Consider the following 144,179-nt stretch of genomic DNA (forward strand, 5'->3'; position numbering starts at 1 on the left):
AGAGATACATGATAAGATCCTGTCTGCAGCCACCACTAGGGGGAGCTCCCTGGATACAGAGATACATGATAAGATCCTGTCTGCAGTCACCACTAGGGGGAGCTCCCTGTATACAGAGATACATGATAAGATCCTGTCTGCAGCCACCACTAGGGGGAGCTCCCTGGATACAGAGATACATGATAAGATCCTGTCTGCAGCCACCACTAGGGGGAGCTCCCTGGATACAGAGATACATGATAAGATCCTGTCTGCAGCCACCACTAGGGGGAGCTCCCTGTATACAGAGATACATGATAAGATCCTGTCTGCAGCCACCACTAGGGGGAGCTCCCTGGATACAGAGATACATGATAAGATCCTGTCTGCAGCCACCAGTAGGGGGAGCTCCCTGTATACAGAGATACATGATAAGATCCTGTTTGCAGTCTCCACTAGGGAGAGCTCCCTGTATACAGCGATACATGATAAGATCCTGTCTGCAGCCACCACTAGGGGGAGCTCCCTGGATACAGAGATACATGATAAGATCCTGTCTGCAGCCACCAGTAGGGGGAGCTCCCTGTATACAGAGATACGTGATAAGATCCTGTCTGCAGCCACCACTAGGGGGAGCTCCCTGTATACAGAGATACGTGATAAGATCCTGTCTGCAGTCACCACTAGGGGGAGCTCCCTGTATACAGAGATACATGATAAGATCCTGTCTGCAGCCACCACTAGGGGGAGCTCCCTGTATACAGAGATACATGATAAGATCCTGTCTGCAGCCACCACTGGGGGGAGCTCCCTGTATACAGAGATACATGATAAGATCCTGTCTGCAGTCACCACTAGGGGGAGCTCCCTGTATACAGAGATACATGATAAGATCCTGTCTGCAGTCTCCACTAGGGAGAGCTCCCTGTATACAGAGATACATGATAAGATCCTGTGTGCAGCCTCCACTAGGGGGAGCTCCCTGTATACAGAGATACAATGATAAGATCCTGTCTGCAACCTCCACTAGGGGGAGCTTCCCGTATACAGAGATACATGATAAGATCCTGTCTGCAGTCACAAGTAAGGGGAGCTCCCTGTATACAGAGATACATGATAAGATCCTGTCTGCAGTCACCACTAGGGGGAGCTCCCTGTATACAGAGATACATGATAAGATCCTGTCTGCAGCCACCAGTAGGGGGAGCTCCCTGTATACAGAGATACATGATAAGATCCTGTCTGCAGTCACCACTAGGGGGAGCTCCCTGTATACAGAGATACATGATAAGATCCTGTCTGCAGCCACCAGTAGGGGGAGCTCCCTGTATACAGAGATACATGATAAGATCCTGTCTGCAGTCTCCACTAGGGAGAGCTCCCTGTATACAGAGATACATGATAAGATCCTGTCTGCAGTCTCCACTAGGGAGAGCTCCCTGTGTACAGCGATACATGATAAGATCCTGTCTGCAGCCTCCACTAGGGGGGGGAGCTCCCTGTATACAGAGCTACAATGATAAGATCCTGTCTGCAACCTCCACTAGGGGGAGCTTCCCGTATACAGAGATACATGATAAGATCCTGTCTGCAGTCTCCACTAGGGAGAGCTCCCTGTGTACAGCGATACATGATAAGATCCTGTCTGCAGCCTCCACTAGGGGGGGGAGCTCCCTGTATACAGAGCTACAATGATAAGATCCTGTCTGCAACCTCCACTAGGGGGAGCTTCCCGTATACAGAGATACATGATAAGATCCTGTCTGCAGCCACCACTAGGGGGAGCTCCCTGGATACAGAGATACATGATAAGATCCTGTCTGCAGCCACCAGTAGGGGGAGCTCCCTGTATACAGAGATACATGATAAGATCCTGTCTGCAGCCACCACTAGGGGGAGCTCCCTGGATACAGAGATACATGATAAGATCCTGTCTGCAGCCACCAGTAGGGGGAGCTCCCTGTATACAGAGATACATGATAAGATCCTGTTTGCAGTCTCCACTAGGGAGAGCTCCCTGTATACAGCGATACATGATAAGATCCTGTCTGCAGCCACCACTAGGGGGAGCTCCCTGGATACAGAGATACATGATAAGATCCTGTCTGCAGCCACCAGTAGGGGGAGCTCCCTGTATACAGAGATACGTGATAAGATCCTGTCTGCAGCCACCACTAGGGGGAGCTCCCTGTATACAGAGATACGTGATAAGATCCTGTCTGCAGTCACCACTAGGGGGAGCTCCCTGTATACAGAGATACATGATAAGATCCTGTCTGCAGCCACCACTAGGGGGAGCTCCCTGTATACAGAGATACATGATAAGATCCTGTCTGCAGCCACCACTAGGGGGAGCTCCCTGTATACAGAGATACATGATAAGATCCTGTCTGCAGTCTCCACTAGGGAGAGCTCCCTGTATACAGAGATACATGATAAGATCCTGTGTGCAGCCTCCACTAGGGGGAGCTCCCTGTATACAGAGATACAATGATAAGATCCTGTCTGCAACCTCCACTAGGGGGAGCTTCCCGTATACAGAGATACATGATAAGATCCTGTCTGCAGTCACAACTAAGGGGAGCTCCCTGTATACAGAGATACATGATAAGATCCTGTCTGCAGTCACCACTAGGGGGAGCTCCCTGTATACAGAGATACATGATAAGATCCTGTCTGCAGCCACCAGTAGGGGGAGCTCCCTGTATACAGAGATACATGATAAGATCCTGTCTGCAGTCACCACTAGGGGGAGCTCCCTGTATACAGAGATACATGATAAGATCCTGTTTGCAGTCTCCACTAGGGAGAGCTCCCTGTATACAGAGATACATGATAAGATCCTGTCTGCAGTCTCCACTAGGGAGAGCTCCCTGTGTACAGCGATACATGATAAGATCCTGTCTGCAGCCTCCACTAGGGGGGGGAGCTCCCTGTATACAGAGCTACAATGATAAGATCCTGTCTGCAACCTCCACTAGGGGGAGCTTCCCGTATACAGAGATACATGATAAGATCCTGTCTGCAGCCACCACTAGGGGGAGCTCCCTGGATACAGAGATACATGATAAGATCCTGTCTGCAGCCACCAGTAGGGGGAGCTCCCTGTATACAGAGATACATGATAAGATCCTGTCTGCAGTCACCACTAGGGGGAGCTCCCTGTATGCAGAGATACATGATAATATCCTGTCTGCAGTTACCACTAGGGGGAGCTCCCTGTATATGGAGATACATGATAAGATCCTGTTTGCAGTCTCCACTAGGGAGAGCTCCCTGTATACAGCGATACATGATAAGATCCTGTCTGCAGCCACCACTAGGGGGAGCTCCCTGGATACAGAGATACATGATAAGATCCTGTCTGCAGCCACCAGTAGGGGGAGCTCCCTGTATACAGAGATACATGATAAGATCCTGTTTGCAGTCTCCACTAGGGAGAGCTCCCTGTGTACAGCGATACATGATAAGATCCTGTCTGCAGTCTCCACTAGGAGGAGCTCCCTGTATACAGAGATACATGATAAGATCCTGTCTGCAGCCACCACTAGGGAAGCTCCCTGTATACAGAGATACATGATAAGATCCTGTCTGCAGCCACCACTAGGGGGAGCTCCCTGTATACAGAGATACATGATAAGATCCTGTCTGCAGCCACCACTAGGGGGAGCTCCCTGTATACAGAGATACATGATAAGATCCTGTCTGCAGCCACCAGTAGGGGGAGCTCCCTGTATACAGAGATACATGATAAGATCCTGTCTGCAGCCACCAGTAGGGGGAGCTCCCTGTATACAGAGATACATGATAAGATCCTGTCTGCAGCCACCAGTAGGGGGAGCTCCCTGTATACAGAGATACATGATAAGATCCTGTCTGCAGTCACCACTAGGGGGAGCTCCCTGTATACAGAGACACATGATAAGATCCTGTCTGCAGTCACCACTAGGGAGAGCTCCCTGTATACAGAGATACATGATAAGATCCTGTCTGCAGCCACCACTAGGGGGAGCTCCCTGTATACGGAGATACATGATAAGATCCTGTCTGCAGCCACCACTAGGGGGAGCTCCCTGTATACAGAGATACATGATAAGATCCTGTCTGCAGCCACCACTAGGGGGAGCTCCCTGTATACAGAGATACATGATAAGATCCTGTCTGCAGTCACCACTAGGGAGAGCTCCCTGTATACAGATATACATGATAAGATTCTGTCTGCAGCCACCACTAGGGGGAGCTCCCTGTATACGGAGATACATGATAAGATCCTGTCTGCAGCCACCACTAGAGGGAGCTCCCTGTATACAGAGATACATGATAAGATCCTGTCTGCAGCCACCACTAGGGGGAGCTCCCTGTATACAGAGATACATGATAAGATCCTGTCTGCAGTCACCACTAGGGGGAGCTCCCTGTATACAGAGATACATGATAAGATCCTGTCTGCAGCCACCACTAGGGGGAGCTCCCTGTATACAGAGATACATGATAAGATCCTGTCTGCAGTCACCACTAGGGAGAGCTCCCTGTATACAGATATACATGATAAGATTCTGTCTGCAGCCACCACTAGGGGGAGCTCCCTGTATACGGAGATACATGATAAGATCCTGTCTGCAGCCACCACTAGAGGGAGCTCCCTGTATACAGAGATACATGATAAGATCCTGTCTGCAGCCACCACTAGGGGGAGCTCCCTGTATACAGAGATACATGATAAGATTCTGTCTGCAGCCACCACTAGGGGGAGCTCCCTGTATACAGAGATACATGATAAGATTCTGTCTGCAGCCACCACTAGGGGGAGCTCCCTGTATACAGAGATACATGATAAGATTCTGTCTGCAGCCACCACTAGGGGGAGCTCCCTGTATACAGAGATACATGATAAGATCCTGTCTGCAGCCACCACTAGGGGGAGCTCCCTGTATACAGAGATACATGATAAGATCCTGTCTGCAGCCACCACTAGGGGGAGCTCCCTGTATACAGAGATACATGATAAGATCCTGTCTGCAGTCACCACTAGGGAGAGCTCCCTGTATACAGATATACATGATAAGATTCTGTCTGCAGCCACCACTAGGGGGAGCTCCCTGTATACGGAGATACATGATAAGATCCTGTCTGCAGCCACCACTAGAGGGAGCTCCCTGTATACAGAGATACATGATATGAACCTGTGTATTCATATGAAAATGAGTTCTGATCCCAATACAGATTAAATTAACCTGCACAGAGGTTTGGAACTATTTAGATATATAAAATATAGCGACATTGTGACCTTAGATTAGACAATTTTATCTAAAGCACAAATGGAAATTCCATTAGATTGCAGCCTCAGAAACACTTAAAGGGTCATCAAATGACATCATTGCTATAGTGATGATGTCATGGTCTCGGGGGAGTCTCTGGCACAGCAGCAGAGACATCTGTTTAGTGTCCAACCAGCACAATTAGTGATGTAATTAGAGTGTAGAAAGTAGCGAGGGACGGAATCACGGAGAAGTCCGGAGCTGCTCATTGGGTCGCGTCAGATGAGGTTTTATCCCCAGGAAGTTTTATTCATTGCAGTTTATTCTGACAAAAGTGAGAATAATTAAAGGGATCTGAGAGTAAACTATAAAGGACATAATACGAAGCCGTCCTGTGCCAACATAGGTGAAGCGGGTCAGAGACATGATAACAATCATTAGAAACGTCATTCCACTGGTCTGTGACAAGTTAGATCTTCAGTTGTTGTACAACTACAACTCCCAGCATGTCCCAATAAAAGCAGAGCAGAAGTGTTCAAGGGGGTTTATTGGGACTTGTAGGATCGCTACTTCCAACAGGCGGCGCTATAGAGTTCAAGTCCTCTTTTTCTCTGAAGAGGCAATTTGCAAGGAGGTTTAGAGTGTTACGTAGCTAAAGCGTAATCGCTGGAAAAATAAAAAAAAAGTTCTACAACTTTTGATAAACTTTTAGCATTTTTTCTATTTTGTCTTGTGGCATGCGCCGCAGTGTTTTGTGCCAGTTTCTTCAAAATGTCACTCAGGGGTTAAGGAATTTCGCAGACAATCAAAGATGTTTTTTTTTTCCTGTCTTAACTTTCTGAGCTTTTTTAGAGCACAAATTTGTATGATCCTTTAAAATGTTGTATAAAACTCTTGTTGATCACAGTGCGTCTTTACTTATTAAATACAGGAGCTGTATGATTTATGAACGTCAGCGCTGATTGGGCGCTGGGCATCACGTGACGTTCCACGGCATCACAGCCCTGGGTCCACGAGAGCCCACACCACGGGAATGTATCCGGCACGGGAGGGGAGTACGGGCTTTATTATTTTATAGGGGCCGAACATTTAGTTGAAGAAGAGTTTGTCCTAGTAGTGGTCGACCCCTTTAAGTGATAAAACATAATAAGCAAAATTCAGTTTGGCCTCCACAATAGTCACGGTCTCTCATGTGGCCCCTTTGGAAGATTACCGGCCCACCCCAGGTTTAGCCAATCCTCAGCTGTACAGCCCGGACTCCATGTATTTTAGCTGCGCTGATACATTGTAGCAAACTCTCAGGCAGGAGAGGTCCACACTTGCTTTATTGGTCAGATTTGTGCTGCTGATTTGCTTCTTTGCACTTTTTACACCACAAACTAATATCATCTATGGAAAGTCGCTGTAATGTTGATTAAATCCGGACCTTTGTATTAGAAATCCTTGTTTCCTTTTTTTCTTTTCTACAAATCCTTTGACAAATTTCGCCACAAGCTCGGCGGGGTGGACCCAGCACCTCCAGCCCTCGGACCTCTCGCCCTATTTCCCCGCCCGCCGCGGCCTCCTGTCAATGACGGTGGGGTCACTCTCGTCTTCCCGAGAGCCGCCATGTTATATATAAATAACGTATATTATCTAGTAGTTCTGCACACTATTCCCTTGCAGACCTATATAGGATCATCTAATCCCCGTGTCATTATTTTCCCCCCAGAAATCTGCCGCCTGGTCCTGGAAGCGGCTTATCTGGAGGTAATGACATCATGCCATTTATCAGAGGAGAAATACGAGGCAGATTTCAATAGGAAACATATGTTGTTGCAGTTTGTTTCCATGACAACCAGATGTAGCAACACAGTAAAAGCAGAAGGATACAATGTAACAAGATTAGAGCCCCACCCCAGAGCTGCGCTCCCCCAAACTGCGGCTGTAACAGAACTACAGCTCCAAGCACGATAGAGATCTACTAGGAAGCCGGGATCAGGCTGATCGGATCGGTCTTTAGTATCGTTTTCTTCATAGTTTCCCCCAAAAAATCCAGGGATTGAGAAGTCCGTAACGACTGGACCGAATTCTAACAACTTGTATCGATTCCATCAGGCAGACGTCAGAGCGAAGTTCTTCTGATACATAGTTACACATCTCCTGCATAGTCATGGGGACATTTTTCATTATATTCGCACCCTATTTTTTGTATAAGTTGCAACTTTTCATTGTTGCAAGTGCTTAAAGGGAACTTGTCAGCAGGATTGTGCACAGTAACTACAGACAGTGTCTGGTCAGCGCCGTTGTACTGATTACAATGATACCTGGTGGTGAAATCCGTCTTGTGGTTGTTGTTTAATCTTTATTTTCAGTTTTGAGTTTTGATTCCCATAGCCTCCCCATGTGCAGCATGTCACCCCCACAGCCTCCCCATGTGCGGCATGTCACCCCCATAGCCTCCCTATGTGCAGCATGTCACCCTCATAGCCTCCCTATGTGCAGCATGTCACCCCCACAGCCTCCCCATGTGCAGCATGTCATCCCCATAGCCTCCCCATGTGCAGCATGTCATCCCCACAGCCTCCCCATGTGCGGCATGTCATCCCCATAGCCTCCCCATGTGCGGCATGTCATCCCCATAGCCTCCCCATGTGCAGCATGTCACCCCCATAGCCTCCCCATGTGCAGCATGTCACCCCACAGCCTCCCCATGTGCAGCATGTCATCCCCACAGCCTCCCCATGTGCAGCATGTCACCCCCATAGCCTTCCCACGTGCGGCATGTCACCCCCATAGCCTCCCCATGTGCAGCATGTCACCCCACAGCCTCCCCATGTGCAGCATGTCACACCCACAGCCTCCCCATGTGCAGCATGTCACCCCCACAGCCTTCCCACGTGCGGCATGTCACCCCCACGGCCTCCCCATGTGCAGCATGTCACCCCCACAGTCTCCCCATGTGCAGCATGTCACCCCCACAGCCTCCCCATGTGCAGCATGTCACCCCCACAGCCTCCCCATGTGCAGCATGTCACCCCCACGGCCTCCCCATGTGCAGCATGTCATCCCCACAGCCTCCCCATGTGCAGCATGTCACCCCCACGGCCTCCCCATGTGCAGCATGTCACCCCCACGGCCTCCTGTGCGCCGACTCTCCACAGTACACAGCTGACGTGATGAAATGACGCCATCACATCAGCCGTTTCACACGCTGATTGGTGAAGGAAGTGGCCGAAAGCTCCTCCTCCACCAATGCAGTCAGCACCTATGGAGACAGCGAGCGGGCACGGTTTGTTTCTGTGGACCTCTGGTTTCCAGCCCCATGTCTGTGTCGGTCCGGGGGCCGGACTGAGACAGCTAAAGGGCCGGATGTGGCCCGCAGGCCGCACTTTGCTCAGGTCTGGTCTACAGTGATGTGGGTAATGATGCAAAGCAAAAACGAAGTTTATTGAAATTTGATATAAAGAGCCACCAGCATAAAAATCAGCAAAGTTCTGTGCATGCGCTGAACCAGCAGGAGATGCAGGGAGATCTGAGCTCAGGCAGCTGAAATATTGTGGATGCAGCTCTGGATGTGTCTGGAGTCATTGTGACAGAATCCAGAATACAACCAGAGGAGGTAAAAGGTAAAAGCTCGAATATTTCTGTGTATACAAAACTTTTTTTTGCTTTTCAGACTTGTTCATGTTTCATTTCAGAAGTTTCCTGTGAAAAGTTCAACAGAAACTTTCAACTCTTTTTTGCATGTTTTGAGGAGTGACGGCTTCAAGAAGCAGAGTTATTCCTCCAAGTACAATGGTGGAGCCGTCACACATGATCTACCCCAGAAATAGGCATTGTAGCTGAGATTTAAAGGCATACTAACCCTGATATATTAAACATATACATAGAATTATTCTGGACTTTATGGCATTCATCCTACTGAAGGACAATATAATCAGACTGAAATGACTGATAACAGAAAACAATAGAATTCATCCAGCTGCAAAGTTATTGGAGATAACAAAGGTAACAGAGTCCTGTCCTTTTAAATTAAACTGCCTGATATTATCACCGCACACATAGTTGAGCCGCAAGATCCCTGGAGCCGCAGATATAGGTAGTCGTGACGTCACCAGTTTAAACCCCTTTAAACCTCATTTACTGTGCTTTCTTATGGTTTGGCCCACCTAACCTCAATCTGGATGGACCTTGATGGAGAGCAGCTGCTATAGGTGTTACTTTTATGTTGGGGTATAGCGGCGGTTCCATATGGCCGTGGTGCCGCTCATCTCATGGCACAATAGGATCAGTTTGGGGTCTAATAAAGGCGCCGGACCCCACACTCAGTGTAACGATCCTGATACACTGATTCCCAGGTTCCCAGTGATTTTCCTAATGTTCTGATAACTCTGCAGCTGCGCTGAGAACAATGTGGACTTCACGACTCAAGGTGACCTCACAGAGCCTGGCATTCAGCGGTGCCAATGTCTGCCCGGACAGCCGCACTGCGAGGCTCACACACCAGTCACTTTATAGTTTCCATTCCCCCCCAGGCTGAAAAAAGGAACAAGGAGGTCGTCAACGTCTAGAAATGCCGCCAAATTCACATGACATTACTGCTGCAACTGGTCCAATAAGGCAGATGGTAGAATGCAGGGTGCGACTAGAGCCCACCGACACCCAAAACCTGCCCAGACTCATCCCCCAAACCAGTGACCCACACAGACAGAACAATACAGGGGTGACCAGAGCCCACCGACACCCACAAACCTGCCCAGACTCATCCCCCAAACCAGTGATCCACACAGACAGGACAGGGCCTGTGCAAGAACAATACAGGGGCGACCAGAGCCCACCGACACCCACAAACCTGCCCAGAATCATCCCCCAAACCACTGACCAACACACACAGAACAGGGTCTGTGCAAGAACAATACAGGGGCGACTGGAGCCCACCGGCACCCACAAACCTGCCCAGACTCATCCCCCAAACCAGTCACCCACACACCCAGAACAGGGCCTGTGCAAGAACAATACAGGGGCGACCAGAGCCCACCGACACCCACAAACCTGCCCAGACTCATCCCCCAAACCAGTCACCCACACACACAGAACAGGGCCTGTGCAAGAACAATACAGGGGCGACCAGAGCCCACCGACACCCACAAACCTGACCAGACTCATCCCCCAAACCAGTCACCCACACACACAGAACAGGGCCTGTGCAAGAACAATACAGGGGTGACCGAAGCCCACCGACACCCCCAAACCTACCCAGACTCATCCCCCAAACCAGTCACCCACACACACAGAACAAGGCCTGTGCAAGAACAATACAGGGGCGACCAGAGCCCACCGACACCCACAAACCTGACCAGACTCATCCCCCAAACCAGTCACCCACTCACACAGAACAGGGCCTGTGCAAGAACAATGCAGGGGCGACCAGAGCCCACCGACACCCACAAACCTACCCAGACTCATCCCCCAAACCAGTCACCCACACACACACAGAACAAGGCGTGTGCAAGAACAATACAGGGGCAACCAGAGCCCACCGACACCCACAAACCTGACCAGACTCATCCCCCAAACCAGTCACTCACACACACAGAACAGGGCCTGTGCAAGAACAATGCAGGGGCGACCAGAGCCCACCGACACCCACAAACCTGCCCAGACTCATCCCCCAAACCAGTGATCCACACACACAGAACAAGGCCTGTACATGAACAATACAGGGGTGACCGGAGCCTACCGACACCCACAAACCTGACCAGACTCATCCCCCAAACCAGTCACCCACACACACAGAACAGGGCCTGTACAAGAACAATACAGGGGCGACTGGAGCCCACCGACACCCACAAACCTGACCAGACTCATCCCCCAAACCACTGACCGACACACAGAACAGGGCCTGTGCAAGAACAATACAGGGGCAACCAGAGCCCACCGACACCCACAAACCTGCCCAGACTCATCCCCCAAACCAGTGATCCACACACACAGAACAAGGCCTGTACATGAACAATACAGGGGTGACCGGAGCCTACCGACACCCACAAACCTGACCAGACTCATCACCCAAACCAGTGATCCACACACACAGAACAAGGCCTGTACATGAACAATGCAGGGGCGACCAGAGCCCACCGACACCCACAAACCTGACCAGACTCATCCCCCAAACCAGTCACCCACACACACAGAACAGGGCCTGTACAAGAACAATACAGGGGCGACCGGAGCCCACCGACACCCACAAACCTGACCAGACTCATCCCCCAAACCACTGACCGACACACAGAACAGGGCCTGTGCAAGAACAATACAGGGGCGACCGGAGCCCACCGACACCCACAAACCTGACCAGACTCATCCCCCAAACCACTGACCGACACACAGAACAGGGCCTGTGCAAGAGCAATACAGGGGCGACCAAAGCCCACCGACACCCACAAACCTGCCCAGACTCATCCCCCAAACTACTGACCCACACTGACGGAACAGGGCCCTATGCAAGAACAATACAGGGGCAGACCAGTAGCTCCCCATAATTCACAATCACAGCTGCTTTGGAGGCAGTAGTGGCCCCTGATCTCTCGGACCCCTGAGCGGCTGCACAGGTTACACCAATGATACGTCCATCCCTGCTCCACACGTAGTCTGCGACCCACCGGGAACGTCCAGGCGGCTCTCCACATAACAGAGGCCCTATGATACATGACCGTACAGCGGTCCGAGTTTCTCTAAGGCTACGTTCACATTTGTGCCTATGGGCGCAGCGTCGTTGACGCATACCAACGCATGCGTCATGCACCCCTATCTTTAACATGGGGGCGCATGGACATGCGCCGGTATGCGTTGTACTGCGTTTTACGACGCATGCATCATATAGACGCACAGACAGGGCGCAGAGGACGCTACTTATAGCGTTTTTCCTGCGCCCAAGTTCCTGCTCTGTGCTTTCTTATGACAACGCATGCGTCGCAAAACGCAGCGTTGTGCACATGCGTTGTTGGTTGCGTCGCGTCGCCGACGCTGCGCCCAACAACGCAAATGTGAACGTAGCCTAATACAGAGCTCCAAATCCTCAGCTTTGCCAAATTTGGCATTTTTTTTTTTCATTTCCAAAATGTCACCTATCTTTTGACCTCACCATTGTCAAGACCTCTGTTTGCGATCAGTGATTGGAAACATTCTTGTTGACGCCCAGAGACTGTATTTATACTTATCGCAGCTGAGACCACGTAAACACATCAGCATCTCCGGAGTGTCCTGAGAGCTCGTTACAATGTATCAGTCTGCAGGTCAGACTGTCGAGATTGGATACATTTGTAACACGGCCTCAGTTGTGAGGTTTTAGGGCCTCCATACACGTTAGACGGGTTCATCTAACAGCCTAATATGAATGGGCGCCAGCAGACGGACGGACGGTCGCCAGAGATGTCAATCATGCATGCCCAATTTCGGACGCCAATCGCATTGTTCATAGAAATACATACAGCTGCACGCTCCGGTCCCGAGTGCCGCGTATTGAAGCGAGAGATTCACGCAAGTTTCTCGCATTGCACTCGCAAGTGTGACCCCGGCCTTAGTCTATGGATGCAAACAATAAATGTTCTGCCGACAGCAAGCAGAGATTTTGAAAATGATAAGAAAATTAAGGCTGTGTGCACACGTTGCAGATTTTTCACGTTTTTCCGCTATAAAAACGCAAAAAAAACCGCATATATTATGTATCCCATCATTTAGAATGCATTCCGCAATTTTTGTGCACATGATGCGTTTTTTTTCCACGAAAAAAACGCAGCATGTTGATTAATTTTGCGGATTTTTTGTGGATTTCCCACTATATTATTGCATTGGAAAAATCCGTAAAAAACGCTCAAAAACACGGTAAAAACGTGCAAAAAACGCATGCGGATTTCTTGCAAGAAATCCTGAACATGTGCACATAGCCTTACCGGCAAAGTCTCTTTTTAATAGTTCTAGATTCCCTTTGAGTCAAAAGTAAAAGAATGGCCCTAAACTGATAATCGCTATAAAGGAAGTGACCTGCACGAAACGTCTGATGGGTCGGAAGAACGTAGAAGGATTATGCAGGTTCTGGTGGGATTTGTCCCCCGGACCCCCACGTAGTGCGGTCTCTGGCGCTCAGCACATCCGCGGCTCTAGTTTAGTGTCTACAGTCTGAACATTGTATTTTTCCAGCGCTAATTAACCTTCGTATGTTTATGTCACATGACCGCGCCGCTCATGCAGAAATGAATAACACTCATGGGCGACGCGCTAAGTGCAGGGAATTGGCAGAACGTAGCATGTGTTCGTAATTTGGGATCGAGCTGCCGTCACTCAGCCCTTCCCTGCTCAACTTGCACTTTCCAAGGTCACAATGGGGTCAGGAATTGTTTTCGCTGAGTTGAGGTGCAGCCTGAAAAATAATCCACATTACATTCTAGTTCCGTATTCTCAGCCATGCAAAGTGCCGAGAAAAATCCCCGAACATTCAGATCTCTCCTAGAAAAGTGCAGATACCAAGAAATCTGATGTAAGAGAAAGTGTCACTATTAGGCCACGTTCACACATTCAGTATTTGTAAAATCAGGAGTGCGTGATAAATGCAGAAGTGGTGACGGGTTACTATGAGGGTATGTGTCCACGTGCAGTAAACGCTGCGTGTTTGACGCTGCATAGGGACGCAGCGTCAAACACGCAGCGTCCAGATGTTACAGCATAGTGGAGGGGATTTAATGAAATCCCGTCTCCACTATGCGTGGTAACACGCACGCGGCGGCCCTGCGACTCCGGACATGCTGCGAGTCTTTTCAGATCGCAGCATGTCCGTATATCTTGCGGCGACGCTCCGTCGCCGCAAGATATAGCACAGGGCCCTATGGTGGGGAGCGATGATCCCGGATGTGTGCTGTGGACACATCCGGCATCATCGCGTCACACAAGGGGGCGGGGCTTACCGCAGAGCAGCTAAGCCGCTCCGGCGATACCGCCGGCCATCCTGAAAGTGGACACATACCCTTATACTGTCCCTCTGATTGCTCCACTACTGGCTTTAGCTACAAATATTGATGTAAAATACTGGATGTGTGAAGGTGGCCTTGGGAGGCACCCAGGTCACTCATCCTAACCATAAAGGGCAGTACTATAGTAGTTATATTCTTATACATAGGGGCAGTATTATAGTAGTTATATTCTTGTACATAGAGGCAGTATTATAGTAGTTATATTCTTATACATAGGGGCAGTATTATAGTAGTTATATTCTTATACATAGGGGCAGTATTATAGTAGTTATATTCTTGTACATAGGGGCAGTATTATAGTAGTTATATTCTTATACATAGGGGCAGTATTATAGTAGTTATATTCTTGTACATAGGGGCAGTATTATAGTAGTTATATTCTTGTACATAGGGGCAGTATTATAGTAGTTATATTCTTGTACATAGGGGCAGTATTATAGTAGTTATATTCTTGTACATAGGAGCAGTATTATAGTAGTTATATTCTTGTACATAGGGGCAGTATTATAGTAGTTATATTCTTGTACATTGGGGCAGTATTATAGTAGTTATATTCTTGTATATAGGAGCAGTATTATAGTAGTTATATTCTTGTACATAGGGGCAGTATTATAGTAGTTATATTCTTGTACATAGGGGCAGTATTATAGTAGTTATATTCTTGTATATAGGAGCAGTATTATAGTAGTTATATTCTTGTACATAGGGGCAGTATTATAGTAGTTATATTCTTGTACATAGGAGCAGTATTATAGTAGTTATATTCTTGTACATAGGAGCAGTATTATAGTAGTTATATTCTTGTACATAGGGGCAGTATTATAGTAGTTATATTCTTGTACATAGGAGCAGTATTATAGTAGTTATATTCTTGTACAGTTAGGGCCAGAAATATTTGGACAGTGACACAATTTTCGCGAGTTGGGCTCTGCATGCCACCACATTGGATTTGAAATGAAACCTCTACAACAGAATTCAAGTGCAGATTGTAACGTTTAATTTGAAGGGTTGAACAAAAATATCTGATAGAAAATGTAGGAATTGTACACATTTCTTTACAAACACTCCACATTTTAGGAGGTCAAAAGTAATTGGACAAATAAACATAACCCAAACAAAATATTTTTTTTTTCAATATTTTGTTGCAAATCCTTTGGAGGCAATCACTGCCTTAAGTCTGGAACCCATGGACATCACCAAACGCTGGGTTTCCTCCTTCTTAATGCTTTGCCAGGCCTTTACAGCCGCAGCCTTCAGGTCTTGCTTGTTTGTGGGTCTTTCTGTCTTAAGTCTGGATTTGAGCAAGTGAAATGCTCAATTGGGTTTAGATCTGGAGATTGACTTGGCCATTGCAGAATGTTCCACTTTTTGGCACTCATGAACTCCTGGGTAGCTTTGGCTGTATGCTTGGGGTCATTGTCCATCTGTACTATGAAGCGCCGTCCAATCAACTTTGCAGCATTTGGCTGAATCTGGGCTGAAAGTATATCCCGGTACACTTCAGAATTCATCCGGCTACTCTTGTCTGCTCTTATGTCATCAATAAACACAAGTGACCCAGTGCCATTGAAAGCCATGCATGCCCATGCCATCACGTTGCCTCCACCATGTTTTACAGAGGATGTGGTGTGCCTTGGATCATGTGCCGTTCCCTTTCTTCTCCCATCATTCTGGTACAGGTTGATCTTTGTCTCATCTGTCCATAGAATACTTTTCCAGAACTGAGCTGGCTTCTTGAGGTGTTTTTCTGTCTATTTTTGGTATTGATGAATGGTTTGCATCTAGATGTGAACCCTTTGTATTTACTGTCATGGAGTCTTCTCTTTACTGTTGACTTAGAGACAGATACACCTACTTCACTGAGAGTGTTCTGGACTTCAGTTGATGTTGTGAACGGGTTCTTCTTCCCCCAATTAAGTATGCGGCGATCATCCACCACTGTTGTCATCCGTGGACGCCCAGGCCTTTTTGAGTTCCCAAGCTCACCAGTCAATTCCTTTTTTCTCAGAATGTACCCAACTGTTGATTTTGCTACTCCAAGCATGTCTGCTATCTCTCTGATGGATTTTTTCTTTTTTTTTCAGCCTCAGGATGTTCTGCTTCACCTCAATTGAGAGTTCCTTTGACCGCATGTTGTCTGCTCACAGAAACAGCTTCCAAATGCAAAACCACACACCTGGAATCCACCCCTGACCTTTTAACTACTTCATTGATTACAGGTCAACGAGGGAGACGCCTTCAGAGTTAATTGCAGCCCTTAGAGTCCATTGTCCAATTACTTTTGGTCCCTTGATAAAGAGGACGCTATGCATTACAGAGCTATGATTCCTAAACCCTTTCTCCGATTTGGATGTGGAAACTATCATATTGCAGCTGGGAGTGTGCACTTTCAGCCCATATTATATATATAATTGTATTTCTGAACATGTTTTTGTAAACAGCTAAAATAACAAAACTTGTGTCACTGTCCAAATATTTCTGGCCGTAACTGTACATAGGAGCAGTATTATAGTAGTTATAGTCTTGTGCATAGGGGGCAGTATTATAGTAGTTATACTCTTGTACATAGGAGCAGTATTATAGTAGTTATATTCTTGTACATAGGGGGAGTATTATAGTAGTTATATTCTTGTACATAGGGGCAGTATTATAGTAGTTATATTCTTGTACATAGGAGCAGTATTATAGTAGTTATAGTCTTGTGCATAGGGGGCAGTATTATAGTAGTTATACTCTTGTACATAGGAGCAGTATTATAGTAGTTATATTCTTGTACATAGGGGGAGTATTATAGTAGTTATATTCTTGTACATAGGGGCAGTATTATAGTAGTTATATTCTTGTACATAGGGTGCAGTATTATAGTAGTTATATTCTTGCACATAGGAGCAGTATTATAGTAGTTATATTCTTGTACATAGGGGCAGTATTACAGTAGTTATATTCTTGTACATAGGAGCAGTATTATAGTAGTTATATTCTTGTACATAGGGGGCAGTATTATAGTAGTTATATTCTTGTACATAGGGGGCAGTATTATAGTAGTTATATTCTTGCACATAGGAGCAGTATTATAGTAGTTATACTCTTGTACATAGGAGCAGTATTATAGTAGTTATATTCTTGTACATAGGGGCAGTATTATAGTAGTTATATTCTTGTACATAGGAGGCAGTATTATAGTAGTTATATTCTTGTACATAGGAGGCAGTATTATAGTAGTTATATTCTTGCACATAGGAGCAGTATTATAGTAGTTATATTCTTGTACATAGGAGCAGTATTATAGTAGTTATATTCTTGTACATAGGGGCAGTATTATAGTAGTTATATTCTTGTACATAGGGGGCAGTATTATAGTATTTATACTCTTGTACATAGGAGCAGTATTATAGTAGTTATATTCTTGTACATAGGGGCAGTATTATAGTAGTTATATTCTTGTACATATGAGCAGTATTATAGTAGTTATATTCTTGTACATAGGGGCAGTATTATAGTAGTTATATTCTTGTACATATGAGCAGTATTATAGTAGTTATATTCTTGTACATAGAAGTAGTATTATAGTAGTTATATTCTTGTACATAGGGGCAGTATTATAGTAGTTATATTCTTGTACATATGAGCAGTATTATAGTAGTTATATTCTTGTACATAGAAGTAGTATTATAGTAGTTATATTCTTGTACATAGAAGTAGTATTATAGTAGTTATATTCTAGTACATAGGAGCAGTATTATAGTAGTTATATTCTTGTACATAGGAGCAGTATTATAGTAGATAAATTCTTGTACATAGGAGCAGTATTATAGTAGTTATATTCTTGTACATAGGGGCAGTATTATAGTAGATAAATTCTTGTACATAGGAGCAGTATTATAGTAGTTATATTCTTGTACATAGGGTGCAGTATTATAGTAGTTATATTCTTGCACATAGGAGCAGTATTATAGTAGTTATATTCTTGTACATAGGGGCAATATTATAGTAGTTATATTCTTGTACATAGGATCAGTATTATAGTAGTTATACTCTTGTACATAGGAGCAGTATTATAGTAGTTATATTCTTGTACATAGGAGCAGTATTATAGTAGTTATATTCTTGTACATAGGGGGCAGTATTATAGTAGTTATATTCTTGCACATAGGAGCAGTATTATAGTAGTTATATTCTTGTACATAGGAGCAGTATTATAGTAGTTATATTCTTGTACATAGGGGCAGTATTATAGTAGTTATATTCTTGTACATAGGGGGCAGTATTATAGTATTTATACTCTTGTATATAGGAGCAGTATTATAGTAGTTATATTCTTGTACATAGGAGCAGTATTATAGTAGTTATATTCTTGTACATAGGATCAGTATTATAGTAGTTATACTCTTGTACATAGGAGCAGTATTATAGTAGTTATATTCTTGTACATAGGAGCAGTATTATAGTAGTTATATTCTTGTACATAGGGGCAGTATTATAGTAGTTATATTCTTGCACATAGGAGCAGTATTATAGTAGTTATACTCTTGTACATAGGAGCAGTATTATAGTAGTTATATTCTTGTACATAGGAGCAGTATTATAGTAGTTATATTCTTGTACATAGGGGCAGTATTATAGTAGTTATATTCTTGCACATAGGAGCAGTATTATAGTAGTTATACTCTTGTAAATAGGAGCAGTATTATAGTAGTTATATTCTTGTACATAGGAGCAGTATTATAGTAGTTATATTCTTGTACATAGGGGCAGTATTATAGTAGTTATATTCTTGTACATAGGAGCAGTATTATAGTAGTTATATTCTTGTACATAGGAGCAGTATTATAGTAGTTATATTCTTGTACATAGGGGGCAGTATTATAGTAGTTATATTCTTGTACATAGGGGGCAGTATTATAGTAGTTATATTCTTGTACATAGGATCAGTATTATAGTAGTTATACTCTTGTACATAGGAGCAGTATTATAGTAGTTATATTCTTGTACATAGGAGCAGTATTATAGTAGTTATATTCTTGTACATAGGGGCAGTATTATAGTAGTTATATTCTTGCACATAGGAGCAGTATTATAGTAGTTATACTCTTGTACATAGGAGCAGTATTATAGTAGTTATATTCTTGTACATAGGAGCAGTATTATAGTAGTTATATTCTTGTACATAGGGGCAGTATTATAGTAGTTATATTCTTGTACATATGAGCAGTATTATAGTAGTTATATTCTTGCACATAGGAGCAGTATTATAGTAGTTATATTCTTGTACATAGGGGCAGTATTATAGTAGTTATATTCTTGCACATAGGAGCAGTATTATAGTAGTTATATTCTTGTACATAGGAGCAGTATTATAGTAGATAAATTCTTGTACATAGGAGCAGTATTATAGTAGTTATATTCTTGTACATAGGGGCAGTATTATAGTAGTTATATTCTTGTACATAGTGTGCAGTATTATAGTAGTTATATTCTTGCACATAGGAGCAGTATTATAGTAGTTATATTCTTGTACATAGGGGCAGTATTATAGTAGTTATATTCTTGTACATAGGATCAGTTTTATAGTAGTTATATTCTTGTACATAGGGGCAGTATTATAGTAGTTATATTCTTGTACATAGGAGCAGTATTATAGTAGTTATATTCTTGTACATAGGGTCAGTATTATAGTAGTTATATTCTTGTACATAGGAGCAGTATTATAGTAGTTATATTCTTGCACATAGGAGCAGTATTATAGTAGTTATATTCTTGTACATAGGGGGCAGTATTATAGTAGTGATATTCTTGCACATAGGAGCAGTATTATAGTAGTTATATTCTTGTACATAGGGGCAGTATTATAGTAGTTATATTCTTGTACATAGGATCAGTTTTATAGTAGTTATATTCTTGTACATAGGGGCAGTATTATAGTAGTTATATTCTTGTACATAGGAGCAGTATTATAGTAGTTATATTCTTGCACATAGGAGCAGTATTATAGTAGTTATACTCTTGTACATAGGAGCAGTATTATAGTAGTTATATTCTTGTACATAGGAGCAGTATTATAGTAGTTATATTCTTGTACATAGGGGCAGTATTATAGTAGTTATATTCTTGTACATAGGGGGCAGTATTATAGTAGTGATATTCTTGCACATAGGAGCAGTATTATAGTAGTTATATTCTTGTACATAGGATCAGTTTTATAGTAGTTATATTCTTGTACATAGGAGCAGTATTATAGTAGTTATATTCTTGTACATAGGAGCAGTATTATAGTAGTTATATTCTTGTACATAGGGGCAGTATTATAGTAGTTATATTCTTGTACATAGGGGGCAGTATTATAGTAGTGATATTCTTGCACATAGGAGCAGTATTATAGTAGTTATATTCTTGTACATAGGAGCAGTATTATAGTAGTTATATTCTTGTACATAGGAGCAGTATTATAGTAGTTATACTCTTGTACATAGGAGCAGTATTATAGTAGTTATATTCTTGTACATAGGAGCAGTATTATAGTAGTTATATTCTTGTACATAGGGGCAGTATTATAGTAGTTATATTCTTGCACATAGGAGCAGTATTATAGTAGTTATATTCTTGTACATTGGGGCAGTATTATAGTAGTTATATTCTTGTACATAGGAGCAGTATTATAGTAGTTATATTCTTGTACATAGGATTAGTATTATAGTATTTATATTCTTGTACATAGGGGCAGCATTATAGTAGTTATATTCTTGTATATAGGAGCAGTATTATAGTAGTTATATTCTTGTACATAGGGGCAGTATTATAGTAGTTATATTCTTGTACAGAGGAGCAGTATTATAGTAGTTATATTTTTGTACATAGGAGCAGTATTATAGTAGTTATATTCTTGTACATAGGGGCAGTATTATAATAGTTATATTTTTGTACATAGGAGCAGTATTATAGTAGTTATATTCTTGTACAGAGGAGCAGTATTATAGTAGTTATATTTTTGTACATAGGAGCAGTATTATAGTAGTTATATTCTTGTACATAGGAGCAGTATTATAGTAGTTATATTCTTGTACATAGGAGCAGTATTATAGTAGTTATATCCTTGTACATAGGAGCAGTATTATAGTAGTTATATTCTTGTACATAGGAGCAGTATTATAGTATTTGTATTCTTGTACATAGGGGCAGTATTATAGTAGTTATATTCTTGTACATAGGAGCAGTATTATAGTATTTGTATTCTTGTACATAGGGGCAGTATTATAGTAGTTATATTCTTGTACATAGGAGCAGTATTATAGTAGTTATATTCTTGTACATAGGGAGCAGTATTATAGTAGTTATATTCTTGTACATAGGAGCAGTATAATTGTAGTTATATTCTTGTACATAGGGAGCAGTATTATAGTAGTTATATTCTTGTACATAGGAGCAGTATAATTGTAGTTATATTCTTGTACATAGGGAGCAGTATTATAGTAGTTATATTCTTGTACATAGGAGCAGTATAATTGTAGTTATATTCTTGTACATAGGGAGCAGTATTATAGTAGTTATATTCTTGTACATAGGAGCAGTATAATTGTAGTTATATTCTTGTACATAGGGGCAGTATTATAATAGTTATATTTTTGTACATAGGAGCAGTATTATAGTAGTTATATTCTTGTACATAGGGGCAGTATTATAATAGTTATATTTTTGTACATAGGAGCAGTATTATAGTAGTTATATTCTTGTACAGAGGAGCAGTATTATAGTAGTTATATTTTTGTACATAGGAGCAGTATTATAGTAGTTATATTCTTGTACATAGGAGCAGTATTATAGTAGTTATATTCTTGTACATAGGAGCAGTATTATAGTAGTTATATTCTTGTACATAGGAGCAGTATTATAGTATTTGTATTCTTGTACATAGGGGCAGTATTATAGTAGTTATATTCTTCTACATAGGGGCAGTATTATAGTAGTTATATTCTTGCACATAGGAGCAGTATTATAGTAGTTATATTCTTGTACATAGGGGCAGTATTATAATAGTTATATTCTTGTACATAGGAGCAGTATTATAGTATTTGTATTCTTGTACATAGGGGCAGTATTATAGTAGTTATATTCTTGTACTTAGGAGCAGTATTATAGTAGTTATATTCTTGTACATAGGGGCAGTATTATAGTAGTTATATTCTTGTACATAGGAGCAGTATTATAGTAGTTATATTCTTGTACATAGGAACAGTATTATAGTAGTTATATTCTTGTACATAGGGAGCAGTATTATAGTAGTTATATTCTTGTACATAGGAGCAGTATTATAGTAGTTATATTCTTGTACATAGGGGCAGTATTATAGTAGTTATATTCTTGTACATAGTTGCAGTATTATAGTAGTTATATTCTTGTACATAGGGGCAGTATTATAGTAGTTATATTCTTGTACATAGGAGCAGTATTATAGTAGTTATATTATTGTACATAGGGGCAGTATTATAGTAGTTATATTCTTGTACATAGGAGCAGTATAATTGTAGTTATATTCTTGTACATAGGAGCAGTATAATTGTAGTTATATTCTTGAACATAGTGGAGCGCTAATTTTGCATTTTCTTACATAGATGTGGATGATTTAATGGGTGCTTGATTACTAAACAATGACTGTCTGACAATGGTTGTGATTGGTTGCTATCACTATTATGAGACATGTCAGTACCATACATTATTGTTCAGCAGGGTTTCACCGTTTAATGAAGAAAATCTTTAACGAGCTTAAAATTATTTATCTTTTTGGCTTGTTAGGAGGTCCTAGGCCTGGGGGTGGGGGGCACTCTTATTTGGTCGGTCCTGTATGTGGTACAACCTCTTATTTTTGCCAGTGATACAATATTGCATCCATCAGACCTTTTCACCCGTCTATGACCCGATGACACAGGACTTTCCGTCGGTGGATGCGTCTCTTTCTGGGGTGTATACAAAGCTTTTATAATCCAATCCTAAACAAACATTGAGAAAATCATCGTTCGGCCTGAATATTTCACTTGAGGCTTTTGCACGGTTTTCTCTCCGCAGGTAATATTTGCTCAGCTGCTGCGGTTGCGCTCGTCGTCCTCGGCCGCGGCGCGGTGAACCTGCGCAGGTTATAAAGCCATTAGGCAGGTGACACCTGTCACGGCTTCGTTAGGAGAAGTCGGGAATTATTGATTGTGTGTTTAAAGATATTGAGCACATTGTATCAAGAAGAACATTCACGGCTCTTAAAGGGCTCTTGTCACCTTTACCCCTGTTCAATTTAAAGGGCTCATACAGCTTAAATGTATTCTCAAATGTTTCATTGCACTCTGTGCTTTGTGTTTCGTCACCATTTTCCAGAACTCTGCTTGCTGTTACTGAATGAGAACAAATTTTTTCTTTAGATCTTTAGACTACAAAACCAAAATGAGAGATTGTTACAATTTACATACATACATACATCTCGTTTGCATCTCGGCTTTGGGAAAATGGCCGCCGCGATCTCTAATGCGCACGCGCGGCATCCCGCGGCCATTTTCCTGAAGCCCCGTGCAGCAGAGCACTCGATCTGCGCACGCGCGGCCCCAGGAAGATGGCCGCCCCCACCGATGCAAGGGATTACAGCGCAGATCGCGCGCTGTGTCTTCACCACTACGCCACTACGCCACCAACGTAAAGCTGAGGAAGAACCACCGATGTCACCACGCCCTCCCGACCTGACCAGCCTGATTGACAGGCGAAAACGGCGACTTTGGTAAGTTATTTCTCAGCATACATAGGGAATCGGGGTACACTACATACACTATAGGAACACACAGCGCAGGCCCTATTTAACAGTATTTATAGCTCAATCTCAAAAAACGGGGTGACAGGTTCCCTTTAAGTCGAACTTTTCATTATATCTCATTTACAGACCCTATAAGAGCAGCCCGAGATATTAGGTCCCCAATACAAGGTGTCCTCCTTTATATGAAGGTATGTGCACACGTTGGGTATTTGCAGCTGAAATTTCTGCACTAAAAACGCATCTCTTGGCAGGAAAAACTGTAATATAAGGGTAATCTCACACCGGGGCCTGTAATATAGGGGTAATCTCACACCGGGGCCCTGTAATATAGGGGTAATCTCACACCGGGGCCTGTAATATAGGGGTAATCTCACACCGGGGCCCTATAATATAGGGGTAATCTCACACCGGGGGTCTGTAATATAGGGGTAATCTCACACTGGGGCCTGTAATATAGGGGTAATCTCACACCGGGGCCCTGCAATATAGGGGTAATCTCACACTGGAGCTCTGTAATATAGGGGTAATCTCACACCGGGGGCCTGTAATATAGGGGTAATCTCACACGGGGGCCTGTAATATAGGGGTAATCTCACACTGGAGCTCTGTAATATAGGGGTAATCTCACACTGGGGCCCTGTAATATAAGGGTAATCTCACACGGGGGCCTGTAATATAGGGGTAATCTCACACTGGGGCCTGTAATATAGGGGTAATCTCACACGGGGGCCTGTAATATAGGGGTAATCTCACACTGGGGCCTGTAATATAGGGGTAATCTCACACTGGAGCTCTGTAATATAAGGGTAATCTCACACTGGGGCCTGTAATATAGGGGTAATATCACACTGGAGCTCTGTAATATAGGGGTAATCTCACACTGGGGCCTGTAATATAGGGGTAATATCACACTGGAGCTCTGTAATATAGGGGTAATCTCACACTGGGGCCTGTAATATAGGGGTAATATCACACTGGAGCTCTGTAATATAGGGGTAATCTCACACCGGGGCCCTGTAATATAGGGATAATCTCACACCGGGGCCCTGTAATATAGGGGTAATCTCACACTGGAGCTCTGTAATATAGGGGTAATCTCACACCGGGGCCCTGTAATATAGGGGTAATCTCACACCGGGGCCCTGTAATATAGGGGTAATCTCACACTGGAGCTCTGTAATATAGGGGTAATCTCACACCGGGGCCCTGCAATATAGGGGTAATCTCACACCGGGGCCCTGTAATATAAGGGTAATCTCACACCGGGGCCCTGTAATATAGGGGTAATCTCACACTGGAGCTCTGTAATATAGGGGTAATCTCACACGGGGGCCCTGTAATATAGGGGTAATCTCACACTGGAGCTATGTAATATAGGGGTAATCTCACACTGGGGCCTGTAATATAGGGGTAATCTCACACTGGAGCTATGTAATATAGGGGTAATCTCACACCGGAGCTCTGTAATATAGGGGTAATCTCACACTGGGGCCCTGTAATATAAGGGTAATCTCACACTGGGGCCCTGTAATATAAGGGTAATCTCACACAGGGGCCCGTAATATAGGGGTAATCTCACACTGGAGCTCTGTAATATAGGGGTAATCTCACACTGGGGCCTGTAATATAGGGGTAATCTCACACTGGAGCTCTGTTATATAGGGGTAATCTCACACCGGCGCCCTACAATATAGGGGTAATCTCACACTGGAGCTCTGTAATATAGGGGTAATCTCACACGGGGGCCTGTAATATAGGGGTAATCTCACACTGGAGCTATGTAATATAGGGGTAATCTCACACTGGGGCCCTGTAATATAAGGGTAATCTCACACGGGGGCCTGTAATATAGGGGTAATCTCACACTGGGGCCCTGTAATATAAGGGTAATCTCACACAGGGGCCCGTAATATAGGGGTAATCTCACACTGGAGCTCTGTAATATAGTGGTAATCTCACACTGGAGCTCTGTAATATAGTGGTAATCTCACACTGGAGCTCTGTAATATAGGGGTAATCTCACACTGGAGCTCTGTAATATAGGGGTAATCTCACACCGGGGCCCTGTAATATAGGGGTAATCTCACACCGGGGGTCTGTAATATAGGGGTAATCTCACACCGGGGCCCTGTAATATAGGGGTAATCTCACACCAGGGGTCTGTAATATAGGGGTAATCTCACACCAGGGCCCTGTAATATAGGGGTAATCTCACACCGGGGGTCTGTAATATAAGGGTAATCTCTCACCAGGGCCCTGTAATATAGGGGTAATCTCACACCGGGGCCTGTAATATAAGGGTAATCTCACACCGGGGGTCTGTAATATAGGGGTAATCTCACACCGGGGCCCTGTAATATAGGGGTAATCTCACACCGGGGCCCTGTAATATAGGGGTAATCTCACACCAGGGCTCTGTAATATAGGGGTAATCTCACACCGGGGCTCTGTAATATAGGGGTAATCTCACACTGGAGCTCTGTAATATAGGGGTAATCTCACACCGGGGCCCTGTAATATAGGGGTAATCTCACACCGGGGGTCTGTAATATAGGGGTAATCTCACACCGGGGCCCTGTAATATAGGGGTAATCTCACACCAGGGGTCTGTAATATAGGGGTAATCTCACACCAGGGCCCTGTAATATAGGGGTAATCTCACACCGGGGGTCTGTAATATAAGGGTAATCTCTCACCAGGGCCCTGTAATATAGGGGTAATCTCACACCGGGGCCTGTAATATAAGGGTAATCTCACACCGGGGGTCTGTAATATAGGGGTAATCTCACACCGGGGCCCTGTAATATAGGGGTAATCTCACACCGGGGCCCTGTAATATAGGGGTAATCTCACACCAGGGCCCTGTAATATAGGGGTAATCTCACACCGGGGCTCTGTAATATAGAGGTAAACTCCCACCCTGGGGCCCTGTAATATAGGGGTAATCTCACACCGGGGGTCTGTAATATTGGGGTAATCTCACACCGGGGTCCTGTAATATAGGGGTAATCTCACACCGGGGGTCTGTAATATAGGGGTAATCTCACACCGGGGGCCTGTAATATAGGGGTAATCTCACACCGGGGCCCTGTAATATAGGGGTAATCTCACACCGGGGGTCTGTAATATAGGGGTAATCTCACACCGGGGCCCTGTAATATAGGGGTAATCTCACACCGGGGGTCTGTAATATAGGGGTAATCTCACACCGGGGGCCTGTAATATAGGGGTAATCTCACACAGGGGCCCTGTAATATAGGGGTAATCTCACACCGGGGGCCTGTAATATAGGGGTAATCTCACACCGGGGGTCTGTAATATAGGGGTAATCTCACACCGGGGGCCTGTAATATAGGGGTAATCTCACACCGGGGGTCTGTAATATAGGGGTAATCTCACACCGGGGGTCTGTAATATAGGGGTAATCTCACACCGGGGGTCTGTAATATAGGGGTAATCTCACACCGGGGCCCTGTAATATAGGGGTAATCTCACATCGGGGCTCTGTAATATAGAGGTAAACTCCACCCTGGGGCCCTGTAATATAGGGGTAATCTCACACCGGGGGTCTGTAATATAGGGGTAATCTCACACCGGGGGCCTGTAATATAGGGGTAATCTCACACCGGGGGTCTGTAATATAGGGGTAATCTCACACCGGGGGCCTGTAATATAGGGGTAATCTCACACCGGGGCCCTGTAATATAGGGGTAATCTCACACTGGGGGTCTGTAATATAGGGGTAATCTCACACCGGGGCCCTGTAATATAGGGGTAATCTCACACCGGGGGTCTGTAATATAGGGGTAATCTCACACCGGGGGCCTGTAATATAGGGGTAATCTCACACCGGGGGTCTGTAATATAGGGGTAATCTCACACCGGGGCCCTGTAATATAGGGGTAATCTCACACCGGGGGTCTGTAATATAGGGGTAATCTCACACCGGGGGCCTGTAATATAGGGGTAATCTCACACAGGGGCCCTGTAATATAGGGGTAATCTCACACCGGGGGTCTGTAATATAGGGGTAATCTCACACCGGGGCCCTGTAATATAGGGGTAATCTCACACCGGGGGTCTGTAATATAGGGGTAATCTCACACCGGGGGCCTGTAATATAGGGGTAATCTCACACCGGGGCCTGTAATATAGGGGTAATCTGACACCGGGGCCCTGTAATATAGGGGTAATCTCACACCGGGGGTCTGTAATATAGGGGTAATCTCACACCGGGGCCCTGTAATATAGGGGTAATCTCACACCGGGGGCCTGTAATATAGGGGCAATCTTGGTGCTCCGTGTGTGGCCCCCTCGCGGCTTCGTCTAGCGCTCCATTTGTGGCCCCTTGTGTGGCTCCCTTGTCCGATTTGACCCTGTAGCTCAGACAGTATCACACCTGATAGGCTTAGATACACTGCTTAGCTCCGCAGGATACTGTTTTATTACGGATCCCTGAGTTTGGATACTTGAAGCTGGTATCGTGGCCCCAGCCGGGTGACAGTGGGTGATGTATACAGGACGGACCTTTGTACTCAGGGGCCGACATATCACTGGTGCAACCTCTGCAGCCGCACAGGGGCCCAGGAGGTCGGGGGCCACTATCATCTCCAAAGCAGCTGGAATTGTGCATTATGAGGTGCTATTGGACCACAAGGGGCCCATCTACGGTTCTTGCACAGGGGCCCCTCCCGTGTCCGGCAGTTTTTCTACCTTTGTGCATATTTCCATAGCAAACGCTGCAGCCACTCACATTACAGACACTTTTACTTTGTGCCGTCGGCTCTGGACATGAGGAGGTTAATGACATTGGCAGACGGTGATGCCGGTTGCCACGTTATGTGAAGGGGCGTCCACTGCTTCCCATAAAAGCTTTATATTTATTAACCAGTTGTAAAGTGGATGGAATTCTACTGCTGGGAAAAAATAATGTACCGTCCCTTTAAATGAAATGGTCCCGATTTCCTGGTGACTATTATTCCGGAGTCATTATATATGTTCTGTCTCCAGAGAAGCCACGTGACAACTATGCTGGGGGCCATTACTGCACCGGGGCCCAACAAGGGGCCACATCACCTCCAAATCAGACACGGAGGGGCCACATACTGCTGTTACCCAGGGGCCTCTCCCATCTGGGTCCGCCACGGCATAAAGCTATGGCCCAGTAGGACATGGCGGATCTTGTGCCGGTCTGTGAGATGTCTGGTGCATACACCATGGAATTAATGGTGCTATATAAATCATACTACACCCCTGCGGGGCACAGAGGCCATTATTTAGCTCTTGGTCCCATCTGTTACATTTGCCCCAAAATCTTTAGTGCCGTCAGTGTCAGGGACAAACCCGGAGTATAAACACGGGATATAACATGGGTAAAGCTTATGTTCATCCATGTTACCTAGCATCAGGAATTACAGAGCAACATTCACAAATCTGCTGGTTGTAACTGGAAATTTATTCCAGACCCATAAAGGGGCAACTCGGGAAGACATATAAAGGGGTACATGGAGCCGACTTAACTATAGGGGTATCTGGGGCAGGCAATAACGTGGAACCCTGAGGCCTCTTGGGCAGATATGAAGGAGGGCAGTTTGGGTCAGACATTAACCTCTTCACGACATCCGCCGTACATGTACGGCGCATGTTGTGTCTCCCTCCTTGATGTGGGCTCTGGCACTGAGCCAACATCTTTCCCGGCACATGTAAGCTAATTTGAGCAGCTGACATGTGCCCCTAACAGCTGCAGAAGGAATCGCGATCCACCCGTGACTGTTAACCTGTTAAATGCTGCTGTCAATCTTTGACAGCGGCATTTAAATGTGATTGTGCAGGAATCACGTCACTAATCCCACCCATCAGTGACCTCATCACATGATCACAGGTCACCGATGGGTCGGCATGACAACCAGAGGTCTCCAGCAAACCTCTATGCTTGTCATAGCCAAATTGCTATGAGCGCCACCTAGCGGTCGCCGCTCATAGCGAGTGAGCATTTCTGCTACACACCGGCAATCTGATACATCGCCTGTGTGTAGCAGAGGAGATCAGAAGATCACAGCTTCTAGTGTCCCATGGAGACTATTGAAGCAAGTGAAAAGGAAAAAAAAAGAAAAATATATAAAACTTCAAGTCGCCCCCCTTTCAAAATAAAACTTTATAAAATTTAAATATACATATATTTGGTATTGCCGCATTCAGAATCGCCCGATCTATCAAGATATAAAAAGAAACCGATCTGTAAACGGTATAGCGGAAAAAGTCAAAACGCGAGAATTACGTTTTTTGGTCACCGCAACATTGCATTAAAATGCAATAACGGGCGATCAAAAGATCATATCTACACCAAAATGGTATCATTAAAAACATCAGCTTGGCTCGCAAAAATAAGCCCTCACCCAGCCCAGATCATGTAAAATGGAGACGCTACGGATCTTGGAAAATGACGCATTTTGTTTGTTGTTTTTTTTTAAATAAACTTTGGATAATTTTTCACCACTTAAATAAAAAAAGAACCTAGACTTGTTTGGTGTCTGTGATCTTGTAATGACCTGGAGAATCATAATGGCAGGTTAGTTATAGCATGTGATGAACATGGCAAAAAAATAAATAAAAAATCTGGTGTGGAATTGCACTTACTTTTGCAATTTCACCGCACTTGGAATTTTGTTCCCGTTTTCCAGTACATGATATGGTAAAACCAATGGTGTTGTTCAAAAAGCACAACTCGCCCCACAAAAAACAAGCCCTCACATGGCCATATTGATGGAAAAATAAAAAAAGTTATTGCTCTGGGAAGAAGGGGAGTGAAAAACAGAAACGAAAATAGTGTGCAACATGAAGGGGTATAAGGGACAGCATGGGTTGCCATACTCCGGTATAGGAGGTTCTGTGTTTTAAATTCTGGCTTTGGAGCCAAATCAGAGACTATGATCTGCACGCTGCAAAAAGCGAGTAATATGGTGTTATTGGCACTACATTCCTCCCACCTTTGGGGGCGCTGTAAGTAATTCATCTTGGTAATTTTCACGGGTAAACAATGCAAGAATATGAGTTTTCTATGTTGGAGAAGAGTTCAGTTTGCAGTCACACCCTGCTTGTGCCTGAAGATAGGAACATTTACATATTAAACATGAAACTTGCTACAATGTTGCACTTACTATTTTGAACTGTTCTTAAAGTGACACGACCCATTTAGGATCCCTTTTCTTTAGAAACGTTTTACATACTATTAACATGATAGTTGTGGGATTTTATTTCCATAGCTCTTAGTAATGAAGACGTTTTCTCTAGAATGGAACATTGTTGTCTTTTTCTGGCTCGGGACGACATTATATAACACTTGGAGTCCCAGTAAGTTCTGAAAGCTTTGCAGTGTTTCCCAGTTGGGGCCGAGCTTGGCTCTGGTTACTGCACCAGTCATTGTGTTCGGAGGGGAAAGCACAGGCGTGTGATCTGTGGTGTCGCAATCGCCCAAACAGGTGACATCGGCCAACGGATCTCGCACAGAAAGGGAAATTGATGTTTTCACAACAACCGGTCAAGAAGAACCTGAGATCTCGTCGCTAGTCCAGATCAGGTCATTATTTACCTAGGAAAGCTGGGTGACAACTAATATAATCACTGAAACAGCTACCCCGCTTTCCCTTTACCCTGCATGACCAATCGACCTTGATATTAAGTGTTACATCCCTGCTACCCTATCATAACAGGAGGGCAGATGCCATTCAGGATTCTAGAAGAGATGGGTGACTACTACAGATGAGTGAACCCCAACTGTAAAGTTTGGGGTTCATTCCAGACAAAAGGTATTTTTTAATGTCAAATAGGGATTATATACAGCTCAAAAAATAAAGGGAACACTTAAACAACAGAATATAACTCCAAGTAAATCAAACGGTCCACTTAGGAAGCAACACTGTTTGACAATCAATTACACATGCTGTTGTGGAAATGGAATAGACAACAGATGGAAATTATTGGCAATTATCAAGACACCCTCAATAAAGGAGTGGTTATGCAGGTGGGGACCACAGACCACATCTCAGTACCAATGCTTTCTGGCTGATGTTTTGGTCTGTTTTGAATGTTGGTTGTGCTTTCACACTCGTGGTAGCATGAGACGGACTCTACAACCTACATAAGTGGCTCAGGTAGTGCAGCTCATCCAGGATGGCACATCAATGCGAGCTGTGGCAAGGTTTGCTGTGTCTGTCAGCGTAGTGTCCAGAGGATGGAGGCACTACCAGGAGACAGGCCAATACACCAGGAGACGTGGAGGGGGCCGTAGGAGGGCAACAACCCAGCAGCAGGACCGTTACCTGAGCCTTTGTGCGAGGAACAGGAGGAGCACTGCCAGAGCCCTGCAAAATGACCTCCAGCAGGCCACAAATGTGCATGTGTGTGCACAAACGGTTAGAATCCAACTCCATGAGGATGGCCTGAGTGCCCGACGTCCACAGATAGGGGTTGTGCTCACAGCCCAACACCGTGCAGGATGCTTGGGATTTGCCACAGAACACCAGGATTGGCAAATTCGCCAGTGGCGCCCTGTGCTCTTCACAGATGAAAGCAGGTTCACACTGAGCACATGTGACAGAGTCTGGAGACGCCGTGGAGAGCGATCTGCTGCCTGCAACATCCTTCAGCATGTCCGGTTTGGCAGTGGGTCAGTAATGGTGTGGGGTGGCATTTCTTTTGAGGGCCGCACAGCCCTTCATGTGCTCACCAGAGGTAGCCTGACTGCCATTAGGTAACGAGATGAGATCCTCTGACCCATTGTGAGACCAAATGCTGGTGCGGTTGGCCCTGGGTTCTTCCTAATGCAGGACAATGCCAGACCTCATGTGGCTGAAGTGTGTCAGCAGTTCCTGCAAGATAAAGGCATTGAAGCTATGGACTGGCCGCCCGTTCCCCAGACCTGGATCCGATTGAACACATCTGGGACATCATGTCTCGCACCATCCACCAACGTCACGTTGCACCACAGACTGTCCAGGAGTTGGCGGATGCTTTAGTCCAGGTCTGGGAGGAGATCCTTCAGGAGACCATCCGCCGCCTCATCAGGAGCATGCCCAAGCATTGTAGGGAGGTCATACAGGCACATGGAGGCCACACACACTACTGAGCATCATTTCCTTGTCTTGTGGCATTTCCACTGAAGTTGGATCAGCCTGTAAATTCATTTTCCACTTTGATTTTGAGCATTATTCCAACTCCAGACCTCCGTGGGATATTAGTTGTGATTTATGTTGATATTTTTTAGGTTTTACTGTTCTCAACACATTCCACTATATAATGAATAAAGATTTACAACTGGAATATTTCATTCAGTGATATCTAGGATGTGGGATTTTAGTGTTCCCTTTATTTTTTTGAGCAGTGTATAATCCAGGAAACAATAAAGCCTGGAGATCCGGGGGTACACAGATGGTCTCTACACTTCACATTCACACATTAGAATTATTTCCCGGCTTTAAGTTTGGTTGTGTCTTTTCACCCACGAACTACACTATAGGAGATGAAATATGTTCTATTATTATTATTATCATTAGTTTGGTCTTTTATCCCACAAGTCACAATTCCCTTATTATTGGGGTCGACATCTGTGGATTAATTAGGTTTCATATATTCATGCTTCAGTCTTTGAATGAATTGATATAAGCAGTATTCGTGTCTCGTATGCGCTTCTTTCACTGTGCATTCGTGATGCCTTCAGTCACTGGACGAGGCTGAAGTTGGTTTTCTTATTCATTCAGTTTCTTATTCGGTAATGTTTTCTTTTCTATTTCTTTATAGGTTTAACAACAGATAATAATCATCACAATAATAACATACAATGCAGCGAGGAGCCCTGATGTGAATACACTTAAAAACAGCTACAAAAATTATAAATCAGGCACAAAAATGGGCATCATAGTGGGCACCAAAGGGCATTAATGAAAGGATTAAATGAAATGACCTTGGGCCACTGATCTCACACTAAGAATACACAGATAGTGATGTCCCGCATCATAACCAGGTCTCTTCAGCCTGGCCCAAATGGGTTCTGTGCATCACAACTGGCATCAAAGTGGGCATGCAGTCAATTTTGGACATTTGAATAAGTAACTGATGTTTTATGGGGTTAAATGACTTTGGGCCACTGATCTCACACTAAGATACACAGATCAGTGGCCCAGTCATTTAACCCCTTATAAACATCATTTACTTATTCAAATGGGGGAAAATCGGCTGTTTGCCCAATTTGATGCCAGTTCTGATGCACAGAACCCATTTGGGCCAGCCTGGATGGAGCTGGGATTGATGCAGGGCATCACTTTCTGTGTATTCTTCGTGTGAGATCAGTGGCCCAAATTCATTTAACCCCTTAAAAATATCAGTTACTTATTCAAATAGCCAATATTGACTGTCTGCCCACTTTGGTGCCAGTTCTGATGCCCAGAACCCATTTGGGCCAGGCTGGAGATAACTGGTTTTGATGTGGGGCGACCTGTTCTATGTCTGCAGTGTGAGATCAGTGGCCCAAAATCATTTAACCCTTTCTTCAACGCTCTTTGGTGCCCACTTTGATGCCCATTTTTGTGCCAGTTTTATCATTTTTGTAGCGATTTTTAAGTGTATTCCTATCACCATGTCTTTGGAGTGTGGGAGGAAACCCACGCAAACACGGGGAGAACATACAAACTTCTTGCAGATGCTGTCCTTGGCGGGAGTTAAACCCAGGACCCCAGCGCTGCAAGTCAACAATGCTAACCACTGAGCCACCAGTTTTTTAACCACTGAGCCACCAGTTTTTTAACCACCGAGCCACTGTGTGGTTGACTGTATTTTTAATCCCCTATAGACCATAGTATTGTATTTCTATTTATTTGGTAGTTTTGTGCTTCTTCCTTGGGCTTCTCATGCACTAGCACTTCGATCTCTGGCCTTTATTCATTCGTGGATCATATAATCCTATTTTGGGTTTTATGTGGATCAAATAATAAAGACGATTTAAGATGTTACTGAGGATAGTCTCCTGCGTATTGTATACGTAGTGCAGGATCTAAGGCTTTGCGCACTTGGACTTTTTTTTTTTTAGAAGATCTTCTCCAATGTCCTCTTTAAAAAAAAAAACATCTTTTAAATCTCTTGGAACACTCTCCTATTTATTTCTATGGAAAATCCACTTTGATGTTCATAGAAGTTTTTTTTCAACTTTTTTTTGTTAAAAAGTTGTAAAAAACATATTGTGGGGAAAAAAAAAGAAAAAGTCACTCCTCTGAAGTGGGTCCGGAAGGAAACCATCAAAACTAGGCAAAGGCCAATCAAATGTCTGCAAAAGAGCACTGCAGGAAAAAAAAAACTCCAAACTTCCAAAACTCTTCAAAATTGTGAGGCTATGTGCACACGTTGCAGATTTTTCTGCAGATCTCCGTGGACTTGACGCGGCGGATCTGCAGCAATTTTCCATGCGTTGTACAGTACCATGTAAACCTATGGAAAACAAAATCTGCAGTGCACGTAGCAGTGTTTTATGCGCAGCATGTCAATTCTTTGTGCCGATTCCACAGCGGTTTATACCTGCTTCATAATAGGAATCCGCAGGTGTAAAACCGCAGGTGGAATCCGCACAAAAACTGCAGTAATTCCGCGATAAATCCGCAGTAAATCTGCAGGTAAAACGCAGGGCATTTTACCTGCGGATTTTTAGGAATCTGCACGGAAAAATCTGCGGCAGATTCTGCAACGTGTGTACATAGCCTCAAAGGAAAATAAAAACTTCATCAAAAAGGAGCGTTTCCTGTACGGAAAACTTTTTTTTGACTGCCTCAAAACACTGCGTGTGCACATGGCCTAGACGGTAGGTATGATGGGTCGTATGTCTGTGTCATGCTCCGCCCAGTAAAATGTGACACAATGTATCACTTTTACCCAGAATGTTCCTTGAAAAGAGTTTTTTGCTTAAAAATTCCAAAGTCAATACTGGAATTAAATCCAGTTGTAGCTGGTTCTGTGCGACAACCATGACAAATGCCACTGGTTGTCGCCCAACTTCCCAAAAACTAAGGTAGTGATATGGGATCTGGAACAAACGCCGTCCATTGCTTTAGCGAGTCGAGGAATAGGCGGCCATATTATTTGTATCCAGCTTTCCTGGAAAGAGACTAAACCAATAATCTGCCCCGAGGGCTGACCGCAACCAGGGGGAGAGGAGCTCATCATTGGGGAGGACATGGTGCACTGGAGGGAGGGAGCTGCTGTTATCTGTAGTGCCACATTCCCAGCATATTTCCTCCTCCAGCAGCAGGGAAGGGGTTAACCCAGAATGTGACCTGAGATTGCAGTATTTTTTCTCTGGGGCGGTTTCACTACAAACCAGGAAAGTTTTACCCTACAAGAGGTCAATCGTGGAACCACCAGAGCGGCGACTTTCAGACACATTTTTCAATTTTTTTGCCTTCGGCCCGGAAAGTGAGCGCAGCCACAAGCCGTCACCATATCCGACACGTGGCGGTGGCGCAATGACTGCGCTGAGGCATCACAGGAAGATTTCACCAGCTGTCAAAGTCAAGGAAGCTCTACACTACAGAGATCTTATTAATGTGCACACAATGCAGAGCCAAAAGTATGTGCCCCCCTCACTGCAACATTTCTGTAATTTCATTGCTCATGTCAATGCCTTGATGACATCCAGAGGCTGAACTCCTGTACAGAAGGCTGTATCTCACAGCAGAGGGTTCGTTACAATTGTATTTGGTGTGGACATTCCCCCAGGGGCTGAACATCTGCAGCACATCCTCTGTTCTGACGGGTTCGTTACAATGTGTCAGTCTGGAGTCGGGTTGGTTTAGCTCCTGAAGGATCCTCCAGACTGGGTACATTGTAACAGACCCTCAGCTGCCTGTAGTGTTAGGTTCGGACCCTCTTGGAGAGAAGTTCAGGTCGCCCCTTCTGTAAGCCATTGTCTGCCACTGATTTTCTACAGACCCCAATGTTGTCTTTGTGCCCCCCTCACAGACTGCATTGTTGCCTAGTCCCCCTGTTCCATAACCCCAGACGTTGGTGTTGCAGATGCACAATTCTTCACACCCCCCTTTGCCCAACAGCCGCCATGCTCCTATCTGATAGCGGCCGGTCCCAGCCACCCCGGTGTGATTTTCGCCTGTAGCCGCTGTCGTCGCAGGACACGTGAAGGCATTTTCTACGAACCTATCGAGCAGGATCCTATGACGTGCTGAGTGATGGTAGGATTTGTGTAAATATTCACACCCCCATCATTCCTCACGTCACATACACACAGAGCAGCCAAAACACTAAAACCACCGCACCTAATAACGTGCAGCTGTAAGTGTCAGATCCATCGAGGTCAGGAATCGTCATTCCCCTGAAGGCGCCCGGTGGGGTGAAACGTCCTGCAAGTTCCACTATGTACCGGGAACACCCCACAAGAGCCGCCGAATACCGGGAACATCCCACAAGAGCCGCCGAATACCGGGAACATCCCACAAGAGCCGCCGAATACTGGGAACACCCCACAAGACCTGCCGTATACTGGGAACACCCCACAAGAGCCGCCGAATACCGGGAACATCCCACAAGAGCCGCCGAATACTGGGAACACCCCACAAGAGCCGCCGAATACTGGGAACACCCCACAAGAGCCGCCGAATACTGGGAACATCCCACAAGACCTGCCGTATACTGGGAAAATCCCACAAGAGCCGCCGTATACCGGGATCACCCCACAAGACCTGCCGTATACCAGGAACACGCCACAAGAGCCGCCGAATACTGGGAACACCCCACAAGACCTGCCGTATACAGGGAACATTCCACAAAAGCCGCCGTATACCGGGAACACCCCACAGGAGCCGCCGAATACAGGGAACACCCCACAAGAGCCGCCGAATAACGGGAACACCCCACAAGAGCCGCCGAATACCGGGAACATCCCACAAGAGCCGCCGAATACTGGGAACACCCCACAAGAGCCGCCGAATACTGGGAACACGCCACAAGACCCGCCGTATACTGGGAACACCCCACAAGACCTGCCGTATACTGGGAACACGCCACAAGACCCGCCGTATACTGGGAACACCCCACAAGACCTGCCGTATACTGGGAACACGCCACAAGACCCGCCGTATACTGGGAACACCCCACAAGAGCCGCCGAATACTGGGAACACCCCACAAGAACCGCCGAATACTGGGAACACGCCACAAGACCCGCCGTATACTGGGAACACCCCACAAGACCTGCCGTATACTGGGAACACGCCACAAGACCCGCCGTATACTGGGAACACCCCACAAGAGCCGCCGAATAATGGGAACACCCCACAAGAGCTGCTGTATACTGGGAACACCCCACAAGATCCGCCGTATACTGGGAACACCCACAAGACCCGCCGTATACCGGGAACACCCCGCAAGACCCGCCGTATACCAGGAACACCCAAGACCCTCCTTATACCGGGAACACCCCACAAGACCCTCCATATACCGGGAACACTCCACAAGACCTGCCGTATACCGGGAACACCCCACAAGACCTGCCGTATATCGGGAACACCCCACAAGACCCTACGTATACCGGGAACACCCCACAAGACCTGCCGTATACCGGGAACACCCCACAAGACCTGCCATATACCGGGAACACCCCACAAGACCCTACGTATACCGGGAACACCCCACAAGGCCTGCCGTATATCGGGAACACCCCACAAGACCTGCCGTATACTGGGAACACTCCACAAGACCCTCCATATACCGGGAACACCCCACAAGACCTGCCATATACCGGGAACACCCCACAAGACCCTCCATATACCGGGAACACCCCACAAGACCCTACGTATACCGGGAACACCCCACAAGACCTGCCGTATACCGGGAACACTCCACAAGACCCTCCATATACCGGAACACTCCACAAGACCTGCCATATACCGGGAACACCCCACAAGACCCTCCATATACCGGGAACACCCCACAAGACCCTACGTATACCGGGAACACCCCACAAGACCTGCCGTATACCGGGAACACCCCACAAGACCTGCCATATACCGGGAACACCCCACAAAACCCTACGTATACCGGGAACACCCCACAAGGCCTGCCGTATATCGGGAACACCCCACAAGACCTGCCATATACCGGGAACACCCCACAAGAGTCTCCATATACCGGGAACACCCCACAAGACCTGCCGTATACTGGGAACACGCCACAAGACCCGCCGAATACTGGGAACACCCCACAAGAGCCGCCGAATAATGGGAACACCCCACAAGAGCTGCCGTATACTGAGAACACCCCACAAGATCCGCCGTATACTGGGAACACCCACAAGACCCGCCGTATACCGGGAACACCCCGCAAGACCCGCCGTATACCAGGAACACCCAAGACCCTCCATATACCGGGAACACCCCACAAGACCCTCCATATACCGGGAACACCCCACAAGACCCTACGTATACCGGGAACACCCCACAAGAGCCTCCATATACCGGGAACACCCCACAAGACCCCCCCATATACCGGGAACACCCCACAAGACCCTCCATATACCGGGAACACTCCACAAGACCTGCCATATACCGGGAACACCCCACAAGACCCTACGTATACCGGAAACACCCCACAAGACCTGCCGTATATCGGGAACACCCCACAAGACCTTACGTATACCGGGAACACTCCACAAGACCTGCCATATACCGGGAACACCCCACAAGACCCTCCATATACCGGGAACACTCCACAAGACCTGCCGTATACCGGGAACACCCCACAAGACCTGCCGTATATTGGGAACACCCCACAAGACCCTACGTATACCGGGAACACCCCACAAGACCTGCCGTATACCGGGAACACCCCACAAGGCCTGCCGTATATCGGGAACACCCCACAAGACCTGCCGTATACTGGGAACACTCCACAAGACCCTCCATATATCGGGAACACCCCACAAGACCTGCCATATACCGGGAACACCCCACAAGACCCTCCATATACCGGGAACACCCCACAAGACCCTACGTATACCGGGAACACCCCACAAGACCTGCCGTATACCGTGAACACTCCACAAGACCCTCCATATACCGGAACACTCCACAAAACCTGCCATATACCGGGAACACCCCACAAGACCCTCCATATACCGGGAACACCCCACAAGACCCTACGTATACCGGGAACACCCCACAAGACCTGCCGTATACCGGGAACACCCCACAAGACCTGCCATATACCGGGAACACCCCACAAAACCCTACGTATACCGGGAACACCCCACAAGGCCTGCCGTATATCGGGAACACCCCACAAGACCTGCCATATACCGGGAACACCCCACAAGAGTCTCCATATACCGGGAACACCCCACAAGACCCCCCATATACCGGGAACACCCCACAAGACCCTCCATATACCGGGAACACCCCACAAGACCCTCCATATACCGGGAACACCCCAAAAGACCTGCCGTATATCGGGAACACCCCACAAGACCCTACGTATACCGGGAACACTCCACAAGACCTGCCATATACCGGGAACACCCCACAAGACCTGCCGTATACTGGGAACACTCCACAAGACCCTCCATATACCGGGAACACTCCACAAGACCTGCCATATACCGGGAAGAAACCACAAGACCTGCCGTATACTGGGAACACTCCACAAGACCCTCCATATACCGGGAACACCCCACAAGACCTGCCGTATACTGGAAACACTCCACAAGACCCTCCATATACCGGAACACTCCACAAGACCTGCCATATACCGGGAACACCCCACAAGACCCTCCATATACCGGGAACACTCCACAAGACCTGCCGTATATCGGGAACACCCCACAAGACCTGCCGTATACAGGGAACACCCCACAAGACCTGCCATATACCGGGAACACCCCACAAGACCCTACGTATACCGGGAACACCCCACAAGACCTGCCGTATACCGGGAACACCCCACAAGACCTGCCGTATACTGGGAACACTCCACAAGACCCTCCATATACCGGGAACACTCCACAAGACCTGCCATATACCGGGAACACCCCACAAGACCTGCCGTATACTGGGAACACTCCACAAGACCCTCCATATACCGGGAACACCCCACAAGACCTGCCGTATACTGGGAACACTCCACAAGACCCTCCATATACCGGAACACTCCACAAGACCTGCCATATACCAGGAACACCCCACAAGACCCTCCATATACCGGGAACACTCCACAAGACCTGCCGTATACCAGGAACACCCCACAAGACCTGCCGTATATCGGGAACACCCCACAAGACCTGCCGTATACAGGGAACACCCCACAAGACCTGCCATATACCGGGAACACCCCACAAGACCCTACGTATACCGGGAACACCCCACAAGACCTGCCGTATACCGGGAACACCCCACAAGACCTGCCGTATTCCGGGAACACTCCACAAGACCCTCCATATACCGGGAACACTCCACAAGACCTGCCATATACCGGGAACACCCCACAAGACCTGCCGTATACTGGGAACACTCCACAAGACCCTCCATATACCGGGAACACCCCACAAGACCTGCCGTATACTGGGAACACTCCACAAGACCCTCCATATACCGGAACACTCCACAAGACCTGCCATATACCGGGAACACCCCACAAGACCCTCCATATACCGGGAACACTCCACAAGACCTGCCGTATACCAGGAACACCCCACAAGACCTGCCGTATATCGGGAACACCCCACAAGACCTGCCGTATATCGGGAACACCCCGCATGACCCTCCGTATACCGGGAACACCCCACAAGACCTGCCGTATACCGGGAACACCCCACAAGACCCTCCATGTACCGGGAACACCCCACAAGACCTGCCGTATACCGGGAACACCCCACAAGACCCTACGTATACCGGGAACACCCCACAAGTCCCTCCATATACCGGGAACACCCCACAAGACCTGCCGTATATCGGGAAGACCCCACAAGACCTGCCGTATACCGGGAACACCCCACAAGACCCTACGTATACCGGGAACACCCCACAAGACCCTCCATATACCGGGAACACCCCACAAGACTTACCGTATACCGGGAACACCCCACAAGACCCTCCATATACCGGGAACACCCCACAAGACCCTATGTATACCGGGAACACCCAGCAAGACCCTCCGTATACCGGGAACACCCCACAAGACCTGCCGTATACCGGGAACACCCCACAAGACCCTCCATATACCGGGAACACCCCACAAGACCCTCCATATACCGGGAACACCCCACAAGACCCTACGTATACCGGGAACACCCCGCAAGACCCTCCGTATACCGGGAACACCCCACAAGACCTGCCATATACCGGGAACACCCCACAAGACCCTACGTATACCGGGAACACCCCGCAAGACCCTCCATATACCGGGAACACCCCACAAGACCCTACGTATATCAGGAACACCCCACAAGACCTGCCATATACCGGGAACACCCCACAAGACCCTACGTATACCGGGAACACCCCACAAGACCCTCCATATACCGGGAACACCCCACAAGACCTACCGTATACCGGGAACACCCCACAAGACCCTCCATATACCGGGAACACCCCACAAGACCCTACGTATACCGGGAACACCCCGCAAGACCCTCCTTATACCGGGAACACCCCACAAGACCTGCCATATACCGGGAACACCCCACAAGACCTGCCGTATACCGGGAACACCCCACAAGACCCTCCATATACCGGGAACACCCCACAAGACCTGCCGTATACCGGGAACACCCCACAAGACCCTCCATATACCGGGAACACCCCACAAGACCCGCAGTATACCGGGAACACCCCACAAGACCTGCCGTATACAGGGAACACCCCACAAGACCTGCCGTATACCGGGAACACCCCACAAGACCTGCCGTATACCGGGAACAGCCCACAAGACCCTACGTATACCGGGAACACCCCACAAGACCCTCCATATACCGGGAACACCCCACAAGACCCTCCATATACCGGGAACACCCCACAAGACCTACCGTATACCGGGAACACCCCACAAGACCCTCCGTATACCGGGAACACCCCACAAGACCCTACGTATACCGGGAACACCCCGCAAGACCCTCCGTATACCGGGAACACCCCACAAGACCTGCCGTATACCGGGAACACCCCACAAGACCCTCCATATACCGGGAACACCCCACAAGACCCTCCATATACCGGGAACACCCCACAAGACCCTATGTATACCGGGAACACCCCGCAAGACCCTCCGTATACCGGGAACACCCCACAAGACCTGCCATTTACCGGGAACACCCCACAAGGCCCGCCATATACCGGGAACACCCCACAAGACCTGCCGTATACCGGGAACACCCCACAAGAACTGCCGTATACCGGGAACACCCCACAAGACCCTCCATATACCGGGAACACCCCACAAGACCCTCCATATACCGGGAACACCCCACAAGACCCTATGTATACCGGGAACACCCCGCAAGACCCTCCGTATACCGGGAACACCCCACAAGACCTGCCATTTACCGGGAACACCCCACAAGGCCCGCCATATACCGGGAACACCCCACAAGACCTGCCGTATACCGGGAACACCCCACAAGAACTGCCGTATACCGGGAACACCCCACAAGACCCTACGTATACCGGGAACACCCCACAAGACCCTCCATATACCGGGAACACCCCACAAGACCCGCCGTATACCGGGAACACCCCACAAGACCCTCCATATACCGGGAACACCCCACAAGACCCGCAGTATACCGGGAACACCCCACAAGACCTGCCGTATACCGGGAACACCCCACAAGACCTGCCGTATACCGGGAACACCCCACAAGACCTGCCGTATACCGGGAACACCCCACAAGACCCTCCATATACCGGGAGCACCCCACAAGACCCGCAGTATACCGGGAACACCCCACAAGACCTGCCGTATACAGGGAACATCCCACAAGACCTGCCGTATACCGGGAACACTCCACAAGACCCTCCATATACCGGGAACACCCCACAAGACCCTACGTATACCGGGAGCACCCCACAAGACCCTCCATATACCGGGAACACCCCACAAGACCTGCCATATACCGGGAACACCCCACAAGACCTGCCATATACCGGGAACACCCCACAAGACCCTCCATATACCGGAAACACCCCACAAGACCCTACATATACCGGGAACACCCCACAAGACCCTCCATATACCGGGAACACCCCACAAGACCTGCCGTATACCGGGAACACCCCACAAGACCTGCCGTATACAGGGAACACCCCACAAGACCCTCCGTATACCGGGAACACCCCACAAGACCTACCATATACCGGGAACACCCCACAAGACCCTCCATATACCGGGAGCACCCCACAAGACCCGCAGTATACCGGGAACACCCCACAAGACCTGCCGTATACAGGGAACATCCCACAAGACCTGCCGTATACCGGGAACACTCCACAAGACCCTCCATATACCGGGAACACCCCACAAGACCCTACGTATACCGGGAGCACCCCACAAGACCTGCCATATACCGGGAACACCCCACAAGACCTGCCATATACCGGGAACACCCCACAAGACCCTCCATATACCGGAAACACCCCACAAGACCCTAGATATACCGGGAACACCCCACAAGACCCTCCATATACCGGGAACACCCCACAAGACCTGCCGTATACCGGGAACACCCCACAGGACCTGCCGTATACAGGGAACACCCCACAAGACCTGCCGTATACAGGGAACACCCCACAAGACCTGCCATATACCGGGAACACTCCACAAGACCCACCGTATACCGGGAACACCCCACAAGACCCGCCATATACCGGGAACACCCCACAAGACCCGCAGTATACCGGGAACACCCCACAAGACCTGCCGTATACCGGGAACACCCCACAAGACCCTCCATATACCGGGAGCACCCCACAAGACCCGCAGTATACCGGGAACACCCCACAAGACCTGCCGTATATCGGGAACACCCCACAAGACCCTCCATATACCGGGAACACCCCACAAGACCTGCCGTATACAGGGAAAACCCCACAAGACCTGCCGTATACAGGGAACACCCCACAAGACCTGCCGTATACCGGGAACACTCCACAAGACCCTCCATATACCGGGAACACCCCACAAGACCCTCCATATACCGGGAGCACCCCACAAGACCCGCAGTATACCGGGAACACCCCACAAGACCCTCCATATACAATGTTATCATTCCTCAGTGAGTTGACACTTCGCTGCTCGGTTCCATCCGGATGGTTCGTTACAATGTGTCAGTGCAGGCTTTACAATCTGTATATTAAGAATTCCCTGCAAGAATGAGGCTAAATCTTCTCCAGGGATGATCCGGCACGGAGAGGGTTACAGGACGGCCCGGTACTTTCCGGTCACCGCGACCTCGTCATCTGTCGCGCAGGTTTCTGGGTAGCGTAGTTCCGGTAATCCCGGCTCGTCATTGGTCAGGACGTGGCCAATGGTTGGCGTTCTGTCCAGGTCCCGACACTCCCCGCGGTGTGACGTCAGAAGGGGTGTGTGTCGTTGGCTCAGTGAGAGCGGTGCGGCGGTGGAGAGCGGAGCTCCGGATCATCCATGGTGAGCGCAGCCCGAGGGCACCGGGAGCGGGAGAGGACGAGGGCTGTACCGGGCGCTGCACCGCGGGTGCGGTCCGGGGGCCGAGCGGGGTCTGCAGCCCCAACACTGGAGGAGCTGAGGTGGGAGGATGCGGCGTCCGGAGCTGCCGCAGAGCCGGGGTGCGGGGGGAGCAGGAGCCGTGTGCACCCCGAACACTGCAGCACTGACACGAGGGTGCACGGGGGCTGTGCAGGGGGACAGGTGACTAAGGGGGGGTGCAGGGAGCTAACTGAGGGGGGTGCAGGGGGCTGCCAGAGGTTACTGAGGGGGTGCAGGGGGTCAGACAGAGGTGACTGAGGGGGGGTGCAGGGGGCTGCCAGAGGTGACTGAGGGGGTGCAGGGGGTCAGACAGAGGTGACTGGGGGGGGTGCAGGGGGCTGCCAGAGGTGACTGAGGGGGTGCAGGGGGCTGCCAGAGGTGACTGAGGGGGTGCAGGGGGTCAGACAGAGGTGACTGGGGGGGTGCAGAAGGCTGCCAGAGGTGACTGGGGGGTGCAGGGGGCTGCCAGAGGTGACTGAGGGGGTGCAGGGGGCTGCCAGAGGTGACTGAGGGGGTGCAGGGGGTCAGACAGAGGTGACTGGGGGGGTGCAGAAGGCTGCCAGAGGTGACTGGGGGGTGCAGGGGGTCAGACAGAGGTGACTGGGGGGGTGCAGAGGGCTGCCAGAGGTGACTGGGGGGGTGCAGGGGGCTGACTGAGGTGACTAAGGGGGGGTGCAGGGGGTCTGACAGAGGTGACTAAGGGGGTCTGACAGAGGTGACTAAGGGGGGGGTGCAGGGGGTCTGACAGAGGTGACTAATGGGGTGCAGGGGGTCTGACAGAGGTGACTAAGGGGGTCTGACAGAGGTGACTAAGGGGGGGGGTGCAGGGGGTCTGACTGAGGTGACTAAGGGGGGGGTGCAGGGGGCTGACTGAGGTGACTAAGGGGGGGTGCAGGGGGCTGACTAAGGTGACTGAGGGGGGTGCAGGGGGTCTGACAGAGGTGACTAATGGGGTGCAGGGGGTCTGACAGAGGTGACTGGGGGGGTGGTGCAGGGGGCTGACTGAGGGGGGTGCAGGGGGTCTGACAGAGGTGACTAAGGGGGGGTGCAGGGGGTCTGACAGAGGTGACTAAGGGGGGTGCAGGGGGCTGACTGAGGGGGGTGCAGAGGGCTGACTGAGGGGGGTGCAGGGGGTCTGACAGAGGTGACTAAGGGGGTCTGACTGAGGTGACTAAGGGGGTCTGACTGAGGTGACTAAGGGGGGGGGTGCAGGGGGTCTGACTGAGGTGACTAAGGGGGGGGGGTGCAGGGGGTCTGACTGAGGTGACTAAGGGGGGGGTGCAGGGGGCTGACTAAGGTGACTGAGGGGGGTGCAGGGGGTCTGACAGAGGTGACTAATGGGGTGCAGGGGGTCTGACAGGTGACTGGGGGGGTGGTGCAGGGGGCTGACTGAGGGGGGTGCAGGGGGTCTGACAGAGGTGACTAAGGGGGGGTGCAGGGGGTCTGACAGAGGTGACTAAGGGGGGGTGCAGAGGGCTGACTGAGGGGGGTGCAGGCGGTCTGACAGAGGTGACTAAGGGGGTCTGACAGAGGTGACTAAGGGGGTCTGACAGAGGGGACTGGGGGGGTGGTGCAGGGGGCTGACTGAGGGGGGTGCAGGGGGTCTGATAGAGGTGACTGAGGGGGGTGCAGGGGGTCTGACAGAGGTGACTAAGGGGGTGGTGCAGGGGGGTGCAGGGGGTCTGACAGAGGTGACTAAGGGGGAGTGCAGGGGACTGACAGAGGTGACTAAGGGGGAGTGCAGGGGACTGCCAGAGGTGACTGAGGGGGTGCTGGGGGCTACCAGAGGTGACTGAGGGGGTGCTGGGGGCTACCAGAGGTGAGTGAGGGGGTGCTGGGGGCTACCAGAGGTGAGTGAGGGGGTGCTGGGGGCTACCAGAGGTGACTGAGGGGGTGCTGGGGGCTACCAGAGGTGACTGAGGGGGTGCAGGGGGCTACCAGAGGTGACTGAGGGGGTGCAGGGGGCTACCAGAGGTGACTGAGGGGGTGCAGGGGGCTACCAGAGGTGACTGAGGGGGTGCAGGGGGCTACCAGAGGTGACTGAGGGGGTGCAGGGGGCTGCCAGAGGTGACTGAGGGGGTGCAGGGGGCTGCCAGAGGTGACTGAGGGGGTGCAGGGGGCTGCTAGAGGTGACTGAGGGGGTGCAGGGGGCTGCCAGAGGGGACTAAGGGGGGTGCAGGGGGGCTGCCAGAGGTGACTGAGGGGGGGTGCAGGGGGTCTGACAGGTGACTGAGGGGGGGTGCAGGGGGCTGACAGGTGACTGAGGGGGGGTGCAGGGGGCTGACAGGTGACTGAGGGGGGGTGCAGGGGGCTGACAGGTGACTGAGGGGGGGGTGCAGGGGGCTGACAGAGGTGACTGAGGGGGGGTGGGTGCAGGGGGCTGACAGAGGTGACTGAGGGGGGGTGGGTGCAGGGGGCTGACAGAGGTGACTGAGGGGGGGTGGGTGCAGGGGGCTGACAGAGGTGACTGAGGGGGGGTGCAGGGGGCTGACAGAGGTGACTGAGGGGGGGTGCAGGGGGCTGACAGAGGTGACTGAGGGGGGGTGCAGGGGGCTGACAGAGGTGACTGAGGGGGGGTGCAGGGGGCTGACAGAGGTGACTGAGGGGGGGTGCAGGGGGCTGACAGAGGTGACTGAGGGGGGGTGCAGGGGGCTGACAGAGGTGACTGAGGGGGGGGTGTAGGGGGCTGACAGACGTGACTGAGGGGGGGTGCAGGGGGACACAGGTGACTGAGGGGGGTGCAGGGGGCTGACACAGGTGAATCGGGGTGGGGGGGTGCATGGGCTGATGCAGGAGATCAGGGGGTATCTGGATATCTGCTGATGACAGTGACCTCAGAAGGGGGGAGACGCGGCTGTATGGAGAGGGGCGATGTCCTGATCCGAGGGCTGCGAAGTCCTAGTTATGTGGACATCATGCATTTGGTCTGTGCACTGGACGCTGCATGGTCCGGTCCTGTGTGGAGGCTGATGGGGGCGCTGCAGGGTCCGGTCCTGTGTGGAGGCTGATGGGGGCGCTGCAGGGTCCGGTCCTGTGTGGAGGCTGATGGGGGCGCTGCAGGGTCCGGTCCTGTGTGGAGGCTGATGGGGGCGCTGCAGGGTCCGGTCCTGTGTGGAGGCTGATGGGGGTGCTGCAGGGTCCGGGTCCTGTGTGGAGGCTGATGGGGGTGCTGCAGGGTCCGGGTCCTGTGTGGAGGCTGATGGGGGCGCTGCAGGGTCCGGTCCTGTGTGGAGGCTGATGGGGGCGCTGCAGGGTCCGGTCCTGTGTGGAGGCTGATGGGGGCGCTGCAGGGTCCGGTCCTGTGTGGGGGCTGATGGGGGCGCTGCAGGGTCCGGTCCTGTGTGGAGGCTGATGGGGGTGCTGCAGGGTCCGGGTCCTGTGTGGAGGCTGATGGGGGCACTGCAGGGTCCGGTCCTGTGTGGAGGCTGATGGGGGTGCTGCACTGTCCGGCTCCTGTGTGGAGGCTGATGGGGGCGCTGCAGGGTCCGGTCCTGTGTGGAGGCTGATGGGGGCGCTGCAGGGTCCGGTCCTGTGTGGAGGCTGATGGGGGTGCTGCACTGTCCGGCTCCTGTGTGGAGGCTGATGGGGGCGCTGCAGGGTCCGGTCCTGTGTGGGGACTGATGGGGGCGCTGCAGGGTCCGGTCCTGTGTGGAGGCTGATGGGGCGCTGCAGGGTCCGGGTCCTGTGTGGAGGCTGATGGGGGCGCTGTATGGTCCGGTCCTGTGTGGAGGCTGATGGGGGTGCTGCATGGTCCGGTCCTGTGTGGGGGCTGATGGGGCGCTGCAGGGTCCGGTCCTGTGTGGAGGCTGATAGGGGTGCTGCAGGGTCCGGTCCTGTGTGGAGGCTGATGGGGGCGCTGCATGGTCCGGTCCTGTGTGGAGGCTGATGGGGGGGGCGCTGCAGGGTCCGGTCCTGTGTGGGGGCTGATGGGGGCGCTGCAGGGCTGTGTGGCCAGGGGTCTGGCATTGGAGCTCACAGTCAGGCACTGTTGGTGATCACCCTGGTATGGTGGCACGTGGTGTTTTGGGCGTTCCTTCCAGGTGGTTGTGTGATAGTTGCAGTGCGTTACGGGATGTTACAGGAAGGGTGGAGGGGCTTCCTGCGCTCACTATTATGCATGTGTCCGTTTATGTCCCCATCTCTCTATACAGATGGAGCACAGCGGAGGGTCACTGAGGTTGTATCTTCAGTAGGGTCATTCCATGGTGCCTTACCATACAAAGATGATGGTGACTTACCTGACAATAAGGTTAATCCTTTTGATGGTAACTTTCTGTAATGTAAGTTACTATACTGTGCGGTAACGTAAGTTATCTAGATTTCTTGTAATTAAAACTGATGCTTTTAACTTGAGAGGTTTAAATACATTTGGTAAAGTTGCTGGGACTATGGTGTTTTAATACAATAAAAATAGTGCATCTCCCCTGTATACCAGAACATAAAATTTGGCCGGCTCATGAAGGACAATTGCCTTTCCTTTTTTATGTAACATAAGTTACCAAGTAATAACTCTGTATTTTGTATTTAATTTTATTGTTGAAATCTATGGAGAATAGTTTAATGTACAATATACATTCACTCCTTTTTGTGCCTTCAAAGAACAGTCTGTAGCCAGTTTTTGGCTTGTGAATGTAACGTACATTACCATGGAATGACCCAGTGGGTGTTACCTGCAGTCCTATGTAAAATGCTGTGCCAAATAACTGGGTGGACTCTGCTACATCTGCACCTGTCGGGGTTGTCACATTCCTCCACAGCGTCCTGTGTAACCTGAGTGTGGCGTGCTCTGTGGGTATCTGTTACCTTCCCTCACACCGGGTGGGGTATCTCCAAACCCATCGGTAAGGCGACCCTCTACTGCGCCTCCTGTCATGCTAGGGGGGAGTTTGTGACCCACCCAGGGTGATGTCATTGTTTGGACCTGTCATCTTCAGCCTGTGGGGGATCGGGGTAATTCTTAGATGGAAAGTCTCCGGGAGGGGTCGGGGAAGTGTTCTCAATTATTCCAATAACAGAGTGAGCCAGGAATGCGAAAGTGACGCCAGCCCCCACTTCTGATGTCCCTGCAGACGTGCCCGCGCCCCCGAGGACACATTGGGTTTCCACACTTGTTACCTAGAATTTACCCTAGATCCGGTTGTTCATAAAGCAAAGAAATGTCCCATTCAGGTGGGAGAGAAAAATGGCTGAATGTTCTGGCACCCAATTTATGGATTTGTTTTCTGGAGTAGCATTGACCTGGCATAGATAGTGCTGGCTCCTACGGTCAATTAATTCAGACACCCCGGCCCGTTGCCCCTGTTTGGTGACTAAACACTTGGGTATGCAATGCCCCTGCCCCTGGTGTCTAAAGGCCATGGGCCTGTTATAACTACCCTGGTGCGGAATATCTGGGTATATAATGCCCCTTGTGCTGAATATCTGGGTATATAATGCCCCTGGTGCCTATGGTCGGTGTGCCTATTACCCCTGGTGCTGAATATCTGGGTATATAATGCCCCTGGTGCCTATGGTCGGTGTGCCTATTACCCCTGGTGCTGTATATCTGGGTATATAATGGTCCTGCCCCTGGTGCCTATGGTCGGTGTGCCTATTACCCCTGGTGCTGTATATCTGGGTATATAATGCCCCTGGTGCCTATGGTCGGTGTGCCTATTACCCCTGGGGCTGAATATCTGGGTATATAATGGTCCTGCCCCTGGTGCCTGTGGTCGGTGTGCCTATTACCCCTGGTGCTGAATATCTGGGTATATAATGGTCCTGCCCCTGGTGCCTATGGTCGCTGTGCCTATTACCCCTGGTGCTGAATATCTGGGTATATAATGCCCCTGGTGCCTATGGTCGGTGTGCCTATTATCCCTAGGGCTGAATATCTGGGTATATAATGGTCCTGCCCCTGGTGCTGTATATCTGGGTATATAATGGTCCTGCCCCTGGTGCCTATGGTCGGTGTGCCTATTATCCCTAGGGCTGAGTATCTGGGTATATAATGGTCCTGCCCCTGGTGCTGTATATCTGGGTATATAATGGTCCTGCCCCTGGTGCCTATGGTCGCTGTGCCTATTACCCCTGGTGCTGTATATCTGGGTATATAATGCCCCTGGTGCCTATGGTCGCTGTGCCTATTACCCCTGGTGCTGTATATCTGGGTATATAATGCCCCTGGTGCCTATGGTCGCTGTGCCTATTACCCCCGCTGCTGTATATCTGGGTATATAATGGTCCTGCCCCTGGTGCCTATGGTCGCTGTGCCTATTACCCCTGGTGCTGTATATCTGGGTATATAATGCCCCTGGTGCCTATGGTCGGTGTGCCTATTACCCCTGGTGCTGTATATCTGGGTATATAATGGTCCTGGTGCCTATGGTCGGTGTGCCTATTACCCCTGGTGCTGTATATCTGGGTATATAATGCCCCTGGTGCCTATGGTCGGTGTGCCTATTACCCCCGGTGCTGTATATCTGGGTATATAATGCCCCTGGTGCCTATGGTCGCTGTGCCTATTACCCCCGGTGCTGTATATCTGGGTATATAATGCCCCTGGTGCCTATGGTCGGTGTGCCTATTACCCCTGGTGCTGTATATCTGGGTATATAATGCCCCTGGTGCCTATGGTCGCTGTGCCTATTACCCCCGGTGCTGTATATCTGGGTATATAATGGTCCTGGTGCCTATGGTCGCTGTGCCTATTACCCCTGGTGCTGTATATCTGGGTATATAATGGTCCTGGTGCCTATGGTCACTGTGCCTATTACCCCCGGTGCTGTATATCTGGGTATATAATGGTCCTGGTGCCTATGGTCGCTGTGCCTATTACCCCTGGTGCTGTATATCTGGGTATATAATGGTCCTGGTGCCTATGGTCGCTGTGCCTATTACCCCCGGTGCTGTATATCTGGGTATATAATGCCCCTGGTGCCTATGGTCGGTGTGCCTATTACCCCCGGTGCTGTATATCTGGGTATATAATGGTCCTGGTGCCTATGGTCGGTGTGCCTATTACCCCTGGGGCTGTATATCTGGGTATATAATGGTCCTGCTCCTGGTGCCTATGGTCGCTGTGCCTATTATCCCCGGTTCTGATTATCTGGGTATATAATGGTCCTGGTGCCTATGGTCGGTGTGCCTATTACCCCTGGGGCTGTATATCTGGGTATATAATGGTCCTGCTCCTGGTGCCTATGGTCTGTGTGCCTATTATCCCCGGTTCTGTATATCTGGGTATATAATGGTCCTGCTCCTGGTGCCTATGGTCTGTGTGCCTATTATCCCCGGTTCTGTATATCTGGGTATATAATGCCCCTGGTGCCTATGGTCGGTGTGCCTATTACCCCTGGTGCTGTATATCTGGGTATATAATGCCCCTGGTGCCTATGGTCGCTGTGCCTATTACCCCCGGTGCTGTATATCAGGGTATATAATGCCCCTGGTGCCTATGGTCGGTGTGCCTATTACCCCTGGTGCTGTATATCTGGGTATATAATGCCCCTGGTGCCTATGGTCGCTGTGCCTATTACCCCCGGTGCTGTATATCTGGGTATATAATGCCCCTGGTGCCTATGGTCGCTGTGCCTATTACCCCTGGTGCTGTATATCTGGGTATATAATGCCCCTGGTGCCTATGGTCGCTGTGCCTATTACCCCCGGTGCTGTATATCTGGGTATATAATGGTCCTGGTGCCTATGGTCGCTGTGCCTATTACCCCCGGTGCTGTATATCTGGGTATATAATGGTCCTGGTGCCTATGGTCGCTGTGCCTATTACCCCCGGTGCTGTATATCTGGGTATATAATGGTCCTGGTGCCTATGGTCGGTGTGCCTATTATCCCCGGTTCTGTATATCTGGGTATATAATGGTCCTGCTCCTGGTGCCTATGGTCGCTGTGCCTATTATCCCCGGTTCTGTATATCTGGGTATATAATGGTCCTGCTCCTGGTGCCTATGGTCGGTGTGCCTATTATCCCCGGTTCTGTATATCTGGGTATATAATGGTCCTGCCCCTGGTGCCTATGGTCTGTGTGCCTATTATCCTCGGTTCTGTATATCTGGGTATATAATGGTCCTGCTCCTGGTGCCTATGGTCGGTGTGCCTATTATCCTCGGTTCTGTATATCTGGGTATATAATGGTCCTGCTCCTGGTGCCTATGGTCGGTGTGCCTATTATCCTCGGTTCTGTATATCTGGGTATATAATGGTCCTGCTCCTGGTGCCTATGGTCGGTGTGCCTATTATCCCCGGTTCTGTATATCTGGGTATATAATGGTCCTGCCCCTGGTGCCTATGGTCTGTGTGCCTATTATCCCCGGTTCTGTATATCTGGGTATATAATGGTCCTGCCCCTGGTGCCTATGGTCTGTGTGCCTATTATCCCCGGTTCTGTATATCTGGGTATATAATGGTCCTGCCCCTGGTGCCTATGGTCGGTGTGCCTATTATCCTCGGTTCTGTATATCTGGGTATATAATGGTCCTGCTCCTGGTGCCTATGGTCGGTGTGCCTATTATCCCCGGTTCTGTATATCTGGGTATATAATGGTCCTGCTCCTGGTGCCTATGGTCGGTGTGCCTATTATCCCCGGTTCTGTATATCTGGGTATATAATGGTCCTGCCCCTGGTGCCTATGGTCGGTGTGCCTATTATCCCCGGTTCTGTATATCTGGGTATATAATGGTCCTGCTCCTGGTGCCTATGGTCGCTGTGCCTATTATCCCCGGTTCTGTATATCTGGGTATATAATGGTCCTGGTGCCTATGGTTGCTGTGCCTATTACCCCTGGGGCTGTATATCTGGTTATAAAGGGCTTCTGGTCATTTCTTGAATTATCCCACCATCCCCATCCCTAAAGGTTGTACTGAACCATAAAGTGATCACTTATACTCTGTGAAACTTATAATAAAGTGATAGTGAATTATAATATCATTTTCATATAGTTTATGATTTTTAATGTTAGTTTCTTGACTTTACTTTGGTCTTTTTTTTCTTTTGAAGTTGCAGGAATAAAACAAGTGTTACATTCTTCCCTCCACCGTCCAGCTGCGGCACCTCATGCTGCTTCAGTTTGTTTTTTTTTCCCTTTTTTTTTTTTCAAGTCAACAAGGGTGAACCGTTTTTAATGTGGAGTCCTCCTCCTGCCATCCTCTGTTCTCAGGCCCCTCCACCCCAGGTGTCTGACACTTTTCCTAAAACTGGGTATTTGTATGTAGAGCAGGTGAAAGTAATAACGCCAATGTTTGTGAAAAAAGAGCGCAGATTCTTATAATCAATTGACAGAAATATTTCAAAACAATTGAAAAAATAATAGATGAAAATAAAACTTACAATAAGAAACTAAATAAGTTTTACACATTCTTTTTCTGTTGCAGCAACGTGTGAGCAGTCCAGCACTGCCACATCACTGTATGGTGGAAGTGTTTGTTCCATTTATAATGGAAAGAGGGATAAAAATGTGTTCATTTTCCAGTTTTGATCATGGCCACTGGTGGGTGACGAGTCTATTGATGGTCTCAGCTGGGGGCCTTTTGATGTCGACAATGTCTGATAACGGATTATAGTCCTCAGATAATGAGGCAAATAAGTTCTGTAACCAAGTGGAAAGTTAGATGAGTTGATTAATTGCTTTAAGAACATTCATAGAAATTGTATTTAAGGAGGCTATGTAAAAATAAAAAAAGTTACGTACCCCTTATAAACTTAATAAGGCAATTATATATTCTTTATTGTCAGGGTTGCTAAAGATGCTTAAATAAAATATTTATGCAATAATAAAACTTCTATAATACAGTTTCTATGTACAAGAATTTAACTCGTATAATACTGCCTCCTACGTACAAGAATATAACTACTATAATACTGCTCCTATGTACAAGAATATAACTACTATAATACTGCTCCTATGTACAAGAATATAACTACTATATTACTGCTCCTATGTACAAGAATATAACTACTATAATACTGCTCATATATACAAGAATATAACTACTATAATACTGCTCATATGTACAAGAATATAACTACTATAATACTGCTTCTATGTACAAGAATATAACTACTATAATACTGTTCCTATGTACAAGAATATAACTACTATAATACTGCTCCTATGTACAAGAATATAACTACTATAATACTGTTCCTATGTACAAGAATAAAACTACTATAATACTGCCCCCTATGTACAAGAATATAACTACTATAATACTGCTCCTATGTACAAGAATATAACTACTATAATACTGCCCCCTATGTACAAGAATATAACTACTATAATACTGCCCCCTATGTACAAGAATATAACTACTATAATACTGCTCCTATGTACAAGAATATAACTACTATATTACTGCTCCTATGTACAAGAATATAACTACTATAATACTGCTCCTATGTACAAGAATATAACTACTAGAATACTGCTCATATATACAAGAATATAACTACTATAATACTGCTCATATGTACAAGAATATAACTACTATAATACTGCTCCTATGTACAAGAATATAACTACTATAATACTGTTCCTATGTACAAGAATATAACTACTATAATACTGCTCCTATGTACAAGAATATAACTACTATAATACTGTTCCTATGTACAAGAATAAAACTACTATAATACTGCTCATATGTACAAGAATATAACTACTATAATACTGCTCATATATACAAGAATAAAACTACTATAATACTGCCTCCTATGTACAATAATATAACTACTATAATACTGTTCCTATGTACAAGAATATAACTACTATAATACTGCTCCTGTGTACAAGAATATAACTACTATAATACTGCTCCTATGTACAAGAATATAACTACTATAATACTGCTCCTATGTACAAGAATATAACTATTATAATACTGCTCCTATGTACAAGAATATAACTACTATAATACTGTTCCTATGTACAAGAATAAAACTACTATAATACTGTTCCTATGTACAAGAATATAACTACTATAATACTGCTCCTATGTACAAGAATATAACTACAATAATACTGCCCCTAGGTACAAGAATATAACTACAATAATACTGCTCATATATACAAAAATATAACTACGACAATACTGCCTCTTAGGTGTATATCTGCCATACAACTGCCTGTTATGTGGCATCATACACCATAATATGTATGGAATGGCTGGAAACAACCACTTTATCGAAGGATCCGTTAAAAATTATTTGATTTCAGGAAATTTCTCCATTTTTAGAGTTCCCTCATTCAAAAGCTTGGCGCTTAATTGTAGAGTTGTCCAGCAGTGAAGGGGTGTGCCGTATGCATTATAACTCGCAGGAGCAGTTTGTAGGTAATTGGGGTGTAAGGTTCATCATCACTGGATTAGGAAGAGTCTTCAATTTAATAAAATATAATTGAGTTTGATGAGTTCACTTTGCTCCAGTCAGTGGCCCCCAGAGCTCGCAATTATCCTAATTGTTGTAATACCGCATTGGGGCTGCACATTCCTCTTGGTATTGAACGCCGCTCCCTCTGGTTGGCATTGTGGCAGTGAGGGTGCGCCCCGGACCCCGATGGGAGCAGTATTCCACAATGTGCCTGTCATTAGCCTCTCTGGGGTATAACAAGCCCCATTCTGTCATTGTCCCTTTCATCTGCAGATTTGGCAGGAGCCTGCGTCTCACAAATGATGGAGATTATGTAATTCTCTGTGTCGTGTCACTGAGCGCTGACACTCGCCCCAAGCCGCCCTCTTCTGACATTTCTTGCACAGATTTTCTTTTTTCTTGTGAGGCTTATTAAAGGTTAAACAGAATCGATATATTGATAAAAAATCTCCCAATCCCATGGGTTGGAGACAGTGCTCATCCTGAGCCTCCTGGTTCGTATGTACAATGCTAGATAACTGTGACTGACACGCAGGACTATAGGACTTTCGGTGATGGAGGGTTTGTGGTAACATGAGGCTTTAGTGCCATTCAGGTGTTATGGAAAGCTGGGTGGCCACGGTGCCATGTACACTGTGCTATGTAAGTTAAATAAATATGGCCGCCCTTCTCAGTAACAGTCATAAGCTCCATCCTTTGGAGTCCGTCAGTTTTTTTAATCAGATGTCGATCAACCTCTTGGGCAGCACTGACAGCCCCCGACACTGTTCAGAGAGGCGACTGTAAGAAGGACCACAAGTTCTCACTGATGAGGACGGGGTCGGTCATTATTCTCCATCTTTAAGGCCCTTCATGGCCCTGAGCAGTGGAGACTCAGATGCTGGGATGGAGCCTCGTCCTGCAGAACAATCCTGGAGAGACGCAGACCTTCCTGCTCCACTGCTGGAAGAAAGTGTCCTCTAATCACTGGCAAGAGGTTTGGGAGATGATTCTCATCCATTTTCAACCCTAAAAGGTCCAACGAGCTCCCCTTTCATAAACCCATCCATAGCTGGGCCCTCCTCCACCGCGCTGGAGATCTGTGCCCGGTACTGATCAGCCACAGCCCTTCCATCTGCTCGTCAGTCTATAAAACCTGCGAACAATCGATCAGATTATTCTAGGTCCAGTACTGATGTTTCTCTTGTGTCTTGCTCAGTGGTGGTCGGGTTCAGCCTCCTCACCTCGGCCGTGTCTCTGAGCACTGAGCACCTTGTACTTCTGTGTCTTGCTCAGTAGTGGTCGGGTTCAGCCTCCTCACCTCGGCCGTGTCTCTGAGCACCTTGTACTTCTGTGTCTTGCTCAGTGGTGGTCGGGCTCAGCCTCCTCACCTCAGCTGTGTCTCTGAGCACTGAGCACCTTGTACTTCTGTGTCTTGCTCAGTGGTGGTCGGGCTCAGCCTCCTCACCTCGGCTGTGTCTCTGAGCACTGAGCACCTTGTACTTCTGTGTCTTGCTCAGTAGTGGTCGGGTTCAGCCTCCTCACCTCGGCCGTGTCTCTGAGCACCTTGTACTTCTGTGTCTTGCTCAGTGGTGGTCGGGCTCGGCCTCCTCACCTCAGCTGTGTCACTGAGCACCTTGTACTTCTGTGTCTTGCTCAGTGGTGGTCGGGCTCAGCCTCCTCACCTCGGCCGTGTCTCTGAGCACCTTGTACTTCTGTGTCTTGCTCAGTGGTGGTCGGGCTCAGCCTCCTCACCTCGGCCGTGTCTCTGAGCACCTTGTACTTCTGTGTCTTGCTCAGTGGTGGTCGGGCTCAGCCTCCTCACCTCAATCTGCATCCTCTGCGAACTATCTGGGTTGAGTCACAGTCTGAAAATCTTTGGTCCATTTTGCTTCATAACAAGCTGCTAATAATTCAGTACACCCTGAAGCCACATCCTCTCCTTACACGGATACACATCACCTGATCTGCTTCATCCAATCGGCATTCAAGATTCTATAGGTGAAGGTGGGAAATCTGCATAAAATGATCTCGTCATCTGCACTGCTGAGAATTCTGAAATATCTGAATATCTGAAACTGAACCTGTCAAAAACTGAACTCCTTGTGTTTTCTCCCTCTACTAACCTACCTTTGCCTGACATTGCCATCTCCGTGTGCGGTTCCACCATTACTCCAAAGCAACATGCCCGCTGCCTTGGGGTCATACTAGATTCCGAGCTTTCCTTCACCCCCCACATCCGATCACTGGCTCGCTCTTCTTATCTGCATCTCAAAAACATTTCTAGAATTCAACATTTTCTTACTTTCGACTCTGCAAAAACTTTCTGTTTCTCTTATCCATTCTCGTCTGGACTATTGTAACTCTCTACTAATCGGCCTCCCTCTTAAGGTACCGTCACACTGGCCAACTTCACAACGATATCGCTAGCGATCCGTGACGTTGCAGCGTCCTGGATAACGATATCGTTCAGTTTGACACACAGCAGCAATCTGGATCCCGCTGTGATATCGCTGGTCGGAGCAGAAAGTCCAGAACTTTATTTCGTTGCTGGACTCCTGCAGACATCGCTAAATCGGCGTGTGTGACGCCGATCCAGCGATGTCTTCACTAGTAACCAGGGTAAACATCGGGTTACTAAGCGCAGGGCCGTGCTTAGTAACCCGATGCTTACCCTGGTTACCAGTGTAAATGTAAAAAAAAACACACTACATACTTACATTCCGATGTCTGTCGCGTCCCCCGGCATTCTGCTTCCCTGCACTGTCGGCGCCGGCCAGCCGTAAAGCAGATTACAGCGGTGACGTCACCGCTGTGCTTCACGGCCAGCCGGCGCTCAGTCAGTGCAGGAAAGCACAGCGACGGGGGACAGACACCGGAATATAAGTATGTGTTGTTTTTTTTTTGTTTTTTTTTAACGTTTACGCTGGTAACCAGGGTAAACATCGGGTTACTAAGCGCGGCCCTGCGCTTAGTAACCTGATGTTTACCCTGGTTACCGGCATCGTTGGTCGCTGGAGAGCTGTCTGTGTGACAGCTCTCCAGCGACCACACAGCGACGCTGCAGCGATCGGGATTGTTGTCTAGATCGCTGCAGCGTCGCTAAATGTGACGGTACCTTTACCAAACTCTCCCCGCTCCAATCTGTCCTGAATGCTGCAGCCAGGATTATATTCCTCACCAACCGTTACACCGATGCCTCTACCTTGTGCCAGTCATTACACTGGCTACCCATTCACTCCAGAATCCAGTACAAAACTACTACCCTCATCCACAAAGCACTCCATGGCTCAGCACCACCCTACATCTCCTCTCTGGTATCAGTCTACCACCCTACCCGTGCCCTCTGCTCCGCTAATGACCTCAGGTTAGCATCCTCAATAATCAGAACCTCCCACTCCCGTCTCCAAGACTTTACACGTGCTGCACCAATTCTTTGGAATGCACTACCTAGGTTAATACGATTAATCCCCAATCCCCACAGTTTTAAGCGTGCCCTAAAAACTCATTTGTTCAGATTGGCCTACCGCCTCAACGCATTAACCTAACGATCCCTGTGTGGCCCATTCAAAATTTTCATCAAACTACGTACTGTTACATATTCTGGCTGATGACCGGTTCATGCAGCTTTACATGAACACCTGATCCTTACACTATGGCTGGACCGTACAATGAAAGCAATTGTTACCATCCACCTTTCATGTCTCTCCTTTTCCCCATAGATTGTAGCTGCGAGCAGCAGGACCCTCACTCCTCTTGGTATCTGTTGATTTATGTGATTATTGTTATGCTGTAATGTCTATTGTCTGTACAAATCTCCTCTAAAATGTAAAGCGCTGCGGAATATGTTGGCGATATAGAAATAAAATAATTCTGCACAGTGTGTATTGGGAACATATAGTAGCGATACACACAGCGTAGTGCACAATAGTCATTTTATCGGTGCTTTGGGTCATGTGACCGAGGCCCCCTGTATAGAGCTCCTTCCCCCAGCGGGATTCCTGTCTGCCCTGGATGAGCTCCTGTCATTGCTCCCTGTCACCCTGAAGTGATGAGCTCCCCGCAGCCATCACGGCATCTGTCATATGGTGTCATGTAAATCTCTACAAACATGCCAGTCATTCCCCTCCCCTAATAGACTGATCCTAGTGGCCTCGGAGGGCCGTCCCTGCTTAACATGCTGATGCTTGTAGTTCTACTGCAGCTTCTAATCCCAAACTGCACTGGAGTGTTGATAGAAAATCACACGAGATTCAAGATTCAGCTTATGTGACTTTCTTTATTTCAAATGTTCAAGATCTCTGCTTGCTGGCAGTGCACAGTCAGCTGACAACCCCGTCCAGGCAGGAGATGCTGGCAGTTATTATATTGATACATTGTATCATGTTTGTTTTGTTTTTGTCCAGATGAAACAAAGTTTATCAGAATGATGAAATTATTCTAGATCTACAGTGTGATTGCTCCGCCATCGATACAGGGGTCTTGTGAGCAGGACTCCGTCTTGTTAGTGATTAGTCATTGGACGGCTTTCCAAACTTTTCCAGACCCCTGAATGGTCAATGTGGCTGCTTTCGTTAAATTTAGGATGATTGAGGATGTGTAGTTTGTAGGGGAGTCTGGGAATGCTGGGTGACTGGTGATGTGAGGGTTAAGTGTCCTGTGTGAGGAGCAGGAGGCTTATCAGGAATACTTGTGCCCTTATCTCCATCCCACCATTAGTGTCTGAGAGAGAACAGATCCTGGTGTAGTGGATGTATGGCTGCAGTGGGATATAAGCGCTGAGCTCATTCCTTAGGTATGTGTGCTTCTTCTACTTTGTGTCATTTTTACATCCTTTTATTTTAGGTTATTCTTTACAGTCCTTCACTCACTTACCGATATTTTCTTTGCTTACATAGCACCATTCCACAGACAGCCTCTCCATCACTGTCCCCATCGGGCTCACAGTCTGTATTCCCTATCAGTGGGTCTTTGGGCAGAGTAATCCCTGTTGACTGAAGAATTTACAGTCTCACATCTTCACCAGTGTTTGTGTAGATGATAAGAAGATATACTCCAGCCATAGATGTTCACCATGATGATGTCTAGTGGACCTGGGTGGCCTGATGGCCACATTGTATTGTCTCTGGTTTCTCTTCTGCACTTTGGTGCCCTCTACATGATCTTGCCCCATGGTTCTCCTGCAGAGTTGTCCTATGTGTGTTTTTTTTTCTCCCAGGTTTATGTTCTGTCCTTGGCTCCAGGTTAATCTCGGCCTTTTGTTTCCCTTTACACTTTTTTTTTTTTTCCCAGTATATAATCTTTGCTCCTAGGTCTCTCATGCATCCTTGTCTTTCAAATTGGCCCTTGTTCTGTAGATGTTTTACCCCCTGTTTACATTCGACAGTCTGTTTTGTGGGTTTATAATTCGGCCTCAAGTTCTCCAGTTCACCTGTGTCTTGTGTGTAAATTTTGTCCTGGTTCTCCCCCCCCCCCCCCCCCCCCCATACACTCGTGTCCTGTATTTTTCTTTGCCTGTCGTTTCGTCTAAATTCATGCGTCTTGTATTTAATATTTGCCCCTAGTTACTCTGTACAACCCTCTGTCTGCCGTTTTGAATTATTTAGGCTTTGGTCCCCCTTTGTGATTGTGTTCTCTAGATGATTTGGTCCCTGGTTTCCCATAGCAGTGTTTTGTATTTCTTAGGCCCTTGGTTCTCCCCTGCACTCTTGTCTTGAATATAATTTAACCCTTGGTTTCCCTCTACAACCTTGTATCCTATAGACGATTTGGTCCCTGGTTACTCTATTTTGTATATTGTTGGCCCTTGGATCTCGCCTACATTCTCAGTGTCCTGCATATAATGTTGACCCCTGTTTTCTCCTTTATGACCTTGTGTCCTGGGGATGACTCAGCCTCTGCAGCCTGTTTTGTGTCTCGATAGGCCGCTTGTTCTCCCCTGCACTCTTATCCTGTATGTAATTTTGACCGCTGGTTCTCCTTTGCGATCTGTGGATGATTTGGTCCCTGGTTTCCCATAGCCGTGTTTTGTATTTCGTTAGGTCCTAAGTTCTCCCCTCTGCGCTCTAGTGTCTGATATTGGCCGCTGGTTTCCTGCTGGGCCTTGTCCTCCTGTATGTCTTTGCCCCTGGTTCACCTGTGACCTGGTGTCTGCTTTTCCTCTTGCAGTTAATCTGATGGAAACATGAATCGGTTCAAGCAGTTTGCAGGCTACGATATCCCTTATCACAGGGAACGCACGTGCCCTCCACAAGCCGTGCCAGAGCCGGCCATTCCAGCAGCTTTGTACTGGGTATTGGCAGGGGAAACTTGGTCCTGCTTTTTCTCCCCTCTCCCCCCACGGTCCTGCTTTTTCTCCCCTCCCCCCACGGTCCTGCTTTTCCCTCCCTCCCCCAGGTCCTGCTTTTTTTTTTTTTCTTTCCCCCTCCCAACAAATATTGCAGAGACTAGCGTCTCCGCGTAATTTCATATACTGTGGTCCATGGCCACACGTCCGTCTCCGCTGGTGATCCGTGGGCGACTGTGGACGCATAGTGGGCATTGGGTTTCTTAAAATCCCATCCGCTATGCTGTAACCTCTGGACGCTGCAGAAGTGTGCAACATCCAACCCACGGCTTTACTGATCGTCTGCACAAACCTAGTGCAGCTGCATGAAGACAAACTAGTGGCTTCAGTTTGCACCTTACAGCCCCTGTCTGGGGCCTTTTTTTGCTATTTGGTGCAGCAACTACTAAGAATAAGATAAGTCATTCAGCCAAACTGAAGATTGCAGGACAGCAAGTTGCACTCCCTGGAAGCAATCTGGTCGCACTTCGACATGTATATAGGTGCGGTTAAAACAAATATCATCCTCAAATATGGGGGTCTCCATGATGGGGTCTTTGCATGCGAGGACTTGTCCGGACCCAAGGTTCCTGGTGCCTCCAACCGCCTCAATATCAGTGGCTAGTAGTGATTTCTGAGTCTGCACCAGTTTGTTGATTTTCGCCCCGTTTCGCCTCTGGCTTTACCACCGCCTCCTGCCTGGCAGTGTTGACGCAGCTTCGCCCGCTCTTTTGATCGCAGTGGGCCACGGGTCTGTTTTGTTTTGTACTTGGTAACCAGATAGTACAAACATCCAGAGAGCGATTGTTTCCCATCACGGAGAATACATTATTTGTAAATAGAAACCAAACACTGAGCCTCCCGCTCCTCCTGTGAAAGCTGCAGGATCTGACACGCGTGGCTGAGTCCCCTTGACTATATGGAGGCTTAAGTTTTTTGCCTCTTTATGTAGGTAGTTGAGTATTTACCTGCCTTAGTTTACTTTATTCTTTGCTCCAATACATCTTTGGTGATGATCCCCACTTTCAGGACGGATAGCGGCCGCAGAGTCGCTTGATTCGGAGTCCCCAGAATAGCTGTACATTATATAGACAGCTTGTCAGCTGTAATTGAATATGGTGTAATACTTTATTTCCCCTCTAGTGGCGCTGCAAGGAAACTGAGCACTTGCTGTGAGGCTCCTTCACTGATGACAGCGAATCTGAAGTTTAAGGCGCCTGCTCCCTGGGGGTTTGCTGCTGTGGAATCTGAAATCTAAGCCCCTCTGGGGGATAATAGGGGATCTTCATGATCGGACAATTTCAGTATCGTTTGTTTACTCCAAATTTAAATTTCTTTCCCTTTAACCTGTATTTGTGTGACGTTGTCATTATTAGAAGTATTTTCTTTTCTCCGTCTTTTACAGACCAAAAAGGGTGCAAGGGGAAAGAGTGGACTCTGCTGTCACTACTGGGCGGTGAGGTGAGGGGTAGATCCTGTGCTCTGACTGCTGTGGGAGACGGAGGCTTTGCTGTAGGAGAGTGGAGCCTCTGCAGTGACTGTGGGGGGAACGGAGGCTCTGCAGTGACTGTGGGGGGGACGGGGGCTCTGCAGTGACTGTGGGGGGGACGGGGGCTCTGCAGTGACTGTGGGGGGGACGGGGGCTCTGCAGTGACTGTGGGGGGGACGGAGGCTCTGCAGTGACTGTGGGGGGGATGGAGGCTCTGCAGTGACTGGTGGGGCGGAGGCTCTGCAGTGACTGTGGTGGGGCGGAGGCTCTGCAGTGACTGTGGGGGGACGGAGGCTCTGCAGTGACTGTGGGGGGACGGAGGCTCTGCAGTGACTGTGGGGGGACGGAGGCTCTGCAGTGACTGTGGGGGGACGGAGGCTCTGCAGTGACTGTGGGGGGGATGGAGGCTCTGCAGTGACTGTGGGGGGGATGGAGGCTCTGCAGTGACTGGTGGGGGGACGGAGGCTCTGCAGTGACTGTGGGGGGACGGAGGCTCTGCAGTGACTGTGGGGGGACGGAGGCTCTGCAGTGACTGTGGGGGGACGGAGGCTCTGCTGTGACTGTGGGGGGGATGGAGGCTCTGCAGTGACTGTGGGGGGGATGGAGGCTCTGCAGTGACTGGTGGGGCGGAGGCTCTGCAGTGACTGTGGGGGGACGGAGGCTCTGCAGTGACTGTGGGGGGACGGAGGCTCTGCAGTGACTGTGGGGGGACGGAGGCTCTGCAGTGACTGGGGGGACGGAGGCTCTGCTGTGACTGGGGGGACGGAGGCTCTGCAGTGACTGTGGGGGGACGGAGGCTCTGCAGTGACTGTGGGGGGACGGAGGCTCTGCAGTGACTGTGGGGGGACGGAGGCTCTGCAGTGACTGTGGGGGGACGGAGGCTCTGCAGTGACTGTGGGGGGACGGAGGCTCTGCAGTGACTGTGGGGACGGAGCCCCTGCAGGGCCCGGCGCTCCTCACCCTGTGTCTTTAGTATTGTGGGGGGATCGTTTTTCCTTCCTGTTCCTTTTGCGACATCTCTGCCCGTTTTTCATAATACTTTTCTGTATGAGAAGTGATAGTTGGGGGAGGGGTGTGACAGCTGTGTATGGAGCGCACTTGTGATGGGTACATGTCCGCTCCTGTCGTTGCTCCGGGCCCCTGGGATCTGTGGATGGAGGATATTTTAGCTGTTTACTTTGTGTGTTAACTTGTTTGCCTTGGGATTGATCGCGCTGTGAGACTAGATGCCGGATGGTAACAGATGAGCTGCCTGACCGGTGTCGCCGGCTGCGCGATGCCCGCGGACGCCATTACTCCTGGCCCCAGACATGAGGACGGTCCGCGGAGCTTATTCCAGGATGGCAGCCGCTTTACCATCATCCTGGCAGGCGTCCAGTAGATGCCGATCGTAGGTCCCTACTGTTAGGCTCGGTTCGCACTAGCGTTTCTGTGCGCAGCGTATCATCTGCATGTGAAAACGCATCATCTTACGCATGACTCAAAAAAAACCGCTGCATGTGCATGCGTTTAAATGTGTTTTTGCATGCGTTTGTGATTTTTATGGGCATGGTGGAGGTGGTGACACTCTAAAGTTCGCTTGCGTATGCATGTCCTTGTTTACCAATGCGTTCCCATAGACAGTAATGCGTTTTTATGACACACTAATCCGCAATCATGCGCATGATTGTGCAATATGACTCCTCAAAAAATGCAACATGTTGCGTTCGCCGGACAACGACGCATGCGTACGCATGTCCCTGCGTACACATGTTAAAGATATGTATGCTTGACGCTTGCGGATCATACGCTGCGCACAGAAACACTAATGTGAACCCGGTCTCCTAAGTCACAGCAGAGTCCGGTACTTGGTAATCACAGCAGAGCGGAGTCCTTACCTCCCTATATACAGTAACTGACCCCACCACCGTCAGGGTATGAACCGAACATGGCGGGGTTGCCCCATTCCCCCATTAATTGTCAAGGTTGCTTCTTCCCAGTTATCACATCACGACGGGCGAGTGTAGCCCTGGCGATAAGCTGCCCCCTACACAGTAGATGGCGGTCTGCCCAACCATTCATTCGTCATTCGTAAGGGGGGTCTCACGCATTCCCGTGTGGCGCGGAAGGGAAGTCTTGCGCGTTCCCATGGGGGGGGAGAGGTCTTGCGCGTTCCCATGGGGGGTGGGGGAGAGGTCTCGCACGTTCCCGTGGGGGGTGGAGGTCTCGTGCGTTCCCGTTGGTGGGGGTGAGGGGGGGTGGAGGTCTCGCGCATTCCTGTGGAGGGGAGGGATCTTGCGCGCTCCCGTGGGGTGAGGGGTCTTGCGCCTTCCCGGGGGGGGCGGGGAGTCTCGCGTGTTCCCGTGTGGTAATTGAGATAGTAGTGTCCTGGAGGGGTTTGGATTTTGGATGTCACCGGACGGCGCTCACTACTATTTCACATGCACTCACTACTATACTTTTCACATGTAAAGCGCCATGGAATAAATGGCGCTATAAAAACATGTATAATAATACTACTCACTCTTTTACCTTTCTTGGTCTTAGAGCAACTTGGGTCGTCTTCCCCGTAGTCTGCAGAGCTTGCACTCAGGGAAATGTTACAGGAACCCAGGCTGGAACCAGTCCGTCCTGTCCCTGGAGTGGCGGCTGTCAGTGGCGGCTGTCAGTGCGTCACATCTGCCCTGTGCTCAGAACTGGTTTATCTGCTTCAAAGGCCAAATTTCTGTACCTGTGACCCCTCACTCCTCTGACACCAGTAAGGGTTAATGCCAGGAGGGCACAGGGTCACCTTGTCCCTCTGCCTGAGTTTCATTGATGTTTTTGCTTTTAACCATTTGGTGCCTGAGTCTCTGAGCTGTGATTTGCACTTGGATTTGAGCATATGCGAACACTGATTTTTGAGGGTCTGCGGCCATGTATAGTCATGAGGTGAGCGGCTTCTTGCTAAACTTTATTACAGCATTGTCGTTTTACAGATCCACATTGTGCACAGGGGATGTTTAACTGTTCATACTGATCCTCCTGGTTCATGAATAGCTACAGCAGAGACGGGCACTGAACAGAGGGAGCAGCCGGAGGGAACAGATCGTGGCACAGAAGGCGGATTTCTTGATGCTCCATTTAGGGGACCAAGATGATGCAAAAGGCGGAGTAGGAACTGAAGTGGAGGTTCAAGGTCATCATCCTTCTCCCTATGACTTTTATTTTGCAAAATTAAAGAAAAAACTAAACATCCGTGTAAAGCAGGAAAAGGGGAAAGCTTGGAGTTGGGTAATGGCGGCAGCCTAGACTGTAGCTCGGGGCGCCCCGTTCCCCCGGTCACCGCCTCTCCCCAATGCTGCGCTCCAAGTTCCTGTTTTTAATGTTTCCACTTTACATTCTGCTCACGGAGTTCTCGACCCCTCGGAGCGCTCGGCGGCGTTCATGGGATGTGAAGGTCACATGGAAAACGAAGGTCGCGGATTCTTTCCAGCATTTTTAGAACTTTGTGACAAATGTGGAATGTTTTCTTCATGCATTTAGGTATTTAGAGGCTGTGGCTATAGAATAGACAATCACGTTAAGAATTTGGGGTCCTGGGGTGATGGTAAGGCTCTGTCACCTCCCTCCTCGTATATACCAGTCCTCAGGGCACGGTACGAGTCTCCCGCGTGCTGCAACCACCAATTGCGACTGTCGTGTCTGCTGAATGTCGCTCGCACAATCACAACAATCATTATATATACACCAACTTAGAAAAAACAGAGATCCCTAAAAAATAACCTTTATTAATATAATTAAAAAGACTATATTTATCCACAATCAATAAAAAAGTATTAAATGTACCTAGTGGACTAGTTGTACTTGGGTTAAGGTATCTTTATTATACAGCACCTGTGGTATATGTTTCTTCCATCATAGCATCCTTCTACACTAGTATTATAAGGTGCTAGTATATATATATATTTTTGTGATATACATTTATTCTTTGTTTTGAATATTTTTTCTATTTTTGTTTTTTCTCCATTACGGGTATCAGTGGTGTTTGTGGGACATATCTTTTTGTCTATCCCGAACCTTAGGGACTGTTAGGGACCCTAGGGCTAGCCGTCGTTGAGTGGGGGCGCCTACCGCAGTAAATTAGGGTGCCAACCTCCACTGTTAGGTAGGGTATTAGTATAGATTTCAGTAGGGCTAATTAGTCTTTCTCTAACTATAGGTCCTTATAGGGCTTGTAAGGGCTAGCCACCGAGGAGTGGGGGCGCCTACCGCGGTAAAGTAGGGTGCCAACCTCCACTGTTAGGCAGGGTGCATTGTAGCTCGGTCTAGGGTCCACTAGGTACATTTAATACTTTTTTATTGATTGTGGATAAATATAGTCTTTTTAATTATATTAATAAAGGTTATTTTTTAGGGATCTCTGTTTTTTCTAAGTTGGTGTATATGTTTTTCTGGGATTCCGCATTATTGTGATTTGGTTTTTTAGGTCACAACAATCATTAGTCTGTATTTGGCCTTTCTAAGAAGCGGATCAGGAAGAAGGGAAACCAGCTGTCCATGGAAGAAGCTTCAGCCCAACAAGATGCCCATTCTGCCCCTGCCAGCTGGCTCCGCAGCGAGTACTGTCATCTGCCTCCCTCCAACCAAACCGGGAAACATCAATGTCAAATGTCACTGTGTGAAAAGCAAGACGTTTCCTCCATAGCCTGACATCTGGGACTTCAGCAACACATCTTAAAGGGGAACTCCTGAGCGTTATGTATTGGGCAGAACTTGGTATGTTCTCAAGGAATGGTCGATGCCCCCAGTCGAGACAGAAAAAAGTGAGCGGATCAATGGGTACAAGACTGGCACACCCAACCGACTGGTCACCAATATGGAAACTAAATTGGAGGAGATGCTTGTAAAACACCATGGAACGTGAGCTGGAAGACCACATGTGCCCAATATTGGGACCAAACAGATGGAAAGGTGACCCTGGGCTTAGAACCCTTCAATTCCTGTGCGATCCCGAGACTACCATGTATGGGGAAGTCTCAGATGTCCGCTGATGCCAGTACTGCTGGAAATGGAAGGATTGGGCATGTTGGATTTCAGTATGACCCATCCTTTTGTTTTTATGGGAGATTGGCAATCAACAGCAGTTTCTTCCCCTCTCCCCATTGAGAACGTGTGTTCTGCGGAGCCCCTTCTGCATGTATACGGGGACGTTGGGAGAATTCGCTGCTGATCAGCCAGCATCTATGGAAGGATTTCTCATTTGGAGCTGAAGCGTCTCGCAGATGATTGGACGGTTGATTTATTTGATATTATAGTTCCTGATTCCCTAATTGGTTGTAGAAAGTTCTGTCTGCCATACATGAGACTGTCTCTCCAGGCTGCACATACTTGGGTTCATCATGGAAACGTGGTGAGGCTGCACAGAGCTGTCCCACACCTTCAGGATATACGGCGAGGCGCAGTATTATGTTCTGAGAGGGAGACATGGGGCGCCAAGACATAAAAGAGGAGCCTGCATGGAGGAGGTGAAGCTCGTTGACCCTCCTAGGGTTTTCTTTCCATTGACTTTCATCCTTGCGGGGAGAACAAGCCTCATTTACTAGCAGCATAAACACAAGGCGAGGTCCCAGCTGTGTGATGTATCTGGGCCCGGAGCATGTGGAGAGCAGAGGCCGGGAAGCTCCTGCTCCATCCATCCCTGACTGTGCGCAGCCCCTCCGCTGGGACTGTGCGCAGCCCCTCCGCTGGGACTGTGCGCAGCCCCTCCGCTGGGACTGTGCGCAGCCCCTCCGCTGGGACTGTGCGCAGCCCCTCCGCTGGGACTGTGCGCAGCCCCTCCGCTGGGACTGTGCGCAGCCCCTCCGCTGGGACTGTGCGCAGCCCCTCCGCTGGGACTGTGCGCAGCCCCTCCGCTGGGACTGTGCGCAGCCCCTCCGCTGGGACTGTGCGCAGCCCCTCCGCTCATTGTGCCCATCAGCAGGCTACATGGCTGTGATGGCTTTATGGACAAGGGCTGGAGGTGCCAGAAACCGGGGTCCTAAATCATTCAGGAGGCAAACCATGCAGCCGAGACTGAGATATCTACTATATACCGTAATTGTCTTAGGGCCTTTTCCGTCTTCCTGTCCTTCTGTCTTTGTCTGTCACGGATATTCATTGGTCGCGGCCTCTGTCTGTCATGGAAATCCAAGTCACTGGTCGTGGCAAAACGCCCACGAGCTTTGCCACGACCAATCAGCGACGGGCACAGTCCGGCGGCAATATGGCCGCTCCTTCCTTCCCGCAGTCAGTACCCGCTCCGTACTCCTCTCCAGTCAGCCCTCACACAGGGTTAATGGCAGCGTTACCGCAGCGCGGTGTAACGCACTCCAGTTACGCAGCAATTAACCCTGTGTGACCAACTTTTTACTATTGAAGCTGCGTATGGAGCATCAATAGTAAAAAGATCTAATGTTACTAATAATAATAATAATATTTATTATTATTATTATTATTATTATTATTATTATTATTATTATTATTATTATGTTATTCTCACCCTCCGACGTAGCCCGCTCTCCTCAGCAGTGCAAGCGGCAGGTTCCGGTGCCAAGGATGCTATGCGAGAAGGACCTGCCATGATGTCACGGTCATGTGACCACGACGTCATCACAGGTCCTGCGCTCATGCCAACCCTGGGACGGTAACGGCTCCATGAATTGCGATCTCGCGAGATGATGTAACGGTCTCGCGAGACCGCAATTCACTCTTGAGACCGGAGCGCACGAGGAGCATCGGTGCGAAGCGGGGCCAACGGAAGGTGAGTATATAACTTTTTTTTTAATTCTTTTTTTTTTTTTTTTTTTTTTTTAACAGGGATATGATGCCCACATTGCTATATACTACGTGGGCTGTGCAATCTACTACTTGGCCGGCCGCGAACAATCAGCGACAGGCTTTAATTGGTCGCGGCCGGCCGAATCCTGTGTATTCAATGTATTCTAAAATCTTCATAAACTAAATACATATTCTAGAATACCCGATGCGTTCGAATCGGGCCACCATCTAGTGGGGTTATATTGGGGTAATGGCACCCAAATAGCCGAGACTGAGATACTGGGTTATACTGGAGTAATAGCACCACATAGCCAAGACTGAAATATGGGGTTATATTGGGGTAATGGCACCCAAATAGCCAATACTGAGATCTGGGGTTATACTGGGGTAATGGCACCCAAATAGCCAAGACTGAGATACAGGGTTATACTGGGGTAATAGCACCACATAGCCAAGACTGAAATACAGGGTTATACTGGGGTAATAGCACCACATAGCCAAGACTGAAATATGGGGTTATATTGGGGTAATGGCACCCAAATAGCCAATACTGAGATCTGGGGTTATACTAGGGTAATGGCACCACATAGCCAAGACTGAGATACAGGGTTATACTGGGGTAATAGCACCACATAGCCAAGACTGAAATATGGGGTTATATTGGGGTAATGGCACCCAAATAGCCAATACTGAGATCTGGGGTTATACTGGGGTAATGGCACCACATAGCCAAGACTGAGATACGGGGTTATATTGGGGTGATGGCATCAAACAGCCAAGACTGAGATACGGGGTTATATTGGGGTAATGGCACCCAAATAGCCAATACTGAGATCTGGGGTTATACTAGGGTAATGGCACCACATAGCCAAGACTGAGATACAGGGTTATACTGGGGTAATAGCACCACATAGCCAATACTGAGATCTGGGGTTATACTGGGGTAATAGCACCACATAGCCAATACTGAGATTTGGGGTTATACTGGGGTAATGGCATCAAACAGCCCATTACTGGGGATCGTTCTCCCTGTAGTGGTTGCATGGTTGGGCATCTAATAAGTGCAGTTTTCATTGCAGGGGTGGTTGTGTGTCTGGAGTTTGGTGTCTGAGCAGACTCTGAAGCCTATGAATGGGTGGCACATGGGCGCCTTTGTTTGCTGTCCTCGGCTTCTCCTGTGCTGCAGGTTCAGACCTGACTGTTCCTCTTTTCTTGGAAGGGTAAAGGTTATGAGCAAAGGTTATGAGGGTGCGCTGGTAAGCTACCAATGAGTTAATAATAATAATAATAATAATCTTTATTTTTATATAGCGCTAACATATTCCGCAGCGCTTTACAGGTTGCACACATTATCGTCCTGATCCCTTCCATTGCTTCAGGCTTGTATGAGGCTCCTGGTGGGGTCCCAAGCAGTGAACGAGGTGCGCTCATGGTTCCATTTTTTTCGTTAGGTGCGTTGTTTCTTCATTGCGTGACCCCAATACATTGAGTAAATAATTGGCATGTGGGGCACTTTTTTTTTTTTTTTAGTGGCCACTTGGGAACCCACCAAGGTTGTCTCCCATCCAATATTGGAGGATTATATGGGCGCCACCAATTAATGAGGGTCTTGATCTCCATGACTGCTGTAGAGTTGGATGGGGATTTTGGATTTGTTGGGGGTCTTGAATAACCACAGAAATGAACTGGTGGTGGTCTTTGTGGTGCAAGATTCAATGGGGGTCTTAAGTTTCTTTGGGTCTGGGTTACGTAGTTATGCTAATGACCTGATGGCATCCGGAGTTCTGGCATGTTGGGTGTGTTGCTCTCCACTAACCAGTGTCTATGGCTCGGCCATGGTGTTTGGATGTCTTGTATGTTCGGGCAAGGGGGCACCAAAAAATCACGCGCTTAGTGGTAAGTACATAGAGATGATGGATCCTACGCGGGATTCCTCGCAATGACTATTCCAGACTGGAGAGCCGGTGGCACTGTAGTCCCAGAATCCTTTGCTCCACATTCCAGATATTAATGCCAGCTGGAATTCCTGGCATACGTTGCCCATTTATCCCTGGCATAAATAGGGTGTGAATTCTTGCAGTGTCTCTCAGGTATAAGGCGTGTAATGTAATATTCCGCTTGGAATCCCGCACTCTATATTTAATGGCCCCCGACCCTTCTGTGGTGTCCTCCGGCACTGCTCCATGCCCGCTGTCTGTACAGGGGTCACTGGTAATCGCCATAGGCTGGCCCATTTTTCTCTTTTTGTATTTGGTTAGACTTACAGGAACTTTCCTACAATTATTGGCTCAGTGGACACTGGTTGTGGGGTAGGCAGTGCTCCTGGAGGTCCGGCTGTGGCTTCATCCCCTATAATGAATTTGTCCTCTTCTTTACAACGCGTTTTACGCTTCTCAAGATGTTTCTTGTCCTTCATCAGGCGGCTTCATTGTTTTCTGTCCTGATCACATGATTGTTGCCCATGATGAGTATATGATACGAGACGTGGGCCTGCGGGTTCTTCGCGCGGGCCTGCGGGTTCTTCGCGCGGGCCTGCGGGTTCTTCGCGCGGGCCTGGGGGTTCTTCACGCGGGCCTGGGGGTTCTTCACGCGGGCCTGGGGGTTCTTCACGCGGGCCTGGGGGTTCTTCACGCGGGCCTGGGGGTTCTTCACGCGGGCCTGGGGGTTCTTCACGCGGGCCGGACAGATGGGAAGCAAACGAGATCTGAAACCTGGAGGAATTGATACAGAACTTGGGTAGAACTTCTCATCCTAAAACGATACAGCTCTGTATCCATGTTCTCTCGTGGTCGGTGATATTTTGGATTCCAGCTCTCTGTATCATGGAATCTGTCCAGTTCGGGCCTGTGTCATACTGGGATCTAATGGTTTCTCCATCTCTGGAAATTGATCATCCTCTACCAGTAAGTTTATTGTCCCCGGGGCCCCGCGTCCAGTCCTCAGCACTTCATACCGCCTGCAATAATAGCACTTGTTGGGCTCCTCCGGGAGCGGCTTTTACAAAGAGGAAACTCCATTTAAAGGAAAATATTTCCATCTTCCAGCCTCGTCCTGCCGCCTTCCCAGGAGTCGGGATTGATTTCACAGACTCTGCCTTGGATTTTTCTTTCTTTTTTTTTTTCAGCCTTGCTGGATTTTTCTGAGTTATAGGTTTTCCATTTTGTGTTATGATGAGCAAAAAAAAAAAAGCTGAATATGATCCTGTGTCAGTGGGTGACGACCAGTAACGGCAGCCGTTATTGTACTACGTGGTTGTCATTAAACTTTCCATATAGTGCCATACTATGAAAGATGGGTTGATTTCCAGTCTTATACTCCAGTCACAGCCAGAGCTGCATTCATAGTTCTGCTGCATGTAAATTCCACCCTGAGAATTGAAATTATAATGGCTTTTTGTCTTGGATGTAGCTGTGCAAAGTGCAGTCTGATAACCATCAGAGTAGTAAATGCAGCTTTGGCTGCGACTAGAGTAGGAGGTGTTAGGTATGGTACTTTTTATAATGGTTGCCCAGGGGAGCGCTGGTTCGCTTCGAGGGTCCCTTGTTTCTCCGTCCTGGTAATCTCCAGCACAAGCGGCCATCGCGGTGTTGTAGTGATTTCCACTAATCTGTAAAGCCGCATGTAAGTCCTTAATGATGTGGAGAAATTACGTGCGATCGGCCCACGCTCAGATCTGAAGATTACTATTTAGTAAGCCGGGAACAAATTTGTCAAAACGTGTTCAGCCGCAGCGCAGTAATTGGCGATATGACGGCAGATACAGAAACATTAACCAGATACATAGACTTTATGAGCTTTACATTTTTCAGTCGGGTAAAAAAAAAAAAATAGATATTTATCTGAATATACATATATTACCAAAGACCTGCACATCCTGAAATGTGGGGCGGCAGCTGCGCTGGGCCACGTGCGCAGGATGTCGCCATCTGTCCGCTGGTAGTGACAGGCCGACCTCGCCGCGGTGTGTGCAAAGTGCAGCGAACGGACAGAACGTCGTCCATAGACCCGCGCAGCCTGGAGGTGACGGACGCAGACCCTCGTCCTGTGGTGATGGGGGGGCTGCAGGGTTACTGTGCTGTTATCCAGGCCTCCAGCAGCGCAGCGGCCATGAGCTCTCCCACCTCCTGATGATGGCTCTGCTGGCTCTGTCGCAGTCTACACAGCACAGTGATCTGTGGAGACGTCAGCATATTGTTTCTCGAGTTGCGATATTTCAGCAATGTTTTATCGACCGTCGCACGATTATAGCACCTTCTGTATTACAATTAGTCGCCCTCAGATAATTACCGAAGGGTAATAATATATATTTTTTTCTCTTGTAGGTGAAGAGGCGCTGAGCTCTTTCCTCCTGGGTTTGGGAACTTATTTGGGTAAGTGATCGGATGTTATACATTTTGAGGGGGTGCACCATAGATTGAGGGGTTTTGTTTCTCCCATCGTCCTGATGGTGATGACCCTGCACAGCGGCGTCGCTCCTGAGTCTTCCACATGACTGAAGATGTCGTCTATACTCACAGTACATGTCAGCAGTGACGGCTCGTCACGGCCCCGTTATCAGATCTGGGCGCAGGAGCCGAGATCCACAGTCGCCTGTGCTGAGTGGGCGCAGGAGTTTGCAGGTGGCAGCCCCAAGTTGTGCACCTGTGTGAAGGTCTCCATTAAATGACCGCAAGCAGAGATCATGAAAACATGCACATAATAGTAGTAGTAATAATAATCTACAGGATGTATATTGGAAGATTGTTTACTGGATGTACGGGGTCTTCTCACACTGCATCCATATGGTCCTCAGAGGGCGGTGGAGCTGACGCACGGAGGGCCTGTGTGGGGCGACCCGGGAAGGTCGGTCATCTTGTGGTTTTGGGTGCGGCATAGCCAGTGTCTTTACATCTCACGTCAGGCTTCCTCTGTGGAGTTGTTCACCGCAGCCCCCACCCTCGGCATGGATTGGGTTAATTACAGGGTACGGCGTCTGAACTAAGATTAATAGGGTGAGAGTTTATATAAAGTAATTGTGGATTAGTGTGGTTTATTCCCCCGGGGCCCTGCAGTCCTCGATCGCCGTCCTCCGTCCTCGATCTCCGTCCTCGATCTCCGTCCTCGATCTCCGTCCTCGATCGCCGTCCTCGATCGCCGTCCTCGATCGCCGTCCTCGATCGCCGTCCTCGATCGCCGTCCTCGATCGCCGTCCTCGATCGCCGTCCTCGATCGCCGTCCTCGATCTCCGTCCTCGATCTCCGTCCTCGATCTCCGTCCTCGATCTCCGTCCTCGATCGCCGTCCTCGATCGCCGTCCTCGTTCTCTATAGCCATCCTCGTCCTCCGTCCTCGATCTCAGTCCTCAATCCTCCATCACCGTCCTCGATCTCAGTCCTCAATCCTCCATCACCGTCCTCGATCACAGTCCTCAATCCTCCATCACCGTCCTCGATCACAGTCCTCAATCCTCCATCACCGTCCTCGATCACCGTCCCCTTACATCCTGCCTGTTATCAGCAGGGGCAGCTGGAGAATCTGCTCTATATATTATCACTATTGTTTCCTGCCTGAACTGGGATCTTTGACACTCCTGTTCCTGATGGGAGACAATATTAACCCCCTGTGTTCACGCTCTCAGTATAGAGGTTTTTCTGTGTAGTCAGACTAGTTCATCCTGAGCCTCCTAGTTCATGTATAGAATGCCGTACAGCAGTGAGGACTGACACTTCCTCAGGAATGACAATGTGAGGGAGGAGCAGCTGAGTTCTCATGATGGAGCCGTGCCCTCTTACTGACTGATAAGCCTCTGATATTCCAGGATGCCGCGTCCTTCCCTGCCGGTAACCCCCATCATCCTTCCCTGCCGGTAACCCCCATCATCCTTCCCTGCCGGTAACCCCCATCATCCTGACCCTGCCGGTAACCCCCATCATCCTGACCCTGCCGGTAACCCCCATCATCCTGACCCTGCCGGTAACCCCCATCATCCTGACCCTGCCGGTAACCCCCATCATCCTGACCCTGCCGGTAACCCCCATCATCCTGACCCTGCCGGTAACCCCCATCATCCTGACCCTGCCGGTAACCCCCATCATCCTGACCCTGCCGGTAACCCCCATCATCCTGACCCTGCCTAGTACTGGATAAGTTCCATATCGCGTTCCCAGTAGATTCCTGGAGGATGAGCCGGGTGAGGGTCCTTATCAGAGGGTCTTCCTGATATCCGCTGTATAAATTAATGATGCAATTTACCTGGCTGCGGCTCAGGACCCCAGAAGCCCCGATCATCAGACAAACTCTCTCAGGTTCTCACAGTTTGCTGTCAGTGAATGGGAACCTTCTCGTTCCCTTCCTGCCCCCAGTCCTGCCCCCACTTATGGGCTTGTTACAATGTATCCCTTCTGTCCTGGATTGACTGGGGGGATAGAGCGTGACAAGCCCCCTAGGGACAAGATCAGGATAGGTTTCCATTTACAGGCAGCAAGCAGAGATCTTATCAGTGGTAAGAACTGTTTCCTTATATTATCATCGCTCTGCCTATAGACTTTAATAGCTTCAGATTAGTTTCCCTTTGAGCCAAAGCCCCCCCACCCCCTCCCTATAACCTTCAGCTTTCCCAGCTACTAATTAGCCCAGTAATTAGCACATTTAACTCCTTCCTTGTCTGCAGGGTATTCCTGGGGCAGCAGGGAAATGGTTAATTAAGTCTGGGTCGTTATCATTTTTCCATCTATTGTAATCAGAAACATCTGGCCGCCCCAAAACTGGTGGCTGCGGCCCCCTGGCAGCGGTCCAGCCGCCCGTGGAGGGCGTAGTTCTGTGCTACATACGATGGATCCATGAAGGCTTCACTCTTCCTGCAACTTGTCATTAAGTCCTGACTTTTGGTTGGGTGTTAGGACCTCGTCCTCTGCCGGTGGCGCCGCCCTGCTGGACGGGCTTCAGAGATGCAGCAATTTGTACCTGCATTATATATTTTATTGTTTCATCCCGTTCACCTTCCATCCATCCATCCATCCGGTCTGTCAGTCTTCACTGTGGGGCTGGTATTCTATTCATGAATCAGGAGGCTCAGGATGAGCAGTCATGCATCTCTGGGACAGTGCGACGAGTCTCTGAGGGATGGAGAGAAATAGTTAATCGCTGCTGGGCCGGTCACTCTGTGCTTTTATTATCTGTAAATGATCCTCGTCTTTTTCAGCTTCTTTGCTTTTTCCACATCGTCCCCAGATGCTAAATGTCAGGATCTAAACTCGACCGTGTATCTCGCCCCCTCCAACACCCCAATAATGAAGCCCCTGTGAGGGCTGCTGTGCGCAGTACATGCCGTTCCTCGAAGGTCCTGATTTTGGCCGCGTTCTCTGCTGTGAAGTCATTATGGAGCTTTGTGATTCCTGTCTGTCCTCATGAAGCAGGAGGCCCAGGATGAACATGGTCCTTTGTCATCTAGATGCTGCTGATCGATGCCACGTCTATAGGGGCCTCTTTTGTATTTTGCTACCATCTCCACCCCTTATATTCACCACTATCTTGACTCCCTGCGATATGTGCCCCCCTAGATTGTTGGCCGGCTGCCCGGTAAAGCCCCTCTTTTGGCTGGACGGTCTCCTAGAGAGGGGAGGTGTGAGCCGGTGTGCACATGGGATCTGATGTGCGGCGCTGGCCCTCTGCCATGGCTTCTCCGCTGCATCGAGCCTTCAGCATTTTAGATGTGCCGCCATGATACATTCCTCAGTCCTCGCACGCTGCTGCAGGATCACTTACATTGTCCTCGGCCGGTAGGGGAACATGTGGGTAGAGGGGCGTCTGTGACTTGCACGAACCCCTCTGATTATAGCTGCCATTCCTATCTGGGTTGTAAGGCGGTGAGATCCTGACAGATAAGGGCCCATGTCTATTACTGTGTGTCAGTCTGCACTGAGGTCCTAGAATTGTACTCGGGTGCTACTATGACAATAGCGCTGGTGGTGGTGGTGGGGGGTGTATAGGGCTGATTCGTGCATCCAACCCCAGTGCTAAATGTAAAGGCGCTAAGAAGCCCCCTGTCCATGTAACCAGCCGGTGGTTTACGTTATTCCTCTGCTCCGTAGACTATGAAGCAAGTTTGACGGCACCGTATCAACTGCAGCAGCTCTTATTCCCCCGGGGTGTTCCTCGCTGCAGCGGCTCTTATTCCCCCGGGGTGTTCCTCGCTGCAGCGGCTCTTATTCCCCCGGGGTGTTCCTCGCTGCAGCGGCTCTTATTCCCCCGGGGTGTTCCTCGCTGCAGCGGCTCTTATTCCCCCGGGGTGTTCTTCGGTGCAGTGGCTCTTATTCCCCCGGGGTGTTCTTCTGTGCAGAGGCTCTTATTCCCCCGGGGTGTTCTTCGGTGCAGAGGCTCTTATTCCCCCGGGGTGTTCTTCGGTGCAGAGGCTCTTATTCCCCCGGGGTGTTCTTCGGTGCAGAGGCTCTTATTCCCCCGGGGTGTTCTTCGCTGCAGCGGCTCTTATTCCCCCGGGGTGTTCTTCGCTGCAGCGGCTCTTATTCCCCCGGGGTGTTCTTCGCTGCAGCGGCTCTTATTCCCCCGGGGTGTTCTTCGCTGCAGCGGCTCTTATTCCCCCGGGGTGTTCTTCGCTGCAGCGGCTCTTATTCCCCCGGGGTGTTCTTCGGTGCAGAGGCTTATTCCCCCGGGGTGTTCTTCGGTGCAGAGGCTCTTATTCCCCCGGGGTGTTCCTCGCTTCAGCGGCTCTTATTCCCCCGGGGTGTTCTTCGCTGCAGCGGCTCTTATTCCCCCGGGGTGTTCCTCGCTTCAGCGGCTCTTATTCCCCCGGGGTGTTCTTCGGTGCAGCGGCTCTTATTCCCCCGGGGTGTTCTTCGGTGCAGAGGCTCTTATTCCCCCGGGGTGTTCTTCGGTGCAGAGGCTCTTATTCCCCCGGGGTGTTCTTCGGTGCAGAGGCTCTTATTCCCCCGGGGTGTTCTTCGGTGCAGAGGCTCTTATTCCCCCGGGGTGTTCTTCGGTGCAGCGGCTCTTATTCCCCCGGGGTGTTCTTCGGTGCAGCGGCTCTTATTCCCCCGGGGTGTTCTTCTGTGCAGCGGCTCTTATTCCCCCGGGGTGTTCTTCGGTGCAGAGGCTCTTATTCCCCCGGGGTGTTCTTCGGTGCAGAGGCTCTTATTCCCCCGGGGTGTTCCTCGCTGCAGCGGCTCTTATTCCCCCGGGGTGTTCTTCGGTGCAGCGGCTCTTATTCCCCCGGGGTGTTCTTCGCTGCAGCGGCTCTTATTCCCCCGGGGTGTTCTTCACTGCAGCGGCTCTTATTCCCCCGGGGTGTTCTTCGGTGCAGAGGCTCTTATTCCCCCGGGGTGTTCTTCGGTGCAGTGGCTCTTATTCCCCCGGGGTGTTCTTCGGTGCAGAGGCTCTTATTCCCCCGGGGTGTTCTTCGCTGCAGCGGCTCTTATTCCCCCGGGGTGTTCTTCGCTGCAGCGGCTCTTATTCCCCAAGCTGTTCTTTTGTGCAGCTACATTCATACCCCTGGGGTCTTTTTCAGTGCAGAGTTCTTACAGATAATTTCAGAGAAAGACGAGACCCCTGGGAAGAAAAGAACGAATTAGGAATTGGAAGTGTCACTTATCTGACTCCAGGACCAACATTCCTGCAGTTGATGCCCATAGAGGGAGATTTGCGCATCGATAAGGAGCAGCCGTACTGCGGCCCATGAACGCGCGTTAGTATACATGGATCATTCCCGATCAACCTCTGTTAAGTTTAGACAGGATAATGGTGGACCTTAAGTCCTGGCATTCCATTCATGAATCAGGTGGCCCAGGATGTGTAGCGCTCTATCTCCTCTCCGCTGAGTGGCTTACCGTACTCTTTTTATCTCTCACCGCCTACTGTGCTGTTTTTTCCGAATGTCTGATCCATTTCCTCTTTTCCATGCTCTTGTTTTTCGTCCTTGCGCCTGGGATTTGACCTGCGACCCTTTGCGCTCCAGGCGCATTCACCAGATAGGCGGCCAAGTGTGGTTGTCATAGTCATTGCAGTCCAGCAGTGTAGCGGAATAAGTCAGCCGGACTAGTGACTAGCGCAGCACTCCTGGCTCCCCCCTCTATTATAGGTCGCAGGCGGTCTAATCTATGGTTTGTCGTCACTATAATGGATAGAACTTCCATGTGTCCAGTCGTCGTCTTACCAAGCAGAGCTGCAGTGTAAAGCATGTAACAGAGTAACGGAGCATGTGAATGGTCGTAACTGGAGATAATGTCGCCCTACTACTGATAATGCAGCAAAGCCACCATGATTAATTGTATTAATTGTAACAGAGCACAGCTGCAGTGTAAAGTATGAAGCATAGGAGTGGATTTCAGTGGACAGTACAGCTGAGCTGGAATGGCTGATAACAGCGGTGAGGTGGCGCTGGCAGCATATAGACCATGCTTCAGCATTAGGGTAAATGGGGGTGTGCAGACTGCCACAAGGGGGCCGTACTGGTCACCATTGGTGTCGATGAGAAAACAATCTGATCAATACTTCAGAGATCATCTCCTCGTCCCTCCTCCGGTCACAGGACCAGCTCCAGCTGACAACTTGCCATTCATGGCCAAACTAGTAGTCTTGACAGTGGTTGTCAGGCAGATCGCCCATAACTGACAGAATTGAATTTGACTCCCTGCATGTCACCTAGATGGGCACTTAAATCCATATTAATCAGATTTTGGAGAGGTTTCTTTCTTTTTTTCTGCCCAGTTTGGCATCCAGCTGGAAAGGACAGAGAAGATGGTTTCTGTAGGAGGGAGACTGAGAAGCTGCAGAGGAGAAAGATGAGGGAGGGCAAGAGGCGGATGGTGTCCCGAGGAGGGGTGAGAGGCGGATGGTGTCCCGAGGAGGGGTGAGAGGCGGATGGTGTCCCGAGGAGGGGTGAGAGGCGGATGGTGTCCCGAGGAGGGGTGAGAGGCGGATGGGGTCCCGAGGAGGGGTGAGAGGCGGATGGTGTCCCGAGGAGGGGTGAGAGGCGGATGGTGTCCCGAGGAGGGGTGAGAGGCGGATGGTGTCCCGAGGAGGGGTGAGGCGGATGGTGTCCCGAGGAGGGGTGAGGCGGATGGTGTCCCGAGGAGGGGTGAGAGGCGGATGGTGTCCCGAGGAGGGGTGAGAGGCGGATGGTGTCCCGAGGAGGGGTGAGAGGCGGATGGTGTCCCGAGGAGGGGTGAGAGGCGGATGGTGTCCCGAGGAAGGGGTGAGAGGCGGATGGTGTCCCGAGGAGGGGTGAGAGGCGGATGGGGTCCCGAGGAAGGGGCGAGAGGCGGATGGGGTCCCGAGGAGGGGTGAGAGGCGGATGGGGTCCCGAGGAGGGGTGAGAGGCAGATGGGGTCCCGAGGAGAGGGAGGGGTGGATGGGGTTCCGGGGAGGGGGGAGAGGCGGAGGGGGGGGGGGGGAAAGGCTGATGGGGGTCCCGAGGAGAGGGAGGGGGAGAGAGGCAGATGGGGTCCAATGGAGGGGCGGATAATAATCTTTATTTTTATATAGCACTAACAAATTCCGCAGCCCTTTACAGGTTGCACACATTATCATTGCTGTCCCCGATGAGGCTCACGACCTAAATTCCCTATCAGTATGTCTTTGGATGGGGTCCCGGGGAGAGGGAGGGGTTCCACAGATGGAGGGGTTGCTTGTTTAGCCAGTGTGTATGCTCAGTCTTCACTACAGTTATATCTTTGTGTGTGAACCAGGAGGTCCAGGATGAGCAGCGGTGAAGGGTAGATTATTATCCTTTACTGCAGATCTTGGATTTGCAGGAGTTTAGGTCTTTCCTCGTCATCAGTGCGGCGTCTCCATGGAGGAATCATTTCCTCCCAGGAAGAAGCTTGATAACTGGGGAAGCCGCAGCCACTTAGAGGGCGACTACCCGGCGTCTGTCACGGAGTCCTGTAAGGGCCGATGCTTCAGCTTCCTGCCGGCAGGAGGGGCCCTGTACATGGACGAACGACCCCCGCACACTGCGCCAGCTTCATCCTCTGTATATAGTAATTTATTGTGTTCTTGGTTTTGCACCCAGACATTATCCGTATGGTAATTTGCATATTCCGCAGCGATGCAGAGCAGCCCCCTGTGCCCCCATATCCACAAATCTGTGGGGTCCCCACAAGAACTTCACTGATTCTTCTTTTTCAGCTGAGCCCCCCATATGCGACACGCTGCTGTTTATTACGCTGATGCTCCTGACCGCAGATTTTTATACATCGGATTAGTCTGTTATTTCAGCACCGCACTCAGAACCGTAATTATTTCCTGACCTCGATGTTCCAAGTGAGCAGCCGAGTGCCGGATCCCCGCTGCGCTGCCAAGATCCAGAGCGAGCGCTCATCTGGAGACAGGAGATAAATCCCATAATGTGGATCCCTGTAGAGGACTCCACGAGGGCGCAAGGATCTGGCCAGATTACCAGATCTTCTGGATTACTGGATTCTCACATACAATTATATATGTACTACATATGTAAGGTTCTCTGAGGCTATTTATTTATTACTGTTGGTGCAGTCACAATGTACAGTTAGGTCCATATATATTTGGACAGAGGCAACATTTTTCTAATTTTGGTTATAGACATTACCACAATGAATTTTAAACAAAACAATTCGGATGCTGCTGAAGTTCAGACTTTCAGCTTTCATTTGAGGGTATCCACATTAAAATTGGATGAAGGGTTTAGGAGTTTCAGCTCCTTAACATGTGCCACTCTGTTTTTAAAGGGACCAAAAGTAATTGGACAATTGACTCCAAGGCTATTTCATGGACAGGTGTGGGCAATCCCTTCGTTAAGTCATTCTCAATTAAGCAGAAAAAAGGCCTGGAGTTGATTTGAGGTGTGGTGCTGCATTTGGAAGGTTTTGCTGTGAAGTAAACATGCGGTAAAGGAGCTCTCCATGCAGGTGAAACAAGCCATCCTTAAGCTGCGAAAACAGAAAAAACCCATCCGAGAAATTGCTACAATATTAGGAGTGGCAAAATCTACAGTTTGGTACATCCTGAGAAAGAAAGAAAGCACTGGTGGACTCATCAATGCAAAAATACCTGGGCGCCCACGGAAGACAACAGTGGTGGATGATCGCAGAATAATCTCCATGGTGAAGAGAAACCCCTTCACAACAGCCGACCAAGTGACCAACACTCTCCAGGAGGTCGGCGTATCAATATCCAAATCTACCATAAAGAGAAGACTGCATGAAAGTAACTACAGAGGGTTCACTGCACGGTGCAGCCACTCATAAGCATCAAGAATAAAAAGGCTAAAAAACATCTAAAAAAGCCGCACAGTTCTGGAAGAACATTCTATGGACAGATGAAAACAAGATCAACCTCTACCAGAATGATGGAAAGAGAAAAGTATGGTGAAGGGTTGGTACAGCTCATGATCCAAAGCATCACATCATCTGTAAAACATGGCGGAGGCAGTGTGATGGCGCGGGCATGCATAAACCCGGCGGAGGCAGTGTGATGGCGCGGGCATGCATGGCTGCCAGTGGCACTGGGTCACTAGTGTTTATTGATGATGTGACACAGGACAGAAGAATGAATTCTGAGGTCTTCAGAGCCGCCATACTGTGTGCTCAGATCCAGCCAAATGCAGCCAAACTGATTGGTCGTCGTTTCATACTACAGATGGACAATGACCCAAAACATAAAGCCAAAGCAACCCAGGAGATTATTAAAGCAAAGAAGTGGAATATTCTTGAATGGCCAAGTCAGTCACCTGATCTCAACCCAATTGAGCAGCATTTCACTTGTTAAAGACTAAACTTCAGACAGAAAGGCCACAAACAAACAGCAACTGAAAACCACCGCAGTGAAGGCCTGGCAGAGCATCAAAAAGGAGGAAACACAGCGTCTGGTGATGTCCATGAGTTCAAGACTTCAGGCAGTCATTGCCAACAAAGGGTTTTCAACCAAGTACTAAAAATGAAAATTTTATTTACAATTATTGAATCTGTCCAATTACTTTTGGTCCCTTTAAAAAAAAGGGGTGGCACATGTCAAGGAGCTGAAACTCCTAAACCCTTCATCCAGTTTTAATGTGGATACCCTCAAATGAAAGCTGAAAGTCTGAACTTCAACTGCATCTGAATTGTTTTGCTTAAAATTCATTGTGGTAATGCCTATAACCAAAATTAAAAAAATGTTGTCTCTGTCCAAATATATATGGACCTAACTGTATATACATTGCACAAGTAGTAAATGCTGGGTGGTTTGAGCTTTGCGCCTCAGCTCTAATCACCAATAATGGAGCGCCCCTTTAAGACCAGTGTTGCGTGCCTGTGCTGCGCTCTGCCCCCGGTGATGAGCCGCTTACACAGATCTTTCCTGTTATAAGACACATTTGTGATTCTCCAGCTGCTTGTAATAACGGAAAAACATTGCGACCTTCCTCGCAGTCCCCACGTCGGACGCTGTCTGCCTGCCAAGAGGATCCGCAGCGTCCTTTCCATAACCCTTAGTAGGTCTCCAGCGGGCGAGTGTGTGACTGGAGCCACAGGGCGGGAGGGCAAAGCTGACATGTGGCAGAGACCCTGCTGTGCGCCATATTGTACCTGGTCATCCTGGGCAGAAAACTCAGCGACCATTACAGATCTTAATAGGGTTGTTATCCTGATTGCAGCTGTGGATGTTACTAGAGTAAAAAATGGGATAATAAGTAATGCAATGGTGCACAGAGTGGCGGGCGATGCAGGATATATATATATATATATATATACGCTCGCGCGCGTATTTAGTCAGTCAGCAATAGTGCAAGTTCCACCACTTAAAAAGATGAGAGGCGTCTGTAATTTACATCATAGGTAGACCTCAACTATGGGAGACAAACTGAGAAAAAAAAATCCAGAAAATCACATTGTCTGTTTTTTTAGCATTTTATTTGCATATTATGGTGGAAAATAAGTATTTGGTCAGAAACAATATTTCATCTCAATACTTTGTAATATATCCTTTGTTGGCAATGACAGAGGTCAAACGTTTTCTGTAAGTCTTCACAAGGTTGCCACACACTGTTGTTGGTATGTTGGCCCATTCCTCCATGCAGATCTCCTCTAGAGCAGTGATGTTTTTGGCTTTTCGCTTGGTAACACGGACTTTCAACTCCCTCCAAAGGTTTTCTATAGGGTTGAGATCTGGAGACTGGCTAGGCCACTCCAGGACCTTGAAATGCTTCTTACGAAGCCACTCCTTCGTTGCCCTGGCGGTGTGCTTTGGATCATTGTCATGTTGAAAGACCCAGCCACGTTTCATCTTCAATGCCCTTGCTGATGGAAGGAGGTTTGCACTCAAAATCTCACGATACATGGCCCCATTCATTCTTTCATGTACCCGGATCAGTCGTCCTGGCCCCTTTGCAGAGAAACAGCCCCAAAGCATGATGTTTCCACCACCATGCTTTACAGTAGGTATGGTGTTTGATGGATGCAACTCAGTATTCTTTTTCCTCCAAACACGACAAGTTGTGTTTCTACCAAACAGTTCCAGTTTGGTTTCATCAGACCATAGGACATTCTCCCAAAACTCCTCTGGATCATCCAAATGCTCTCTAGCAAACTTCAGACGGGCCCGGACATGTACTGGCTTAAGCAGTGGGACACGTCTGGCACTGCAGGATCTGAGTCCATGGTGGCGTAGTGTGTTACTTATGGTAGGCCTTGTTACATTGGTCCCAGCTCTCTGCAGTTCATTCACTAGGTCCCCCCGCGTGGTTCTGGGATTTTTGCTCACCGTTCTTGTGATCATTCTGACCCCACGGGGTGGGATTTTGCGTGGAGCCCCAGATCGAGGGAGATTATCAGTGGTCTTGTATGTCTTCCATTTTCTAATTATTGCTCCCACTGTTGATTTCTTCACTCCAAGCTGGTTGGCTATTGCAGATTCAGTCTTCCCAGCCTGGTGCAGGGCTACAATTTTGTTTCTGGTGTCCTTTGACAGCTCTTTGGCCTTCACCATAGTGGAGTTTGGAGTCAGACTGTTTGAGGGTGTGCACAGGTGTCTTTTTATACTGATAACAAGTTTAAACAGGTGCCATTACTACAGGTAATGAGTGGAGGAAAGAGGAGACTCTTAAACAATCAAGATTTCTGGCTCTCACAGACCTGTAACTTCTTCTTTGTTTCTGACCAAATACTTATTTTCCACCATAATATGCAAATAAAATGTTAAAAAAACAGACAATGTGATTTTCTGGATTTTTTTTTCTCAGTTTGTCTCCCATAGTTGAGGTCTACCTATGATGTAAATTACAGACGCCTCTCATCTTTTTAAGTGGTGGAACTTGCACTATTGCTGACTGACTAAATACTTTTTTGCCCCACTGTGTGTGTGTGTGTGTATATGTGTATATATATACGCACACACGCACACTGAACCAAACTTGCAGCTTTGGATGTGACTAGAGCAGTAGAGGCATCTGCAGTATCTCGGAGGGTCCGTCCTGTTAGTGTGTGTGTGATGTGCTGCAGTTAGACCCCACGATCACTGATCTCAAGGCCCCGACGGACGGTTAGGAGATGTGGCCCCTCACATTCGGGGGCCGCCCCATGGTGTCGCGTATAATCGGTGCAGCCTTTCTCCGTCTGACTCTTCCAGGTTATATAAACTTACGAGGATGTCAGACTCCCAAACTTTGTCAAGTTAACCCCGCCAGCTGCCGGAGCTGCGACCACTTGGATTCGTTTCATCGCGCATTTCCAGCCTTATAACCGCTCACTTGGGGGCTCTTAAAGGGCACTGACCATCTAGGGAACCCGTTATCACTAATTAGGGTAGCACAGGGACACATCTGTATAATTTTATATGTTGCACGTATTTAACCAGATTTTTCCAATATTCAAACAAGAAAAAACTTTTGCTACATTTGTGGCGAGTATTTGCCCCGCCCCTTTAACATTATAAGAGGCTATAGTCACCAATTCCATAAGCAATGCTCAACCGGCAAGGAATGATTAGGATTATTGTTTTTAACTGTCACAATGCAAAATATTGCTTGTCAGAAGTGATACTAGACCGCCGACGCGTTTCACCGCTTCCCATACACTTGTGCACAGCTTGGTTTTGGCTCCTCTCTGGTTCAGCCCTCATCCAATGAGGAGGCCGTTAATATTAGTTGTTATACTTCTAGAACCCACGCAGTTCATATGTGACGCCCACTGACGCGTTTCACCGCTTCCCATACACTTGTGCACAGCTTGGTTTTGGCTCCTCTCTGGTTCAGCCCTCATCCAATGAGGAGGCCGTTAATATTAGTTGTTATACTTCTAGAACCCACGTAGTTCATATGTGACGCCCACTGACGCGTTTCACCGCTTCCCATACACTTGTGCACAGCTTGGTTTTGGCTCCTCTCTGGTTCAGCCCTCATCCAATGAGGAGGCCGTTAATATTAGTTGTTATACTTCTAGAACCCACGCAGTTCATATGTGACACCCACTGACGCGTTTCACCTCTTCCCATACACTTGTGCACAGCTTGGTTTTGGCTCCTCTCTGGTTCAGCCCTCATCCAATGAGGAGGCCGTTAATATTAGTTGTTATACTTCTAGAACCCACGCAGTTCATATGTGACTCCCACTGACGCGTTTCACCGCTTCCCATACACTTGTGCACAGCTTGGTCTTGGCTCCTCTCGGGTTCAGCCCTCATCCGATGAGGAGGCCGTTAATATTAGTTGTTATACTTCTAGAACCCACGCAGTTCATATGTGACACCCACTGACGCGTTTCACCGCTTCCCATACACTTGTGCACAGCTTGGTTTTGGCTCCTCTCTGGTTCAGCTCTCATCCGATGAGGAGGCCGTTAATATTAGTTGTTATATGAACTGCGTAGGTTCTAGAAGTATGTGACGCCCACTGACGCGTTTCACCGCTTCCCATACACTTGTGCACAGCTTGGTTTTGGCTCCTCTCGGGTTCAGCCCTCATCCGATGAGGAGGCCGTTAATATTAGTTGTTATACTTCTAGAACCCACGTAGTTCATATGTGACACCCACTGACGCGTTTCACCGCTTCCCATACACTTGTGCACAGCTTGGTTTTGGCTCCTCTCGGGTTCAGCCCTCATCCGATGAGGAGGCCGTTAATATTAGTTATACTTCTAGAACCCACGCAGTTCATATGTGACAGCCACTGACGCGTTTCACCGCTTCCCATACACTTGTGCACAGCTTGGTCTTGGCTCCTCTCGGGTTCAGCTCTCATCCGATGAGGAGGCCATTAATATTGGTTGGTGTTGTACTTCTAGAACCCACGCAGTTCATATGTGACGCCCACTGACGCGTTCAACAACTTCTTTACACAAACCGTTTGGTCCTTGTCCTCCATGGGATGTAGGAGGTGCTGCATGATATTGGGTCTCCTGGTGATGCCCCATGCTTGTCAGGCAGCAATAAAGCTCCCCTTTGGGGTTAATGAGGCCGGGCATCGCTGACGCATGACTTCATGGCTCCTCCAGTGACTGGCACGGGTGCCCGTTCCTGCTTTCTCTCCCACAATGAGACGCCTGTGTCTTTAGAATCTGATTCTCTGCAGCTTTCTATAGACGCAGCACCAAGCGCACTACAAGCGCCTGTCATCTGCCAGGAAGGTCTCGGCAGCTTGTGACCCAGGCTACGTGTGACGGGTGCCTGTCCCAGATAATTGGAGCCTTTTTTTTTTTATTATTATTTTATTTCTCTCCTAATTAAAATCTGAAAAGCGAGCGAGGTGACCCGGCCGTCCCAGCACGTAGCGAGCACACGGGCCTGAACAAAGCGCCACTCTCAGAATTTACTGGGGTATTACAGAATTTTTTTTTCTTTTTTTTTTTTAAAGGGACCGTACACCTAGAATCCACTATCTCACCATTTTGTACAGTCTGTTGCTCTCTTGTATCAGCCAGGGCTGGGCCGAGGCTGTCTGCAGTTTACATCAGTGGGATGAGTTAATGTCCAGAAATATGTCGTCCACTATGATTTTTGTTAACCCCTTTTTTCCTCTATTAAGATCCATGCGCTTCGGCCCAACACTCTCTAGGGTTCATCCTGGCATCAAGTGCCTGAGTAAAATTCCGTTTTTTTTAAGTTGAGACTCACACAGGTAATGCTAAGAGGCTCCTGAAATAAAGCGCGGCAGCACTATACAGAATCTGGTGTAAGCTCTCCGCAGGACCGAACTAAGGAGAAAATTAAATTGCAGAGTTTTGAATGCAGCTTTGGCTGTGATTGGTGCACACAATATCGAAGCACTTCATCTTGCAATGTCCTTCATGTCCGCACCTTGTGTAAGAGGAATATCGGTGGTACATGGTGGTAGTTATACTCTTCGCCATCCACTGCTGCGGGGACTTGTCGCACTGCGTTACCGCTTTGGTCACCGATATTACAAATCTGGGGTAAAATCCAGATTCTGGCAGCGGCCGAGCGCTCCTCGAACGCCGACGGAAAGTGGTTTGTTCTGGTGGAATGATATAATGGATACATTGTAACTGTTTGTATCACCACTCCGGTTGTCAGGGGCAACAGTCACATCTGTGATTACAAGGCTTTAATCATCATGTGGTGCCGCTGACCGCTGGATGACCGTATGTCCCAAAATGGTCTGCAGGCAGAGTTCGCGGCACAGGCCGTAACCGTAGCGCCATGTGATGCCCACGAGCGCGGTTTTATTTATGTTCTGGGCTGACGACATGTTTATCCGGCATCAATTAGATGTTACATCGTCACGATGAAGATCTCTGCTGCCAGTAAATGAGAACATCACTAGGGAGCATCATCTGTGTGTAAAACTTAGCCTGACCTAGCCTGTCGCAGCTGAGGGTCTGTTACAGCGTGTGGAGGAGTTCTGTCAGCATCTAAAAGGTTAACAGTGAGGACAGGAAAGCCGCTGTCATGTGCAGATGGTGTCAGAACAATGAATAGGAAACGGACTGGAGAAATACACAAACACCCCCGAAATGGGTCCATGGGAATAGGGAGGGTCCGGAGGGGGGGACGCGGTGATTCTAGTGGAAAAAAAAAAGTTCATAAAGTCCAGATGTCAGGAAAAGTTAATGATAGGAGAGCTTAGGTCATGTGACCTTGGCTGCAGTGATGTCACCCGTTCTGCACGATGACATCACCGGTGACCTCACCGATGCCCGGTCCCGCAGGTTCCTGATGAGCTTTGGTGTCTCACCATTTCTACGTTCCCTGCTTGCTGTCAATAAATGAACTCTGAGTACTGCTGAGGGTTTGTCGCAGTCTCGCCCAGTCCCGGTGGTTACAATGTATCAGTCTGGAGTTTGGATACTATTGTGGCCGGGGCCTGTAGGACGCCTCCATTCTTGTAAATACGTTTTTCTGGCAGGAAGCGAATATCTTGTAAGTGAAGATGTGTAACCTGCGGTGGATTAGAAAGTGGCTGCGCAGATGTTGGCGAGGATTAGTGGGGGCTTCTTCAGAGGGGGTCTGTGCACTCGGGGCGCTGTGGACGTGGCCGCTGTTGTGTTTTCTACGCTGTCCGATAATCCCTCGTCTTCGCTCCACCACGTGACCCTCTCAGGTTTCACAACAAATCTGCGGCGCAGTCTGGACGCGGGATGGGATGAGGCCATCTGTCTGCTGGGAGCATTTGTGCCACCGCCATGTTCACACCGGGTGACCTTGTGCCACCTTAGAAAGCCCGAATGTCGCCCTGTATGGTGGTATGGTGGTCAGAGTAAAGCACTCTGGGTAATGACCTGTTTTCTCTTTCAGGTGAGACCCCGTGATTGCGCCATGAGTGCCGGATCCAGCCAGGGGGTGATCACCTCCCCTCCCCCTCCCAGCATGCCTCACAAAGAGCGCTACTTCGACCGCATCAACGAAAATGACCCCAGCTACCTCCGGGAGAGAAACATGTCCCCCGATCTCCGCCAGGACTTCAACATGATGGAGCAGAAGAAGAGGGTCACGCAGATCCTCAAGAGCCCGGTGAGTGGGTCCGACCCGAAAGTTTCACCTTTGTGTCTGGAAACGGTTAATCTTTGGCTCAGGATTGAATTGTCCCATTAACATTGGTATAGTGAAGCGCAGCAGAGGTGAGGCAAGAGTGTGAGGCGCAGCAGAGGCGAGGGTGTGGGGTGAGGCGCAGGTGAGGCGAGGGTGTGAGGCGCAGCTGAGGTGAGGGTGTGAGGCGCAGCTGAGGCGAGGGTGTGTGGTGCAGCAGGGGCGAGGGTGTGTGGTGCAGCAGGGGCGAGGGTGTGTGGTGCAGCAGGGGCGAGGGTGTGGGGCGCAGCAGGTTTCGCGAGGGTGTCATCTGTGACAAGTGATGATCCCACCCATTTATCTGTGATCATTTCTCGTCCAGGTCAAACGTTAGTCCTAATAAGTAGGAGACAAACTCTGCTCTGCTACATTTGTGCTGTGCGGCCGCAGCTCGTGGGCCTCAGATAATCCTGTCTGCTGGCTGCTCTCTATTCAGAGCCGGCGCCCCGTGGGGTCCTCTTCCCGACAGACCCCGGTGTTGGCCTCCACTTGCCCGGCCAGGGCTGCAGGGCTTTGAAATTCTTCCCTCGCTTGTCTCGGTGCCTCCGCTTCATTACACAATCACAAGTGTCCGACTCTCAATGGGGAGCAGCGGGGGCGGAGGACGGGGGGAGCTGGATCAGGGCTGCAGCCCACGTTAACCCTTTAAGAGGGGGGGTAGCAGAGCGGTTGGAGGAGCCTGCATTGCAGCGGAGACCTGAACCCCTCAACCTGATGGCTTTCGAATAGCATGAGTGCGCCCCCTGATGGAGATGGACTGCGTACACAACCTCTAAACGTATGCATCGTCAGTGAGGGATGGCATAGGTGAGCCCCTCATTCCTACATCGTATTACTGCAGCCTTGTGTTGGGGTGTCAGATTTTCTTTGCAAAAATGAGTTCAGGCGGCGATCCTCTTATTTTCTGCGGAACCTCTGAAGTTCAGGCAGGTAGAAAACAAGTTCCATAAAACTGGTGCAGCACGAGAGAAGTACTGAGATTGGTGAATGGGTTTAAGAAAATCAGGGAACCGAGAGCTGAAGGGCGGCCGGTGAGGAGGAGATCGGGGGGCTGTGGATTGGACGTCATCTGGGATTACGGGTTAATGGCCATGAGTCCCACACAGTTTATTGATGTGGGTTCTGCTTTTATTTTTATGCATAGATTTAGTTTAGTGCTGAATTGTTGTACAAAATCCTATGAGATGCCGGTTAGAATAGAGATCGGCTAACGGGTGCAGCACGGGAGGAGACTTGGGAGGGAAGGATTGTATGGAGATCCTGGAAGTGTGAGGAACAAACCAGCGGGTTCTGCTCTTCATCCAGACAGTCGCACATGGTGGAAACGTTCTGAGACGACAAGTTTTAGTGATGATTTGCTTCTAGTTGCAGAGATATTCCAGAGCGTAGGTGCAGCACGAGAGAAGACCTGAATGAGAGTCTCAGGATAGGGGGGATGGCTGGTGCAGACCCTCCAGATGTGGGGAGGGGGGCACTGTACAGCCAGTGATCAGTTGGCTGTGATTCTACAGGATTTCTTCATGTGGATCTTGTTCCGTTTCTTGGTTTTGGCATAAATGAATCATATAAATCCATTTCCAAACTTTTATCAACTTTTCAAAGAATCTTGTCAGCAGCATTTTCAGTAGGTAATCAGAGGAAGAAATATGAACGACTGTTTAGTTGTGTTCCATTGTTTAATTTGTCTTTTCATCATGCCCCCTGGCTCCTTGCCGCTGCCCCCTGGCTCCTTGCCGCTGCCCCCTGGCTCCTTGCCGCTGCCCCCTGGCTCCTTGCCGCTGCCCCCTGGCTCCTTGCCGCTGCCCCCTGGCTCCTTGCCGCTGCCCCCTGGCTCCAGTGAAGACGGTCTCTGCTGTGTGATGTCACCTCCGTTTCGTACTGCACATGCGCTCGCCAAGAGGAAGTGGTGCATGCGCAAGGTCAGTCGGTCGCAGGGGTGACGTCTTGCAATGGAGACTCTTGTCTCCACGGTCACTCATGCAGTGTAGGGCCGTGCCTGACAGGAAGAAGTGAAGAGGAGCCATGGACCACCATTGACCCGTCCATCACCTCCTTGGAGAACTTGAAGTATAATTTACAGACAGAAAAGAAGCCAAATTTTGCCGCATCAGATGGCGGTAAGATGGCTATCAGACTACCCTAGCCTGATTCCTTGCCGAAAATGCTGCCGACAGCTTCCCTTTAGGTAGAAAATGTCTGTCTGCCCGGTGGATGCATGATCTAGAGGATGAGTGAAGCACATGAGAAGACCTGAGGGTCTTAGACCATGGAAAGGATTTTATATCGTTGCTGACAAGTAACCGGTGTCCATGCCGTCCTGGAAGGAACCTTTGCTGGTCGTCTGCGACCGCGATTATTGATGAAGGATGTTTGAGTCTGAGTGTCTGTTGGGTGGAAAAGCGTCCCAGAGACTAGGGGCAGCAGGTGAGAAGATCTGGACCTGGATGAGTCAGTACTAGGCCGGTTCCTAAGCTTTAGGCTTGGCTGTAGCAGTGAGTTCCAGAGCAGAGGTGCAGCACGAGAGAAGATGGGGAAAGGTGCAGCCGTTCAGCTGAGGTTTCCGGTTTTAGGACTGGTCCCTCTTTCTCCTGTTTTTTGGGCACTTTTCTCCAGCGCTCTGAGTCACTGGTGGGATTTTATTTCCCGGCGTTTCCACAGATGGATGAGCTGTTGCTGGAAGTTTCCCAGACTCTTGTGTAGGAGGAATGGCTGACGTGCTGGGGGTCGTCCTCCTACACGACTGACCCATCCGGATAATTAGCGGCTCCTACGCCCCCGGCAGTAAATTAATTAACGTCAAAAAGCCAATGAACGTCTGTAATTCTTGCCAACAATCGTCCTGCCGGCTGTGATGGCAGCTGAATTGTTCTGCTGCAGAACTCGCTGATAATGCAAAGGGGGTCCGCCCTGAGTGTAATGTCCACAGACGGGTGCAGCCCCCAAATACTGACCACCAGGTGACGGGCAGATCCGATAGGTTGTGTCACTGGTCAGAACCAGGGGTGACACGTCCTTGTGACGCTGATCCCTCCGCTCGCTTCTATCCATCGGTCGGACCAAGGCGTGGAAATCAGAGTCATTGCACATGTGCACTCAGTTACATCTCGTCGTATGCTCCATTCACCTCCAGAGCTGCGTTCACCATCCGGATACTTGTGTCGTCTTCAGAGCTGTGGGACTTTTCCTCAGCAGAATTGTGAATGCAGCTCTGAAGGTGTGAAAGGAGAAGACAAGACAATGTAGCCAAATGAGAAGACGACACAATGTAGCAAAAGGGGAAGACGACACAATGTAGCAAAAGGAGGAGACGACACAATGTAGCAAAAGGGAAGACGACACAATGTAGCAAAAGGAGGAGACGACACAATGTAGCAAAAGGAGGAGACGATACAATGTAGCAAAAGGAGGAGACGACACAATGTAGCAAAAGGAGGAGACGACACAATGTAGCAAAAGGAGGAGACGACACAATGTAGCAAAAGGAGGAGACGACACAATGTAGCAAAAGGAGGAGACGACACAATGTAGCAAAAGGAGAAGACGACACAATGTAGCAAAAGGAGAAGACGACACAATGTAGCAAAAGGAGAAGACGACACAATGTAGCAAAAGGAGAAGACGACACAATGTAGCGCAACATGAGATAAGGCACAGACCTTTCTTGTAATCCTCCTTTTTGTTTTTTTCAGGCTTTTCGCGAAGATTTGGAAAGTCTCATTCAGGATCAGAGGCAGAAAGGAAACAACCCGTCGGGGCTGCTGGCGCTGCAGCAAATCGCGGACTACGTCATGGCCAGCTCGTTCGCCGGCTTCTCCTCGTCTCCGCTCAGTAAGTTTTCGGTAACTTTTGTAGATTTGCCCGAGTTTGAGACCAGATTTCCGCTCCGTTGTGTCGGTCAACCTTTCCCCCCTACGTTAAAGGGGCGTTTCATCCGAGCCCGTTTTTATTACAGGTGTATAATATGTCCAGGGGGAGGGGGGGCATTTACTTCTGGGTGGTCTAGCCGCTCGATTAACCCTTTGCAGTTCGGTTGTCTAATGCAATGTTTTGTTTGAAGACAACAGGCCGTTCAGTCCGACGAGCCCGAAACTTCCGGAAGGGGGTGAATACTTCTTCTTGTCGCTCTGTGTGCGCTTCTGTCTGTAGATGTGCAACCATCTTTAAAAAAAAAAAAAAAAAAAAAGGGGGAAACGCCCTGGGGCGTGAATATTTTTGAAATCCCTTTTTTTTTTTTTTTTTTGCATATAGATTTTCAGCCGAGGACTTTTCACCCGGAGCGCCGGCCTCCGTGCAAGATTTATGGATAGTTTTGCAGTTGCTCCAGTAATAAGTGCGATGATTGCGGTTATCATCAGCGTCGCCCATGTTTCTTGGCCGCGTCCCGCACGGCACGCCCATCCATAAATGTGTCCCGAGGGCGACTGATAGGCAGGTACAAAGGTTTGGCAGCTGCAAACAAGCTGAAGGGCTCGGCTGCACCTTCATAACCACCACGGGGAGAGCGGCGGCGGCGGCGGCTGCCGGGGATTAAATCCTCCACGCTATAATTACCGGAGCCTGACCCCCTGAACTTCTGATGGTTGCGGTGCCGGTTACCAGGTGTTGTGGCGCCCCCTGCTGATCACACGGCCATGGGGAAGGGTAGGGCGCTTTGGCTTTTTTTCAATCATTTAGAATCTTTTGCTCCTATTCGCCAATAATATCATTATTGCTGCAGCTTACGTCCGTCCTGCCTTACCGGGGGCTTTTACTGGAAGGGGCGAAGGGGGGAGGCGAGTAATGAATCTCCGCTCTTCTCCTCCAGGTCTGGGGATGGTGACTCCGGTGAACGACATCCACCCGGCCGTCGAGGGCTTGTTGGCGAAGGGGGAGAAGCTGACTCGCTGCAAGCTGGCGTCCATGTACCGCCTGGCCGACCTCTTCGGGTGGGCGCACCTGTCCAACGCCTACATCACGGTGCGTACATGATGACTCCTGCAGCTTTTCTTCGGACTTTCTATTTTTCACCGTTTTTTTTTTCCTCAAGATCTCTGCTTGCTGTGAGTGAATTGTATTTTGCCCTCCTAAGTCGCTTCTCTCGTTACACCCATGTGCAGCGGGATCGGAGGGGTTTCAGCTTCTGGAATGTTTCCATTCATTTGTCAGCAAGCAAAGAGTTTGTGTGAAAATAAAACACAAAGATGTGGAGGACGGTAGGTGCTGCGGGCCCGAAAAGTTGCAATTTATGGGGCAGAAGTTTTACTACTTTACTACTAAAGTTTAGTGTTGGAAGTTGGTGCAGTGACACATGACGGCCATCAGGGGGCACTGCGGAGGATTATAATCCACTCCTGGGTTTCAGCCTCAAATGTGTAATTTTTCCTTTATTTTTCTGCAGGTTCGGGTCAGCAAAGAGCAGGACCACATCCTGATCATTCCCCGCGGCCTCTCCTTCTCTGAAGCCTCGGCCTCTAACCTGGTAGGCGCGGCGCCCCCCACCATCATTGTCCCCCCACCATGGTCGTGAACCGCTGACGCCATTTTCTTCCGGTTTCCTAAAAAGTGTATTTGTACATTACTTGTATAGGTGAAACTGAACATCATTGGTGAAGTGGTGGATCAGGGCACAACCAACCTGCGCGTCGACCCGTCCGGGTTCAGCCCCCACGCCGCCATTTACTCCACCCGTCCCGACGTGCGATGTGTGATCCATATACACACCCCCGCCACTGCCGCGGTGAGTGACCCCCGGCCGCAAACGCCAGACGACAAGGATAGCTACAGGGGTCTTCTGCATTGTGAAGGGAAAGCTTCTGAATACCCCTGCTTGCTGTAGACCCCTGCTTGCTGTCATCCACTAAGAACCTTCACTGTGGGCGTTCGGTGGAGGACGATCCGTCCTGATGATGTGATGACTCGGAGGAGCGCGGCTCCTTACATGACGGCCATGATGGCACAATCCCGCCATCACTGGCCTGGCCGTACCCTAACGAGCCGCGCTCCCGTGTCCTCACACGACCAACTGCCGATTCTCTACACAATGAATTGTCACGTGACGTCAATGACAGCAAGCAGAGGTATTGATGGCCGCTCTTCCTGTGCACAGACTCCATCCGTCGTCGGCCATATTTCGGCTTGTACTCATTCTCTTCCTCTCCTCAGGTCTCATCCATGAAGTGCGGCATCCTACCCATCTCCCAGGAGGCCTTGCTGCTCGGTGACGTGGCGTACTACAATTACCAGGGGTCCCTGGATGAGCAGCAGGAGAGGATCCAACTGCAGAAGGTTCTGGGGCCCAGTTCTAAGGTAACGCTCATAAGTAATGAAGATCTTTGTGTTAAACATCTGCGCAAACCATCGGCGCACAGAGCAACCTTCTCTACATCACGAAGCTGCAGTCCCATGTAATGCTCCTCACAGCTGAGGCTTTGGAACAGTTGCATCAGTGTAGACACTGTGTGGAATCCGGACTGATACATTGTAACAAACTATCAGGACAGAAGGGAGACTTGTGCTGCTGATGTGTTTGGCACTTAGAGGATTACGCTGGATGCAGTTGTAACAAACCCTCATCTGTGAGAAGTAAAAGTTCAGGACTAGGGGTCGATGCTTCCATTCACTGACAGCAAGCAGTGAAGAACTAATAGAAATGTGTAATGAGTAAGCGTCATTTCTTGCCTTGCGCTCAGTCTGTGCCTGGCTCCGGTCCGTTAGAGACTCCACTTTAGCCTCCTCGTCCTCGGGGGGCTCCGCTTTAGCCTCCTCGTCCTCGGGGCGCTCCGCTTTAGCCTCCTCGTCCGTGGGGCGCTCCGCTTTACCCTCCTCGGGGGGTGCTGCTTTAGCCTCCTTGTCCGTGGGAAGCCCCGCTTTAGCCTCCTCATCTGCAGGGGGTGCTGCTTTAGCCTCCTCGTCCGCTTTTGGTTTTCTCGTCCACTTTTGTTATGCTGAGGCTCTTCTCTCCGCAGGTCTTGGTGCTCAGGAATCACGGCGTGATGGCTCTCGGGGAGACGGTGGAGGAAGCCTTTCATTACATCTTCAACGTGCAGCTGGCCTGCGAGGTCCAGGTACTGGCAGGAGACTATTACTCCACTCACATACAGAGCTGCACTCAGCATTCTGCTGACTTCCAGTCGGCTCTCAGGCTGCAGAATGTCACATCCCTCATTGTATGCTACTTCAGTGTCTCTTACAGCCTCCTTTAAGGGGTGTAAACACTTTTTCAATCTAATGATACTGTGGATGGTAACGTTAAAGGGGTCCCCGGCTAATATAGTCTTGTATTATGTCCACTGGTATTGGTACAGGGGTTACATCCATCTAGTGAGTCTGTGGCCTCGTGGGGGACCCCTTTAAGGCTCCACACAGCTCTACAAGGTCATAGCCAAAGATTCCTGTTCCTTTTCTGCAGTTTTTAGATTCTTTGATTTTTATCATTGGATATATATTATCTGGGCGCCCCCTGTCCTCCATTAATTGTCATTTTTCGCAGGTACATGCCTTGGCCGGGTCTGGGGGCATAAACAACCTTGTGCTGTTGGATTTGGAGAAGTATAAGCCCCTCACACATGCCTTGGCCGCAGGAGGCGGGGGAGGGGTGAACATGGAGGGGCAGCACAAGTGGAAGGTCGGGGAACTGGAATTCGAATCGCTCATGCGAATGCTGGACAATCTGGTAAGTGGATGACACAATCTCTACTGCAGCTTTAAGGGGGCGTCAAAGATTAATTCGGCCCCTGAAGAACTCAGAGGACGAGCAGCCGGGGCCCGAGCTGATCACATTCGGTTATATTACGGACGTAGATCTGGGGATTTATTATGATGGAATATAGGCTGAACTGGATGGACAAATGTCTTTTTTCGGCCTTACTAACTATGTTACTATGTATATTCCTTTTGTAATTAACCACCATCTAGTGGCTGTTCTGCGGTACTGCACCTCTCCTTGCAACCAGAGCTGATGGGTTCATCGTCACATTTTATTTTTTTGCATTCTTTCTGATTTATTTTTAATACTTCTATTTATTTTATTTTTATCTCATTTTTAGATTGTAGCCTGTATGATAACTCCGTTTTATTTAATAAGAGTACCATCTAGTGGCTTTGGTACTGCACCACTCCTTGTAACCACAAGATGCTTTTTTTTTCTTTCTTGTCTTGCTTTTACGACCTTTTACTGTTTTTAGATTCTAGCATGGCGTAGTCTGTTTTACATTAATGTACCTCTGTTAGTATATTTAATATCTATTTTTATTATTATTATTATTATTATATATAAAAAAAATTTTTTAAGATGCAAAACTCCATTTTATTTTATTTAAAAAAACACAACCTTTGTGTGGCTGTTTTTCGGGACTGCGTCTCATCTCAACTAGAACAATTAGGTTTATTTAGTGTGGGGTTTTTTTTGCATTTCTGAACATTTTGTAATGTTTTTGTTTTTTTTCCTCCTATTTAGAGTGCAGTGTTTTGGGTTTTTTTTTCAAATGTACTTCGTAACATGGCACCATCTAGTATTTGTTTTTCAGTACTGCTCTAGTCCTGCAACTAATAGCAACATTTTATTTTTCTTTGCACAATTAGTTATTATTTTTATATCTCTACTTATTCTTATTTTTACTCCTTTTTAGTTTGCAGTTTTTCAATGGACACAATAGTTGATGCAGTATCCTAGCACCATCTAGTGGCTATTTAGATGTACTGCACCTTTATGAGGTCTTGTAATACTTCTACTAGATAATATTGCTGTAGTTCCAGACATAATCCTCCCTCCTCTCTGCCTGCAGGGTTACAGGACGGGGTACGCTTACAGGCAGCCGCTGACACGAGAGAAGCCGCGTCACAAGAGCGATGTCGAAATCCCGGCCACGGTCACAGCCTTCTCCTTCGAGGACGACCAGGGGATGCCGCGTTCTCCTCTCAAGTTCCTGGTTCAGAAGCAGCAGAGGGAAAAGACGCGATGGCTGAACTCTCCGAACACGTACTTAAGAGTCCACGTCCCAGAGGAGTCCATGAATGGGGAGATGAGCCTGAGGACGAAGATCATGGTGAGACGGGGACCGCTGGTCTTATATTATCAGGGACCCCCTGTGTCAGTCATTTCTACGGTTTTGGCATTCTGCTGCTGAACCAGTTAGATTAGGATGAGCAGAGCTCCAGAAAATGAACTCGGGGACTAGTATTTTTGGTGGGGGGCTTCTTGAATTCATTCTCTCCGTTTCCGCTTTTCCTTGCAGTGGATGAAAGCCGACGAGCTCACAAGGTCTTCCAGCGGGTATCCCATCAAGATCGAAGACCCCAACCAGTTTGTTCCATTAAACACCAACCCGACAGACGTCCTAGAGAAGAGAAACAAGGTGACCGCTGGGTTTGCTGGGAGTTATAGTTCTGAAGCTGCAGGAAGGTCACTGGTTGGGGGGTCACTGACCCTCCTGCTGCTGCGATGACTGAATAGTTATGGGGGATCTCTTCCTTGAGCAATGAAATAACGTAAGTCTGACAACCTCTGGGTCAGTATGTGAAGCTGGGGGCAATGGTTGTCAGCGCAGATATAAGCCCTGGATCCGGAGACGTCTCACAATGATGTAAGATGAAGTAACACGATGATTGGTGACTTACAGATCCGGGAGCAGAATCGGTACGACCTGAAGACGGCCGGGCCACAGTCACAAGTCCTGGCGGGGATCGTGGTGGAGAAGCCGCCTCCTGTAAGTGTCCGCCACGGGGCCGATATTATTAGGGGACTTCCCCCTTAATTCGGGGCCTCTCGGCTCAGGGGTGGATCGGGGGTTCGCTCTTCATGACTTGTCCTGTTCCCCGACAGATGATGCAGTTTGAAGAAGACGAGAATGCGCCTCCTCCCCCTCCGAATCCGTTCAGCCAGTTCTTAGAGGTCGTGAAAGGCGAGAACGGGACACAAGGTGAGTGGGTCCCGGGGGATCTGGTCAGGATCCACTGCCCCCTAATTCTGCATGGATTAACCCTTACACGTGACATAACCCGTGCCATTTTCCATGGATAACCTGCATGATCTCACACATACTGACCACCCGCAGAATATTATACTGGGACAGGAGGAGGGTAATGCAGCACAAGGACTGAAAAGGGCGCTCTGCTGTTACTGCAGTGATTGCAGGGGTCGGGGGCCACTGAGCTGTATGGTGGGGGGAAACCCTAAAGGTGTCATTCCCTCAGTGCAAACTATGTAGAAACTGGAGGGTCCAGCTGCAGCTTGGGGGTCTGCTCGTCACTTGTCCTAATAGACCACTAGTTACCCTCCATACCTCCAACCTGGAATGGCTGATAACAGGGAGTAATAGATTGTGGTCTCCTGTCCTACCGTCACTTCCCCCAGTAATGGCTGATAACAGGGAGTAATAGATTGTGGTCTCCTCTCCTACAGTCACTTCCCCCAGTAATGGTTGATAACAGGGAGTAATAGATTGTAGTCTCTTGTCCTACAGTAACCTCCCCCAGTAATGGCTGATAACAGGGAGTAATAGATTGTAGTCTCCTGTCCTACAGTCTCCTCCCCCAGTAATGGCTGATAACAGGGAGTAATAGATTGTAGTCTCCTGTCCTACAGTCTCCTCCCCCAGTAATGGCTGATAACAGGGAGTAATAGATTGTAGTCTCCTGTCCTACAGTCTCCTCCCCCAGTAATGGCTGATAACAGGGAGTAATAGATTGTAGTCTCCTGTCCTACAGTCTCCTCCCCCAGTAATGGCTGATAACAGGGAGCAATAGATTGTGGTCTCCTGTCCTACAGTCTCCTCCCCCAGTAATGGCTGATAACAGGGAGCAATAGATTGTGGTCTCCTGTCCTACAGTCTCCTCTCCCAGTAATGGCTGATAACAGGGAGTAATAGATTGTGGTCTCCTCTCCTACAGTCTCCTCCCCCAGTAATGGCTGATAACAGGGAGTAATAGATTGTGGTCTCCTGTCCTACAGTCTCCTCCCCCAGTAATGGCTGATAACAGGGAGTAATAGATTGTGGTCTCCTGTCCTACAGTCTCCTCCCCCAGTAATGGCTGATAACAGGGAGTAATAGATTGTGGTCTCCTGTCCTACAGTCTCCTCCCCCAGTAATTGCTGATAACAGGGAGTAATAGATTGTGGTCTCCTGTCCTACAGTCTCCTCCCCCAGTAATGGCTGATAACAGGGAGTAATAGATTGTGGTCTCCTGTCCTACAGTCTCCTCCCCCAGTAATGGCTGATAACAGGGAGTAATAGATTGTGGTCTCCTGTCCTACAGTCTCCTCCCCCAGTAATGGCTGATAACAGGGAGTAATAGATTGTGGTCTCCTGTCCTACAGTCTCCTCCCCCAGTAATGGCTGATAACAGGGAGTAATAGATTGTGGTCTCCTGTCCTACAGTCTCCTCCCCCAGTAATGGCTGATAACAGGGAGTAATAGATTGTGGTCTCCTGTCCTACAGTCTCCTCCCCCAGTAATGGCTGATAACAGGGAGTAATAGATTGTGGTCTCCTGTCCTACAGTCTCCTCCCCCAGTAATTGCTGATAACAGGGAGTAATAGATTGTGGTCTCCTGTCCTACAGTCTCCTCCCCCAGTAATGGCTGATAACAGGGAGTAATAGATTGTATGCAGAGGCTCCTCACTGTCCTGTTCCCGTCTTAACTCCCCCTCCTCTTTCTCCGCATGTGAATTAACCCCGTGTAACCTGCAGATGCTGAGCATGATTTAATCTCAGAAGACGACTCTTCTGCCCCTGTAACTCAGTCCCCACCCCCGACGCCAGTGAGCACCACAGGTATTTACCCTGCAACAAATCATTGATCTAATGGGCGGGGGATGGGCAGGAAGGTGATCAGAAGACTGGGTCACATCTTGTGGGGGGAAATAAGTATTTGATCCTCGGCTGATTCTGTAAGTTTTCCCACCTGCACAGAATGGAGATGTAACATTTATCGTAGGTACTTCACCTGTGAGAGACAGAATCTAAAGATAAAATCCAGAGAATCACATTGTAGGATCGTTACATCTTTAATTTGCATTTTTTTGCATGAAATAAGTGTTTGATCACCGACCGACCAGCGAGAATTCTGCTCTCACAGACCTGTTAGTGTTTCTGTAAGAAGCCTCCTACTCTGCACTCATTACCTGAATTAATTGCACCTGTCTGACCTCGTTACCTGTATATTAGACACCTGTCCACACACTCACACTCCATCCTCTCCACCATGGCCAAGACCAAAGAGCTATCTATGGACACCAGGGACAAAATTGCACAAGGCTGGGATGGGCCACAGGACAATAGGCAAGCAGCTTGGTGAGAAGCAACAACTGTTGGCAGAATTATTAGAAAATAAAAGAAACACAAGGTGAGAGTCAGTCTTCCTCGGTCTGGGGCTCCATACAAGATCTCGCCTCTAGAGGTAAGGACGATTCTGAGAAAGGTCAGGAATCAGCCCAGAACTACACAGGAGGACCTGGCCAATGACCTTTAGAGAACAGGGACCATAGTCTCAAACATTACCGTTACGAACACACTACGCAGTCATGGATTACAATGACAATTACAAGGTCCCCCTGCTCACGCCAGCACATATCAAGGCCTGATTGATGCTCCCCAATGACCATCTGGATGATCCAGAGGATTCATGTGAGAAGGTCATGTGGTCAGATGAGACCAAAATAAAACTTTTTGGTATGAACTCCACTCGCTGTGTTTGGAGGAAGAAGGAGGAGTATAAACCCAAAACACCATCCCAACAGTGAAGCATGATGGAGGAATCATCATACTACTTTGAGGTGCTTTTCTGCCAAGGGGACAGTATGATTACACCGTATTGAAGGGAGGATGGATGGGGTCATGTATTGAGATTTTGGCCAACAACCTCCTTCCCTCAGAAAGAGCATTGAAGATGGGTCATGACCGGATCTTCCTGCAAGACAATGACCTGAAACACCCAGCCAGGACAACCAAGTAGTGGCTTCATAAGGAGCATTATCCTCTTCCCGACATTTGGATTATACACTGCTCAAAAAAATAAAGGGAACACTAAAATCCCACATCCTAGATACCACTAAATTAAATATTCCAGTTGCAAATTTTTATTCATTGCATAGTGGAATGTGTTGAGAATAAAACATAAAAATGATCAATGTAAATCCAAATTAATATCCCACGGAGGTCTAGAGTTGGAATAATATACAAAGTGGAAAATCAAATTACAGGCTGATCCAACTTCAGTGGAAATGCCTCAAGACAAGGAAAAGATGCTCAGTATTGTGTGTGGCCTCCATGTGCCTGTATGACCTCCCTATAACGCCTCGGCATGCTCCTGATGAGGTGGCAGATGGTCTCCTGAGGGATCAACTCCCCGACCTGGACTAAAGCATCCGCCAACTCCTGGACAGTGTGTGGTGCAACGTGACGTTGGTGGATGGAGCGAGACATGATGTCCCAGATGTGCTCAATCGGATTCTGGTCTGGGGAACAGGCGGCCAGTCCATAGCTTCAATGCCTTCATCTTGCAGGAACTGCTGACACACTCCAGCCACATGAGGTCTGGCATTGTCCTGCATTAGGAGGAACCCAGGGCCAACCGCACCAGCATATGGTCTCACAAGGGATCTGAGGATCTCATCTCGGTACCTAATGGCAGTCAGGCTACCTCTGGCGAGCACATGGAGGGCTGTGCGGCCCTCCAAAGAAATGCCACCCCACACCATTACTGACCCAATACCAAACCGGTCATGCTGAAGGATGTTGCAGGCAGCAGATCGCTCTCCACGGCGTCTCCAGACTATGTCACGTGTGCTCAGTGTGAACCTGCTTTCATCTGTGAAGAGCACAGGGCGCCAGTGGTGAATTTGCCAATCCTGATGTTCTGTGGCAAATGCCAAGCGTCCTGCACGGTGTTGGGCTGCGAGCACAACCCCCATCTGGGGACGTTGGGCACTCACACCATCCTCATGGAGTCTGTTTCTAACCGTTTGTGCAGACACATGCACATTTGTGGCCTGCTGGAGGTCATTTTGCAGGGCTCTGGCAGTGCTCCTCCTGTTCCTCCTTGCACAAAGGCTGATGTAGCGGTTCCGCTGCTGGGTTGTTGCCCTCGTACGGCCCCCTCCACATCTCCTGGTGCACTGGCCTGTCTCCTGGTAGCGCCTCCAGCCTCTGGACACTTTGCTGACAGACAGCAAACCTTCTTGCCACAGCTTGCATTGATGTGCCATCCTGGATGAGCTGCACTACCTGAGCCACTTGTGTGAAAGCACAACCAACATTCAAAAGTGACCAAAACATCAGCCAGAAAGCATTGGTACTGAGATGTGGTCTGTGGTCCCCACCTGCAGAACCACTCCTTTATTGAGGGTGTCTTGATAATTGCCAATAATTTCCATCTGTTGTCTATTCCATTTCCACAACAACAGGAGAAATTGATTGTCGATCAGTGTTGCTTCCTAAGTGGACAGTTTGGTTTCACAGAAGTTTGATTTACTTGGAGTTATGTTCTGTTGTTTAACCCCTTTCTGCCATCTGACGTACTATCCCCTCGAGGTGACCTGGGACTTAATTCCCAGGGATGGAATAGTACGTCATGGGCGATCAGCCGCACTAACGGGGGGAGCACAGCCGATCACCTCTGGGTGTCAGCTGATTACAGCTGACATCCAGCACTATGTGCCAGGAGTGGTCACGGACCGCTCCCGGCACATTAACCCTCGGGACACAGCGATCAAACATGATCGCAGCGTGTTGGTGGCATAGTGAAGCGTGTTTCCCTTAGACCCTCGGAGCAACGCGATGTGATCGCGTTGCTCTGAGCATCTCCTTCCTGCAGGGCCCGGATCCAAAATGGCCGCGGGGGTCCTGCAGGAAGGAGGCTTCCCAGTGCCTGCTCAGAGCATGTGCCGGAAAGCCTCCCTGCAGGGGCTGTCAGATCACTGATCTGACATAGTGCACTGCAAAGTGTCAGATCAGCGATCTGACACTTTACCATGATGTCCCTCCCTGGGGCAATGTTACAAAGTAAAAAAAAATATTTACATGTGTTTAAAAAATAAAAAAAATTCCTAAATAAAGAAAAAAATATATATTGTTCCAATAAATACATTTCTTTAAATAAAAAGAAAAACAATAAAAGTACACATATTTAGTATCGCCACGTCTGTAACAACCCAACCTATAAAACTGTCCCACTAGTTAACCCCTTTCATGAACACTGTAAAAAAAAAAAAAAAAAAAAGGCAAAAGACAACACTTTATTATCATACCACCTAACAAAAAGTGGAATAACACGCGATCAAAATGACGGATATAAATAAGCATGGTACCGCTGAAAACGTCATCTTGTCCCGCAAAAAACGAGCCGCCATACAGCATCATCAGCAAAAAAATAAGTTCTAGTCCTCAGAATAAAGTGATGCGAAACTAATAATTTTTTATATAAAATACGGTAGTTTTTATCGTATAAAAGCGCCAAAACATAAAAAAATGATATAAATGAGGTGTCGCTGTAATCGTACTGACCCGAAGAATAAAACTGCTTTATCAATTTTACCAAACGCGGAACGGTATAAACGCCTCCCCCAAAAGAAATTCATGAATAGCTGGTTTTTGGTCATTCTGCCTCACAAAAATCGGAATAAAAAGCGATCAAAAAATGTCACGTGCCCGAGAATGTTACCAATAAAAATGTCATCTCGTCCCGCAAAAAACAAGACCTCACATGACTCTGTGAACCAAAATATGGAAAAATTATAGCTCTCAAAATGTGGAGACGCAAAAAATATTTTTTGCAATAGAAAGCATCTTTCAGTGTGTGACGGCTGCCAATCATAAAAATCCGCTAAAAAACCCGCTATAAAAGTAAATCAAACCCGCCGTCATCAGCCCCTTAGTTAGGGAAAAATTAAAAAATTTAAAAGTATTTCCTTTTTCCCGTTAGGGTTGGGGCTTAAGTTAGGGTTAGGGCTAAAGTTAGGGTTAGGGTTAGGGTTGGGGCTAGGGTTAAGGCTACAGTTAGGGCTGGGGCTAAAGTTAGGGTTAGGGTTTGGATTACATTTACGGTTGGGAATAGGGTTGGGATTAGGGTTAGGGGTGTGTCTGGGTTAGAGGTGTGGTTAGGGTTACCGTTGGGATTAGGGTTAGGGGTGTGTTTGGATTAGGGTTTCAGGTATAATTGGGGGGTTTCCACTGTTTAGGCACATCAGGGGCTCTCCAAACGTGACATGGCATCCGATCTCAATTCCAGCCAATTCTGCGTTGAAAAAGTAAAACAGTGCTCCTTCCCTTCCGAGCTCTCCCGTGTGCCCAAACAGGGGTTTACCCCAACATATGGGGCATCAGTGTACTCAGGACAATTTGGACAACAACTTTTGGGGTCCAATTTATCCTGTTACCCTCGGGAAAATACAAAACTGGGGGCTAAAAAATAATTTTTGTGGGGAAAAAAAAAAGATTTCTATTTTCATGGCTCTGCGTTATAAACTGTAGTGAAACACTTGGAGGTTCAAAGTGCTCACCACACATCTAGATAAGTTCCTTAGGGGGTCTGACTTCCAAAATGGTGTCACTTGTGGGGGGTTTCAATGTTTAGGCACATCAGGGGCTCTCCAAACGCAACATGGCGTCCCATCTCAATTCCAGTCAATTCTGCATTGAAATGTCAAATGGCGCTCCTTCCCTTCCGAGCTCTGCCATGCGCCCAAACAGTGGTTTACCCCCACATATAGGGCATCGGTGTACTCAGGACAAATTGCACAACAACTTTTGGGGTCCAATTTCTCCTTTTACTCTTGGTAAAATAAAACAAATTGGAGCTGAAGTAAATTTTTTGTGAAAAAAAAGTTAAATGTTCATCTTTATTTACAGGAAAGAAATATATCTTGGTACCGTGTTAGCCAGTGGATAGAAAAATATTTAGAATTGAGGAAAGGAAAGGAAACTTCAAATCGCAGAAAGACAGGAGAGTCTGGGAATATAAACTGATGACGACCTTTGACACTCTTAATGCAGGAATGAATGTGTCACACGGATTTGTCTTTTTACATCAACTAAGGAACTTGCCCCTCAGACCATGAAGGGTCATTACAACAGAGACCCTAATCACAGGACAATAAAACAATCCTTATCTAAGAATTGGCTCAATATTTATGGACGTTACTGTTCATCACCCATGGTAATTCTGCTTCATGTCACCTGGCTTATCCATGGGTTTTTTCCCCTTTTTTTTTTTTTTTTTTTTTTTTTTTTATGATGTTGTGCATAAATGTGATTCTTCAGAATTTGTTTTAGTCTTTGCCTGATGAAGAGACCTGAGTAGTCTCGAAAGCTTGCAATTTGTTACCATCTTTTCAGTTAGCCATTAAAAGGTATCAACCACTGAGGACTCTCAATTCTAAATATTCATCTTTATTTAAACATTCCATAAATTCCTGTGAAGCACCAGAAGGGTTAATAAACTTCTTGAATGTGGTTTTCAGCACCTTGAGGGGTGCAGTTTTTAGAATGGTGTCACATTTAAGTATTTTCGATCATATAGACCCCTCAAAATGACTTCAAATGTGATGTGGTCCCTAAAAAAAAAATGGTGTTGTAAAAATGAGAAATTGCTGATCAACTTTTAACCCTGATAACTCCCTAACAAAAAAAAAAATTTGGTTCCAAAATTGTGCTGATGTAAAGTAAACATGTGGGAAATGTTACTTATTAAGTATTTTGTGTGACATATCTCTGTGATTTTTAAGGGCATAAAAATTCAAAGTTGGAAATTTCCGTTTTTTTTTTCACAAATAAACGCAGGCAATATCAAATAAATTTTACCACTATCATGAAGTACAGTATGTCACGAGAAAACAGTGTCAGAATCACCGGGATCCGTTGAAGCGTTCTAGAGTTATAACCTCATAAATGGACAGTGGTCAGAATTGTAAAAATTGGCCCGGTCATTAACGTGGGGGTTAAAGGGTTAAGTGTTACCTTTATTTTTTTGAGCAGTGTATATTAAATATACACATATTTGGTATCGCCGCTTTCCTTATCTCCCGATCAAGCTATAAAAAAAATGAATCCGATCTGTAATTGGTGTATCGAAAAAAAAATTAAACACCAGAATTGGTTTTGTTGTGTTTTTTTTTTTTTTACGTTAAAATGCAATAACGGGCGATCAAAAGAGCGTAGCTACTTCAAAATGGTATCGTTAAAAACGTCAGCTCGGCACGCAAAAAATAAATGGAGACGCTACGGGTCTCGGAAAATTATAATATTTACTTTGGAATTTTTTTCACCGCTTAAATAAAAAAAGAACCTGGGCATGTTTGGTGTCTATAAACTATTAATGACCGGGAGAATCATAATAATCGGTTTTAGCATTTAGTGAACGTGGTTAAAAAAAAAAAAAATCAAGTTTTGCAATTTCACTTTACTTAATTTTTTTTATGTTTTCCAGTACACTATAAGGTAAAACCAATGGTGTCGTTAAAAAGTGCAACTCGTCCCACAAAAAAACAATCCCTCACATGGCCATAATGATGGAAAAATATAAGTGTTATGTCTCTGGGAAGAAGGGGAGTGAAAAACTGAAAAGGGCTCTGGCGTGACTGGGTTAAGTTCTATTTTTCTATTGTATCAAATACTTATTTCATGCAATAAAATGCAAATTAGTTATGTAACAATCCTACAATGTGATTTACTGGATTTTATTTTTAGATTGTCTCTCACAGGTGAAGTGTAGCTGCGATAAAAATGACAGACCTCTCCATTCTTTGTATGTGGGAAAACTTGAAAAATCGGTCTTGCAGGTCTTGTGGGGTGTTCTGGGTATATTGATGGCTCTGTACAGGACGTTCCCGGGATGACGGCGCCTCTTTCCGGGGCGTTCCCCGGATTGCGGCGCCTCTTTCCGGGGCGTTCCCCGGATTGCGGCGCCTCTTTCCGGGGCGTTCCCCGGATTGCGGCGCCTCTTTCCGGGGCGTTCCCCCGGATTGCGGCGCCTCTTTCCGGGGCGTTCCCCCGGATTGCGGCGCCTCTTTCCGGGGCGTTCCCCCGGATTGCGGCGCCTCTTTCCGGGGCGTTCCCCCGGATTGCGGCGCCTCTTTCCGGGGCGTTCCCCGGATTGCGGCGCCTCTTTCCGGGGCGTTCCCCGGATTGCGGCGCCTCTTTCCGGGGCGTTCCCCGGATGGCGGCGCCTCTTTCCAGGGGCGTTCCCCGGATGGCGGCGCCTCTTTCCGGGGCGTTCCCCGGGTGGCGGCGCCTCTTTCCGGGGCGTTCCCCGGATGGCGGCGCCTCTTTCCGGGGCGTTCCGGTACACAGTGGGTCTTGTAGGGGAATTCACCGGGCATCGCAGCTGTGAGTGAAAGCGGTCAGGATGCGCAGAGCTTTGTTTGTCACTTTTTTTTTTTGCTGACATTGCTTTTACCTCCCCTCAGAGCCCCTCGACGACTCTGTATTCCAGAAAGACTCCCCCATTGTGGTGAATGGCAAAGATGGTGGCAAACATAAGGCGGAGGAGGACCTGACCCTGCGGGTCAGTCAGCTGAACATGATGGGGGACAACATCGAGATCACGCTCCGGAGCACCGAGAAATTCATCGAAGGCGAGCTGACCCCCGAAGGCTCCCCGTCCAAGTCCCCCAACAAGAAAAAGAAGAAATTCCGCACCCCGTCCTTCCTGAAGAAGAACAAAAAGAAGGAAAGGCTGGAGGTGTAACCCCTTGTCTCTGGGATCGGGGGGAAGCATTTTATGGGGGGTTTACTAGTTGAAACCCATTGTCTTGCTGGAGGGGGCGCTCCTCCGTTCTGGGGTCTCCCGGACGCGCCGTTCTGCTTTTACTCCAGTGTTTGCTGCACAAACCCTCGCCTCCAGCAGGCGCCATGAGCTTTTAAGACCCCCCACCCCACCTTGTCGGGGCACCGGACCCTCATCCCCCCCCCCCCCCACCTCGTCCTTCTGGACTATTGCAGAATCCGGGCCGGATTTTTGTGCAGTTCTTTTAAGAAACCTTTTTGTTCCCCAAATTTGAGTTATTTTTTTACATATTTGCCATCATATAGCGCGTGCCGGAGAGAAGCACCCGGAGAAGGGGATTTATTTTTTTGTTTTTTTATTCGGGAAGGGGGGGGGGGAGATTTTTTTTTTTTTTACACAGCTGGAAAAGTTAAAACTGGAATCTAAAATCCCCTCCCCCTGTAAATGATTGTATTATCTGAGCACAGGCCTGACCCCGGGGGGAGCCGAGCGATAGCGCCGCAGACCCCCACATTTACCTCCAAGGAGTGATGATGCCGCGCCGTATCAGCTGGAACCCACCACCTCGCCCATCTGTCTACAGAAAAAGCAGATTGGAAATTTCAGGCAGAAATCTGTGTATGGTGTAGAAGAGAAATCAACAAAGTTTAGTTTACAAAAAAAAAAAAAAAAATTTGCCAAATATTCATCATTTCCGATACGCTGCCAAAGGGCTTCTTAAGAAACCTCTCACAAGCAGAAAAAAGGGGGGAAATAGCATTATGTGATGGCGGAAAATTATTAAAGTTTTCAGGAGTGCTGTGAATTTTATTTTTTTTTAATTAAAACCCTTCTCTTTTATTTTTTATACTGTTAAGAAAAAAAAAATTGGAAATAACCACTCAGGCCTTATATAAAAAAAATAAATAAATATGATCTCTATCCCCATCTAAAGTTCTATTTTATTAGATCTACAGCTTGAACCAAACACTTAAAAAAAAAAAAAAAAAAAAAATTCTCTATATATTTTTATAATTATTTGCACACGACGTCACAACTCTCTGGGAAAATGCCAAATTTGAATTGGTTTTAGAAATGGGAAAAAAAAGTCTAGATATATTTTTTTTTTTGCCATAAATTGTTTTACTTCCTATTTTAAAATATAACAAAATAGACACTCTATAAAGATAAAAATGAAATTTAAAAAAAATTATTTTCTGCATAGGCGGTGACTTGTGGGGGGGTATGAGGGGTTCGGTAGGTCGACACGGAGATGGTTCTGTATGTACAGTGTAGATATGTATGATATTGTAGAAAGTAGAAGACCGTAGGGCACAAAGTCGCCTTTTTTTTTTTTGGGGGGGGGAAATAAACTTTTTAAAAAACTTTTTGACATGTGAAAAGTTCCCCCCCACTGATCACTCAACCAAAGAGGCAGATAAGATCGGCTCATGCACTGGCAGAGTGGAAAGTCCCAGTTAGGACGGACATGTGTAACCGGTCTGACGGACGCAAAAAAAATAAACTTTTTGCCAATCTTATACTTGTGTTTAAAAATTTTTTTTACTTTTTTAAAGTACTGAACTGTTTCCAAGTTTTGCCCCCCTGGGATTTATGTTTTACGTTTGTTACATTTCCCTTTAACAGCCTGTTACTTGCCCAGATTCTGCAAACTGCACATCGAATAAAAAGAACCCAAAATATTGCATCAAATTCCCATGATTGTCACCTTTTAGAAGTAGCGGACCCCCACGGAAACCCAGAATGAAAAAAAATATATATATTTGTGAAAAAAAAAAAAAAATAATCCTACACTACTGATGATAAAACAGATAACTCATTGAATTCTGAGTTTTTTTTATTTTTCACTTTTTTTATTTTTTATTAAGTCGATACAAATCTCATCTGCCTTATTTTAAACCTTCACCTTCGTCACCACGGTGCTTCTGTTATGGGAGAATTTTAATCTGTATTTTACTTAACAATTATTATTTTTTTTATATATTTTTAAAATTAAATGTTTAATTCTTTTGTATAGATCAGCCGAGACGGCGCGCTTCATGCACAGCCGCACTGAGACGTAGGAGCGATATTGAAAAATATTGCACAAAAAAAATATTTTTTTTTTCCTTCGTTGTCGTTTTCTCTACTTCTAGAAGTGATCTGGACGTGTACTGGACAAACCAATATTTCTTGTAAAATTTCAACCTTTTGCATGGTTGCGATTCGTTGTGACTTTTTCCTTCAGATGCCTTTTTTTACGTTGCTTTTTATCTGTTTATTTTTTAAGTTTTTTGTTTTTTGTTTTACAACAGTAGGAACGAGAGTCTGTGAACGCTGCGACACATAACGTTTTCTAAATGATAAAATGTATACAGAAATGTCTATATAAAGTATATCTATACGTATGCAATGAGCAGAAATCTTTTTTTTTAAGAAGCGGTCTCCTGCTACACGCACCTTCACCCCCCGTCCCCCTCCTCCACGCCGTCGCCTCTATATACTTGCTTCAGCATAAACAATGAGCCATTTTGAGAATCTGTCCTGTGGAAATATCTATGCGTTACCCTGGAAATTGCTGATAGTTGTATTGCTAATTCATGTCAGATCACAAATAAACAGTATTTTAAGTAGATAAAATTTTTGTAATTTCACCTTTTTAATAAAGAGGAGTTAATCTTGGGGCTTTTCAGAGTTTTTATTGTCTTAATTGCATTGTAATTAATTTTTTTTTTCCTGTTTTATTAATCTATAGAAATCTCCTAAAGGAAAGCTCCATCCTGTGTAGGAATGAGAAGTTCTACAAAATTCTAATAATTTTGTTAATTCTCCAACACAATAAAGATCTCTGCTTGCTGACAGTTAATCCGCTGCTCCCCTTTATGACGCATTGGATCGGTGTCGATCCCCAGAGGTCCCATAGGAATAGGGCGGTAGTGTTCACGATCGACCTCCGCTCCTTTCACATGTTGCTCTTCTGAGCCCCAATTCTCGAGATCTGTGGGGACCGCATGGGTCAGACCCCCAGCGATTGGGGACTTATGAATAGGAGAACCTCCAAACTTGAGAACACCTCTCTTAATAAATTTGGAACCAACTTTGGCTGATAATTTCAGCTGATACATTGTTGCTGTGTCTGAATAGTCGCAACGTTAAATGCACAATTCAGAAGTTAAGAAAACTTTTTATGACTTTCATTCCAACTCTGCCAAAAAGGGGGAAGCCGGTGAGGAGCCGAGGCGGTGCGGAGCCGTGGCGGTGAGGAGCCGAGGCGGTGAGGAGCCGTGGCGGTGTGGGACGTGGCGGTGTGGGACGTGGCGGTGAGGAGCCGTGGCGGTGTGGGACGTGGCGGTGTGGGACGTGGCGGTGCGGAGCCGTGGCGGTGAGGAGCCGTGGCGGTGAGGAGCCGAGGCGGTGTGGGACGTGGCGGTGAGGAGCCGAGGCGGTGTGGGACGTGGCGGTGAGGAGCCGTGGCGGTGTGGGACGTGGTGGTACGGAGGTGTGGGACGTGGCGGTGAGCCGTGGCGGTGTGGGACGTGGCGGTGAGGAGCCGAGGCGGTGTGGGACGTGGCGGTGAGGAGCCGAGGCGGTGTGGGACGTGGCTACACCCACCTGTCACGTTCATGGAAGTGGCGGATTTCTTATGCCAGTCCCTGATTACGAATGTGGCAGGAACCATCGGTCTTACTGCATCGAGGCCTCGAACTCCACCAATGTCAGATAAAGAGAAGGGAAATCTATTGAGGAGCCGGAGGCTGCAAAAAAAATTGAAAATTCATAAAATATTAATACCGTACATGGCGCCAGTAGCTGCCACCCCGTGAAATAGAAAAGTACAACCCCAAAGTTGTAGAAAATTACGTCATGCTCTTCTATTATCAGTGTCATTGTCTCATACAAAGCAATGAAGAAAAACTGATGGTTAAATATATCGTATAAAATCTGCATCTGACGAAGATTTTTTTCTGTAAAGTTAGGATCAGTAATGAACGACTTTTCTATAGTTGACTCACAATAAACCCTTCCTGCCACATCCGCACTCATCATGGAGACTGGCAGCAAATCTCAAGACCGCATAAGCCACAATTTATAGGCTTTCCCTTTAAGAAAACTAAATATAACCTCACACCCCAATAGATCACTACAGGTTCAGCATGTTTAAATCTTATTCATATATTACCACTAGGTGGCGATGTTGCAGTTTACACTTGAATGTACAACTTTTCCTTGTGTGAATAGACAGATCACTCAGGAAAAAAACTTTTTAAGCTCTTTATCACCAGACCATTAAAAAGGCCATGATCCCATACCATGTACAAAAACAAACTGCAGGTGTCACAATCTGCTCAAATTAATGCATATATTTATTTGTGGGGTTTTTTTAAACATTTTTTTTTTTTTTAATGTGTAATTGGTGCAGCTATGAAAAACTTTTTAATTATTATTATTTTTTTTTTCAATTAAAAACTATGGGCTTCTGCACTGGAAATGAATCTGTCAGCAGAACTAAAGTGGGTGTTTTTGCACTTATTATATTCCTGTTCCATCCAACGTATTTTTTTTTTTCACAGGTCTTTCTATTTAGTGATAATTTTGTATGTTGTATTATGTGTGGCTGCGGCTCACACAGTAATCGTGCAGAGCAGCCTAAGAACGCACCCGCAAAGAATCCTGGGAGTTCTTGCCTTATTATTTGCATCCACATCGAAGAAAACTGTTTCACCCTTATGGACTCTCATCAGTGTAAAAGTGTCAGATTTTTAAAAACAAGATGCACAAAAGTTACTACAATCCTCTACGATACCAACTAGAAATCAGGTGTCAAAGCGAATGCCGAAACTTTGCCCTATTGCGTAAAGACTTTGCCTCTCCGTTTCTCATACAGTGCAATATAGATGATTGAACGGCTGCAAACACCGAGCATCCATCACCGTAAAAGGGAAACTTCACTTTTGTTGTCATAGATGTAAATTGCAAATTTTATTACCCAATAACAATGAGACATTCTGCAAAGTTCAAGGCAAGGTCAGCTCAGGATTATTAGATCGGCACAGACAAAAAAAAACCTGATTAAAGAGCATTGTACAACTGATAATTATCTGTAATACAGTCACATAACTGTCCACAAAAAGAACGAATTGTATGGGAACTATAGTCACAGTACTTAACACAGGAAAGTGATCAAATCATATCCTAAAGAAGTCTTTTAAGATGTATCTACTATAATACTGCTCCTATGTACAAGAATATAACTACTATAATACTGCTCCTATATACAAGAATATAACTACTATAATACTGCTCCTATGTACAAGAATATAACTACTATAATACTGCTCCTATGTACAAGAATATAACTACTATAATACTGCTCCCTATGTACAAGAATATAACTACTATAATACTGCCTCTATGTACAAGAATATAACTACTAAAATACTGCCCCTATGTACAAGAATATACCTACTATAATACTGCCCCTATGTACAAGAATATAACTACTATAATACTGCCCCTATGTACAAGAATATAACTGCTATAATACTGCTCCTATGTACAAGAATATAACTACTATAATACTGCCCCTATGTACAAGAATATAACTACTATAATACTGCTCCCTATGTACAAGAATATAACTACTATAATACTGCCTCTATGTACAAGAATATAACTACTATAATACTGCCCCCTATGTACAAGAATATAACTACTATAATACTGCTCCTATGTACAAGAATATAACTACTATAATACTGCTCCTATGTACAAGAATATAACTACTATAATACTGCTCCTATGTACAAGAATATAACTACTATAATACTGCTCCTATGTACAAGAATATAACTACTATAATACTGCTCCTATGTACAAGAATATAACTACTATAATACTGCTCCTATGTACAAGAATATAACTACTATAATACTGCCCCTATGTACAAGAATATAACTACTATAATACTGCTCCTATGTACAAGAATATAACTACTATAATACTGCTCCTGTGTATCTATATATATATAATTGTCTAAGGTCCACTTCCGTCTGTTTGTAACGGAAATCCTGCGTCGCTGATTGGTCGTGGGCTGTGCTATATACTAAGTGACTGGTATATACTACGTGGGCTGTGTTATATGCTACGTGGGCTGTGAGACTCTCGCCCGGGGCCCTCAAAAACCTGGAGCTCGCCCTGGCTTCACTGATTGTTTGCGGCTGGCCGGGCGCGACCAATCAGCGACAGGTGCAGTCCGGCCGCGAATTGGCGCGGGATTTGAACCATGCTTAGCTAATTGGTTGCGCCCAGCCGGCCGAATCCTGTGTATTCATTGCATTATTCTGAAATCATCATAAATAAACTACATACATATTCTAGAATACCCGATGCGTTAGAATCGGGGCAGAATGTATCTGCTATAATACTGCCCCCTTTATCTGTGATACGTGCTATGTTCCTGGTTCTCTCTATTGGGGATTCACCATGTTCCCTGGGTGAACTCCGCGTTGAGCTTTGTCCCCCCTGGCGGTGTATGTATGTACCGTGTGTATATATATATATATATATATATACTTATTATTGCACATTTATTGCAGTTTTTATCGCTGTGTTTGGGGAGTTGTCACATGTGGGACTTGCAGTTGACCAGTCCTTACAATGTCACATGCTTGTACAGGGAGGAGGACGACTCTCATCATCAGTACAATGGTGGGGGAGGACTACACATTAGCAGATGGCTCCACCATTCTCTGGGACCCAACGTTCCGCCTTTGTGCTCAGACAATGCTGGAGTATTAGGACTCCCCCATTCATTGCTCGCTGCAGGTGAGGGCAGATGTTTGTCCTCCTAATTAGTAAAGGTTGGGAACTCATTAACCCAAGTGCTGCAGTGGAAAAATAGTCACAATTATAATAATTAACATTTATGCCGTCCCCATCCATAGGAACAATCCTGGGGGGGGGGCAGAATGATGAAATGGCCCCTTTACGTCTCTATAGGCCATAGGTGGGGTACGGGGGCTTCATATGAGGAATATTTGACGCTTCTTATCTGTACTTGACTTTCTAAATTAATTAATTAACCAAAGGCATCTGATAGGGACAAAGAAATCCGCTGAGACACCTGCTATAATGCACTAGGACAGTGATCAACCGGGGGCTCCCTGCAGAGCTGCACTCATCTCACGTCCCATCAGCTCTGTGCTCATCAGGGTCAGAGATACAAAAATACATATATCATCTATTAATGGAAGCAGCAAATATAAAGAACAGAATATTGCAGAGGGTGTAAAGACATGAAATCACCAAAACAAAGCCTAGTTTACAAGCAGAATACAGGGAGATTTCAGCTCTGAAGCCTGAAAATCACTTTCTGCCACTTTGGTTAACAATACAGGATAAGTAATGTAATGTATGTACACAGTGACTGCACCAGCAGAATAATGAGTGCAGCTCTGGGGTATAATACAGGATGTAACTCAGGATCAGTAGTGTAATGTATGTACACAGTGACTGCACCAGCAGAATAGTGAGCGCAGCTCTTGAGTATAATACAGGATGTAACTCAGGATCAGTAGTGTAATGTATGTACACAGTGACTGCACCAGCAGAATAGTGAGCGCAGCTCTTGAGTATAATACAGGATGTAACTCAGGATCAGTAATGTAATGTATGTACACAGTGACTGCACCAGCAGAATAGTGAGTGCAGCTCTGGAGTATAATACAGGATGTAACTCAGGATCAGTAATGTAATGTATGTACACAGTGACTGCACCAGCAGAATAGTGAGTGCAGCTCTGGAGTATAATACAGGATGTAACTCAGGATCAGTAATGTAATGTATGTACACAGTGACTGCACCAGCAGAATAGTGAGTGCAGCTCTGGAGTATAATACAGGATGTAACTCAGGATCAGTAATGTATGTACACAGTGACTGCACCAGCAGAATAGTGAGTGCAGCTCTGGGGTATAATACAGGATGTAACTCAGGATCAGTAATGTATGTACACAGTGACTGCACCAGCAGAATAGTGAGTGCAGCTCTGGAGTATAATACAGGATGTAACTCAGGATCAGTAATGTATGTACACAGTGACTGCACCAGCAGAATAGTGAGTGCAGCTCTGGGGTATAATACAGGATGTAACTCAGGATCAGTAATGTATGTACACAGTGACTGCACCAGCAGAATAGTGAGTGCAGCTCAGGGGTATAATACAGGATGTAACTCAGGATCAGTAGTGTAATGTATGTACACAGTGACTGCACCAGCAGAATAGTGAGTGCAGCTCTGGAGTATAATACAGGATGTAACTCAGGATCAGTAATGTAATGTATGTACACAGTGACTGCACCAGCAGAATAGTGAGTGCAGCTCTGGGGTATAATACAGGATGTAACTCAGGATCAGTAATGTAATGTATGTACACAGTGACTGCACCAGCAGAATAGTGAGTGCAGCTCTGAGGTATAATACAGGATGTAACTCAGGATCAGTAATGTAATGTATGTACACAGTGACTGCACCAGCAGAATAGTGAGTGCAGCTCTGGAGTATAATACAGGATGTAACTCAGGATCAGTAATGTAATGTATGTACACAGTGACTGCACCAGCAGAATAGTGAGTGCAGCTCTGGAGTATAATACAGGATGTAACTCAGGATCAGTAATGTAATGTATGTACACAGTGACTGCACCAGCAGAATAGTGAGTGCAGCTCTGGGGTATAATACAGGATGTAACTCAGGATCAGTAATGTAATGTATGTACACCGTGACTGCACCAGCAGAATAGTGAGTTCAGCTCTGGAGTATAATGCAGGATATATGATGTATGCACCCTGTGATTCCACCATACTAGTAGCTTTGGTTTTGTATTCTGTAGTTGGAGGGTGATTTCCGCAGGTGATTTCTCCCCTCCGCCGCCCTCCCCTCCCCCAATGCTGGAGAGATCTGTCAGGAAATATAAAGCAGGCGTCATACACATCTGTGCCGATGTTTGTGACCATATTGTGTTCTGTTCTGTAATTGCTCGTGGTAAATGTTAACATTCACACAGTCCCAGAGGAGAATGGCGCTGACGCATTACATGTATTATTCCTCCTGTGTGTACTTATAGCTGGGGGTCAGTTTTGGCAACTTTATTTTTTATTTTTTTCTGGACAAATTATAAAAAAAAAAAAAAAAAAAAATCACAGACAATATTTTTACGGACACATTGAATAACAACAATAAACGATTGTGATTGTAAGTGATCGCTGTCTGCGGCCATAATTGTGATCGGTAGAGATCGGCCGCTGGAAACTGTAAATTGAGAATTACAGACAAACTCATCTGGAGAAGTTTCTTCAGCTTCAGAAAAATCATTAATGCCTTAAATGTTCTTATTTTTATTAGGGGCTGTGCTGGAATTTCTGGAGGTTGGTGACTGCGGGCGGCTGGGGGTCCATGGCTTCCACTAAACTCTCACTCCGGAGCTGTCGCTCTGAATGGCGCCTGGATCACATGACCGCTCCTGGCTACATTGTAACACTGCTCAGGTCATGTGACTCATTTATCTGAGCACAGAGACAAAAACGTAATCGCCCAGAAATCTGTGAGGTGCCTGTTTCTACAGATTACGCCCGTTACTACAGATTACGCCCGTTCCTACAGATTACGCCCGTTCCTACAGATTACGCCCGTTACTACAGATTACGCCCGTTACTACAGATTACGCCCGTTTCTACAGATTACGCCCGTTTCTACAGATTACGCCCGTTTCTACAGATTACGCCCGTTTCTACAGATTACGCCCGTTTCTACAGATTACGCCCGTTCCTACAGATTACGCCCGTTCCTACAGATTACGCCCGTTTCTACAGATTACGCCCGTTACTACAGATTACGCCCGTTACTACAGATTACGCCCGTTCCTACAGATTACGCCCGTTCCTACAGATTACGCCCGTTCCTACAGATTACGCCCGTTCCTACAGATTACGCCCGTTTCTACAGATTACGCCCGTTTCTACAGATTACGCCCGTTACTACAGATTACGCCCGTTACTACAGATTACGCCCGTTCCTACAGATTACGCCCGTTCCTACAGATTACGCCCATTCCTACAGATTATGCCCATTCCGCTCCCCGGGTTGGGTCGCGACCAGGATTTGTGGAAATCATTCTTGAGGACATTTTAGGCTATTGCCCTTTAAGAGACAGATCCTGGACAAAGAGACAGACGAGACGTCTTGGAATGAGCCGAGTTTGCTAAAATTAGATCCTGACAGTCTATTAATAAAGCTACACGTGGTCGTGGTATAATGGGGGATAATCGGGGGCTTGCTGCCACAGAATAGGGTCAGATTACAATGGCGGACGGTATAACGGAGACCCCCAGCTCCTGACATCTCCATGACAATGGTCCAGTCTGAGGCTTGAGGTGACCTCCATTCTCTAACCCAACCATCTGCAGGGAGTCACCATAGCCCCCCATACAATGGAAGAAGCAGCATCCAGGGGGCACATTCAGTCTGTTACATCGTTCCCAGAGGCTGTAGATCTAAAGGCTTCTCACAGCTGAGGGTTTGTTACAGTTGTCTGTAGGATAAACAGACTGAACTCCAGAATGATACATTGTATCAACCTGTCGGAAGTGTGGAGATCTGTGCAGCAGAGGGTTCTCTAGACTGGATGCAACTGTAACAAACCTTCAGCTGTGAGGATCAGGCAGGATTTCAGTTGCCTGGGACCCATTATTACCCCTGGTGACATCACAGCCCCGGGGGTCCCCGGCAGTCTCTACCTCGCCATCTTTCTCAGCTGCTGTGAAAGCCTCCATTGTGTCACCCGCAGCCAGGACACCATCATCTCTGCTCAGTGTCACCTCCTCCCCCAGATGCAATTCATTGTCCATGCACCTTGTCCCTAACCTTAGCCAGCCGTGCAGGGGTTAACTACAGAGCTAAAATGCCACCATGGGAGTTGTAGTACTTTGGGGGGTTCTATCAGGACAGGCTATGGTGTCACGTGGCTCCGTGCGTCCTACAGTGGTCTCCCCGGGCCCCGCTTCCCCAGACTCAGCAGCTTTGCAGTTGTATCACGATATATCATGACAGCACTAGACGATATTGGGGGACCTGTCCTGATGTCATTGAATGGGGAATAGGTTTTCTCATATCTGGCACAGGTGAGACCCTGCAGACCCCCATCAATCCCCACAATGGGACTTGGAGACGTCCCCATGAGATGTAGCGGGATCTCGTGTCGTGCGCCCACCATCATGGCATCCACTGTCTATAGGACTGCCCACGATCGCCAAGTACAATGCTCGGAGCCGTGTCCTGAGATCAGTGGGGGCCTTGTGTCCGGACCCTCAGAAATCCACACGTTATCGCCTTTCATGTGAATTGCTAATTACTTGTCAAATTGTTAATAACCCGTTAAATGATTTTTCCAGTTAGATACAAGTATCTCATACGGATAATGATAACGTATTGTTGATGGAGGTCCGACCACTGGGACTCCAATAGATACTGAGAACGGGGGTCCCAACATCCCCTGTATGAATGGAGCGGAAATGCACATATGTAAACACCACTCCATTAATTTCTATGGCACTGACAGCTATTCTTTGTCTGTCGCTCCCATAGAAGAGGCGGTCATGACTTTGTAACTCCCGTTCTCTGCATCAGTGGGGTCTCAGGTGTCAGACCCCAGGTGACAATCTATATACAGGGCCTTGCAAAAGTATTCGGCCCCCTGGAACTTTTCAACCTTTTCCCACATATCATGATTTACACATAAAGATACAAATGTAAATTATTGGTGAAGAATCAAAAACAAGTGGAACACAATTGTGAAGTTGAATGAAATTTATTGGTTATTTTACATTTTTGTGGAAATTCAAAAACTGAAAAGTGGGGGTGCAATATTATTCGGCCTCTTTAACTTAATACTTTCTTGCGCCCCTTTTGCTGCGATTACAAGTCGCTTGGGGTTTGTCTCTATCAGTTTTGTACATCGAGAGACTGAAATTCTCGCCCGTTCTTCCTTGGCAAACAGCTCGAGCTCAGTGAGGTTTGATGGAGATCGTTTGTGAACAGCAGTTTTCAGCTCTTTCCACAGATTCTCCATTGGATTGAGGTCTGGACTCTGACTTGGCCATTCTAACACCTGGATACGTTTATTTGTGAACCATTCCATTGTAGATTTTTCTTTATGTTTGGGATCATTGTCTTGTTGGAAGACAAATCTCCGTCCCAGTCTCAGGTCTTTTGCAGACTCCAACAGGTTTTCTTCAAGAATGGTCCTGTATTTGGCTCCATCCATCTTCCCATCAATTTTAACCATCTTCCCTGTCCCTGCTGAAGAAAAGCAGGCCCAAACCATGATGCTGCCTCCACCATGTTTGACAGTGGGGATGGTGTGTTCAGGGTGATGAGCTGTGTTGCCTTTACCCAAACATATCATTTGGCATTGTTGCCAAAAAGTTCGATTTTGGTTTCATCTGACCAGAGCACCTTCTTCCACATGTTTGGTGTCTCCCAGGTGGCTTGTTGGAAACTTTAAAGAACGCTTTTTATGGATATCTTTGAGAAATGGCTTTCTTCTTGCCACTCTTCCATAAAGAACAGATTTGTGCAGTGTACGACTGATTGTTGTCCTATGGACAGACTGTCCCACCTCAGCTGTAGATCTCTGCAGTTCATCCAGAGTGATCATCGGCCTCTTGGCTGCATCTCTGATCAGTCTTCTCCTTGTTTGAGATGAAAGTTTAGAGGGACGGCCGGGTCTTGGTAGATTTGCAGTGGTGTGATACTCCTTCCATTTCAATATGATCGCTTGCACAGTGCTCCTTGGGATGTTTAACGTTTTGGAAATCATTTTGTATCCAAATCCGGCTTTAAACTTCTCCACAACAGTATCACGGACCTGCCTGTTGTTCTCCTTGGTCTTCATGATAGTCTCAGGGTCGAATAATATTGCACGCCCCACTTTTCAGTTTTTGAATTTCCACAAAAATGTAAAATAACCAATAAATTTCGTTCAACTTCACAATTGTGTTCCACTTGTTGATGATTCTTCACAAAAAAATTACATTTGGTATCTTTATGTTTGAAGCATGATATGTGGGGAAAGGTTGACAAGTTCCAGGGGGCCGAATACTTTCACAAGGCACTGTACCACGTATCCTGTGGAGATGACATAATATATATCTAGTGGTTAATAGCCTCTAGGTTTCATCGCCGTGTAAGGGTTTCCATTCACTGACAGCAAGCGCAGATCTTCAAAATGGTGAGGAAATTTATAATAAAGCATATTGCAGGAATTCTGATTCCAGTGAAAATCCCATCATGAAGGTTCCTGAGATGTCCATGTCTATGTTATAAAGACCGATGCAATCATCATTCGTGGAGAATCGGGGTCTCATGACCTTCATTCGCGACCTTTCATCTATGGGGAGGCAGATAACACGAATCAGAGGTCACAGGAGCCCTATTCTGATAGGATGTGAGATGATGGGAGTTCTCCTTCAGAATCTGCTGTATATATGGGATCATGTCTAAGCCCATTCTCAGGACACAGCAGGATTCTCAGGCACCAGACCGGATTATCGCGACCCATGACGTCTCGTTAGCACATGGTCGGCGCGGTGAAGGGCTGAAAACCCTCATGAGATGACAGATGCCTGCACAGAGAAAGCTATCATTAGACTATTGATTGGGGGCTTAGAAATGAGCCGGCCCCCATCCCTGGTTAAAGTAAGGTCCATACTCCTCCATCATTATAGACTTGTCACTTAATCCTGTCTGGCCGTTCCAAAGTCGCCTGTCATCCTCCATCTCGGATCACGTGGTCCCTTTAAGAGCCTTATGGACAGTCAGGGGTCTTTTGTGGTTTATTGATGATTGAATCGGATTGGACTTTATAACATTTTCAATATTATTCCTTCAACTTTGGTTAAAAAAGTTAAAGTTTGGATGCTCTTTAATGTAACAAGCAGAATGTAAGAATCGCAGCACTGAGAGGGTTAATGGCTACATAAGGGGCGCGTGTCACGTTCTGTTACATTGTATCGATAGCGATGCTTTACTGTAACCATGAGCATAGAATAATTAGACTGTTGGCTTTTATGGTCAGTTATTTGGCTTCATTAAAGGGACGCTCCATCCCAAACTTACTATCGCCTTTTGTATGGGGGATGACCGCACCAGCAGAGGGGGACTGGGAAAAGCAGATGGCTGCAGGACTGAACCTTCTCTCTGTGCTCCTCGTATTAGTGATGGGCGAGCGCTTCATCCATGTAAATTGATTGCAATTCCATCAAAAAGGACAGTAATTGTTTCCACCGCTGAGCCTGGAAACAGTCATAAAGGAGGCCATAGACTACTGATGATCTAAAGTCGTGGCTGATGCAAGGAAACTGTCATGAAAGAGACCTGTCACTCAAGATGAGCTCATGTCAGTAGTGTAACCGAAGCTTGTGGGCTCCAATGCAAAATCTTCAATAGGGCCCCCAACTATTAGGGGTCTTTAATAAAAAATGATTTTCTCCTATGGTTCAAAAGGAGATATGGGCCCCCTAAACTTCAGGGCTCAGGTGCGACTACATCACCTCCACCCACTGTTGTTACGCCTCTGGCTAATGTCATGAACAGATACAGGTGAAGGAGAGCTGTAATTAGAAGTTTGCAGATTTCAGCCCCAATGCGCCATTTGTGGCTCTTTTTAAGTCACTTTCCTTTTTGTCTTATGATATTACGTGCTTACGAGATTTAATAATTAGCCACAAAGTCAAAATAAACTTTTTGTCTTGAACTGACACCACAAGTTGCACTTCTTGCAAAATTGTGCAAAAATGCACCAAATTAACCATGTACTCAAACATACAATGGGGAGAACTGGAGTGAAGTTGCACCAAATTTTTCAACTTTTTCAAAAGTCGCAAATGTGGGATCAGGGAAAAAACATCTTGTATTTCAAAATTCTGCTAAATTCTACCCACAAAGGAGAAAACAAAAACAGCAGGTAAGCACCTATAGAGAACCTCACCAGAGAAGGAAGGAGACAGTGTGAGGAGGAGTGAGAGCTTTTAGCGCATAAAAATGGCCATATTTATGTGTACCTCATAGCCACTTTACGGCATCTCTCTTATACGAGGTCCTACGCTTGACCTACCTCACCGAGAATAAACGTCTCCATCTGAATGGGTACATGTGAAACCTCTACTTGGACTCAAATTCTCTCTCTATGTGGAGGGGTATTGGACCTACTATAATTAAAACACCTGTGGCTAGGAGGCGGGGAGTGCACGATCAGAAGGCTAAAGAATACATTTCAAAAACCTGACCTGCACATCCAAACATAGACTGAGTGTGAACAGGTGCTGAACCCAGAGTCGCCAACTCGTATATAGTTAAGTAAAAAGGGCAGCACACTGCAGCGCCAAAACATGCAAACTTGAAAACACAAAATTTGAACTGCATTACTGCACTAGAAATATGAAAAAGCATTAAGCTACTTACTGGTAGCGGCATTTTTCGGAGGCCCATGACAGCACTACGAGAGAGGGGATCCGCCCTTCAGGAACAGGAAACCTACAGATACAAAAGGGCGGTACCTCTCCCCATGCATCAGTTGTATATTAGAGCCTGAGAGGACTACCGCGGTTAGTAGCACACAAATATACATTATATCCAGTTTATGTACAAAAATAATCCATCATATTGAACTATATACCACACGTGAGATCTATCTATCTCATTATATATACTATAGGAAGTGCAACACCCACGTGAATAGGGAGGGAACTAAGGGTGCTGTCATGGGCCTCCGAAAAATGCCGCTACCAGTAAGTAGCTTAATGCTTTATTCGGATTCCCATGACAGCACTACGAGAGAATTACAGAGATGTAAACTACCTTAGGGAGGGACTATAGCCTGCAGCACCCTTAACCCGAAGGTGAGATCAGAAGAGAACCCCAAGTCCAACCTATAGTGTTTGAAAAAGGTGGAAGGGGATGACCACGTAGCTGCCTTACATATCTGGTCGATCGACACTCCAGATCTCTCAGCCCAGGATGTAGCCATGGCCCGGGTGGAATGTGCCCTCAGATTCTGCGGAGCTGGACTTCCACCTGCAGTATAAGCCAGAGAGATAGCCTCCCTAATCCACTTCGCTAGCGTGTACTTTGACACTCTAAGACCTTTCCTGGGACCTTGGAAGGATAGAAACAACACATCCTCTCTCTTCCAAGCATCAGTGACTGATATATATTCTAATAGACATCTCCTAACATCTAACGTATGGAGTAACTCCTCTTTGGAATTAGAAGGATTAGGGAGAAATGATCGTAGAACTATCTCCTGAGATCTGTGAAAATCTGAGGCCACTTTAGGTAAATAAGCTGGATCTGGTCTGAGGACTACTCTGTCCTGTAGAAACTCTGTATAGGGGGACAGCCTAGAAAGAGCCTGTATGTCTCCTACCCTACGAGCAGATGTAATTGCCACCAAGAATGCTGTTTTGAGGGATAGTAATTTAAGTGAGGCTGAATGTAAGGGCTCAAACGGTTCTTTAGTCAAGGCTGAGAGGACTAGGTTGAGATCCCAAGGCATTGACCTATTCCTGTGTATAGGTCTGGATCTACTAGCTGCTTTGATGAACCTTGATACCCAATAATTACCAGCAATGTTACAAGAAAATAGAGCCCCCAGGGCTGATACTTGTACTTTTAGTGTACTTGTGGACAGATTTAGCTCTAGCCCCCTCTGCAGGAATTCTAGAATCTGGTTAATTGGTAAACCCTCTTCGATATTAAAATTTGAAGAGGCCAGAAACTTCCTCCAAGTTCTAGAGTAGATCTTAGTTGTTATGAGTTTTCTACTCTTCATAAGGGTATCAATGAGATTTGGAGAAAATCCTCTGTTTTTTAACAGTGACCTCTCAAAGACCATGCCGTCAAATGGAGACCCTTCACTTGTGGATGGTTGATTGGACCTTGATGAAGTAGGTCCGGGATGTCCGGCAGTACCCAGGGGTCTTCCACCGACATGGTCCTGAGCCAGGAGAACCAAGCCCTTCGGGGCCAGAACGGAGCGATCAGTATGATTCTCGCTTGATCCTCCCTTATCTTTCTGACCACCAGAGGCAACAGGTTTAGCGGGGGAAACGCATAAGCCAACCGGAAATCCCATCTGATCAGGAAGGCATCCACTGCCAGCGGATATTCCCTGGGATTTAAGGAACAGAATTTTTTCACTTTTCTGTTGTCCTTGTTGGCAAATAAGTCCACCTCTGGATGACCCCACCTGCGAACAATCTGGTTGAAGATTTTTGTGTTCAGAGACCATTCTCCTTGTCTTAAGGTGTTTCGACTTAGAAAGTCCGCCTTTATATTTTCCTTCCCTTTTATGTGTACTGCTGTTAAAGATAGAAAATGGTTTTCCGCTATCTGAAGCAGGCGGTCCGCTATTTCCATCAGGGACTCGGAGCGTGTTCCACCTTGGTGATTCACGTAGGCCACTGCCACCTGATTGTCGGAGAGGATTTTGACATGGTGACCCTGTAGATACACGAAGAGTTCCTTAATTGAGGATTCAATTGCCATCAACTCCTTCTGATTGGAAGAGGCAGATGTTTGGGGGTCCCATAGACCCTGGACTACAACGTCACCCATGTGTGCCCCCCACCCCGTGGGGCTGGCGTCTGTTGTGATTACCCGAGTCACCTGAGTCACCCAGGGAACTCCAGCTGACAGATTGTCTTCCTCTAGCCACCATCTAAGAGATGCAAGAACCCCTGAACTCAATGTCATCTGACCCTGCAAGGAACCCTGTAAGACTATCATAATGTAGTACGTCAAACTGTAAAGGCCTGGAGTGGAATTGGGCCCAACGGACGGCGGGGATACAGGAAGTTAGGGAACCTAACAAAGACATAGCCTGTCTAAGGGTCATGGATGGTTTATTAATTGCTTTTAACACCTGTTGTTGGATATGAAGTAATTTATCAGGTGGAAGACAGCATTGTTGAGACTCGGAATTTAACAGCATCCCTAGGAACCTCTGGGTCTTTAGGGGTTGCAAACGGGACTTATCGTAATTTACGATCCAGCCCAGATTTTCCAGTTTAAATATAGCCGTTTTAACCTGAGCCAGGCAATGGTCTACTGAGTTCCCCACTATTAGGAAATCATCCAGATACGGGACAATGAGGATATCGGATTCACGTAAGTGCGCCATAACCTCCGCAACTACTTTAGTAAATACCCGGGGAGACGCTGAGAGGCCGAAGGGAAGGGCTCTAAATTGAAAATGGCGAACAATACCTCCCATAGACACCGCCACACGTAGAAACCTCTGAAAGTTTTCGTGGATAGGAACATGATAGTATGCATCCTTTAAGTCCACAACTACCATGAAGCAGTGTTTAAACAACATCTTTATTGCAGAACTGATTGACTCCATTTTAAACGTGGTATTAACCAGGTATTCATTAAGGGATTTAAGATTGATAATAGTCCTGAACGACTTGTCTGGTTTTTGAATCAGAAAAAGAGGAGAGTAGAATCCTCTTCCTCTTTCTGACTCCGGAACCTCAATCAGTACATTTTTACGGCATAAAGTCATGACCTCTGACTCTAGGGCCGTCTGCTCAATAGTGGAGGAACGCAAGGGGGTTAGCATAAACTTATCCCGAGGCCAGTGAACAAATTCCAATTTTAGGCCTTCCGATATAATACCTCGGACCCAGTCACTATTCGTGATGTTAGTCAATGCGGAAGAGAAGGTTGACAATCTCCCTCCCACAGGGATTGCTAGTCATTGGTCTGGTTTCTTACGTTCTTTTGAGGAACAGCGAAACATGTAACCCGTACCTCTCCTGCGTCTATCCTCCCATCTAAAATTTTCTCTAGAGGGTGAGGATGCGCGCTTCCTTCCACGACCAAATCTCCTCCTGTTGAATGGACGCCGGTAAGAAGCTGATGACAAATTAGGGAATTTTTTCTTATCATCCCCAGCCTTTTCGAGCAGCTCATCCAAAGTTGGCCCAAAGAGATATTCCCCTTTACATGGGATAGCGCATAACTTGGATCTTGACTGGATATCCCCCGACCAACACTTCAACCATAAGGCTCTACGAGCCGCGTTGGAGAGTCCTGCTGCTCTGGCTGCCATTCTGACCGAGTCCACCGATGCATCCGACAGGAAAGCCGCAGCATCCTGAATCACTGGAAGCGCACCTAGAATAGAATTCCTGGAAGCGACTTCTTTAAGCAGGGATTCCAACTGTTCCAGCCAGACCATTAGGGATCTGGCTGTACAAGTCGCAGCCACTGCTGGCCTCAAAGATCCGGCTGCCATCTCCCAGGTACCTTTAAGGAAGGTATCCGCCTTCCTGTCAAGGGGGTCTTTAAGGGAACCCATGTCCTCGAAAGGTAATGCTGCTTTCTTAGATGCTTTCGCCACCGCAGCATCTAATTTAGGGGCCTTGTCCCAGGTATCCACAGCCGCATCTTCAAAGGGATACCTGCGCTTTAAAGCCGGTGGCAAAGAACCTTTCTTCTCCGGTTTTTTCCATTCCCGGAGAATCAGGTCTTGAATTTTATCATTCACCGGGAAAGATCTGCGTTTCTTGTGTTCCAAGCCGCTGAACATTAGCTCCTGACGGGAAAGCTGAGTCTTAGGCTCTTCTAGGCCCATCGTGCCTCTGACCGACTTGACCAGTTTATCCACCCGGTCTAGAGGCAGACAGAATCGGCCAGAGTCCTCTTCTGATGACGAGGAAGAGAGAATCGAGCCATAAGAACCCTCCTCTTTATCTTCCTCCGAAGAGTCTGAGATCACCGAAGCTCTTTGTTTTGAACTTCCCGCCTGGGACAAAGACCGCAGGGATTCCTTAACTTCCATACGGATCATCTCCTTTAGACTAGCCGTAGAAGCAGATTCTTCCGCTACCTAGGGGAGGACAATAAGGGAGATACCATCTATCTAGCCTGATGTCACTCAACCCCTCCACTCCTGTAGACCTCACCGTCTGTTGTATACAGGAGGCACACAATTTTTTAGGGTAGGAATCTGGTAAAGGAACTTCACATAGGGCACACTCCTTATGTTTCGACTTTGCACTTCTCTTCCCCTAGAATGACAAAGTATAAGGGGCCCGCGTCACAGTGAGCATTCACGTAGATCTCTTACCAGTGTACGCCAAAGAAAAAGGTACCGGAACACGAGGGGGCTCCTTGCCAGTCGAAGCTCTAGATCCTTGCCTGGACGAGCTTTTACGGCTGGACTGGTCACTTCTGATATGCTCCTTTCCCACGGCTTCCTGCCGCACTTTATCCAGAAGCTGAGGCTGCTGCTCACCATCATCTGCCATGATGAGACTGTGGCCAAAACCAGGGTTCTATCGCCAACACCTGCTTATATCCCCTGTATTCCGGTCAGCAGGCCACCTGGCGTGTTCCCCATTGGTTCCTGATGATCAGGCTGCAGCTGGGATGTTAGTGGTGGTAATGCAGAAGAAACCGGCGACCGGACCATGGGCGCCGCCATTTTGGAAAAGACCGCGCATGCGCAGCCCACCGCAAACCGGAAGCGCCTGCCGGCTCCACCCCCCGGCGCCCCAGCGTTCCGGAAACGCTCAGTGAGTGATGCAGGACGCCGGGAATGCCCAGCAGTGCTCCGGACGGCGCTCCACTTCCGCCGCCGCAACCGCACCACCGCACCTCACCGCCGCCGCCTGACCCAGGGGGGGGAAATGAAACATACCAACGCCGGCTTCCGGAGACAAGGAATCCTCCGGACCCTGCTCCCTGCTGCCAACGCCACTGACGTGCAGTCCAGCCTGGACCACCGTGGCGTCTCCAGGACTTTCCGCACCGGTCGAGGTAGGAGACCCCCCCGCTACCAGATTCGACCGGCCGGCCTGGGTTCCTTACGAGATGAAATCTGTAGGATCCTGTCCCTCCAGGAACAGGAAACCAACTGATGCATGGGGAGAGGTACCGCCCTTTTGTATCTGTAGGTTTCCTGTTCCTGAAGGGCGGATCCCCTCTCTCGTAGTGCTGTCATGGGAGTCCGAATAAATGAGAGCTTTTAGCGCATAAAAATGGCCATATTTATGTGTACCTCGTAGCCACTTTACGGCATCTCTCTTATACGAGGTCCTACGCTTGACCTACCTCACCGAGAATAAACGTCTCCATCTGAATGGGTACATGTGAAACCTCTTCTTGGACTCAAATTCTCAAATTCAAAGAGAATTTGAGTCCAAGAAGAGGTTTCACATGTACCCATTCAGATGGAGACGTTTATTCTCGGTGAGGTAGGTCAAGCGTAGGACCTCGTATAAGAGAGATGCCGTAAAGTGGCTACGAGGTACACATAAATATGGCCATTTTTATGCGCTAAAAGCTCTCATTTTTCATATTTCTAGTGCAGTAATGCAGTTCAAATTTCGTGTTTTCAAGTTTGCATGTTTTGGCGCTGCAGTGTGCTGCCCTTTTTACTTAACTATATACGAGTTGGCGACTCTGGGTTCAGCACCTGTTCACACTCAGTCTATGTTTGGATGTGCAGGTCAGGTTTTTGAAGTGTGAGGAGGAGAGCCCCACCAGAGAAGACTGGAGACTGAGTGTGAGGAGGAGAGCCCCACCAGAGAAGACTGGAGACTGGTGCCTGAGTGTGAGGAGGAGAGCCCCATCAGAGAAGACTGGAGACTGGTGCCTGAGTGTGAGGAGGAGAGCCCCACCAGAGAAGACTGGAGACTGGTGCCTGAGTGTGAGGAGGAGAGCCCCATCAGAGAAGACTGGAGACTGGTGCCTGAGTGTGAGGAGAGCCACATCAGAGAAGGCTGGAGACTGGTGCCTGAGTGTGAGGAGGAGAGCCCCACCAGAGAAGACTGGAGACTGGTGCCTGAGTGTGAGGAGGAGAGCCCCATCAGAGAAGACTGGAGACTGGTGCCTGAGTGTGAGGAGGAGAGCCCCATCAGAGAAGACTGGAGACTGGTGCCTGAGTGTGAGGAGGAGAGCCCCACCAGAGAAGACTGGAGACTGGTGACTGGTGCCTGAGTGTGAGGAGAGCCCCACCAGAGAAGACTGGAGACTGGTGCCCGAGTATGAGGAGGAGAGCCCCACCAGAGAAGACTGGAGACTCGTACCTGAGTGTGAGGAGGAGAGCCCCATCAGAGAAGACTGGAGACTGGTGCCTGAGTGTGAGGAGGAGAGCCCCACCAGAGAAGGAAGGAGACTGGTGCCTGAGTGTGAGGAGGAGAGCCCCACCAGAGAAGGAAGGAGACTGGTGCCTGAGTGTGAGGAGGAGAGCCCCATCAGAGAAGGAAGGAGACTGGTGCTTGAGTGGGAGGAGGAGAGCCCCACCAGAGAAGACTGGAGACTGGTGCCTGAGTGTGAGGAGGAGAGCCCCACCAGAGAAGGATGGAGACTGGTGCCTGAGTGTGAGGAGGAGAGCCCCACCAGAGAAGGAAGGAGACTGGTGCCTGAGTGTGAGGAGGAGAGCCCCACCAGAGAAGACTGGAGACTGGTGCCTGAGTGTGAGGAGGAGAGCCCCATCAGAGAAGACTGGAGACTGGTGCTTGAGTGGGAGGAGGAGAGCCCCACTAGAAAAGACTGGAGACTGGTGCCTGAGTGTGAGGAGGAGAGCCCCATCAGAGAAGGAAGGAGACTGGTGCTTGAGTGGGAGGAGGAGAGCCCCACCAGAGAAGACTGGAGACTGGTGCCTGAGTGTGAGGAGGAGAGCCCCATTAGAGAAGGAAGGAGACTGGTGCTTGAGTGGGAGGAGGAGAGCCCCACCAGAGAAGGAAGGAGACTGGTGCCTGAGTGTGAGGAGGAGAGCCCCACCAGAGAAGGAAGGAGACTGGTGCCTGAGTGTGAGGAGGAGAGCCCCACCAGAGAAGACTGGAGACTGGTGCCTGAGTGTGAGAAGGAGAGCCCCATCAGAGAAGGAAGGAGACTGGTGCTTGAGTGTGAGGAGGAGAGCCCCACCAGAGAAGACTGGAGACTGGTGCCTGAGTGTGAGGAGGAGAGCCCCACCAGAGAAGGAAGGAGACTGGTGCCTGAGTGTGAGGAGAGCCCCACCAGAGAAGACTGGAGACTGGTGCCCGAGTATGAGGAGGAGAGCCCCACCAGAGAAGACTGGAGACTCGTACCTGAGTGTGAGGAGGAGAGCCCCATCAGAGAAGACTGGAGACTGGTGCCTGAGTGTGAGGAGGAGAGCCCCACCAGAGAAGGAAGGAGACTGGTGCCTGAGTGTGAGGAGGAGAGCCCCACCAGAGAAGGAAGGAGACTGGTGCCTGAGTGTGAGGAGGAGAGCCCCATCAGAGAAGGAAGGAGACTGGTGCTTGAGTGGGAGGAGGAGAGCCCCACCAGAGAAGACTGGAGACTGGTGCCTGAGTGTGAGGAGGAGAGCCCCACCAGAGAAGGAAGGAGACTGGTGCCTGAGTGTGAGGAGGAGAGCCCCACCAGAGAAGGAAGGAGACTGGTGCCTGAGTGTGAGGAGGAGAGCCCCATCAGAGAAGGAAGGAGACTGCTGCTTGAGTGGGAGGAGGAGAGCCCCACCAGAGAAGACTGGAGACTGGTGCCTGAGTGTGAGGAGGAGAGCCCCATCAGAGAAGGAAGGAGACTGGTGCTTGAGTGGGAGGAGGAGAGCCCCACCAGAGAAGACTGGAGACTGGTGCCTGAGTGTGAGGAGGAGAGCCCCATTAGAGAAGGAAGGAGACTGGTGCCTGAGTGTGAGGAGGAGAGCCCCACCAGAGAAGGAAGGAGACTGGTGCCTGAGTGTGAGGAGGAGAGCCCCACCAGAGAAGGAAGGAGACTGGTGCCTGAGTGTGAGGAGGAGAGCCCCATCAGAGAAGGAAGGAGACTGGTGCTTGAGTGGGAGGAGGAGAGCCCCACCAGAGAAGACTGGAGACTGGTGCCTGAGTGTGAGGAGGAGAGCCCCACCAGAGAAGGAAGGAGACTGGTGCCTGAGTGTGAGGAGGAGAGCCCCACCAGAGAAGGAAGGAGACTGGTGCCTGAGTGTGAGGAGGAGAGCCCCATCAGAGAAGGAAGGAGACTGGTGCTTGAGTGGGAGGAGGAGAGCCCCACCAGAGAAGACTGGAGACTGGTGCCTGAGTGTGAGGAGGAGAGCCCCATCAGAGAAGGAAGGAGACTGGTGCTTGAGTGGGAGGAGGAGAGCCCCACCAGAGAAGACTGGAGACTGGTGCCTGAGTGTGAGGAGGAGAGCCCCATTAGAGAAGGAAGGAGACTGGTGCTTGAGTGGGAGGAGGAGAGCCCCACCAGAGAAGGAAGGAGACTGGTGCCTGAGTGTGAGGAGGAGAGCCCCACCAGAGAAGGAAGGAGACTGGTGCCTGAGTGTGAGGAGGAGAGCCCCACCAGAGAAGACTGGAGACTGGTGCCTGAGTGTGAGAAGGAGAGCCCCATCAGAGAAGGAAGGAGACTGGTGCTTGAGTGTGAGGAGGAGAGCCCCACCAGAGAAGACTGGAGACTGGTGCCTGAGTGTGAGGAGGAGAGCCCCACCAGAGAAGGAAGGAGACTGGTGCCTGAGTGTGAGGAGGAGAGCCCCACCAGAGAAGACTGGAGACTGGTGCCTGAGTGTGAGGAGGAGAGCCCCACCAGAGAAGACTGGAGACTTGTGCCTGAGTGTGAGGAGGAGAGCCCCACCAGAGAAGGAAGGAGACTGGTGCCTGAGTGTGAGGAGGAGAGCCCCACCAGAGAAGACTGGAGACTGGTGCCTGAGTGTGAGGAGGAGAGCCCCACCAGAGAAGACTGTTGACTGGTGCCTGAGTGTGAGGAGGAGAGCCCCACCAGAGAAGACTGGAGACTGGTGCCTGAGTGTGAGGAGGAGAGCCCCACCAGAGAAGACTGGAGACTGGTGCCTGAGTGTGAGGAGGAGAGCCCCACCAGAGAAGGAAGAAGACTGGTGCCCGAGTGTGAGGAGGAGAGCCCCACCAGAGAAGACTGGAGACTGGTGCCTGAGTGTGAGGAGGAGAGCCCCACCAGAGAAGACTGGAGACTGGTGCCTGAGTGTGAGGAGGAGAGCCCCACCAGAGAAGACTGGAGACTGGTGCCCGAGTGTGAGGAAGAGAGCCCCACCAGAGAAGACTGGAGACTGGTGCCTGAGTGTGAGGAGGAGAGCCCCACCAGAGAAGACTGGAGACTGGTGCCTGAGTGGGAGGAGGAGAGCCCCACCAGAGAAGGAAGGAGACTGGTGCCTGAGTGTGAGGAGGAGAGCCCCACCAGAGAAGACTGGAGACTGGTGCCTGAGTGTGAGGAGGAGAGCCACACCAGAGATAGCTGGAGACTGGTGCCTGAGTGTGAGGAGGAGAGCCCCACCAGAGAAGACTGGAGACTGGTGCCTGAGTGTGAGGAGGAGAGCCCCACCAGAGAAGACTGGAGACTGGTGCCTGAGTGTGAGGAGGAGAGCCCCACCAGAGAAGACTGGAGACTGGTGCCTGAGTGTGAGGAGGAGAGCCCCACCAGAGAAGACTGGAGACTGGTGCCTGAGTGTGAGGAGGAGAGCCCCACCAGAGAAGACTGGAGACTGGTGCCTGAGTGTGAGGAGGAGAGCCCCACCAGAGAAGGAAGAAGACTGGTGCCTGAGTGTGAGGAGGAGAGCCCCACCAGAGAAGACTGGAGACTGGTGCCTGAGTGTGAGGAGGAGAGCCCCACCAGAGAAGACTGGAGACTGGTGCCTGAGTGTGAGGAGGAGAGCCCCACCAGAGAAGACTGGAGACTGGTGCCTGAGTGTGAGGAAGAGAGCCACATCAGAGAAGACTGGAGACTGGTACCTGAGTGCAAGGCCGCCATCAGGGCAATACTGCCCACACTAGTGTATGGGGCCCGATAAGCAGAGGGGGCCCGAATTGTGCCCTGTATCTTCTGCTCATCGGGCTTCAGAGGCAGGCTTCTGTCGAGACGCAGGTTCAGTTAAATTCTATTGCCGTACAGGCCCACACGGCAATAGTTAAAAGCCGGCAGCCAATCTGAGGCTGGCAGCTGACATCAGCAGGCACATTGCTGGCGTATCACATCATTTTCATTCTCCAGTGAGTCCACGCTTGAACTGCCTGGAGGGAACATCGCTGTTATGACCTGGTGGTTAGGAGCACCCGGAATGACCTGATAGTTAAAACTCACACAGGACAAGCTCTGGGATGTGGGAGCTCTGCTGACCGCAATCCCTAATCCTATCACACACACTAGAAATAGCCGTGGAGCGCTCCTAACGCTCCCTAGGCGCCTCGTCACAGCCTAAGAGCTAGCTAGCCCTAGAGATAGAAAATAAAGCCTACCTTGCCTCAGAGAAATTCCCCAAAGGAAAAGGCAGCCCCCCACATATATTGACTGTGAGTAAAGATGAAAGTCACAAACGCAGAAATGAAACAGGTTTCAGCAAAGGGAGGCCAGACTTACTAAATAGACAGAGGATAGGAAAGGTAACTTTGCGATCAGCACAAAAAACTACAAAAGACCACGCAGAGTGTGCAAAAAAGACCTCCGCACCGACTAACGGTGCGGAGATGCCACTCTGCATCCCAGAGCTTCCAGCTAGCAAGACAAAATCATGATATCCAGCTGGACAAGAAAACAATGAACGAATTAGATACTATCAGGAACTTAGCTTCTGCTGGAGTAGACAGGTCACCAGAAAGATCCAAGAGCGAACTGAACCAATGCAGAAACATTGACAGCTGGCATGGAGTAACGATCAAAGTGGAGTTAAATAGAGAAGCCAACCAAAGGATAAACCATGTCACCTGTGTAAGGAACCTCAGAAGCAGCAGCTCCACTGACAGCCACCAGAGGGAGCCCACGGACAGAACTCACCGAAGTACCATTCACGACCACAGGATGGAGCTTGACCACAGAATTCACAACACATCGCCGCAGGAATAAGGCCAGGTAAAGAGAAAGGTTTTCTTATTTTTATTGATGATTTCTTCATGTGGTGTAGTTTAGAAGTTGGGGAAAAAAATAAGTAATGTGTTCTGCAAGCGGAGCTCTAGATCAGGGGTCCCCAACTCCAGTCCTCAAGGCCCACCAACATGTCATGTTTTCAGGATTTCCTTAGTCTTGCCCAGGTAATAATTGCATCACCTGTGCAATGCAAAGGAAATCCTGAAAACATGACCTGTTGGTGGGCCTTGAGGACTGGAGTTGGGGACCCCTGCTCTAGATAACTTATTTCCTGCAGAGATGAGTACTGGTTGGAAGAAGTGATGGCGGTCTGTGCTGGATTAAAAACGAAGATGAAGGACTTCACCTAGAGACGGCACTGGTTACCTGTACACTGACACTATACACTGTATACTATATACAGCGGTCCTGTGTACAATGTCACCAGTGATCACTGTATTACCTCTACACAGACACTATAAACAGAGCTCCTGTGTATAATGTCATTGATCACTGTATAACCTGTACAATATATTCAGCGCTCGTGTGTATAATGTCACCGGTGATCACTGTATTACCTGTACTACTGCCTTACACATAATCTCGTTACTGGGTGAATTTTGTTGCTCACTGAATATCGTCAAGACAATAAATTTCACTGCAAAAAAAAAAAAGGAGAGACAATGGCGTAATTGTATTTTTTTCACCATTTCACCTTATTTAACATTTTTTCTCATTTTACACGATATTTTATTGCAGAATCAATGTTCTCGTTCTAAACTACAATTTCTTCTCACAGCTATAGTGACAGAGAAATAAAGTTATGGTTCTTGGAAGAAAAGTAGGAAAAACAAGAGAGCAAGATAGACAGGTGCCATTGGAAGGGGTTAAAACCCTTTTGATAGTAAATGATTATATCAATGTGATTGTGTGCAAAATTATTCCATTGTCCCCCTCAAAAAAGAGATGTCGCAATTTCCACTTCCCCCTGGGGCAATTTACATGGGAATGTGACGACCACGGATTACGTGCAGATGGATATTTACTAGAGCAGCGAGTCCGTGCCAAGAACACTGTGTGCCGACCTCACCCCCGTCCCTTCCTTTCTCTGTACTCTCAGCCGCCTCAGATATCGCAGCTCACGGGACGTTGCCAGTGACTGGAGAGCCCCCTCCAAAAAAAGAATCACAGATTTCTACCATTCATTGCCACAAAGTGTAATTTACTGGAATTGGTTCATTCTTTATTCTGTAGGGGAGATTGGTAAAATACTTGAACCCCTTTAGCGCTTATTATACAGATGCAGTATTGGGGTCGGCGGGAGGCAGCGTCTGCTTGTGTCATTCACATGGAGACAGCACTATATGGCGCTATTATTTGCACACTGGTCTGTAGGCGCGGGCATTTCATCATTGTATCCAGGAATTGCTCAGATCTGATTGACACTGCTATTTCATACTGTATCAATTAATTAAACTTGCATGACACACTTGAGCCATGTATCTAATCCTATCATTCGTGATACTGTCTGCTGAGCCATGTATCTAATCCTATCATGTGTGACATAGTTTAGATACATGCTAACATGTTAAAGGGAACCTGTCACCCCGTTTTTTGAGATTGAGATATAAATACTGTTAAATAGGGCCTGCGCTGTGTGTTACTATAGTTTATGTAGTGTACCCTGATTCCCCACCTATGCTGAGAAATACATTACCAAAGTCGCCGTTTTCGCCTGTCAATCAGGCTGGTCTGGTCAGGTGGGCGTGGTGACATCGCTCTTTTCTTCCCCAGCTTTCCGTTGGTGGCGTAGTGGTGTGCGCATGTCCGAGTTCCGAATTCCCTGCGTGCACGTGAAGAAACAGCGCGTGATCTGCGCTGTAATCCCTTTCATCGGTGGGGGCGGCCATCTTCCTGGGGCCGCGCGTGCGCAGATGGAGTGCTCTGCTGCACGGGGCTTCAGGAAAATGGCCGCGGGATGCCGCGCAGAAGAGATCGCGGCGGCCATTTTCCCAAAGCCGAGTTTGCATCTCGGCTTTGGGAAAATGGCCGCCGCGATCTCTTCTGCGCACGCGCGGCATCCCGCGGCCATTTTCCTGAAGCCCCGTGCAGCAGAGCACTCCATCTGCGCACGCGCGGCCCCAGGAAGATGGCCGCCCCCACCGATGAAAGGGATAACAGCGCAGATCACGCGCTGTTTCTTCACGTGCACGCAGGGAATTCGGAACTCGGACATGCGCACACCACTACGCCACCAACGGAAAGCTGGGGAAGAAAAGAGCGATGTCACCACGCCCACCTGACCTGACCTGCCTGATTGACAGGCGAAAACGGCGACTTTGGTAATGTATTTCTCAGCATAGGTGGGGAATCAGGGTACACTACATACACTATAGTAACGCACAGCGCAGGCCCTATTTAACAGTATTTTTATCTCAATCTGAAAAAACGGGGTGACAGGTTCCCTTTAAGGATAAGCATCTAAGCATGTCGTGTGTGACGTCTGCTTATCATTCTTATGCCTTCTATGCTTGATACTGGAAGCTGAGCTGATGTGCCAAAACCTAATTTACAGCCGCTGAAATAAGTATTGAACACGTCACCAATTTTCTAGGTAAATATATTTCTCAGGGTGCTATCGACATGAAATTCTCATAAGATGTAGGTGACAACACATCCAGTCCACACAGGCAAAGAAATCAAAACCATAGATGTTCATACACTAAGCTATGTGTAATAAGAAATTTCCCAAAAAAAGTATTGAACACAAAGAAAGAGGAGCAAAAAGCCTTGGAAAGTTCTAACACAGGTTGAAATGTATCAGTAATTAGAAAGCAATCCTGCCACTTAGTGACAAATATTATCAGCTGTTTCAGCTGATGGCCTATAAAAAGGTCTCTCAGGCCCAGAAGGAGAGGGCAGACCATAGCATGGGCAGCCCCCTATACATACAGGTGCTTCTCACAAAATTAGAATATCATCGAAAAGTTAAATTATTTCAGTTCTTCAATAAAAAAAAGTGAATCTCATATATTCTATAGAGTCATTACACACAGAGTGATCTATTTCACGTGTTTATTTCTGTTAATGTTGATGATTATGGCTTACAGCCAATGAAAACCCAAAAGTCATTATCTCAGGAAATTAGAATATGAAGGTACAGATGAATGACCTCGGGGAGACCAAAACATCCAACACCGCGGAGACACCATCACGTGTCTCTCAACGCAGTGATCCAGAACACTGCCCCCATCCCTTATGGGAAATATGCAAATGCATGTAAAGTACCGTATATACTCGAGTATAAGCCGACCCCCCTAATTTTGCCACAAAAAACTGGGAAAACTTATTGACTCGAGTATATAAGCCTAGGGTAGGAAATGCAGCAGCTACCGGTGAATTTCAAAAATAAAAATAGATGCTCCATACCGTTCATTATTGCCCCATAAGATGCTCTATATAAAGCTGTGCCACGTATAATGCTCCATACTGTTCATTATTGCCCCATAGATGCTCCATATAAAGCTGTGCCATATAGTGCTCTGCACCGTTCATTATTGCCCCATAGCTGCCATATAGTGCTCTGCACCGTTCATTATTGCCCCATAGCTGCCATATAGTGCTCTGCGCCGTTCAGTATTGCCCCATAGCTGCCATATAGTGCTCTGCGCCGTTCAGTATTGCCCCATAGCTGCCATATAGTGCTCTGCGCCGTTCAGTATTGCCCCATAGCTGCCATATAGTGCTCTGCGCCGTTCAGTATTGCCCCATAGCTGCCATATAGTGCTCTGCGCCGTTCAGTATTGCCCCATAGCTGCCATATAGTGCTCTGCGCCGTTCAGTATTGCCCCATAGCTGCCATATAGTGCTCTGCACCGTTCATTATTGCCCCATAGCTGCCATATAGTGCTCTGCACCGTTCAGTATTGCCCCATAGCTGCCATATAGTGCTCTGCGCCGTTCATTATTGCCCCATAGCTGCCATATAGTGCTCTGCGCCGTTCATTATTGCCCCATAGCTGCCATATAGTGCTCTGCACCGTTCAGTATTGCCCCATAGCTGCCATATAGTGCTCTGCGCCGTTCAGTATTGCCCCATAGCTGTGCCATAGAAAGCTGTGCCATTGCTGCTGCTGTAATAAAAAAACAAAAAGCCATACTCACCTCTCTTGCTTGCAGCTCCTCTGCGTCCGGTCCCGGCGTCTCTCTGCACTGACTGATCAGGCAGAGGGCGCCACGCACACTATATGCGTCATCGCGCCCTCTGACCTGCACAGTCAGAGCGGAGAGACGCCGGGAAGATGGAGCGACGCCCAGCGTGTGGAACGCGGACAGGTGAATATGCGATACTTACCTGCTCCCGGCATCCTGCTCCCGGCGTCCCGCTCCCTCTGCCTGTCACACGGTCTTCGGTGCCGCAGCCTCTTCCTCTATCAGTGGTCAGCGGCACCGCTGATTAGAGAAATGAATATGCGGCTCCACCCCTATGGGAGGTGGAGCCGCGTATTCATTTCTCTAATGAGCGGTCCCACGTGACCGCTGAAGAGGAGAAGAGCTGCAGCACCGAAGACCGTGTGACAGGCAGGGGGAGCGCCAGGATCACCGGGACTAGGTGAGTATGCCTCAGCGCCCTCACCCGCCGACCCTGCCGCCCACCGTGACTCGAGTATAAGCCGAGAGGGGCACTTTCAGCCCAAAATTTTGGGCTGAAAATCTCGGCTTATACTCGAGTATATACGGTAAGCTGCGGAGACACCATCACGTGATTCTCAACGCAAGCAATGAATAGCCAGGCCTTTCCCCGGGAAGGAACAACCACGGGAAGGGCAGTATCCAATAAAGGAAAACATCCAATAAAGGAAAACCACCTATGCCAAGCATGGTATCCATCCACAGACAGCTGTTTCGGGGTTTTTGC

The 144,179-nt window shown here is 48.2% G+C and overlaps 1 protein-coding gene across 15 annotated transcripts; it reads left to right on the forward strand.

Moving 5' to 3' along the window:
• Nucleotides 1–45,632: 45,632 nt before the first annotated feature.
• ADD3 (adducin 3) lies at nt 45,633–113,303 on the forward strand. 15 transcript variants are annotated; one of them, XM_069754255.1, is made up of 17 exons: nt 45,633–45,709; nt 76,038–76,085; nt 92,409–92,624; nt 96,368–96,506; nt 96,736–96,780; nt 97,483–97,634; nt 98,056–98,136; nt 98,245–98,394; nt 98,820–98,963; nt 99,623–99,721; nt 100,147–100,329; nt 101,441–101,701; nt 101,891–102,010; nt 102,275–102,361; nt 102,478–102,574; nt 104,345–104,428; nt 112,057–113,303. In XM_069754255.1, the coding sequence occupies exons 3-17, from the start codon at nt 92,430–92,432 to the stop codon at nt 112,335–112,337; spliced, it is 2,118 nt and encodes a 705-aa protein (XP_069610356.1). In that variant the 5' UTR covers nt 45,633–45,709; nt 76,038–76,085; nt 92,409–92,429; the 3' UTR covers nt 112,338–113,303. The 15 variants fall into 15 exon arrangements, with proteins under 15 accessions (XP_069610356.1, XP_069610360.1, XP_069610364.1 ...); XM_069754256.1 differs by lacking the exon at nt 45,633–45,709 and adding an exon at nt 45,715–45,828 and having other exon boundaries at nt 112,057–113,062; XM_069754257.1 differs by lacking the exon at nt 45,633–45,709 and adding an exon at nt 49,938–50,067 and having other exon boundaries at nt 112,057–113,062.
• Nucleotides 113,304–144,179: the final 30,876 nt, after the last annotated feature.

The sequence above is a fragment of the Ranitomeya imitator genome, chromosome 2 (assembly GCF_032444005.1).
Source record: "Ranitomeya imitator isolate aRanImi1 chromosome 2, aRanImi1.pri, whole genome shotgun sequence".
Taxonomy (NCBI): Eukaryota; Metazoa; Chordata; class Amphibia; order Anura; family Dendrobatidae; genus Ranitomeya; species Ranitomeya imitator.

Bases quoted from the DNA above. Each gene is read 5' to 3' on its own strand.
- ADD3 (XM_069754255.1), top strand. From the start codon at position 92,430: ATGAGTGCCGGATCCAGCCAGGGGGTGATCACCTCCCCTCCCCCTCCC. The intron at 97,635-98,055 runs GTGCGTACATGA...ATTTTTCTGCAG, and splicing joins TGTCCAACGCCTACATCACG to GTTCGGGTCAGCAAAGAGCA. The intron at 101,702-101,890 runs GTGAGACGGGGA...TTTTCCTTGCAG, and splicing joins GCCTGAGGACGAAGATCATG to TGGATGAAAGCCGACGAGCT.